At 40.9% G+C, this 135,000-nt stretch overlaps 4 protein-coding genes across 12 annotated transcripts; 1 reads left to right on the forward strand and 3 right to left on the reverse strand.

The window, feature by feature from the left end:
* The first annotated feature begins 23,321 nt into the window (after positions 1-23,321).
* Positions 23,322-58,135, forward strand: Sirt4 (Sirtuin 4). Of its 7 annotated transcripts, none has more exons than XR_011393639.1 (7): positions 23,322-23,412; positions 27,194-27,560; positions 27,900-28,104; positions 31,327-31,469; positions 39,571-39,752; positions 46,555-48,806; positions 49,021-49,441. XR_011393639.1 is itself a non-coding variant. In XM_070097675.1 (7 exons), the coding sequence occupies exons 2-6, from the start codon at positions 27,300-27,302 to the stop codon at positions 48,773-48,775; spliced, it is 810 nt and encodes a 269-aa protein (XP_069953776.1). In that variant the 5' UTR covers positions 23,322-23,412; positions 27,194-27,299; the 3' UTR covers positions 48,776-48,806; positions 49,021-49,441. The 7 variants fall into 7 exon arrangements, 3 of the variants coding, with proteins under 3 accessions (XP_069953776.1, XP_069953775.1, XP_053647049.2); XM_070097675.1 differs by having other exon boundaries at positions 48,757-48,806; XR_011393640.1 differs by having other exon boundaries at positions 23,343-23,412; positions 27,199-27,560.
* Positions 54,446-81,167, reverse strand: Gale (UDP-galactose 4'-epimerase). 3 transcript variants are annotated; one of them, XM_053791078.2, is made up of 10 exons: positions 80,912-81,167; positions 69,225-69,309; positions 67,145-67,391; positions 63,902-64,015; positions 63,312-63,491; positions 62,495-62,675; positions 61,062-61,215; positions 58,134-58,264; positions 55,119-55,190; positions 54,446-54,954 (listed from the first exon to the last, which is right to left on the reverse strand). In XM_053791078.2, the coding sequence occupies exons 3-9, from the start codon at positions 67,388-67,390 to the stop codon at positions 55,141-55,143; spliced, it is 1,056 nt and encodes a 351-aa protein (XP_053647053.1). In that variant the 5' UTR covers position 67,391; positions 69,225-69,309; positions 80,912-81,167; the 3' UTR covers positions 54,446-54,954; positions 55,119-55,140. The 3 variants fall into 3 exon arrangements, with proteins under 3 accessions (XP_053647053.1, XP_053647054.1, XP_053647052.1); XM_053791079.2 differs by lacking the exon at positions 69,225-69,309; XM_053791077.2 differs by lacking the exons at positions 69,225-69,309; positions 80,912-81,167 and adding an exon at positions 68,459-68,525.
* A 29,953-nt stretch (positions 81,168-111,120) lies between these two features.
* On the reverse strand, positions 111,121-121,041 carry LOC128705809 (uncharacterized). Its single transcript, XM_070097667.1, has 6 exons — positions 120,611-121,041; positions 119,460-119,582; positions 118,654-118,701; positions 116,793-116,860; positions 115,007-115,210; positions 111,121-111,372 (listed from the first exon to the last, which is right to left on the reverse strand). Exons 1-6 carry the CDS (start codon positions 120,918-120,920, stop codon positions 111,271-111,273), a joined length of 855 nt encoding a protein of 284 aa, XP_069953768.1. The 5' UTR covers positions 120,921-121,041; the 3' UTR covers positions 111,121-111,270.
* Positions 121,042-124,162: 3,121 nt separating this feature from the next.
* LOC128698744 (uncharacterized) lies at positions 124,163-134,916 on the reverse strand. Its single transcript, XM_053791083.2, has 10 exons — positions 134,822-134,916; positions 133,952-134,548; positions 133,465-133,687; positions 133,170-133,282; positions 132,313-132,553; positions 131,033-131,166; positions 130,652-130,776; positions 129,207-129,424; positions 128,059-128,259; positions 124,163-125,798 (listed from the first exon to the last, which is right to left on the reverse strand). Exons 2-10 carry the CDS (start codon positions 134,516-134,518, stop codon positions 125,269-125,271), a joined length of 2,352 nt encoding a protein of 783 aa, XP_053647058.2. The 5' UTR covers positions 134,519-134,548; positions 134,822-134,916; the 3' UTR covers positions 124,163-125,268.
* Between the last annotated feature and the right edge of the window lie 84 nt (positions 134,917-135,000).

Here is a 135,000-nt window from a genome sequence, read left to right on the forward strand (position 1 = left end):
TTTAATTTCCTTATTTTAAAATATTTCATTTATTTTTTTTCTTTAATGCGACAGTGTATGTATTGTATGTTGTCACACGGTGTATGTATTGTATGTTGTCACACTGTGTATGTATTGTATGTTGTCACACTGTGTATGTATTGTATGTTGTCACACGGTGTATGTATTGTATGTTGTCACACTGTGTATGTATTGTATGTTGTCACACTGTGTATGTATTGTATGTTGTCACACTGTGTATGTATTGTATGTTGTCACACTGTGTATGTATTGTATGTTGTCACACGGTGTATGTATTGTATGTTGTCACACGGTGTATGTATTGTATGTTGTCACACTGTGTATGTATTGTATGTTGTCACACTGTGTGTGTATTGTATGTTGTCACACTGTGTATGTATTGTATTTTGTCACACTATGTATGTATTGTATGTTGTCACACGGTGTATGTATTGTATGTTGTCACACTATGTATGTATTGTATGTTGTCACACGGTGTATGTATTGTATGTTGTCACACTGTGTATGTATTGTATGTTGTCACACTGTGTATGTATGTATTGTATGTTGTCACACTGTGTATGTATTGTATGTTGTCACACTGTGTATGTATGTATTGTATGTTGTCACACGGTGTATGTATTGTATGTTGTCACACTGTGTATGTATTGTATGTTGTCACACTGTGTATGTATTGTATGTGTCACACTGTGTATGTATTGTATGTTGTCACACTATGTATGTATTGTATGTTGTCACACTATGTATGTATTGTATGTTGTCACACTATGTATGTATTGTATGTTGTCACACTGTGTATGTATTGTATGTTGTCACACTGTGTATTGTATGTACACTGTGTATGTATTGTATGTGTCACACTGTGTATGTATTGTATGTTGTCACACTTGTATGTATTGTATGTTGTCACACTGTGTATGTATTGTATGTTGTCACACTGTGTATGTATTGTATGTCACACTGTGTATGTATTGTATGTGTACACTATGTATGTATTGTATGTTGTCACACTATGTATGTATTGTATGTTGTCACACTATGTATGTATTGTATGTTGTCACACTGTGTATGTATTGTATGTTGTCACACTATGTATGTATTGTATGTTGTCACACGGTGTATGTATTGTATGTTGTCACACTATGTATGTATTGTATGTTGTCACACGGTGTATGTATTGTATGTTGTCACACTATGTATGTATTGTATGTTGTCACACGGTGTATGTATTGTATGTTGTCACACTGTGTATGTATGTATTGTATGTTGTCACACTGTGTATGTATTGTATGTTGTCACACTGTGTATGTATGTATTGTATGTTGTCACACGGTGTATGTATTGTATGTTGTCACACGGTGTATGTATTGTATGTTGTCACACTGTGTATGTATTGTATGTTGTCACACTATGTATGTATTGTATGTTGTCACACGGTGTATGTATTGTATGTTGTCACACTGTGTATGTATTGTATGTTGTCACACTGTGTATGTATGTATTGTATGTTGTCACACTGTGTATGTATTGTATGTTGTCACACTGTGTATGTATGTATTGTATGTTGTCACACGGTGTATGTATTGTATGTTGTCACACTGTGTATGTATGTATTGTATGTTGTCACACTGTGTATGTATGTATTGTATGTTGTCACACTGTGTATGTATTGTATGTTGTCACACGGTGTATGTATTGTATGTTGTCACACTGTGTATGTATTGTATGTTGTCACACTGTGTATGTATGTATTGTATGTTGTCACACTGTGTATGTATGTATTGTATGTTGTCACACTGTGTATGTATGTATTGTATGTTGTCACACGGTGTATGTATTGTATGTTGTCACACGGTGTATGTATTGTATGTTGTCACACTGTGTATGTATGTATTGTATGTTGTCACACTGTGTATGTATTGTATGTTGTCACACGGTGTATGTATTGTATGTTGTCACACTGTGTATGTATTGTATGTTGTCACACGGTGTATGTATTGTATGTTGTCACACTATGTATGTATTGTATGTTGTCACACTGTGTGTGTTTTGTATGTTGTCACACTATGTATGTATTGTATGTTGTCACACTGTGTATGTATTGTATGTTGTCACACTGTGTATGTATTGTATGTTGTCACACTGTGTATGTATTGTATGTTGTCACACTGTGTATGTATTGTATGTTGTCACACTGTGTATGTATTGTATGTGTCACACTGTGTATGTATTGTATGTTGTCACACTGTGTATGTATTGTATGTTGTCACACTATGTATGTATTGTATGTTGTCACACTATGTATGTATTGTATGTTGTCACACTGTGTATGTATTGTATGTTGTCACACTGTGTATGTATTGTATGTTGTCACACTGTGTATGTATTGTATGTTGTCACACTGTGTATGTATTGTATGTGTCACACTGTGTATGTATTGTATGTTGTCACACTATGTATGTATTGTATGTGTCACACTGTGTATGTATTGTATGTTGTCACACGGTGTATGTATATCTGTGTATGCATGTATACATAAATCCGTATTTAACATTAATTCAAGGACTAGTTTGGTTGCAAACCTCTGCTTGTCTTGTTGTTGTTTTTTTCTTTTGATCAAGTGTGTGGTTCCACACTGGCGCTGTGTACTCCGAGCTAAATCAACACAGGTTACAGGTAGATGTTAGAGTAACTCTCAAAAAGAGATTTCACATATATATCTGTTAAAAGGACTGGGTAACTTTGGGAAGATACCTGGAGATACCTGGATATACCTGGATATACCTGGAGATACCTGGATATACCTGGAGATACCTGGAGATCCCTGGAGATACCTGGAGATACCTGGAGATACCTGGGGATACCTTGAGATACCTGGAGATACCTGGAGATACCTAGAGATATCTGGAGATACCTGGAGATACCTGGAGATACCTGGAGAGGATTTCGGGGGTCAACGCCCCCGCGGAGGTTTGGACAGGTGGGAGGGAATGGATATTTTTGAGAAGGACTTGCATTGTATGGGCCAGTAGTCCTGCTGCAGTGTCCCTCCATTCTTATCTTCTTTGCGAGGAGCCAGGAGCTAGAGACAAAGCAGTGGAGTTTTAGAAAACATTCTCTGTGCCAGCCACAAGTCATTCACTTCTCATTTCTGCTCCACAAAACATCAATACAACTCACTTCATCCTCAACAAAACACTGCAAAGAAACTAAAATAACGATGTGCATTTTTTTCGTGTTCGTGTCCAACTTGCTGCGCTAAAATAATAAGACTCTCCCCCCCCAGGGAAGACTCTCCCCCCCCAGGGAAGACTCTCCCCCTCCCCAGGGAAACTGTCGAGTGTGAGAGGGCGAAAAAAAATACAAAATAATACTTCAAAATTTCGATTCACAGCGACGTCGTGTCGTTCAGTGTATCTGTTGTTCACACCGACACTCCCCTCCCATATAACTTTCCCTATAAACATAATATATATATATATATATATATATATATATATATATATATATATATATATATATATATATATATATATATATATATATATATATATATATATATATATATATAAAATATATATATATATATATATATATATATATATATATATATATATACGCATACACTACGCAGATATATACATATGCTTCATTATAACTACGCTTCTTGTTCTGTCTATTCATGGATGGATAGATGGAAGGACGGTGGCACCGTCAATGTGGAGGAGGAGCGGCAGAATAGGGAGGCTAGGAGGTGAGGTCATAATGAGGACCCGGGTATTGAAGGAGGATCAGAATCCACTCGTGGCATCTGAGGAGCCTTGGATCACCTCTTTGCTATGTTTTTTTCTTCTCTCCTCTCCCCCAGGATGCTCGTTCTTTCACCGATTTTTTTTTGAGATGATGTAAACAATAACAACAATATCAGTAACATAAATAAAGATATAATCGTTGAAAATAACAGATAAAAACAACAGGAATTAAATAAGGGGAAAATGGGAATAAACAGTGAGAAGAAATAACGCGAAATACGAAAGAATTTTGAGAGGAGCCAAACAAGTGGCCGGTAGTAGTAAGGTGCTTCTGAGGGAGACACTGTGGGAGAGATAATGTTGGTGAGACACTGTGGGAGAGATAATGTTGGTGAGACACTGTAGGAGAGGTAATGTTGGTGAGACACTGTGGGAGAGATAATGTTGGTGAGACACTGTGGGAGAGATAATGTTGGTGAGACACTGTGGGAGAGATAATGTTGGTGAGACACTGTGGGAGAGATAATGTTGGTGAGACACTGTGGGAGAGATAATGTTGGTGAGACACTGTAGGAGAGGTATGTTGGTGAGACACTGTAGGAGAGGTATGTTGGTGAGACACTGTGAGAGAGAAGTGAGGGAGGAGGGTAACACAAGAGACGCTCCCTCCCTCCCTCCCTCAACATACAATATTCTCAACTTTCCGTCACAATTTCTGAACGGACAGTCAATATTTTGTTTAGTTTTTCGTCTATAATAAATTATTTTTTAATCACTTGCACACGGCATTATAATCCTAAATCATTATTTTTTTATGTTATATTTTTTATGTCTTCAAGGACGGGTGTTTCATTGCTGGTGAAGGCTCTTGATTCGAGGGATGGGAGCTATTTCGCCTTTCTTTGGATCAATTTTTTTTACCTCCTGATCTTCAAGGGTTGAACGGCCCATGCAGGTTTAGTGCTTTCCATGCATGTAATAAAATAATATCATTTCACTTCCTAACCATTCTGAGACTGAAGAAATACTTCCTAACATCCCTGTGACTCATCCATGCTTTTAACTACCAGCTGTGCTCTTGTGTACCTCTTTCTCGTCTCTCAAAACGCCTGTCCCTATCTACCCTGTCACTTCCTGAGTATTTTGTACGTTGTTATCCTGTCTCCTCTGGTCCTTCTACCCTCAGGTTAAGCCAGCCTCTCCTTAGCTCTGCAACAAGTCTCGTTGCATACTTCTGCACTTTCTCCGCTTTCTTAACATGTACTCTCAGATGTGGGTTCCATACTGATGCTGTGTACTCTAAGATGGGCCTGACAGGTGTTGCATTAAGGCCCTGAACGAGTTTTTCTTAATTAAGACTCTGGAAGGTCACTCTCAGTTCTGCCAGACCACCATTGACTGCACAAGTTATTGTTTATATATCAGACAATATTTTCACCTCTGAATCTCTCTTTATTGAGTGGGGCCTGCGGCCTGTCCTTAGAGTCCGGTCTCCTGACCAAGGCCTCTGAGATGGATGTTTCAGGCTGTACACTGGTCCGGGGCCTCTGAGAGGGATGTGTCAGGCTGTACACTGGTCCGGGGCCGGGCTATGAATCTCTGAAGGGACCCCATAGCCATAGACATTTTATAATGACTGTTTCATTTGATTTTTTTTGTAATTTCAACTCTTTAATTTATCTTTAAAAATAATTATGTAAGATTCACTTAAATTGGGACTTCAGTGTGCCGCCAAGGTCCCCATGGCGGTCTTGTCCCGCCTTACAAAACTTCACTTGAAGGCTCTGGTCCTGACCTCTTGCTCAGTATTCATGACCTTGCAGAGGTAGAGTTAAACTGAAGCAACTTCCTGTTAGATCAATTTCGCAACTCGTCTAGATCCATTTGTAACCTTTGTTTTATTCTCCTCATAAGTTGTACATCATCAGCAAACAAGGACACAACTCAGTGTGTCATCCACGTAAAGCAGTGAACGTCTTAGTAAGTTCATTTAGCCACATATACACATAAATACAATTGTCATATATAGTGTAAAATACCTAAAATAACCCATAATAAGCCAGAGTGGCTTATTCCATTGGGATCCTTGTGGTATTAAAGAGGGAGAGAGAAAGAGAGAGGAAGGGTGGGGTTGTTGGGGGGTTGTTGGGAGGTGTTGGGGTGGACCTTATATGAGATTCTGAGGGTAAGAAGGACGAGATTCAAAATTAAAAACTCCTCCAGCAACTTGAGGGACGTAATGAAAGAGTAATTTTCAATTTCCATCATTCTTCCTACGTTTACCTTCAACTACCGCCATTACTACCACTACTACTACCACTACTACTACTACCAGCACTACTACCACCACTACTACCACCACTACTACCACTACTAGCACTACCACTACTACCACTACCAGCACTACCACTACTACCACTACCAGCACTACCACTACTACCACTACCAGCACTACCACTGCTACTACTACCAGCACTACTACCAGCACTACTACCACCACTACTACCACCACTACTACCACCACTACTACCAGCACTACTACCACCACTACTACCACCACTACTACCACCACTACTACCACCATTACTACCACTACAAGCACTACTACTACTACCACTACCAGCACTACCACTACTACCACTACCAGCACTACCACTACTACCACTACCAGCACTACCACTGCTACTACTACCAGCACTACCAGCACTACCACTACTACCACTACCACCACCACTACTACCACTATCACCACTATCACTACTACAAGCACTACCACTACCACCACCACTACTACTACCCTTACTACCACCACCACGACTACCACCGTAGTACTACCACCACTACCACTACTACCACTACCACCACTACCACTACCACCGCCACCACTACTACCACTACTACTACTACCAGCACTACCAGCACTACAACTACTACCACCACTACTACCACTACCAGCACTACCAGCACTACCACTACTACCACTACCAGCACTACCACTACTACCACTGCCAGCATTACCACTACTACCACTGCCAGCACTACCACTACTACCACTACCACCACCACTGCTACCACTACCACCACCACCACCACTAATACTACCACTACTATCACCACTACTACCACTATCACCACTATCACTACTACAAGCACTACCACTACCACCACCACTACTACTACCACTACTACCACCACCACGAGTACTACCACCACTACCACCGTAGTACTACCACCACTACCACTACTACCACTACCACCACTACCACTACCACCGCCACCACTACTACTACCACTACTACCGCCACCACCAGTACTGCCACCACTACTACCACTACCACCACTATCACCACTACCAGCACTACCACTACCACCACTACCGCCACCACCACTACCACTACTACCACCACCACTACCACCACTGCTACCACCACCACCACTACGACCACTACTACCACTACCACCACTACCGCTACTACCACTACCACCACTACTACCACTACTACCACCATTACTACCACTACCACTACCACCACTACTACCACCACCACTACCACCACTACCACTACCACCACCACCACTACCACCACTACCACCACTACTACCACCACCACTACCACCACTACCACCACTACCACCACTACCACCACTACCATCACTAACACCACTACCACCACTACCACCACTACCACTACCACTACCACTACCACCACTACCACTACCACTACCACCACTACTACCACCACTACCACTGCCACCACTTCTACCACTTCTACCACTACCACCACCACCACCACTACCACCACTACCACCACTACCACCACTACCACCACTACCACCACTACCACCACTACCACCACTACCACCACTACTATTACCACCACCACCTCCACCACCACCACAACCACCACCACCACCACCACCACCACCACCACCACCACCATCAACCACAACAACAACAACAACCAGTGAAGGTTGTTGCTGCCTAGTGCGAGAGCGAGATAGTAGTAGCGAGAGAGCTGACGTAACGACAGCCGAGGTAACGACAACTGACGTAGCGACAGTTGACGTAGCGACAGCTGACGTAGTGACAGCCGTCAGCCAGAACACTGTCGTTGGCAGGAATCCTGGAATCCTGGAATCTGGGAATCCTGTCTTAGAGGGATTGCAAGGGATTGCCGAGGGGATTTGACGAGACCCTTCAGAGTAATCCTAACCCAGCTCTTCCCCTTGGGATTAACCAGCATCCTGTCTCTCTCCTCCTCCTCCTCCTCCTCCTCCTCCTCCTCCTCCTTCTCCTCCTCCTCCTTCCTCTTCATGTTACACCTTCCTCTTAATCCCTCTCTCTTATCACCTCCCTTCCTCTATCTCTCCCTCCATCCCTCCCTGTCTCTTACTTACAAATTTTTTGTTTTCCCCGTTATTTGCCTCATTTTTACCTGTTGTTTACCCGTTGTTTACCTGCTGTTTACCTGTGGTCTACCCCTCTCCCTCAGGATACCACCCACAACAACTATCACCCAGGCGCCGTCAAGGCAATAAAAAAAATTATTAATAAATACCAGAGATTCGTACCCTCCCCTCCCCCTCCCCTTCCCCCTCACCTTCCCCCTCCCCTTCCCCCTCACCTTTCCCCTTCCCTTCCCCCTCCCCTCCCCCTCTCCCTCTTGCTCAGGACCGGAAACTATTCCAAGTATAAAAGTGATAGTGTTTGATCCAGGGTGTTAATTAGTGTGGCTGCCGAGTTCCACCTCCGGCTGGCAGCCATTTTTATCTTAACCACAAACACTGGACCGGCAACTGCTGCACATGTTACAGCAGTATGTCCCAGCACTGGACCGGCAACTGCTGCACATGTTACAGCAGTATGTCCCAGCACTGGACCGGCAACTGCTGCACATGTTACAGCAGTATGTCCCAGCACTGGACCGGCAACTGCTGCACATGTTACAGCAGTATGTCCCAGCACTGGACCGGCAACTGCTGCACATGTTACAGCAGTATGTCCCAGCACTGGACCGGCAACTGCTGCACATGTTACAGCAGTATGTCCCAGCACTGGACCGGCAACTGCTGCACATGTTACAGCAGTATGTCCCAACACTGGACCGGCAACTACTGCACATGTTACAGCAGTATGTCCCAACACTGGACCGGTAACTGCTGCACATGTTACAGCAGTATGTCCCAGCACTGGACCGGTAACTGCTGCACATGTTACAGCAGTATGTCCCAACACTAGACCGGTAACTGCTGCACATGTTACAGCAGTATGTCCCAGCACTTAAACAGCAAAATTTAGACGGGGGTCGAACCATTATTTTATTTTATGCGTCTTCTCGAAAAAATAGGCACAATCGTAGTGTGTTACTGTAATATATATATATATATATATATATATATATATATATATATATATATATATAAATATATATATATATATATATATATATATATATATATATATATATATATATATATATATATATATATATATATATAAAATCACGAAACAAGTGATTTTGAATCATTAAGAGAACTTCGGCGTGGCCAGGACTCGGTCCTGCGTTCCCATGCTAAGTTCTGTGTAGACTGACAAAGTACACATCACTGGACCACCATCCTAAGGATAATATTTGTGCTGGTGTAATACTGTAAATGTTTGGTTACATCTCTTTTTTTTTTAATTCTCAATTTCCTTTCACACTTGCTGAACCTGAGTTTTCCCACAGTAAACAGTGTATCTTCAACAGCCTTGCCTATTCCCAGGAGTATTTTGTATTTCCTGATCATGTCTCCCTTATTTTTTGTTTCTTGCAGCGCCGTGAAGTCCTGTACTTGCCGAGTTTCCTGGTCCCTCCACCTGCAGTAACAACCTAGTGCGAATTTTCTCACATTTTGGATTTTTTTCGTGTGTGTTTTTAAATGTGGCTTAATGCTGGTGCTGTGTGTGTGTGTGTGTGTGTGTGTGTGTGTGTGTGTGTGTGTGTGTGTGTGTGTGTGTGTGTGTGTGTGTGTGTGTGTGTGTGTGTGTGTGTGTGTGTGTGCACTCTGGCCATCCTGGAAGCTTACATGTGTGGATATTCATGTTTTACATGTACACATCAATATCTCAGAGTTCTCGCTACACTCAACACTAAGCCACTCTACTGCCATTTACACCTCATATCCTGCTCCAGCCTGAGCCAATATTACACTCAAATGAAAATGGTGCTGTTAAATAGCAGTTTGTTTGGAGCGCACGACCCACGTATTCATATTCTCTCTCCGCCTGCCTCTTCTGCACGCACTTTTATCGTCTTCCAAGACTTTCTCTCTCTCGCTCTATTGGGTTCACTGCTGTTCCCGGGGGATTCCGTTTGTCCCGCTTACCGCGTATTTTAAGAACATGAGTACAGTGGAACACTACTGCAAGCCTATTAGCCCATACTAGGCAGGTCCATTTCACGAACAAACTCACCCTCTAATATCCCCTTCATTTATTCCTGTTTTCCGTTTGTTTACGTCCATGATATTCTTCCCTAATTCTAGGTCATGCCAGAGAGTGCCAACTCTGTGCCCTCAGCCTGTCCTCGTAGGGAAAGTTCCTGATACATAGGATCAATTTCGTCATCTTTCCTTGTACATTGTTCAGGGCAGTTATATCTAGTCTGTAATACGGATACCAGATATGAGCTGCCTAAATTATGCGAGACCGTTTCCAAAGATAAGATAAGATAAGATTTTGTTTGACTTTTTAACCCCGGAGGGTTAGCCACCCAGGGATAACCCAAGAAAGTCAGTACGCCCTCGAGGACTGTCCTATTTCCACTATGGTCCTTCAATCTTGTCCCTCACGATGTGATGCACACCAGTCGACTAACACCCAGGTACTTACTTGCTACTAGGTATACGGGGACATCATGTGTAAGGAAACACGCCTGTTTCAACCCGGCCGGGGACTGAACCATGGACACTCAGCGTGTGAGGCGAGAACATTGCTTACCAGGCTACCACTGGACTTAGGACCTCTGTTATGTATACTCTTGATATGAAGCCACGAATCCTATTATCCCTACTGCAAACATTAATACACTGTTGCCTAGACTTTAAATATCTGCTGACCGGAACCCATAAATCTTTTTCGCATTCATTTTCTAGGGTCTGCATTATTTAGCGTTTAAGTGCCATACATCAGCACCTTCTAGACCTCAGAAAAGTCAATTGTTGTTGACCCAGAAAGTGGTGTGGGTGGTCACCATTTTGTGGTTGCAGGGGTCGAGTCTCTGCCGGGGTCTATGTGGTCAAGGAAATCCAACTCACCTAAATGGCAATATATTGTCCCCGTTTGTGTTTCCGGAGGAAATTTTTTTCTTTTCCATTCTGGTCAAAATTTTGGAAACAATTTTTCTCGGGCTCCCAGGAATTGGTTTAATATATCTTAATTATGCACCCCATACCCATGGTGTGGGTGGTAGTTGCACCATACCCATGGTGTGGGTGGTAGTTGCACCATACCCATGGTGTGGGTGGTAGTTGCACCATACCCATGGTGTGGGTGGTAGTTGCACCATACCCATGGTGTGGGTGGTAGTTGCACCATACCCATGGTGTGGGTGGTAGTCACACCATACCCATGGTGTGGGTGGTAGTTGCACCATACCCATGGTGTGGGTGGTAGTCGCAACATACCCATGGTGTGGGTGGTAGTTGCACCATACCCATGGTGTGGGTGGTAGTCGCACCATACCCATGGTGTTGTGGTAGTCAAAATATTACAGAGGTACATAATGGGTCCAGGGACTGGGCCGCAAAATTTTGATAACTGAACAAGTTATAATGGTAATAAATTATTTACATGTTTATATCTGGCTATAATCTTAATGAATTATTTATGAAGATATAATATAGGTCACAAATATATAACAGTGTAGCTTTGGCTTTGAATGATTTACATTGCCTTATATTATAGCAAGTTATGGTTGAAATTAAACAAAGATAAGATAAGATTTCCTTCGGATTTTTAACCCCGGAGGGTTAGCCACCCAGGATAACCCAAGAAAGTCAGTGCGTCATCGAGGACTGTCTAACTTATTTCCATTGGGGTCCTTAATCTTGTCCCCCAGGATGCGACCCACACCAGTCGACTAACACCCAGGTACCTATTTGCTGCTAGGTGAACAGGACAACAGGTGTAAGGAAACGTGCCGAAATGTTTCCACCCGCCGGGAATCGAACCCGGGCCCTTCGTGTGTGAAGCGGGAGCTTTAGCCACCAGGCCACCGGGCCACACAAGTTTAAGTGGTTAGGAGTTATTTACAATAGGCAGAGTCAGGGTATTTTTCAAAAAGTTGGTAATATACCCTGTGGATAAAATACTTTGACATTTGTGAGTGAATTGTCTCTGAATTCATTAATTTTATGGCGTTCCAACACATAATGACGAAATGTGTGGCAATAATCCATCTGGTAAAGTTTGCACTAAGTTCCCAGTCCTTCATCTGGTGGTGGTGACTTAACCTGCCAAACATACTTGTAAGTTCCCAGTCCTTCATCTGGTGGTGGTGACTTAACCTGCCAAACATACTTGTAAGTTCCCAGTCCTTCATCTGGTGGTGGTGACTTAACCTGCCAAACATACTTGTAAGTTCCCAGTCCTTCATCTGGTGGTGGTGACTTAACCTGCCAAACATACTTGTAAGTTCCCAGTCCTTCATCTGGTGGTGGTGACTTAACCTGCCAAACATACTTGCAAGTCCCCAGCCGGAGCCGGGCGGTAGTGACATCCAAGAGTCTGCTTATTTTGTTGGATGCACCATAGACATGCAGCTCCTCCTCCATGATAGTATGATGATAGACTGACTGGTGTCAGTCTCCCTCAGTCTTAAGTCAATAAGCTATTTTCCCATTATTAACAACCCATAGTTGCACTCTACTTCCTCCTTGAAGACACATGACTGTGTCCGTTCGTCAGTTCTGTCATACCTGTGTCTGGCTTCAATTCAATTCAATTCAATTCAAAGTTTATTCTCTATAAGGATTACAATGCTGAGTTTACAGAAATTTGGTTATTGTTTGGTTTACATGTAGTAAAATTGTGATTACAGAGTGTACCACTAGAACGCTTAGCATGGCTAGGCATTTCGGGCATACTTAGTTTTATTCTTAATTGTAAAATATTACAAATTATGAGGTAAGTTGGTATTATGGCTAAGTGACTAAATACTAGTTTATGAGTTTAGCAATGTGAATGCTTTTGTTTTGGCACAGTATATAGTTTCAGTATTGGAGTATCACAGGATTCATTATTTTAAGACTGAGATTAATATTTCTGTTTATGGTCAAATGAGTGAGCGAGTGTAAGTGTGAACCACCAGGTGGTATTCGTGTAGTTAGTTGACGGGGTGTATCAGGGAGATAAGATGTTTTCTAATGGTAGTTTTGAAGGTGATGAATGTGTCTGCAGTTCTAGAGTTCTCAGGTAGGGTATTCCAGATTTTAGGGCCTTTGACATACATTGAATTTTTGTAAAGGTTTAGTCGGACACGGGGAATGTCGTAGAGATGTTTGTGTCTGGTGTTATGCCTGTGGGTTCTGTCACAACTATCAAGAAAGCGTTTTAGGTCAAGGTTGATATTAGAGTTTAAGGCCCTGTAGATATAGATTGCACAGTAGTAAGTGTGGATGTACTGAACTGGGAGTAAGTTTAGATCTTTGAAGAGTGGGGGGGTGTGCTGCCAGGGATGGGATTTAGTGATTATTCTTACTGCAGCTTTTTGTTGGGTTATTATTGGCTTTAGGTGTGTTGCTGCAGTTGATCCCCAAGCACAAATAGCATAGGTGAGGTATGGATAAATAAGTGACACAAGTCTGCCACAACTGCCATTCATAAGCAAGTTTATTTAGGTAAAAGTGCACATAACTACAATTACCATACATAGTGTAAATTACCCACCATAATAAAAAAAAAAGGTCAGATAGAGTGACTTATTTCCATTAGGGTTAAGAGCATTTATGGATGATAGAAAATCAATCCAAAGGACCCCAGTAGAAATAAATTACTTTGTGTGAATTTTCTGGGTTATCCTGGGTAATTTATACTATGTATGATAAATGTACTTATGTGTACCTGTGCTTAAATAAACTTACCTACTAACTTATACATAGACACATTTGAGCACAAATAAGAGACAGGAATAAACGGTTTAGAAAACCGACTAGCTGATATATAAGAAACTTATGCAACATTTGGGGATCTTTATTCTGTAATTTGCCACCCAGTGGCTTCTTCAGTCCAATGCAGAGAAAACTGGAAGATAAGGAGGAGTTTGAGGTAATCAGTCCCTCAGCATATTAATAATAATAATAATAATAATAATAATATCTATATTTCTACAAGTACATGTATAAGTTAGGCCTAGCTAACATCAATGACATACTACTCAATAGAAAGCCGCTTGTTATGCTGAGCATTTCGGGTAAATTAGATCAGTTTTGTCCCAGGATGCGACCCACACCAGTCCACTAACACCCAGGTACCCATTTTACTGATGGGTGAACATAGACAACCTGTGTAAAGAAACACGCCCAATGTTTCTCCCTTCGCCGGGAATCGAACCCGGACCCTCGCTGTGTGATGCAAGAGCTTGAGCCACCAGGCCACGAACATAAACATTTTTATCAAGACTGACGGACTGAACACATCAACTCCAAGCTGAGGGACTGATTACCTCAATCTCCTTCTCATCTTAGATCTTTCTCTGCTTTGGACCAAAGAAACCATTGGGTGACGAAACGTTTACAGAATAAACATACCCAAACGTTGCACAAGTGTCTTATTTATCAACATATAAGAGAGATTAGAGATTTAGATTTTGCCACTGAAGTGGCTAGTTTATTGTGCACCCCATATCCATCCTGTGGACGGTAGCACAAGAGCATATGGATACACAAAAGGCCTAGGAACTAGGCCCCAAAAGGGTTAACAGGTGTACATATGGGTTTATATCTACATATCTATAGTTCACTTATCTGTTACAAGCAAATTTGGGAAATTTGCTTAGTATATCTGGTATCTTATTTTCATTAATAAGATATCTTGACATGTCACATAGGTTATTATATTGTCTGTCTCTGTATTCCTCAATAAGTGGACAATTAAGCACATAGTGTTCAAGACAGTGACCATATGCCTGATCACATAATTTACATTTAGTTTGATCATCTGTGTGTCTCCCAAACTGCCAGAAGCACTTGTAACCAAGCCTAAGCCTTGCCACTACAACATCAGTCAGTACTTGTAATTCTGGCCACAAATTAGAGCGAAACACCAACGTCAAAGACCTGGGAGTGATCATGTCGGAGGATCTCACTTTCAAGGACCATAACATTGTATCAATCGCATCTGCTAGAAAAATGACAGGATGGATAATGAGAACCTTCAAAACTAGGGAGGCCAAGCCCATGATGACACTCTTCAGGTCACTTGTTCTATCTAGGCTGGAATATTGCTGCACACTAACAGCACCTTTCAAGGCAGGTGAAATTGCTGACCTAGAAAATGTACAGAGAACCTTCACGGCGCGCATAACGGAGATAAAACACCTCAATTACTGGGAGCGCTTGAGGTTCCTAAACCTGTATTCCCTGGAACCCAGGCGGGAGAGATACATGATTATATACACCTGGAAAATCCTAGAGGGACTAGTACCGAACTTGCACACGAAAATCACTCACTACGAAAGCAAAAGACTTGGCAGACGATGCAACATCCCCCAATGAAAAGCAGGGGTGTCACTAGCACGTTAAGAGACAACACAATAAGTGTCAGGGGCCCGAGACTGTTCAACTGCCTCCCAGCATACATAAGGGGGATTACCAACAGACACCTGGCAGTCTTCAAGCTGGCACTGGACAAGCACCTAAAGTCGGTTCCTGACCAGCCGGGCTGTGGCTCGTACGTTGGTTTGCGTGCAGCCAGCGTTTACCCCCGGAACTCTCTCCAGGTAAACTCCAGGTAAGCCTAAGCCTGGCCACTACAACATCAGTCAGTACTTGTAACCAAGCCTGAGTCTGGCCACTACAACATCAGTCAGTCTGTTCACATTGCACGTTGCTCCATAAACATACTTATCTACGTTCATGTTATCATAGTGGATTATAGATCTACTCAGGCTTCTAACTGCATTCCTATAACAATCATTTTCATTATTTACTTCTCTCCTAATATTATTCCTAATGCTAGACACAGATATATTCTACATTCTCCTTCTGGGTACTCTTCTTGGCTAACATATCAACTTTATCATGAAGGAGTAATCCAGTGTGTGATGGGATCCATAGCAATTGTACACTAATTCCTTTGTCCCTGGTTTTGGTGTATCTATACCTGGCTTCTCCAATGAGCATGTTGTTGGAGTCATTATATGAGTCAAGAGCCTTCAATGATGACATAGAATCAGTAATGATGATAGAGTCAAGCTCAGTGTCATAGGTTAGCTTTAGCGCCATTAGGATTGCAAACAATTCAGTTTGCAGTGTAGACGCCCAGTTGTTAATTCTTATGCCTAACTCAGCAAATTTATTATCGTTCTTAACTAGGGAGGTGGCAACAAGAGCAGATGCAGCCCTGCCAGAAGACTTCTGTTTAGATCCATCAGTGTACATATCTTGGGATAACTTATTACCACCAGATAGGCGAGAAATTTCTTGTTAGGTAAGACATATATGCAACAGTTAGGTATCTTTATTTCGAAATAAAGATACCTAACTGTTGCATATGTGTCTTACCTAACAACCTGTCGGTATTTTATACCAGAGAAATTTCTTCTTGAGCAGTTGCTTTAACAAGTGACTTAAGGAAAGGATTACTGGCAATGAGCTTCTTGGGAGGGACTTGCAGGTATGTGATATTAAATGAACACATCCTCCACGGAGGGGTGAAATGCTCTTGTTGCCTACAGTGATACAGTTCATGCAGGTTATAAAACTTAGTGCAATTGCACGTTTTCACAATCCATTTACATCTGTGTGTATTTACTTCTACACACTTAGTAAGGTTCATTGTGACAGTGTCTGGGTCATTTCTTAACATTATAATACCGAGTACAGTGTTAATCTCAACAATCCTATCACTGATACTAGAAATACCAAGCTCCTTCCTCATATTAAGAACCTTTGTAGATTTGGGACACCCAAGAATAATTCTGAGAGCTTCATTTTGCATTAACTCCAAGGGTCGGAGAGAACTTTCTCTAGCTAATATCAACATGGGAGCAGCATAATCAATCAAAGACCTAACATAGGCTATGTACATCATTCTCACGATTCTCACATTAGCACCCTAGTTGGGGTTGTAGCCAGCAACAGCTTTGAGAGCATTTAGCCTAGCTTTGCATTTCTTATTTAGTTTAGTGGATTTGTTTAAATGTACATCTACACCAAGATATCTGCAAGTTTTAACGTAGCTAATGTTTTCACCCTGCAAATAGATGGGTGGGGGATGTCGTTTGCTTGTTAATATCTTTGTTTTAGAGGAAGATATAATGAGGCCTAGTCGGTTACAAATTGCTTGAACTTCATTAAGAATGGTACTCATCTTCTTATGCCCTGTTGTATGGATCATGATATCATCAGCATAGCTTAGAGCTATATGTTTAAGTGAGGCAGGTAGAGCATTTAGGAGAGCATTAATCAGAATATTAAATAGCATGGGACTGACAACTCCTATATAGTATGAGTTAGATAATGCATTAACTAAAGGTCGATCAACTGCTCCTGGAGAGGATGGTATAACCTATGATATTCTCAGAACTCTAAGGCAAATGCCTGATAACCCTTTGTTGGCACTGTATAATCTCAGTTACATTGAGGGCGTTCTTCCTACTTCCTGGACCAATAGTCTCATTGTGCCTATCCCTAAGCCCCAACAGCCTGATACATTTAGGCCGATCTCCTTAACTAGTTGTCTTTGTAAAACTTTTGAAAGAATGATACTTAACAGACTGTACTACAGAATCAGACACCAACTTTCCCCCTACCTCTATGGGTTCATGAAAGGTAAAAGTGTGCAGAACTGTATTTCCACCTTTCTCACTGCACACACCTCTACTAGTTTTACCACTTTTCTTGATCTAAAATCTGCATTTGATATTGCGAACAGAACCGTTATACTACATGAACTAGGCAAAATGAATATTGGTGGCAGCTTACTCTGCTGGATAATAGGATACCTGTCAAATAGAGTATCCTCTGTCCTTTACCAAGGCTTCAGAAGTGATTCTAAAGAAATGTATTTAGGTACACCGCAGGGAGGAGTTCTTAGTCCCATGCTATTTAATATTCTGATTAATGCTCTCCTAAATGCTCTACCTGCCTCACCTAAACATATAGCTATAAGCTATGCTGATGATATCATGATCCATACAACAGGGTATAAGAAGATGAATACCATTCTTAATGAAGTTCAAGCAATTTGTAATCGACTAGGCCTCATAATATCTTCCTCTAAAACAAAGATATTAACAAGCAAACGACATCCCCCACCCATCTATTTGCAGGGTGAAAACATTAGCTACGTTAAAACTTACAGATATCTTGGTGTAGATGTACCCTTTAACAAATCCACTATACCACAACTAAACAAGAAATGCAAAGCTAGGCTAAATGCTCTCAAAGCTGTTGCTGGCTACAACCCCAACTATGGTGCTAATGTGAGAATCGTGAGAATGATGTACATAGCCTATTTTAGGTCCTTAATTGATTATGCTGCTCCCATGTTGATATTAGCTAGAGAAAGTTCTCTCCGACCCTTGGAGTTAATGCAAAATGAAGCTCTCAGGATTATTCTTGGCTGTCCCAGATCTACAAAAGTTCTTAACATGAGGAAGGAGCTTGGTATTTCTAGTATCAGTGATAGGATTATTGAAATTAACACTGTACTCGGTATTAGAATGTTGAGAAACGAACCAGACACTGTCACAATGAATCTTACCAAGTGTCTAGAGGTAAATACACACAGATCTAAATGGATTGTGAAAACGTGCAATTACATTAAGTTTTATAACCTGCATGAACTGTATCACTGTAGGCAACAAGAGCATTTCACCCCTCCGTGGAGGATGTGTTCATTTAATATCACATACCTGCAAGTTCCTCCCAAGAAGCTCATTGCTAGTAATCCCTTCCTTAAATCTCTTGTTAGAGCAACTGCTCAAGAAGAAATTTCTCACCTAGCTGGTAGTAATAAGTTATCACAAGTTATGTACACTGATGGATCTAAACAGGAGTCTTCTGGCAGGGCTGCATCTGCTCTTGTTGCCACCTCCCTTGTTAAAAACGATAATAAATTTGTTGAGTTAGGCATAAGAATTAACAACTGGGTGTCTACACTGCAAACTGAATTGTTTGCAATCCTAATGGCGCTAAAGCTAACCTATGACACTGAGCTTGACTCTATCATCATTACTGATTCTATGTCATCATTGAAGGCTCTTGACTCATATAATGACTCCAACAACATGCTCATTGGAGAAGCCAGGTATAGATACTCAAAAATTAGGGACAAAGGAATTAATGTACAATTGCTATGGATCCCATCACACATTGGATTCCTCCTTCATGATAAAGTTGATATGTTAGCCAAGAAGAGTACCCAAAAGGAGAATGTACCTGGTTACCTGGAGGTTACCTGGAGGTTATTCCGGGGATCAACTCCCCCGCGGCCCGGTCCATGACCAGGCTTCCCGATGGATCAGGGCCTGATCAACTAGGCTGTTACTGCTGGCCGCACGCAGTCCAACGTACGAGCCACAGCCCGGCTGATCCGGCACTGACTTTAGGTATCTGTCCAGCTCTCTCTTGAAGGCAGCCAGGGGCTTATTGGCAATTCCCCTAATGCTTGATGGGAGGCTGTTGAACAGTCTTGGGCCCCGGACACTTATGGTGTTTTCCCTTAGTGTACCAATGGCGCCTCTACTTTTTATTGGGGGCATTTTGCATCGCCTGCCCAGTCTTTTACTTTCGTATGGAGTGATTTCTGTGTACAGATTTGGGACCATTCCTTCCAAGATTTTCCAAGTGTAGATTATGATATATCTCTCCCTCCTGCATTCCAACGAGTACAAGTCAAGTGCTTCCAAGCGTTCCCAGTAGTTAAGGTGCTTGATAGAACTTATACGTGCAGTAAAGGATCTCTGTACACTCTTTAGATCTGCTTTGAATGGAGATGTTAATGTACAGCAGTATTCCAGCCTAGAGAGAACAAGTGATTTGAAAAGGATCATCATTGGCTTGGCATCTCTCGTTTTGAACGTTCTCATTATCCATCCTATCATTTTCTTTGCACGTGCGATCGTGGCACTGTTGTGATCCTTGAAAGTGAGATCCTCAGACATGACTACTCCCAGGTCCCTTACATTATTTTTCCGCTCTATTGTATGATCAGAGTCAGTAGTATACTCTGTTCTAGTTATTATCTCCTCCAGTTTTCCATACCTGGAGTTTACCTGGAGAGAGTTCCGGGGGTCAACGCCCCCGCGACCCGGTCTGTGACCAGGCCTCCTGGTGGATCAGAGCCTGATCAACCAGGCTGTTACTGCTGGCTACACGCAAACCAACGTACGAGCCACAGCCCGGCTGATCAGGAACCGACTTTAGGTGCTTGTCCAGTGCCAGCTTGAGTAGTTGGAGTAGTTGGAATTTGTCCTCATTGAACATCATATTGTTTACCGTTGCCCACTGGAAAACTTTATTTATATCTTCTTGGAGGTTAACCGCGTCCTCAGCAGATGACAGCCTCATGCAGATCCTAGTATCATCCGCAAAGGATGACACGGTGCTTTGGTGTATATCACTGTCTATGTCTGATATGAGGATAAGGAATAAGATGGGGGCGAGTACTGTGCCTTGTGGAACAGAGCTCTTCACTATGGCAGCCTCCGATTTAACTCTGTTGACCACTACTCTTTGTGTTCGATTTGTTAGGAAGTTGAAGATCCATCTCCCCACTTTCCCAGTTATTCCTTTAGCACGTATTTTATGGGCTATTACGCCATGATCGCATTTGTCAAATGCTTTTGCAAAGTCTGTGTATATTACATCTGCATTCTGATTTTCTTCCAGTGCATCCAAGGCCATATCATAGTGATCCAGTAGTTGTGAGAGGCAGGAGCGACCTGCCCTGAACCCATGTTGCCCTGGATTGTGCAGATTTTGGGAATCCAGGTGATTTGCAATCCTGCTTCTTAGCACTCTTTCAAAGATTTTTATGATGTGGGACGTCAGAGCTATTGGTCTATAGTTCTTAGCTAATGCTTTGCTGCCACCTTTATGGAGTGGGGCTATATCCGTTGTTTTAAGTGACTGTAGAATTTCACCCATGTCCAGGCTCCTCCTCCATAGTGTACTTAGGGCACGTGAGAAGGGTTTCTTGCAGTTCTTAATGAAAACAGAGTTCCAAGAGTCTGGGCCCGGGGCTGAGTGCATAGGCATGTTGTCAATGGCTTTTTCGAAATCTATCGGAGTTAGGGTAATGTCGGAAATCTAGCATACATTTATGGAGTTTTGAGGCTCATTCATGAGGAAATCGTTTGGGTCGTCGATCCTCAGACCGATTAGTGGTTCACTAAACACAGAGTCGTACTGGGATTTCAATATTTCACTCATTTCCTTGTTGTCATCTGTGTAAGTCTCATCCTGTCTGAGTAAGGGCCCGATACTAGATGTGGTATTTGCCTTGTTTTTGGCATATGAAAAGAAATATTTTGAATTTCTCTCAATTTCACTAATAGCTTTAAGCTCCTCCTGCCTCTCCTGGTTCCTGTAAGAGTCATTTAACTTAAGTTCGATAGTTTCCACTTCCCTGGTCAGCGCCTCCTTTCGTGTATCAGATATTCTAGCACTCCTGAGGAGCTCAGTGACTCTTCGTCGTCTTCTGTAGAATATAACTTTGGTATAACTGTGTCTACCATTAGGAATAATATTAGGAGAGAAGTAAATAATGAAAATGATTGTTATAGGAATGCAGTTAGAAGCCTGAGTAGATCTATAACCCACTATGATAACATGAACGTAGATAAGTATGTTTATGGAGCAACGTGCAATGTGAACAGACTGACTGATGTTGTAGTGGCCAGGCTTAGGCTTGGTTACAAGTACTTCTGGCAGTTTGGGAGACATACAGATGATGATCAAACTAAATGTAAATTATGTGATTAGGCATATGGTCACTGTCTTGAACACTATGTACTTAATTGTCCACTTATTGAGGAATACAGAGACAGACTGTATAATAACCTATGTGACATGTCAAGATATCTTATTAATGAAAATAAGATACCAGATATACTAAGCAAATTTCCTAAATTTGCTTGTAACAGATAAGTGAACTATAGATATGTAGATATAAATCCATATGTATTCCTGTTAACCCTTTGGGGCCTAGTTCCTAGGCCTTTTGTGTATCCATATGCTCTCGCGCTACCGTCCACAGGATGGACATGGGGTGCACAATAAACTAGCCACTTCGGTGGCAAAATCTAAAATCTCCCTGCGGTGTGCCTAAAGACATTTCTTTAGACTCACTTCTAAAGCCTTGGTAAAGGACAGAGGATACTCTATTTGACTGGTATCCTATTATCCAGCAGAGTAAGTTACCACCAATATTCATTTTGGCTAGTTCATGTAGTATAACGGTTCTGTTCACAATATCAAATGCAGATTTTGGATCAAGAAAAGTGGTAAAACTAGTAGAGGTGTGTGTGCAGTGAGAAAGGTGGAAATACAGTTCTGCACACTTTTACCTTTCATGAACCCATAGAGGTAGGGGGAAAGTTGATCTCTGATTCTGTAGTACAGTCTGTTAAGTATCATTCTTTCAAAAGTTTTACAAAGACAACTAGTTAAGGAGATCGGTCTAAATGTATCAGGCTGTTGGGGCTTAGGGATAGGCACAATGAGACTATTGGTCCAGGAAGTAGGAAGAACGCCCTCAATGTAACTGAGATTATACAGTGCCAACAAAGGGTTATCAGGCACTTGCCTTAAAGTTCTGAGAATATCATAGGTTATACCATCCTCTCCAGGAGCAGTTGATCGACCTTTAGTTAATGCATTATCTAATTCATACTCGGTGAAGAGGCAATCACTCTCATCAATATTTTGGCTCATAAAACTAATCAGTTTCAACATTTCTTCAGAAGTACTCTCTAAATTTTTTCTAATATGAGATGGAAGGTTTTCATGCCTGGATGTTTTGGACCAGTCATTTATGAGGTCATTTGCTTTTTCAAGAGGAAAGGGATGAACAACATTGCCAGTCTTTTTCCTGGTTATTTTATTTATACCTTTCCAAGGCAAACTTAAAAGGGTAGACCTATTTAATCCACTAACAAATTATTCCCATTCCTGTTGCCTAAGTTTTTGCTTGCTATTCCTTGCATTTGTTAGTGCAGCTTGGAAGGTTCTGAGCAGGTCTGGGGTTCTACATTCACAGTATGCTTTACCAATCCTCCTAGATTATTATTATAATCAAAAAGAAGCGCTAAACCACAAGGGCTATACAGCAATCCCCCTAGAGAGAGAGAGAGAGAGAGGGTTCACTAGACACAAGTTTCAGTCACCCACAAAACTCCACAATAACAACATCAGTCTCTGGACACAGGAGGTTACGACACATTTCTGAGATTTTTTTTTTTTTTTATTTTGTGATGGATCGTTGTATATATTGTGATGATTTTGTCCTTCTTGGGGGTTTAGTGATGCCTGTCGAGGTCTCATGGTAGCAGAGAATAATAATTATAAGTGATCACCTCAAAGAATAATAGCAATAACTATACTAATAATATGATGTATTTTTATTATTATTTTAATTAACGCTTAGATTATCATTATATTATTTAAATCATGACACTGACTTGTCCACTTCATTGGATCAAACCTGAGTGCCTATTTATTATCTAGGCATTGTATGACCCCTACAGGTTTAACACTTTCCACAAATATAATATTTATAGTAATGTAATGATAATAATAATTGTAATAATAACAGACTTTATGATAAAACTATTGACTTGTAAATCTGACCACGATGAAATTTAGACCTTAAGCAAAATGTAAAATTAAAAAATCTATAAATTAATGAGAATATACTGCAATAAAATTATAGTGTTCACTCAATGTATTTTATGTATAATAAATTAGTAATTTATACAGTATTTTATCATAATATCAGTTACAGGTACAACACCGATTTACCGATAATGTATCATCTGGCCTCTTTTTAGTCTGGACAAAATTACAAAACTTAAGGGAGGAACACGGCAACCGACCTGGTAGCACAAGCTATCAGGTCTAACTCACACCCACCCACATCCACTCATGTATTTATCCAACCTATTTTTAAAGCTACACAACGTTCTGGCCTCTATAACGGTACTTGGGAGTTTGTTCCACTCATCCACAACTCTATTACCAAACCAGTACTTTCCTATATCCTTCCTGAATCTGAATTTTTCCAACTTAAAACCATTGCTGCGAGTCCTGTCTAGGCTAGATATTTTCAGCACACTATTTACATCCCCTTTATTTATTCCTGTCTTCCATTTATACACCTCAATCATATCCCCCCTAATTCTACGTCTTTCTAGAGAGTGCAGATTCAGGGCCCTTAGTCTATCCTCATAGGGAAGGTTTCTGATACATGGGATCAACTTTGTCATCCTCCTTTGTACATTTTCCAGAGAATTTATATCCATTCTGTAATAAGGTGACCAAAACTGTGCAGCATAATCTAAATGAGGCCTAACCAAGGATGTATAGAGTTGAAGAACAACCTGAGGACTCCTATTATTTATGCTTCTTGATATGAAGCCAAGGATTCTATTAGCTTTATTGCGAACACTTATGCACTGTTGTCTTGGTTTCAGATTACTGCTAACCAGAACTCCTAAATCTTTTTCGCAATCCGTAATATTAAGATCTACATTATTTAGTTTATATGTGGCATGATTATTGTCCTGTCCAACATTTAGAACTTTGCATTTGTCTATATTAAACTGCATCTGCCACTTCTCCGACCACTGCATCAGTCTATTCAAATCTTCCTGGAGTGCTCGAATGTCCTCGTTAGAATGAATTCGACGGCCTATTTTGGTGTCATCGGCAAACTTGCCGATGTCGCTCTTTATGCCCTCATCTATGTCGTTTATGTAGATTGTGAACAGCAGGGGGCCCAACACTGACCCCTGTGGAACACCGCTCGTGACACTTCCCCACTCTGATTTCTCCCCATTTATGCAAACTCTCTGCTGCCTATTTGTCAACCATGCCTCTATCCAGGAAAAAATTTCTCCTCCTATTCCATGTGCTTTAATTTTCCTCAATAGTCTCTGATGTGGGACCCTGTCAAAAGCCTTACTGAAGTCCATATACACAATATCATATTCATTACCATGATCTACCTCCTCAAATACCTTAGTGAAAAAAGTTAATAAATTCGTAAGGCAGGAACGCCCCTTTGTAAAACCATGCTGAGATTCGTTGATTAATTTATGCTTTTCAAGGTGGCTACGAACTGCCTCGGCAATTATTGATTCCATAAATTTTCCCACTATGGAGGTTAGGCTTATTGGTCTATAGTTCGAAGCTAAGGACCTGTCACCTGTTTTGAAAATAGGTATCACATTTGCCATTTTCCACTTATCTGGCACCATGCCAGTTTGTAGTGATATGTTGAAAAGATTAGCCAAAGGTGTGCTAAGCTCCTCTTTACATTCCTTTAGAACCCTTGCATACAGTTCATCAGGGCCTGGGGATTTGTTAGGTTTTAATTTATCTATTTGCCTAAGGACCATGTCACTTGTGACCCAAATAGTACACAGTTTATTATCGTTTTTGCCAGAATGTCTTACTGGGCAGCCACAAATATTATTGTTTGTAGTGCATATGAACTTATATTGTCAACACCGCAGTTGTGATGGTGATCCCTATATTCTATGCAATTTGTAGCATATTTTGCCAACAGTTAACCCCAGTTATGGCTAGGGTTAATAACTATAACAATAATAATAATGATAATAATAATAATAATAATAATAACAATAATAATAACAACAGTCCCCAGCCAGGTGGAAACATTGGGCATGTCTCCGTACACCTACTGTCACTGTTCACCTAGCAGTAGGTACCTGGGTGTTAGTGGACTGGTGTGGGTCGTATCCTGGAGAAGAGGATTGAAGAACCACAATGGAAATATAACAGACAGTCCTTGATGTTGCTCTAAGTTTCTTGGGTTATCCTGGGTGACTAGTCCTCCAGGGTTAAAAATCCAAACAAAATCTTATCTCTTATCTTACCAGGTGTATTAACAAAGAGCTAGAACAATATTCCTTTGTGATAGAAGAAGATCTAATGAATTTATATTTAATACATGAAAATTTCCATAGGGAAAGATAAGAGCACGTGAAACAACTTTGCTCAGATGAAATATTTAAAAAGATGACCAAGAAGACTGTTGTAGCAGTGGGCATGCATTCATCTGAAAATCCTGTGACTTCAACTTCAAGCACCCTAGATATCCTCCTTGTAGCATCATATATCCAATATGAAACAGACAGAAATCCTGTCTGTATGACTCTTGTGGGTTTATCACTTAGTTTTGATTGTAATAATAATTGACAGAAATCCTGATAACCCTTAACTCCCAGACCTTGGTGATTAGCTCTGTTGTTCATATAAAATTATTACATTTATGATTTTGAGAGTGCTAATAGTACAATATTCTTTGTAAGTGCAGTAATAAATAAATTTGCTTCACTTATTCTAATATTTAATTTATGTTTCCAGCAGACATGGTGGGTCAGCGATGTATTGTTGAATTATTATTATATGACCTCTGTTGGCCCGGCAAGATCAATATACCAGCAAAGCCCCGAAGTCTCAGAGGAGACACAACGTTTCCTTGCAAAGTCAACTGCAGTCAACAAATTCATGTTGATAAACAAATGACACCACAGCACCCTGTATTTATTGAGAAGAAATACAACCTGAAGATACCACTATCCCCAAATCTGAAAGGGGTTTATTATCACTCCCCAAAACACAAGAGTCCTATGAGGTACTACAGGTGAACAAACTCGGATCACTTGTCCTAACAGAACTAAAATCCATAATATGGGTAACAAAATGCATACTAATGTGCTATCCACTAGACATGCCTCTCGATGCAATCAATCCACAGTAAGAAAAACATCCTGAAAGCTGAGCCAGAAAATCTGTGTTGTATGTGTACTGTATTTTATATGTAATGCATGTGTAAAATTCAAAGACTAGTAATGTAATGAAGATACAGAAGAGTGAAATCTTGGTACTTTTTATTCAATGTATTTCATGTATAGTATACTATTAAATTGTTTTTTATATTTTATCCTAATTTCATATATTTTCAGAATAGGAGTGATGTGAAGCCATCATTGGCTGTCCACTTGAAGATTTCAGTAAACAACTGCATATCCAGTTACTGATTGGTGTTACAACATTATTAATGTCCCAAAAATGTTTATGAAACGAAATATTTTGGTTGTGTTTCAACCAGAGGGATTTCTCAGCAGGACGTGTGTTCACTATACGTTTGTTCCAAAACACACACCCTGCCAGGACTGGGCACTAAATCAGATGCAAGAGTTTATTGATAGTACTAGCAAGCTGTTTGTGCTTACTGGGGCAGGTATTTCAACCGAGAGCGGCATTCCAGACTACCGTTCAGAAGGTGTGGGTTTATACGCTACTAGTACCAGAAGGCCGGTGCAGTATGTGGTGAGATCTCACCTATTTTATATTCTTATTCTATTAAAGCTACAAAACAGAATACATTTTATCAAATTAGAGTTAAATCTCAGAACTATATATATATATAAAGTTACTTATTGTTCACTCAGAATTCATAATACATGTACGTAATTTTAATGATAAGAATATTGTATTTATGGGTATACATATTGTTCATATGAAGTGTAATTAAACCTGCTTCTCCTCAGCTAACACACTTTATACATATTTTTTGTTGCTCTCTTTAATGTGTTTGTTTAATTCATTATTGATGAAGGAAACCAACATTGTATTTCTTGATTCTAAATTGGGCATTTTTTTTTTCAGCACTTCATGAGATCAAGCAAAGCTCGGCAGAGCTACTGGGCCAGAAATTACATAGGCTGGCCACGCTTTTCATCTTTTAAACCAAATATCTCACACCTGACCCTGGCAGAGTGGGAGAGAAGAGGAAAGGTTCACTGCATAGTAACCCAAAATGTTGATAATTTACATCAAAAGGCTGGAAGTCGCAGGGTCCACGAACTTCATGGTACAGTAAAGCACTGTGTGCATTTGCCTCTTCTTTAGCATAATATTTCTTCAAAGGAGGCTTCTTGATGCCATCGAGAGGGCTCTTGAAACAAGGAATAGGAATCTGCCCTTCCTTCTCTGGATCAAGCCTGAATGCCTCGCATTTACCCAGGCATTGTATGACTCCTACGGTTTAGTGCTCCCCTATGAATGTAATAATAACTTAGCATTGTGTATTGTTAAATCTTTGAGGGTCAGTCTTGTTGCTCTATACTATGAGCTCAACTCGCTCAGATAAGCTGTGAGCAGTAAATTTGGGCCTGGATATGAGAGAATGGGTCTATGCAGTAAGTGTGCACCATATAAAAAAAATTCTTACGGCAAGCAGTGCATAATGGGAAAAAAAACTGCTGCAGTGTTTTTGGTTTAAAATAGTGATTTTGTTGTGTATTTTCTTTTGGTTTTGATGGGTGTATTCTTGAATTCTTAGTCTCATATGATAGAATGCAAGATATATTACAGAAATAGAGATGATCTTATTAGTTTCAGGACTGAAAGTGGCTTCAAACTGAACTCAAGATAGCAGAAATGTTAGATTTTTGGATAAATCTTATTGTGGCCTGATATGGAGTCTCTGAGTTCAATCCCGGCCGGGGGTATGGTTTAAAATAGTGATTTTGTTGTGTACAATAGGTTATTCTTGTTCTTAGTCTCATCAAGATATATTACAGAAATAGAGATGATCTTATTAGTTTCAGGACTGAAAGTGGCTTCAAACTGAACTCAAGATAGCAGAAATGTTAGATTTTTGCCGATATTCCTGAGTACACAAATTATGTCACTCATCCAACATATGTCCAGCTAGCTAGTCTAATACATGTACACAAATGTGCTGACATTATGTATACAATTACAGTGGACCCCAGGTTATCATAATCCGTTCCAGAGTGACTAAACCCAAATGTGACGATTTCCGAATTCATTTTGCATAAAAAATAATGTAAATCCAATTAATCCATTCCAGACACTCAAAAGTATTAACAAAAATTATTTATAGATTAAATATAGTTTTACATACAGAAAAGAATGAGAAATCGAGTATAAAACAATAATATCACACTTACCTTTATTGAAGACTCTTGTTGGTGTATGGAAGATGGGAGGAGAGGAGAGGGTTAGAGTGATGTTCCTCCACAAATGTTTGCACCTCACTCCACTTTGCACAAATGTCCTTAAACTTTGAAGAAGGCACCTTCCCTCTCCCTTTCTCCTCCTCTGAAGAAATTTCCTCAGCTGGTGTACATAAGAACATAAGAAAGCAGGAACACTGCAGCAGGCCTGTTGGCCCATACTAGGCAGGTCCTTCACAAACCATCCCACTAACAGAATCATATTTGCCCAACCCAATTTTCAATGCTTCCCAAGCAATAAGCTTTGATAATTCTATTCACTCATGCACAAGTCCCACTCAGATCAAATCATGTGTGTTGGGAAGTACCCTGGCTGGTGTGTAGGTAAGTGCCCTAGCTGGTGTGTGTGGGGAAGTACCCTGGCTGGTATACATAAGAAAGTAGGAACACTGCAGCAGACCTGTTGGCCCATACTAGGTAGGTTCTTCACAAACCATCCCACTAACAGAATCGCATTTGCCCAACCCAATTTTCAATGCTTCCCAAGCAATAAGCTTTAATAATTCTATTCACTCATGGCCAAGTCCCACTCAAATCAAATCGTGTGTGTGGGGAAGTACCCTGTCTGGTGTGTGGGGAAGTACCCTGGCTTGTGTGTGTGGGGAAGTGCCCTGACTGGTGTGTGTGTGGGGAAGCACCCTGGCTGGTGTGTTCTTTCTTGAATTCTATCATGTTTATTGCCTTCTTTACCAAAGGGCTTGCACTAGGAGCTTTTGGCCCATGGTGACTTATTTAGCAGTTGCAAGCACTAAAATGAATGGAATATTACAAAATCTATCGTATGAATGTGTGGGATCGTGCTCACTGGCTGATAAACAATGACACACTGACTGTAAATGGTGTGTCGGGCCGCTCAAACGCGTTCAGGATGAATGACTATTACCGAGTTAAATGACAATCACCGAGCCAATATTTTGATGAAAAAAAAGTTGCCATTTCCGAATATTATGAAATCCGACGACTACGAAATCCAGGGGTCCACTGTATTACAATAATGCAGTAGTCTGCAAAACAGTAAATCTTTTATTTTTTGCATGAATAAAAATTCAAAATGGAAAGCAAGCATAATATAGGAGAATCCTGAGAATGTGACGAGTGAACAGAGAAAACGTTGTTTTAGTGCCATGTGATCCTACAGCTCACATGTGAGAGACTCGTGACATCACAGCTAGAAGGGACATACATTGTTTACTCTGGACCTTGTATTTTGAAATTAGCAGCTTTTTAATTTTGCGTGAAAGCCAAATTACCGATTTCTGATCCCTTTATTGGGCAGCTGAATTTGATAAATGGGTGGTTTCTTGTACTAAGTCGATAGAATGGAAGGAATACTAGTAAAATAGCTGTGAGTTTGGTCAACTGGAACAATGGAATTGCCAAATAGGGTTCAGAGTGAGCGAAATCGCCAATGTGTTATTATTTCCGAGACCGCTAAATTTGCGAGAGTGTAATTCATTACGTTTTCCGTCAAATTTTGTACTTTTGGTTTCATTACGTCCGGAAAAAGATTCTCTGTCATTTCATAAGACAAGGTTTCATGTCGGGTTCTGACCCCTCGAAGGGTTAAGGGTTACAAATAATAAACCTGGCTTATTGAAAATCGTAATACATTGGTATCACTGTTAAATAACACAACAAGTAAGAGTTATGATACAAGAAATCAGAACGTGTTTCTGCTCATAAGCTCTTCTGTATATATATTCCCTCTGCTCTACATCTTATTGGCTTATACTAAATCAACTCTGGGTTAAAAATCTGAATAAATCTTATCCTAAGTATGGGTATATAATGATAAGATGATGGTAAAGGGATACTGTACATGGGTAGTTATATGGAAGCCTTATTGATGACATTTCACCCACACATTGAGCTACATTAAGACACAGTCAGATGTAGCCTAATAAAGAAAACTGGGGGGAAGGGGTGAAACATCATCTATAAAGGTTCCATTTACAATTTCTGTACAGTAAACAATAATAGAAATCACTAATAGCTTACATAATATGCAAATGCTTTCAGAAATCACATTGAATTTAAAATTTTCCCAACAGGTACAGCATTCAGTGTGATATGCACAACCTGCAGCCAGACGGTAACCCGTCACAGCTTCCAAACTAGATTAAGAGAAGATAACCAACACATGTCAGCCCACTCTCTGGAAATACGACCTGATGGAGATGTTGAACTCACTGAGGTGACCCTGTTATTTGGTTTTAACTCTATACAAGTATTTCAGTAATTTTTGATGCTTTTGAAAAAAATGAGGAGGATGTTAGCTACAGTGCAAACATATTGGGCTATCAGATTGTTTAATTTTTTAATAATAAAGGAGTAGCCACTAATTCCAATACTAAAATGTGATACAGGAGGGACCTGTTTGTACAGCTCTGAAGTTCCCAACCCTGTACAGTAAGCAGGTGGAAAAGGGCTGTTTTTCATTATGAAATGTATCTAAGTCACCTGATAATGTTTTTACACTATCATATATTATGACTTAGGATAGGATGGATAGGGGAGCAGTGTGGCAGATGTTGCAGGTGTATAGAATAGGTAGTAAGTTAATAAATGCTGTAAAGAGCTCTTATGAGGATAGTGAGGCTCAGGTTAGGGTGTGTAGGAGAGTGGGAGATTACTTTCCCGTAAAAGTAGGCCTTAGAAAGGGATGCATAATGTCCCCATGGTTGTTTAACATATTTATAGAGTGGTAAAAGAAGTAAATGCTAGGGTGATGGGGAGAGAGGTAGATTAAATTTTGTGGATTCAAATACAAAATGGGAGTTGACACAGTTACTTTTTGCTGATGATACTGTGCTTTTGGGAGGTTTGAAAGAAAAGTTGCAAAGGTTAGTGGACGAGTTTTGGAGGGCGTGTAGAAGTAGAAAGTTGAAAGTGAACATAGATAAGAGTAAGGTGATGAGGGTATCAAACAGTTTAGATAAAGAAATACTGATATCACATTGGAGGGAGGGAGTATAAAAGATGTGAATGTTTTCATATACACCTACCATACAACTTACGACCGAGTTCGGTCCCAAGAAACCAGTCGTAAGTTGAAATGGTCGTAAGTCGAACTTTACTACTGAATATCAACAAAACATTTTTGTAATGACTTTATTTTATTGTTTTATTTTGGTATTTCATGTTTTACTTTACTTTTTATGCTGTAAGTACTGTATTTTATACTGTAAGGTTTAGGATAAACACTGTACAACACAAATAGTTGTTTATTTCCCAGAAATTTTGCATAAAAAACACGGTCGTAAGTCGAGTGGTCGTAAGTCGAGCAGGTCGTAAGTCAGATGGTAGGTATATTTGGGAATTGACTTGTCAGTGGATAGGTTTATGAAGGATGAGGTTAACCATAGAATTGATGAAGGAAAAAAGGTGAGTGGTGCGTTGAGGTATATGTGGAGACAAAAAAACTTTATTTATGGAGGCAAAGAAGGGAATGTATGAAAGTATAGTGGTACCAACACTCTTATATGGGTGTGAAGCTTGGGTTGTAAATGCTGCAGCAAGGAGGTGGTTGGAGGTGATGGAGATGTCCTGTCTAAGGGCAATGTGTGGTGTAAATATTACACAAAGAATTCGGATTGTGGAAATTAGGAGGAGGTGTGGAGTTACTAAAAGTATTAGTCAGAGGGCTGAAGAGGGGTTGAGGTGGTTTGGTCATTTAAAGAGAATGGATCAAAGTAGAATGGCTTGGAGAGTGGATAAATCTTTAAGGGTAGGGTAGGGGTCATCCTAGAAAAGGTTGGAGGGAGGGGGTAAAGGAGGTTTTGTGGGTCAGGGGCTTGCATTTCCAGCAAGCATGTGTGAGCGTGTTAGATAGGAGTGAATGGAAACGAATGGGTTTTGGAACCTGACAAGCTGTTGGAGTGTGAGCAGGGTAATATTTAGTGAAGGGATTCAGGGAAACGGTATTTTTATATAGCCAAATTTGAGGACTGGAAATGGGAAGTACAATGCCTGCACTTTAAAGGAGGGGTTTGGGATATTGGCAGTTTGGAGGGATATGTTGTGTATCTTTATACGTATATGCTTCTAAGCTGTTGTGTTCTGGGCACCACTGCAAAACAATGATTATGTATGAGTGAGGTGAAAATGTTGAATGATGATGAAAGTATTTTCTTTTTGGAGATTTTCTTTCTTTTTGGGTCACCCTGCCTCAGTGGGAGACGGCCGGTTTGTTGAAAAAAAAAAAATATATATATACATAAGCTGCGGCCCGTGACACACCAGCACTATGCCATTCAGAGAAAACTCCTCCTGCTTTAGTTGCTCCCTTGCAACATTGCATAGCTCCTGATGATGCACTGAGAAGTATGAAAGTACTTGAGCTAAAGATTTCCACCCCCCATTCCTTGTCTTGCATATACAGTGGTACCTTTACTTACGAGTTTAATTCATTCCATGACTGAGCTCGTAACTCAATTTGCTCACATATCAAATCAATTTTCCTCATTGAAATTAATTGAAACGCCATTAATCTGTTCCAGCGGAATTCTTGGCTCTCAGGAGGCAGGAGAAAATACTTCAGTATAACGCTAATATCAACTCTACGGCTTATTTATCTATCACAGTTGATCTATTGTGACATAATAAACAATATAAATAACATAGAAACATGATATATACTTTAGAATGAATAAAATATGTCATTATGTGACGAGTGGTGGTTGCCACTCCCGAGGTAAAAAATAATTATCACTCTGACCATATCTTCCCATTCTTGCCCTTCTGAGGTTTTATTATAAGAGATAATAGAGTGTGTGTGAGGCTAACTGAACTAGTTCACTAGTTTTGTAAGGAAAACACTGAAACAAAAGCAATTTTCTCGTGTTTTTCTATGATTTCATGCTTTAATTCAATGAACATCATCCTCTTCTTCTCAGCACTGTCCTTTACACTTACTTAGGACCCATGGTTACAAAAAAGAAATTTGGGAAAAATAACTGCACGAAAACTGGGATGCTGGGTTGATGTTGTGGCGTTCGCTGTGCTAACTAGTGCCGGGATATCTGAAGCTCGCTCATTACTCGAATTTTGGCTCGCAACTCAAAGCAAGAAATCGACTGAGCGATAGCATGCAAGTCAGAAAACTCATATCGTTGGGGCACTTCTAAGTCAAGGTACCACTGTATATATATAAATATACATGTCTAGGTAGTAGGTTGGTAGACAGCAACCGCCCAGGGAGGTACTACCATCCTGCCATGTGAGTGTAAAACGAAAGCCTGTAATTGTTTTACATGATGGTAGGATTGCTGATGTCTCTTGTCTGTCTCATAAATATGCAAGATTACAGGTACTTGCTACTTCTACTTACACTTAGGTCACACTACACATACGTGTACAAGCATATATATATACACACCCCTCTGGGTTTTCTGCTATTTTCTTTCCAGTTCTTCTTCTTGTTTATTTCCTCTTATCTCCATGGGGAAGTGGAACAGAATTCTTCCTCCGTAAGCTATGCATGTTGTAAGAGGCAGCTAAAATGCCGGGAGCAAGGGGCTGGTAACCCCTTCTCCTGTATATATTACTAAATGAAATATATAATTTTTTTTTTTTTCAACAAGTCGGCCGTCTCCCACCGAGGCAGGGTGACCCAAAAAAAGAAAGAAAATCCCCAAAAAGAAAATACTTTCATCATCATTCAACACTTTCACCACACTCACACATTATCACTGCTTTTGCAGAGGTGCTCAGAATACAACAGTTTAGAAGCATATACGTATAAAAATACACAACATATCCCTCCAAACTGCCAATATCCCAAACCCCTCCTTTAAAGTGCAGGCATTGTACTTCCCATTTCCAGGACTCAAGTTCGACTATATGAAAATAACTGGTTTCCCTGAATTTTTTTTTTTTTTTTTTTTTTTCAACAAGTCGGCCGTCTCCCACCGAGGCAGGGCGACCCAAAAAAAGAAAGAAAATCCCCAAAAAGAAAATACTTCCATCATCATTCAACACCTTCACCACACTCACACACTATCACTGCTCTTGCAGAGGTGCCCAGAACACAACAGTTCAGAAGCACATACGTACAAAGATACACAACACATCCCTCCAAACCGCCAACATCCCAAACCCCTCCCCTAAAGTGCAGGCATTGTACTTCCCATTTCCAGGACTCAAGTCCGACTATATGAAAATAACCGGTTTCCCTGAATCCCTTCACTAAATATTACCCTGCTCACACTCCAACAGATCGTCAGGTCCCAAGTATCATTCGTCTCCATTCACTCCTATCTAACACGCTCATGCACGCTTGCTGGAAGTCCAAGCCCCTCGCCCACAAAACCTCCTTTACCCCCTCTTTCCAACCCTTTCGAGGACGACCCCTACCCCTCTTTCCTTCCCCTATAGATTTATATGCTTTCCATGTCATTCTACTTTGATCCATTCTCTCTAAATGACCAAACCACCTCAACAACCCCTCTTCTGCCCTCTGACTAATGCTTTTATTAACTCCACACCTTCTCCTAATTTCCACACTCCGAATTTTCTGCATAATATTTACACCACACGTTGCCCTTAAACAGGACATCTCCACTGCCTCCAACCGTCTCCTCGCTGCTGCATTTACCACCCAAGCTTCACATCCATATAAGAGTGTTGGTACTACTATACTTTCATACATTCCCTTCTTTGCCTCCATAGATAACGTTTTTTGACTCCACATATACCTCAACACACCACTCACCTTTTTTCCCTCATCAATTCTATGATTAACCTCATCCTTCATAAATCCATCCGCCGACACGTCAACTCCCAAGTATCTGAAAACATTCACTTCTTCCATACTCCTCCCCAATTTGATATCCAATTTTTCTTTATCTAAATCATTTGATACCCTCATCACCTTACTCTTTTCTATGTTCACTTTCAACTTTCTACCTTTACACACATTCTCAAACTCATCCACTAACCTTTGCAATTTTTCTTTAGAATCTCCCATAAGCACAGTATCATCAGCAAAAAGTAACTGTGTCAATTCCCATTTTGAATTTGATTCCCCATAATTTAATCCCACCCCTCTCTCGAACACCCTAGCATTTACTTCTTTTACAACCCCATCTATAAATATTTTAAACAACCATGGTGACATTACACATCCCTGTCTAAGACCTACTTTTACCGGGAAGTATTCTCCCTCTCTTCTACACACCCTAACCTGAGCCTCACTATCCTCATAAAAGCTCTTTACAGCATTTAGTAACTTACCACCTATTCCATATACTTGCAACATCTGCCACATTGCTCCTCTATCCACTCTATCATATGCCTTTTCTAAATCCATAAATGCAATAAAAACTTCCCTACCTTTATCTAAATACTGTTCACACATATGCTTCAATGTAAACACTTGATTTACACATCCCCTACCCACTCTGAAGCCTCCCTGCTCATCCGCAATCCTACATTCTGTCTTACCTCTAATTCTTTCAATTATAACCCTACCGTATACTTTTCCTGGTATACTCAGTAAACTTATTCCTCTATAATTTTTACAATCTCTTTTGTCCCCTTTCCCTTTATATAAAGGGACTATACATGCTCTCTGCCAATCCCTAGGTACCTTCCCCTCTTTCATACATTTATTAAACAAAAGTACCAACCACTCCAACACTATATCCCCCCCTGCTTTTAACATTTCTGTCATGATCCCATCAGTTCCAGCAGCTTTACCCCCTTTCATTCTACGTAATGCCTCACGTACCTCCACCACACTTACATTCTGCTCTTCTTCACTCCTAAAAGATGGTATACCTCCCTGGCCAGTGCATGAAATTACCGCCTCCCTTTCTTCCTCAACATTTAAAAATTCCTCAAAATATTCTCGCCATCTACCTAATACCTCCCTCTCCCCATCTACTAACTCCCCTACTCTGTTTTTAACTGACAAATCCATACTTTCCCTAGGCTTTCTTAACTTGTTTAACTCACTCCAAAATTTTTTCTTATTTTCATTAAAATTTCTTGACAGTGCCTCTAAATGAAATATAAATGAAATATATATGACCCAAAAGGAGAAACTTTCGTTTCTCCTTTTGGGCCACCCCGCCTCGGTGGGATATGGCTGGTGTGTTGAAAGAAAGAAGAAATATACATGTATATCTAGGTAGTAGGTTGGTAGACAGCAACCACCCAGGGAGGTACTACTGTCCTGCCAAGTGAGTGTAAAACGAAAGCCTGTAATTGTTTTACATGATGGTAGGATTGCTGTTGTCCTTTTTTCCTGTCTCATGAACATGCAAGATTTCAGGTACGTCTTGCTACTTCTGCTTACACTTAGGTCACACTACACATACATGTACAAGCATATATATACACACACCTCTGGGTTTTCTTCTATTTTCTTTCTAGTTCTTATTCTTGTTTATTTCCTCTTATCTCCATGGGGAAGTGGAACAGAATTCTTCCTCCGTAAGCCATGCGTGTTGTAAGAGGTGACTAAAATGCCGGGAGCAAGGGGCTAGTAACCCCTTCTCCTGTATAGATTACTAAATTTAAAAAGAGAAACCTTTGTTTTTCTTTTTGGGCCATCCTGCCTCGGTGGGATGCGGCCGGTTTGTTGAAAAAAAAAAATGTACGTATATATATATATATTATAGGTAGTAGGTTGGTAGACAGCAGCCACCCAGGGAGGTACTACCATCCTCCTAGGTGAGTATAAAATGGAAGCCTGTAATTGTTTTATATGATGGTAGGATTGCTGGTGTCTTTTGTCTGTCTCATAAATATGCAAGATTACAGGTACATCTTGCTACTTCTACTTACACTTAGGTCACACTACACATACATGTATACAAACATATATATACACACCCCTCTGGGTTTTCTTCTATTTTCTTTCTAGTGCTTGTTCTTGTTTATTTCCTCTTATCTCCATGGGAAAGTGGAACAGAATTCTTCCTCCATAAGCCATGTGTATTGTAAGTGGTGACTAAAATGCCAGGAGCAAGGGGCTAGTAACCCCTTCTCCTGTACAAATTACTAAATTTAAAAAGAAAAACTTTTGTTTTTCTTTTTGGGCCACCCTGCCTTGGTGGGATATGGCCAGTTTGTTGGGAAAAAAAAAAAACGTGGGATAGCAAGTGTATCTTGCTACTGCTACTTACACTTAGGTCACACTACACATGCATGTTCTTGTTCTTTATTTCCTCTCATCTCCATGGGGAAGTGGAAAAGAATTCTTCCTCCATAAGGCATGCATGTCATAAGAGGCGACTATAATGTCAGGAGCAAGGAACAAGTAACTCCTTCTCTTTTATGAATTACTAAATTTAAAAAGAAAACTTTCATTTTTCTTTTTAGGCCACTCTGCTTCAGTGGGATACAGCAGGTTTGTTGAAAAAAATGTATATATATATCACTGCTGCGATTTCACCATACTCAGCTGCTTCACCCCTGCTCCTAACCTGGGTCACTCCTGGTCCTATGCTGGGTTATTCCTGGTCCTATGCTGGGTTATTCCTGGTCCTAGCCTGGATCACCCCAGGGTGACAAGTCACCCCAGTTGAAAAGCACTGCTGTATACAGTAAGCTCAGTGACATATAACAATAAAGTGCTCCTTCTCACTTGCTGTAGTGAACTGGGGTTTCAGAATTCCTTGTAGTGCACAGTACAGTGTATCATAAATGATACCTACCATTCACAGACTTTTCATTGTCACAAAATTTTGAGTCCCTCTTCCTTCTCAGACTGTTTATGAACTCAAACATCACTGTCTAATATAACAAAAATAATAGCTTAAAAAAAAGTGTTTAAGTGATCAAATTTTAGGGTATTAGTTTTATTTCACCTCGTGACATTCTTTAACTGGTCATACACAGTATGGCTTTATTGTCCCTCCAGTCTCCAAGCTGCTATTCAAATAGTTGAAAATGGCAGGCCCATAGCACCAGGTTCTTGTCTAACACTTGTTAATTTTTGTATATAATTCCCTCATGCTCAGTTTAGTATGCCAGAACCCTTGCAAATGTTAACTCCCTGCATCTTGCAACTTTCTCCTCTGGTACAGTTCTGGTATTTTCATTGGCTGATCACTGTTCACTCGGTCTTTAACTCAATTACTCACTAGCAGACAAGCAAACAAACTTTATTTCTTTCTACAAAATGTAGTTTACGTGTAATAAAATATTATTTAGCACAAAAGGAAGCCACTAGCACGTGGTGCCAAGAACTGACAATAGACATCATACTTTATAACACTGTCATCCCACTTATAATGATTCATGCATTAATTAAGTAATAAGTTGTAATATAGACTGGAACTTTACAGGAAGAAGTAAATAACTTTAAAGTGCCATCATGTGAGCAGTGTGGAGGAATTCTGAAGCCCGATATTGTCTTCTTCGGAGATAATGTCCCGATTAGTCGTGTCAACAAAGTTCGGCAAGAATTGGCTAGCTGTGATGGTCTGTTAATACTGGGATCTTCATTGTTTGTTTACTCTGGCTACAGGTTTGTGATTTAGGGTAATACAGCATATATATTTTTTCTTACCACATCAGCCATCTCCCACTCAGGAGCAGATTCAGGAATTGTCCAGGATGGGGACCATCCTTGCCTGTACTGAGGGGATATGGGGTGATAGCCTGCTAGAGGTTTTATTTTTATGAATTTGTAGGTTTTAAATGTCAAGAAATATTCATTTTATACTAGTAGTAACAATTTATTGAATTATAACACTGCTAATCAAAAGGAGAGTTAGCTGAGAGTTAACTGGAAGAAGGGGGTTTACCTGGAGTTTACCTGGAGAGGGTTTCAGGGGTCAATGCCTCCACAGCTTGGTCTGAAACCAGGCCTCATGGTGGATCAGGGTCTGATCAACCAGGCTGTTACTGCTGGCTGCACACAAACTGACATGCAAGTGGCTTGGATATACAGCAGGCATGTGTGAGCATGTTAGATAGAAGTGAATGGAGATGAATTGGTTTTGGGACTTGACAAGCTGTTGAGCGTGAGCAGGGTAATATTTAGTGAAGGAATTCAGGGAAACCAGTTAGCCGGACTTCAGTCCTGGAGGTGGGAAGTACAATGCCTGTACTTTAAAGAGGGGTTTGGGATATTGGCTGTTTGGAGTGACATCTGTACTGTTGTATCTGGGTGCCTCTGCAAAGACAGTGATTATGTGTGAATGATGGTGAAAGTGTTGAATGGTGATGAAAGTGTTTCTTTTTTGGGTCACCCTGCCTGGGTGGGAGACGGCCAACGTGTTAAAAAAAAAAAACTACATTTCTTCTTTTTCGGGTCACCTGGCCTCAGTGGGAGATGACCTTTGTGTTGAAAAAAATTTTTTATATACAATATATGTACATATCCTAGGTAGTAGGTTGGTAAACAGCAACCGCCCAGGGAGGTACTACCGTCCTGCCAAGTGAGTATACAATGAAAACTTGTAATTGTTTTACATGATGGTAGGATTGCTGGTGTCTTTTGTCTGTCTCATAAACATGCAAGATTACAGGTAAGTCTTGCTACTTCTACTTACACTTAGGTCACACTACACATACATGTAAAAGCATATATGTTAGGTAAGACACATATGCAACAGTTAGGTATCTTTATTTCGAAACGTTTCGCCTACACAGTAGGCTTCTTCAGTCAAGTACAGAAAAGTTGATAGAAGCAGAAGATACTTGAAGACGATGTAATCAGTCCATCACCCTTAAAGTTTTGAGGTGGTCAGTCCCTCAGTCTGGAGAAGAGCATTGTTCCGTTGTCTGAAACAATATGAAGTTGAAGTGACAGGATGGAGCTTTATATAGTGCCAGGAGGTGAGACGTAGGTTGCTTTGGGAGGGCAGGTCCCTCTCAAACTCAGCCGTGCTCACTACTAGAGGTTGTCGAAGTTGATGGTCTGTACCAAGATACCCTTGTGTTGCAGTGTCTGACAGAATGAACATTAAAATGGTATAAAATACCGACAGATTGTTAGGTAAGACACATATGCAACAGTTAGGTATCTTTATGTGTCTTACCTAACAATCTGTCAGTATTTTATACCATTTTAATGTTCATTCTGTCAGACACTGCAACACAAGGGTATCTTGGTACAGACCATCAACTTCGACAACCTCTACTAGTGAGCACGGCTGAGTTTGAGAGGGACCTGCCCTCCCAAAGCAACCTACGTCTCACCTCCTGGCACTATATAAAGCTCCATCCTGTCACTTCAACTTCATATTGTTTCAGACAACGGAACAATGCTCTTCTCCAGACTGAGGGACTGACCACCTCAAAACTTTAAGGGTGATGGACTGATTACATCGTCTTCAAGTATCTTCTGCTTCTATCAACTTTTCTGTACTCGACTGAAGAAGCCTACTGTGTAGGCGAAACGTTTCGAAATAAAGATACCTAACTGTTGCATATGTGTCTTACCTAACAATCTGTCGGTATTTTATACCATTTTAATGTTCAAAAGCATATATACACACACCCCTCTGGGTTTTCTTCTATTTTCTTTCTAGTTTTTGTTCTTGTTTATTTCCTCTTATCTCCATGGGGAAGTAGAACAGAATTCTTCCTCCGTAAGCCATGCGTGTCGTAAGAGGCGACTAAAATGCCGGGAGCAAGGGGCTAGTAACCCCTTCTCCTGTATATATTACTAAATGTAAAAGGAGAAACTTTTGTTTTTCCTTTTGGGCCACCCTGCCTTGGTGGGATACGGCCGGTGTGTTAAAAAAAAAAAATAAAGTATAACCTGCTTGCCTCATGCTGCTTGTTTCTTCCTCAGTTCTCACTGTTTATGTCTATGTAACCCACATTTTCAAGCTGTAATTTTCTCAATACAGTATACAGATTTTTAATGGTTTAATCTTAATATGCTTTAATTATCTTCTAGTATCCGTTCCTTATATTTACTCTTATCTTTGTGCCCGCTTTTGCTTCTTTTAGATATGTCTCAACCATTTTCCTGCAATATTTGGTTGAGAATTTTTACTCTTTTCTTGCACTATTTTGTCATAAAATTTAAACTATAGTTAAATATTTTCTCACATTATTTGATGGAAAAGTTGAACTATATTCTCTTTTTTTTTTGTTATGATTTTTTAGTTCTGTGTTAATACTAGATGATCTGTTAAACCCTCACTTACTTCCTTCACTGATGAATCACTTAAGCATTTTTTCTTGCTGAAAGTAAATTAAACCATTTGTTCTTATGTCTTGTGTATGTCTATGTTCTTTCTTCTTTCAACAAACCGGCCTTATCCCACCGAAGCAGGGTGGCCCAAAAAGAAAAATGGAAGTTTCTCTTTTTAAGTTTAGTAATGTATACAGGAGAAGGGGTTACTAGCCCCTTGCTCCTGATGTCTATGTTATACAGTGGAACCTTGGTTTTCATGATTAATTTGTTGCAGAAAGTCTGACGAAAACCGAATTGTATGAAAACTGAAGCAGTATTTCCCATAAGAAATAATGTAAATCCAATTAATCCGTTTCAGACACCCAAAATATATTAGCAAAAAATGCATTTTATAGAGAATAACTATAGTTTTATGTACAGAAAACAATGAGAAATAAATATAAAGGACTAATAAAATGGATAAATGAACATATCACATCACTTTTACAGTGGTCCCTCAATAATCGTCCGGCCTGAAAGTCGTCCATTTCGGAAATAGTCCTGTTTTTTCGTCAAAATATTGGCTCGCAAATGGTCCGGTAACTCGCTAATAGTCTTTCGTCCCGGACGCGTACTCACGCTCTGAGCCGCCTCGGCCTTTCCTTCCCAGCCAGTGTGCCATTGTTTACCAGTGAGCGACGGTCCCCTCACGTGCTCCAGTGAAATATTTCATAATATTCCATTTATTTTAGTGCTTGCAAGTTATTTAAGTGCTAAATAAGCTACCATGGCTCCAAAGAAAGCTCCTAGTGCCAAGCCTTTGGTAAAGAAGGTGAGAAATACGATTGAATATAAGAAAAACATCATTGAACAGTATGATAGTGGCGTACGTGTGGGCGAACTGGCGAGGATGTATAACAAATCCCGTACAACCATATCTTCCATCATGGCCAAGAAAAAGGAAATCAAGGATGCTGTTGTTGCAAAGGGGGTAAATATGCTGACAAAAATGAGATCACCAGTACTCGAAGATGTTGAGAAGTTATTATTGGTGTGGATAAATGAGAAACAATTAGCAGGAGATAGTCTTATGACGTTGCTTATTTGTGAAAAGGCTAGGCAATTGCATGACGATTTGGTAAAGAAATTGCCTGCAACTAGTGGTGATGTGAGTGAATTTAAGTCCAGCAAAGGCTGGTTTGAGAGATTTAAGAAGCGTACTGGCATACACAGTGTGGTAAGGCATGGTGAGGCTGCCAGTTCAGACCACAAGGTGGTTGAAAAATATGTGCATGAATTCAAGGAGTACATAAACAGTGAAGGACTGAAACCTGAACAAGTGTTCAATTGTGATGAAACAGGCCTCTTTTGGAAGAAAATGCCAAAGAGGACCTACATTACTGGCATTAAGAAACAGAGAAGAGAAGTAACCCCAGAAAAGCAATTGGTACCCGAGGTGTTGATGGAAGGGAATTCCCCTTCCAAAGAGTAAATCATCCAATCTGTCTCCTTCTCCAGTCTTCCATACACAAAGAAGAATTGCCAATAAAGGTAAGTGTTATTCTGTTAATGTTTAATTCATCATGTGCCACTGTATTGTTTATGTACTACATCTATATTTCCTAGGGATTGGCAGAGAGCATGCATAGTTCCTTTGTATAAAGGCAAAGGGGATAAAAGAGAGTGCAAAAATTATAGGGGGATAAGTCTGTTGAGTGTACCTGGTAAAGTGTATGGTAGAGTTATAATTGAAAGAATTAAGAGTAAGACGGAGAATAGGATAGCAGATGAACAAGGAGGCTTTAGGAAAGGTAGGGGGTGTGTGGACCAGGTGTTTACAGTGAAACATATAAGTGAACAGTATTTAGAAAAGGCTAAAGAGGTCTTTGTGGCATTTATGGATTTGGAAAAGGCGTATGACAGGGTGGATAGGGGGGCAATGTGGCAGATGTTGCAAGTGTATGGTGTAGGAGGTAGGTTACTGAAAGCAGTGAAGAGTTTTTACGAGGATAGTGAGGCTCAAGTTAGAGTATGTAGAAAAGAGGGAAATTTTTTCCCAGTAAAAGTAGGCCTTAGACAAGGATGTGTGATGTCACCGTGGTTGTTTAATATATTTATAGATGGGGTTGTAAGAGAAGTAAATGCGAGGGTCTTGGCAAGAGGCGTGGAGTTAAAAGATAAAGAATCACACACAGGGTGGGAGTTGTCACAGCTGCTCTTTGCTGATGACACTGTGCTCTTGGGAGATTCTGAAGAGAAGCTGCAGAGATTGGTGGATGAATTTGGTAGGGTGTGCAAAAGAAGAAAATTAAAGGTGAATACAGGAAAGAGTAAGGTTATGAGGATAACAAAAAGATTAGGTGATGAAAGATTGAATATCAGATTGGAGGGAGAGAGTATGGAGGAGGTGAACGTATTCAGATATTTGGGAGTGGACGTGTCAGCGGATGGGTCTATGAAAGATGAGGTGAATCATAGAATTGATGAGGGAAAAAGAGTGAGTGGTGCACTTAGGAGTCTGTGGAGACAGAGAACTTTGTCCTTGGAGGCAAAGAGGGGAATGTATGAGAGTATAGTTTTACCAACGCTCTTATATGGGTGTGAAGCATGGGTGATGAATGTTGCAGCGAGGAGAAGGCTGGAGGCAGTGGAGATGTCATGTCTGAGGGCAATGTGTGGTGTGAATATAATGCAGAGAATTCGTAGTTTGGAAGTTAGGAGGAGGTGCGGGATTACCAAAACTGTTGTCCAGAGGGCTGAGGAAGGGTTGTTGAGGTGGTTCGGACATGTAGAGAGAATGGAGCGAAACAGAATAACTTCAAGAGTGTATCAGTCTGTAGTGGAAGGAAGGCGGGGTAGGGGTCGGCCTAGGAAGGGTTGGAGGGAGGGGGTAAAGGAGGTTTTGTGTGCGAGGGGCTTGGACTTCCAGCAGGCATGCGTGAGCGTGTTTGATAGGAGTGAATGGAGACAAATGGTTTTTAATACTTGACGTGCTGTTGGAGTGTGAGCAAAGTAACATTTATGAAGGGATTCAGGGAAACCGGCAGGCAGGACTTGAGTCCTGGAGATGGGAAGTACAGTGCCTGCACTCTGAAGGAGGGGTGTTAATGTTGCAGTTTAAAAACTGTAGTGTAAAGCACCCTTCTGGCAAGACAGTGATGGAGTGAATGATGGTGAAAGTTTTTCTTTTTCGGGCCACCCTGCCTTGGTGGGAATCGGCCAGTGTGATAATAAAAAAAAAATAAAAATCTATATTTCATGTAAAAAAATTTTTGTTTTAATACTTCTGGGTGTCAGGAACGGATTAATTGAATTTACATTATTTCTTATGGGGAAAATTGATTCGTAAATTGTCCATTTCGATAATAGTCCCACTTCCAGGAATGGATTATGGACGATTATTGAGGGACCACTGTACCTTTATCGAAGACTCTTGTTGGCATATGGAAGATGACAAGGAGGGGAGAGGGAGGAGGAGAGGTTATTGTTTGGAAGGGGAATCCCCCTCTATAAGGACTTCAGTTATCAAGGCCCTATCCGGGGTTACTTTCCTTCTTTGTCTTTTACTGGCACTAGGACCAACTTGGTCAGTGGACCCCGGTCACACAAAAATCTATCCAGAGAGGTCTGCTTCTGGCATCTCTTTAAGTGTTGCCTAAAATGGGACAAGGCATTGTCATAGAACATTGATGCAGACTTGTACATCTTGGTGAGATCGGTGGACATGCGTACACCACTTTCGTACTTTGCTACGAATTCTTTCTTGAATTCTATCATGTTCCTCGCCTTCTTTATCAAAGGGTTGGCACTCAGAACTTTCCTTGGCCCCATGGTGGCTTATTTAGCAGTTGCACTCAATAAACAAGCACAAAAAAGAATGCATTATTATGAAATGTTTCAAATGAACACACGGGGTAATGCTCACTCAACAAGAAACAAATCCAGAATGATTTAGAACACGTGGGTTGTTTTGTGTGGGCACGGGCAAGTGGATGCATTTGGGATGGCAGACCATTGTCAACTCTACAAAAACTGAGCAGATGTATGAAAAGTGGGACAAAATTTCGATGAAAAAAGTCGTTGAAAACCAGAGCATACGAAAACCGAGGTTTCACTGTACATACTTATTCTCATCCTCTCCCCCTTCTTATGAGTGTGTATAAATGTATATTTATACATGTATAACTCCCAACAGGTTTATCCTTCAAGCAGCAGAGTCAGGAATACGCATGAGTGCCATCAACATTGGTCCAACGCGGTCTGACAAGCATCTGTCATTTCGTGTTGATGCTCGCTGTGGGGAAGTGTTGCCTCGGCTCTCTCTATGATAACTGAGCTATGAAAGTTAAGAAGCAAAATTGTATCGAGTTTTCTAACAATACATTTGCATGTACAAACCACATATGAATGACAAGAAGTGTATTTTCCAGTCATTCTTTGTAGTTGACATAGTACTGTTAGGAGATGTGGAAGAAATACTACAGAATGGTGAATGTATCATCAAAGTGGTCCATGAAATGTTGAGGTAAATTACAGAATAAATGAGAAGGAAAATTACAAATGTTTTCCTAAATCTGTGAAGAGATGAAGAGATACAGGTTTACCAGTTTATGCAAAACTGCATAAGATATTCAGGTACTGTGATGAGAATGTTTTTTGTATGGATGTGAAGCATGGTCATTGTTACAGTGGAGTCTATTGATGACTCTGTACCTCAACATTGTTAGTCCATATAGGAACACTTATAGTACCATAGTATGTCGACCTACTTACTGAAGTTAAAGCTGCATTCTTGCCATGGATAATGTGTCATAAACATCTTTAAGCCTTTTTCACCATACTTGAAATCCTCAGACACGTTTCTCAGGTGAATATAGAACTACTGTGTTTCACCAGAGTCATTCATTGTATCTCCCAACTCGGCTCACTGTTCTTCAAGTTGCATTAAGTGTGTATGAACATATATACTTTTTCAGTAACAAGAGTGCCGAATGACTTTATAGATCTGGTGGTACAGCTGAAAGTGGAGCATAGAGGTCTCTTTTACCAAGGTTTTACTCTCTTCATGCATGTCACCCTGCGTCGGTGGGAGATGACCAGTGTGTTAAAAAATTGTATACATACAAATGTCCATGGGGAAGTGGAGAAGAAGCCTTCCTCTGTAGGCCATGTGTGCCATAAGAGGCAACTAAAATGCCAGGAGCAAGAGGCTGGTAACCCCTTCTGTATAAATTACCAAATTTAAAGAGAGAGACTTTCGTTTTTCTTTTTAGGTTACCCTGCCTCAGTGGGATACAACCGGTGTCTTAAGAATATATCTATGTATATAACTTTTTTTTCAACATGACAGCCATCTCCCACTGAGGCTGGGTGACCTAAAAAGAAAAACAAAAGTTTTGCTTTTTAAATTTAATAATGTATACAAGAGAAGGGGTTACTAGCCCCTTGCTCCCAGTATTTTAGTCACCTCTTATGACAAGCATGGCTTACAGAGGAAGAACTCTTTTCCACTTCCCCATGGAGGTAAGAGGTACTAATGAACAAGAACTATTAAGAAAACAGAAGAAAACCCAGAGAGGGGTGTATATACATGTATATGCATGTACATGCATGTGTAGTGTGACCTAAGTGTTAGTAGAAGTAGCCAGATATACCCGTTATCCCACATGTTCAAGAGACAGAAGGACACCAACAATCCTACCATCATGTAAAATAATTACAGGTTTCCATTTCACACTCACCTGGCAGGATGGTAGTACCTCCCTGAGTGGTACTATTTATACACTATACTATACACTATATATTATACTATACACTGTATAATGATTATACACTATATAATGGTTATATATTATCTAATCCTAGGTAGTAGGTTGGTAGACAGCAAAAAATTATGCTTCCAACAGGCTGTCACACTCCTCTAAACAGGCATAGTTGGGGCCTCTAACCCTTCTTGGACAATTCCTGTATCCATTCTGCCTGCCTGAAAGCTGGAGACCAGACAAAAGGGAAACCATCTTAAAAAGTCTCTTAAAAGTGGTCTTAACACTCACAGTTACTCCAGTAAATTTTTAGGTAACCAGCTAAAAGTTTTAGGGGCTTGAGCACTCAGGAAGCGTGTGTGGAAGTTTTATATAGGAATGCACAGAGACAGGTGGTGTTTTTAATGGACATCCTGTTGGCGAATGAGCCAGGTAACTTTTGTGAAAGGATTCAGGGAAACTGGTTAGTCAGACTTGAGTCCTGGAGATGGGAAGGGCAGTCTTTACACACTGAAGGAGTTGGGGGATATTAAAGTCAGAGGATACCGATTGCTGTCAGCACACTTCTGGAAAGACATCGGTCAAATGGATTTTGGCGAATGTGTTTTCTTCTTAGGATCCCCTTACTTTTGCAGGAGACAGCTGTTGAGCTAAAAGAAAAAAAATAAGAACTGCTCCATTCTAGGTTAGTAAAGCCTGAAGGCTATGATTGTATGTACTTTATTATTCTTATTATCCTGTTATATGATTATTATTAATCATTATTAGTAGTAGTAGTCTTGTACTGCATTTTATTAAAAAAGTGCTAAACCAGTGTGGATCATATAGTGCTTTCATGATAAAAATGTATTTTGGAAGCCTATTTAAGATTTGAGAAAAGAGGCTTGTTTTCATTCCAGACAAATGTGTTGTGTAGTAAACTGAGCTGGAAAAATGTATTGACACCTAAATATGAATTGATCCCAGTCCAGACGAGGTGATGGTGGTACTGCAATTGTAGAAGTAAGGAGACTCTAGCCTCGGGAATCTTCAGTTGTTTTGTTAGGTGACTATATGGATTTTGGTCTTTGTAAATACTGTAGCAATCTTTCAAGACATGATAAATTGGTCTTCACTTTTGTGATAGTGAAATAGTATGGTTTTCATATTTTGTTGCTCTTGATGCAGAGAATTGATCCAAGTTGGTTACCTTCCATTTCCCAAGTACTGCCTGACAAATATAGGTCAAATACTTCCTAATAAAACACGTTTTTAACATCTGGCCATCTCCCAACACTTTAGGATGACACAGAATAAAGGAAATATTATTCATTCAATAAGTGTCTTTTTTTTTTTTTTTTTTTTTTTTTTTTTTTTTTTTTTTTATTATCACACTGGCCGATTCCCACCAAGGCAGGGTGGCCCGAAAAAGAAAAACTTTCACCATCATTCACTCCATCACTGTCTTGCCAGAAGGGTGCTTTACACTACAGTTTTTAAACTGCAACATTAACACCCCTCCTTCAGAGTGCAGGCACTGTACTTCCCATCTCCAGGACTCAAGTCCGGCCTGCCGGTTTCCCTGAATCCCTTCATAAATGTTACTTTGCTCACACTCCAACAGCACGTCAAGTATTAAAAACCATTTGTCTCCATTCACTCCTATCAAACACGCTCACGCATGCCTGCTGGAAGTCCAAGCCCCTCGCACACAAAACCTCCTTTACCCCCTCCCTCCAACCCTTCCTAGGCCGACCCCTACCCCGCCTTCCTTCCACTACAGACTGATACACTCTTGAAGTTATTCTGTTTCGCTCCATTCTCTCTACATGTCCGAACCACCTCAACAACCCTTCCTCAGCCCTCTGGACAACAGTTTTGGTAATCCCGCACCTCCTCCTAACTTCCAAACTACGAATTCTCTGCATTATATTCACACCACACATTGCCCTCAGACATGACATCTCCACTGCCTCCAGCCTTCTCCTCGCTGCAACATTCATCACCCATGCTTCACACCCATATAAGAGCGTTGGTAAAACTATACTCTCATACATTCCCCTCTTTGCCTCCAAGGACAAAGTTCTCTGTCTCCACAGACTCCTAAGTGCACCACTCACTCTTTTTCCCTCATCAATTCTATGATTCACCTCATCTTTCATAGACCCATCCGCTGACACGTCCACTCCCAAATATCTGAATACATTCACCTCCTCCATACTCTCTCCCTCCAATCTGATATTCAATCTTTCATCACCTAATCTTTTTGTTATCCTCATAACCTTACTCTTTCCTGTATTCACCTTTAATTTTCTTCTTTTGCACACCCTACCAAATTCATCCACCAATCTCTGCAGCTTCTCTTCAGAATCTCCCAAGAGCACAGTGTCATCAGCAAAGAGCAGCTGTGACAACTCCCACCCTGTGTGTGATTCTTTATCTTTTAACTCCACGCCTCTTGCCAAGACCCTCGCATTTACTTCTCTTACAACCCCATCTATAAATATATTAAACAACCACGGTGACATCACACATCCTTGTCTAAGGCCTACTTTTACTGGGAAAAAATTTCCCTCTTTTCCACATACTCTAACTTGAGCCTCACTATCCTCGTAAAAACTCTTCACTGCTTTCAGTAACCTACCTCCTACACCATACACTTGCAACATCTGCCACATTGCCCCCCTATCCACCCTGTCATACGCCTTTTCCAAATCCATAAATGCCACAAAGACCTCTTTAGCCTTATCTAAATACTGTTCACTTATATGTTTCACTGTAAACACCTGGTCCACACACCCCCTACCTTTCCTAAAGCCTCCTTGTTCATCTGCTATCCTATTCTCCGTCTTACTCTTAATTCTTTCAATTATAACTCTACCATACACTTTACCAGGTACACTCAACAGACTTATCCCCCTATAATTTTTGCACTCTCTTTTATCCCCTTTGCCTTTATACAAAGGAACTATGCATGCTCTCTGCCAATCCCTAGGTACCTTACCCTCTTCCATACATTTATTAAATAATTGCACCAACCACTCCAAAACTATATCCCCACCTGCTTTTAACATTTCTATCTTTATCCCATCAATCCCGGCTGCCTTACCCCCTTTCATTTTACCTACTGCCTCACGAACTTCCCCCACACTCACAACTGGCTCTTCCTCACTCCTACAAGATGTTATTCCTCCTTGCCCTATACACGAAATCACAGCTTCCCTATCTTCATCAACATTTAACAAATCCTCAAAATATTCCCTCCATCTTCCCAATACCTCTAACTCTCCATTTAATAACTCTCCTCTCCTACTTTTAACTGACAAATCCATTTGTTCTCTAGGCTTCCTTAACTTGTTAATCTCACTCCAAAACTTTTTCTTATTTTCAACAAAATTTGTTGATAACAGCTCACCCACTCTCTCATTTGCTCTCTTTTTACATTGCTTCACCACTCTCTTAACCTCTCTCTTTTTCTCCATATACTCTTCCCTCCTTGCATCACTTCTACTTTGTAAAAACTTCTCATATGCTAACTTTTTCTCCCTTACTACTCTCTTTACATCATCATTCCACCAATCGCTCCTCTTCCCTCCTGCACCCACTTTCCTGTAACCACAAACTTCTGCTGAACACTCTAACACTACATTTTTAAACCTACCCCATTCCTCTTCGACCCCATTGCCTATGCTCTCATTAGCCCATCTATCCTCCAATAGCTGTTTATATCTTACCCTAACTGCCTCCTCTTTTAGTTTATAAACCTTCACCTCTCTCTTCCCTGATGCTTCTATTCTCCTTGTATCCCATCTACCTTTTACTCTCAGTGTAGCTACAACTAGAAAGTGATCTGATATATCTGTGGCCCCTCGATAAACATGTACATCCTGAAGTCTACTCAACAGTCTTTTATCTACTAATACATAATCCAACAAACTACTGTCATTTCGCCCTACATCATATCGTGTATACTTATTTATCCTCTTTTTCTTAAAATATGTATTACCTATAACTAAACCCCTTTCTATACAAAGTTCAATCAAAGGGCTCCCATTATCATTTACACCTGGCACCCCAAACTTACCTACCACACCCTCTCTAAAAGTTTCTCCTACTTTAGCATTCAGGTCCCCTACCACAATTACTCTCTCACTTGGTTCAAAGGCTCCTATACATTCACTTAACATCTCCCAAAATCTCTCTCTCTCCTCTGCATTCCTCTCTTCTCCAGGTGCATACACGCTTATTATGACCCACTTCTCGCATCCAACCTTTACTTTAATCCACATAATTCTCGAATTTACACATTCATATTCTCTTTTCTCCTTCCATAACTGATCATTTAACATTACTGCTACCCCTTCCTTTGCTCTAACTCTCTCAGATACTCCAGATTTAATCCCATTTATTTCCCCCCACTGAAACTCTCCTACCCCCTTCAGCTTTGTTTCGCTTAGAGCCAGGACATCCAACTTCTTTTCATTCATAACATCAGCAATCATCTGTTTCTTGTCATCCGCACTACATCCACGCACATTTAAACAACCCAGTTTTATAAAGTTTTTCTTCTTCTCTTTTTTAGTAAATGTATACAGGAGAAGGGGTTACTAGCCCATTGCTCCCGGCATTTTAGTCGCCTCATACGACACGCATGGCTTACGGAGGAAAGATTCTTTTCCACTTCCCCATGGACAATAGAAGAAATAAAAAGAACAAGAGCTATTTAGAATAAGGAGAAAAACCTAGATGTATGTATATATATATATGCATGTGCGTGTCTGTGAAGTGTGACCAAAGTGTAAGTAGGAGTAGCAAGATATCCCTGTTATCTAGCGTGTTTATGAGACAGAAAAAGAAAACCAGCAATCCTACCATCATGCAAAACAGTTACAGGTTTTTGTTTCACAGTCATCTGGCAGGACGGTAGTACTTCCCTGGGTGGTTGCTGTCTACCAACCTACTACCTTAAATAAGTGTCTTGTCAGAAGTAAATGGATTTCACAATTCAAATGAACCTCCAGACTGTAACCCCACCCCTTTGTACTTCCCACCTCCAGGACTGTAATATCCTCACCCTTCCTGCAGAGTGCAGACATTGTACTCCCTACCTCCAGGACTGACATTCTCACCCCTCCTTCAGAGTGTAGATACTGTACTTCCCACCTCCAGTTTCCCTGAATCCCTTCATAAATGTTACTTTGCTGAAGCTTCAATAACATATCCATATACTCCTCCCTCCTTGCATCACTATTTTGTAAAAATCTCTCATTTGCTAACTTTTTCCTCTCTTACTACTCTACATCATTCCACCAGTCACTCTTCTTCCCTCCCACATCTACTCTCCTGTAACCACAAACTTCTGCTGAATGCTCTGACACTACATTCTTAAACCTACCCCATACATCTTCAACCCCATCTGTCCTCCGATAGTTGTTCATATCTTACCCTAACTGCCTCCTCCTTTAGTTTATAAACCTTCACCTCTCTCTAACCTGCTGCTTCCATTTTCCTTGTATCCCCTGTAGCTACAACTAAAAAGTGATCTGATATATCTGTGGCCCCTCTATAAACATGTACATCTTGAAGTTTACCCACCAGTCTTTTATTTACAAATACGTAGTCCAACAAACTACTGTCATTACACCCTGCATCATATCTTGTATACTTATCCTCTTTTTTCCTAAAATATGTATTACCTGTGACCAAACCCCTTTCTGTACAAAGTTCAATCAAAGAGCCCCCATTATCATTTACACCTGGCACCCCAAACTTACCTACTACACCCTCTTTAAATGTTTCTCCTACTTTAGCATTTAGATCTCCTACCACAATTACTCTCTCACTTGGTTTGAAAGTTCTTACTCACTTAACATCTCCAAAAATCTCTCTCCTCTACACTCCTCTCTTCTCCAAGTGCATACACACTTTTTATGATCCACTTTTTGCATCCGACCCTTATTTTAATCCACATAATCCATGAATTTATACATTTATATTCCCTCTTCTCCTTCCATAACTGATCCTTCAACATTATTGCTACCCCTTCCTTAGCTCTAACTACATTTATTGGGAAGCAGTAAACGTGGAGAATGGGAGATAATTAGGTTTGATCTGAAAAAGGCTATCTCTCCATTTCCTTGGATCAACAGCCTTTCCCCAGCTTCACCTTGAGGAGAGAGAACCAAATGCATCTTTTCCTCTCAAAGGCTCTTGATCCAGTGAACTGGTCTTATCCTTTCCTTTCTTTGAATGCCTCCCATTCCCCAGGCACTAAACACTAAACCCACAAGGGTCATACAGTGAAGTGTATATATGTATAAAGTGCAGGCAGAAATAAAAATGCAGTTCATTGATAAACTCTGATAGTTGTATTAACAAGTTAATAACATGACACTTCAGGCACTGGTCTTGACTCTCCATCACCTCTCTTCAAGAAAGGTGCCTTCATTCTAGGGAAGAGCTCTTGATCCAAGGAATTAGAGCTATCATCCTCTTCCCTGTATCAAATTTGATTACCTCCCATTCTCCAGTGGTATGATGTTCATGAGTTTAACATTGTCACCATAATAATACAGCACAAAACACTTGCCAGTGTTGCAACACTGTTCTTATAGATTGTTGTAATCACAGAAAAGTGATAAACCCATAGAAATATAGGTAATCAAGTTTGATCAGAGAAGGAGAATATGTCTCCAGTTCCTAGGATCAATAGACTTTCATTACCATCAAGGTATGCCCCTTGATTGATTACATCATAGTCATTATTGGACAGCTTCTAATGTAAGTCTTATTACTGTTGAACATCCATGATACAGCTGCTACACCCCTGCTGCCACACACCTGATGCCAAATACCTGCAAGGGTAAACAAGAGAAGGTAACAATTGCTACAACTGTGGGAAACTTCAAAACAAGTCAGATTAAATTCTGGAGACCTGATGCCAGGAGCCTGGCTGTGGTCTTGTACCTTCAAACACTGGTAGGTTATCACAAATTCATGATCACACACTGAAAATCACCTGCTGACACACTAGTGTGTTGCTATGCATATCCATCAGGGTTTTGACTCTGCCAGCACCAGGCATCCACACCTGGAGGAGAGAAACGAGTTAGCACCTTTTATACTTTCGATGTATTTTTGTTATACTATCAGATTAAGTCAGATTTTATTTCCATGAACTACAAGTGTTGATTTAGCTTTAGGATTACAGGAAGACCCCTTGTTATGCAAAGTATTTCATACTGAAACTGGTTCTTAAAAACTACTGAATACTAGTACAGATATTTAGATGAGGATTATGACCTGCAATTTTAGTTTTGCATGAGAGTTCAGCATAAACAATTTCTGTATATAAATGGTTTAGATTATAAAGGGAAGGTAGCAATTGAATAAGTTAGTGGTATAAGATATAATTAGCATATTGTTACATATTAATTATTACAATCAAAACTAAACACTAGACTCACGAGGGTCTGTCACATATTAAATGTTGTACATGAATAGTATACAATACCAACAAAATGAAAACTAGACACATGTGCAGCATCTGGGTATCTTTATTGTAGACGTTTTGCCATCCAATGGCTTTATCAATACAGATTCTAGGACATAACTTGAAGACAGTAGAACTATATACAAAAGATGAGGCAATCAGTCCCTCAGTCTTGGAGTTGGTGTGAAGAGCACTGTAGTAGTGGAGGCTGGCACATATATAGGCATCAGATGGATAGGGATGGGTAGCAGATGAGGATGTAGTCACTGGTAGGTGGGATTCCCCAGTAGAAGTAGATCATACCCAAGGGATGGGCTAGTGGTGGTAGTAGTTGTAGTAGCCATGAAGAAGGTTATTTAGATGCCCTCTGAACCAAGATTCCATGATGTTGCAGTGTCTGACAAGTTGTATACATAACCTTCTTCACGGCTACTACAACTACTACTACTACTACCACTAACCCATCCCTTGGGTATGACCTACTTCAACTGGGGAATCCCGCCTATCAGTGACTATGCCCTCATCTGCTACCCGTCCCTATCCACCTGACGCCTTTATAAGCGCCAGCCTCCTTGTCTGTGCTCCAGAATCTCCACAACTACGGTGCTCTTCACACCAACTCCAAGGCTGAGGGACTGATTACCTCATCTTTTTTATATAGTTCTATTGTCTTCAAGTTATTAACTATTTTTGAAGCTACTGGGAGAAAGTTTTGTTCATCTGTCAGGTACGTTGTTCCAAGTTTTCGATCCTTTAATTTGCATGAAGTGTTTACTCAAGCTGAGTTTTACATGTAGGATATAAAAGATATTTTTTTTAGGTATAATGCCTGTATACAGTATATGACCTGTTGCACTTTGCTAGGAATTTTTTTTTTTTTTTTAACTCAGAACTGATATCCGAATTCAGTGGCACCCCTGCTTCTCATTGGGGAGGTTACACTGCCTGCCGAGTCTCTTGCAATCTTAGGGAATGATTTCCACATGTAGATTTTGGACTAGTCCCTCTAGGATTTTCCAAGTGTAGATTATGATGTATCTTTCTTGCCTGCATTCCAAGGAGTACTGGTCAGGGGACTTCAAATGTTTCCAGTAATTGAGGTGCTTTATTGTATTTATATATGCAGTGAAAGTTTTCCATATATTTTTCTAGTCTGCAATTTTGCCCGCCTTGAAAGGAGCTGGCTAAAATTGCAGACCTGGAAAATGTAGAGAACTTTCACTGCACGTATACGTACATTATTATTTTATTTTATTATCACACTGGCCGATTCCCACCAAGGCAGGGTGGCCCGAAAAAGAAAAAATTTCATTATTATAATAAAAAAAGAAGCGCTAGACCTACAAGGGTCATACAGTGCAGCGCATATAAGTACAAAGCACCTCAGTTTTGGGGAACATTTGAAGTCCCTGTACTCCTTGTAATGCAGGTGAGATACATCATAATCTACACCTGGAAATCCAAGAGGGGCTAGTCTCAAATCTACACATGGAAATCACTTCCCAAGAAAGCAAAAGACTTAGCAGACAGTTCAACATCCCCAATGAAAAGAAGGGGTGCCACTCAATTCAGATATTAACACTGAGTTAAATATTCTTGGCAGTTAATATCTGAATGAGTGGCTTTTCATTGGGGAGATGTTGCACTGCCTTCCAAGTCTTTTACTTACTTAGGGAGCGATTTCTGTGCGTAGATTTGGGACTAGTCCCTCTAGGATTTTCCAGGTGTAGATTATGATGCATCTTTCTTGCCTACATTCTAAAGAGTACAGGTCAGGGGATTCAAATGTTCCCAGTAATTGTGGTGCTTTATTGTACTTATACATGCAGTGAAAGTTCTCTGTATATTCTCCTGGTCTGCAATTTTGCCTGCCGTGAAAGGAGCACATATAAGTGTACAGTAAAGCACCTCAATTTTTGGGAATGTTTGAAGTCCCTTGACCTGTACTCCTTGGAATGCAGGAAAGATTCATAATCTACACCTAGAAAATCCTAGAGGGACTAGTCCAAAATCTGCACATAGAAATCACTCCCTAAGAAAGCAAAAGACTCAGCAGGCAGTGCAACATCCCCCCATTGAAAAGCAAGGGTGCCACAAGTACACTAAGAGATAACAAAATAAGTGTCAGGGATCCAATACTGTAAAACTTCCTCCCAGCATACATAAAAAGGATTACCAATAGACCCCTAGCTGTCTTTCAAGAGGCAGTCGGACAGGCACTTAAAGTCAGTATTGATCGTCTGGACTGTGGTTCGTATTTTGGATTGCAAACAGCCTGGTTGATCAGGCCCTAATCCACCATGAGGCCTGGTCATGGACCAGGCCGTGGGGACGTTGACCCCCAGAACAACCTCCAGGCATAATCCAAGTAAGCACCCTTCACCAGTATCAAAACATCTCCCTGGAAGGACCAGGATTATACATAGTAACAGAATGTTTTGAAAAGGTGTGGAGATACTACAACCTAAGCAGCAGCAGGTATGAAGGGACTACAGGTGTGGAAAGACTACACAATAAGCAGCAGCAGGTGTGTAGACATACACATCTGGTGTAGGTCACGTGATGCTCTCCAGCCCAGCTGCTGCTGAGCCAAAACACAGCTGCCCACCATAGTGGCCACATCACCTTCACGACGTCCCACCACACGGTATGGGATCTTCTTCTGGCTTGCTCTGTAAAGTTATAAATGCATTACATTAGTTTAGGGTTTTCTTGCAAATATTATAAATGCCTAAAACCCCTTGTTTAATGAAACATTGAAGAGTGTGACTCCAAAAATTTAGGGACCTCTTACTATACTAACCCTTCAGGAAGGTGTCATGATGCAGGGAAGAGGGTTTTATCTGAGTAATTAGACCTGACCTCCCCTTCCTTGATTCTAACCTGATTGCCCCCATTCCATTTATACGCTATGAGAGTGTACAGTACAGTAATAGTTAAGGCTCGATCCTCTGCTCAGTAATCATGACCTGATATCAAATCACTCTGGCTAAGTGTTGATCTTGCTTTACAAGAGGATCACAGCTTTTAAGACAAAGTACATAGGGACACTTTGAAAGGAGAGGAAACAGAGAATACAACTGAAAATTAGATTTGAATTATGCCTTAGGACATAAATACAGGAGGGCCCCGCTTATACAGCAGGTTAAGTTCCGGCTACCACTGTAAAGCGAAAATCACTGTAAAGTGAAACATGGCCTCTTTCCCTTTCAAATACATAAAAAAACCTGATAACATGTTTACATTATCATGTATTAAGCAATAGAGCTAGGCCTAAAAAATGCATATACAGTACACACATTTCTTACCTTAACATATTTTCACTCTTAGCTTATAGCGAGTGGTAAATATGTTTGTTGTAGGAAGTCTGAATAAATGAAGAATGGGTATAACTGAAAACTGCTGCATTAGCAAAAAGCTATAAAGCAAAGCACTGTAAAGTGAGGCCCTCAAGTAATTCCTTTGTGTGTGAGGACCCTTCAAGAAATGTGCCTTGATTCAAGGAATTAGAGCTACACTCCACTTCCTTGAATCAATGTGAGGCTAATGAATATATGTACTACATTAGGGTCATAGTGGATGCTGACGAGACATTTGAAGTTCACAGTAGACATGACAGAGCAAGGGGCAAGCTTAAGAGGCTAATTACTGAACAAAGACCCAAGACATGGAGATTAACTTCCACAAATAATAATAATGTGGATACACAGAGCTTCCCACTTTGACAATTTTCTTCTTCTTATTCTTTTTAGTAATCTTTACAGGAAAAGGGGCTACTAGCCCATTGTTCCCGGCATTTTAGTTGACTTTTACAACACGCATGGCTTACGGAGGAAAGATTCTTATTCCACTTCCCCATGGATATAAAAAGGAAAAGTAATAAGACCAAGAACTATTAAGATAAAATCAAAGAAAACTCAGACGAGTGTGTATAAATAAACGTTTGTAGATGAATGGTTCAGAGAACCGACATGTTGATAAATTAGACACATGTGCAACTCTTGGGTATCTTTATTGAGGAAATGTTTCGCCACACAGTGGCTTCATCAGTCCATACATAGGAGAAACGTTTCCTCAATAAAGATACCCAAGAGTTGCACATGTGTCTAATTTATCAACATGTCGGTTCTCTGAACCATTCATCTACAAACCTGTCAGACACTGCAACTTCTTGGGATCTTAATACTTAGGAATTCTTCGCTTGCCTAATTCTTGGGCACAACCTACTTCCACATTTAACAAATGTGACACCACCTATGACTGCTGCACCCTCTCCTGCCATACGGTTTATAAGCTGCTTCTCCGCTCATCTGCCGTATTCTACTCAAGATTGATGGACTGAACACATCGACTCAAGGTTGAGGGACTGATTACCTCATTCTCCTCCTGTTCTTCAAGTTTCTCCTATGTATGGACTGATGAAGCCACTGTGTGGCGAAACGTTTCCTCAATAAAGATACCCAAGAGTTGCACATGTGTCTAATTTATCATAAATAAACGTGTACATGTATGTGTAGTGTGACCTAAGTGTAAGTAGAAGTAGCAAGACATGCCTGTAATCTTGCATATTTATGAGACAGACAAAAGACACCAGCAATCCTACCATCATGCAAAACAATTACAGGCTTTCGTTTTACACTCATTTGGCAGGACGGTAGTACCTCCCTGGGTGGTTGCTGTCTACCAACCTACTACATGGAAAGCATATAAATCTATAGGGGAAGGAAGGCGGGGTAGGGGTCGTCCTCGAAAGGGTTGGAGAGGGGGGTAAAGGAGGTTTTATGGGCGAGGGGCTTGGACTTCCAGCAAGTGTGCGTGAGCGTGTTAGATAGGAGTGAATGGAGGTGAATGGTACTTGGGACCTGACGATCAGTTGGAGTGTGAGCAGGGTAATATTTAGTGAAGGGATTCAGGGAAACCGGTTATTTTCACATAGTTGGACTTGAGTCCTGGAAATGGGAAGTACAATGCCTGCACTTTAAAGGAGGGGTTTGGGATATTGGCAGTTTGGAGGGATATGTTGTGTATCTTTATACGTATATGCTTCTAAACTGTTGTATTCTGAGCACCTCTGCAAAAACAGTGATTATGTGTGAGTGAGGTGAAAGTGTTGAATGATGATGAAAGTATTTTCTTTTTGGGGATTTTCTTTCTTTTTTCGGTCACCCTGCCTCGGTGGGAGACGGCCGACTTGTTGAAAAAAAAAAAAAACACAGAGCTATAATAACATTCATTCCTAATCATGTAATCCTTATGGGTTTAGTGCTTTCCCACAACAGTAATCATGTACAACTTTTTCAATATAAAAATAAGAGTTTGTTAGGGTTAAAGATGATCAATTCCACATGGGTCATTTAGGCTAAACTTGCACCCTAATATCAAGAAAACTTTTTTTTTTCTAAAATAGAGATAAAACTAATGCTATATTTTTGAGAGAGAGAGAGAGGGGGGTAAAGGAGAGGAGCTTGCCTGGTGAATGCCGTAATCATCTCTAACACCGAGACACCAGCTCCAGTGCCCAAGTTGTAGGCAACAGCACCCTGGAAGTCTTCACTGTTCAGCTTGTCCAGGGCAGCTACATGTCCACTGGCAAGGTCCATCACATGGATGTAGTCCCGCACACCTGCCCAACACACCTGTTTTTGTTAAATTTGTTCATCACACCTGTTGAGTTAAATTTAGTCAAAGTGAGTAAAGTATTATATGCCAAATCTCCTTCCACAGAGATTCCTCAGTGTTCAAAAGGGGTTCTTGATCCAAGGAATGGGACTTGTCCTTCCCTTGGATCAAACCTAATTTTCTCCCATTCCCCAAATTTTATAATTAGCTCTTCCTCTTAAATATAACCTGTACCAAATATTAATGATGATGATGTGGTCCATATCCTTGTAATCAGCGCTACCCACCCTTTCCTCTCTCAGAATAACCACACCCCCACCCATTCCCTGAGCTGTAAATAATTCTCATAGATTTAGCACATCCCCATGACAAAAAAAAATATACTGGGATATGAGTTTTGGTATAACTTTACCATCTGAGTGTTTGTGAACTGGAATTTTACACAGCAAATTACCTTAAACCTATTTTTACTCAACAGATATCAGCTGTTAGAATGATCATTTAATCAGGTTGTAGACAACACTCATTCCAACCCCCTGCCCCTTATTGCAAAGTTTAAATCTGCTCAGCATACAAAATATCTGCACTTACTAGTTTGTTTAACATGGACACAAAACACTCAGTTTAAACACTGACCCAGCTAGTGTTCAGACTTCTGGGAGAGCTGCAACAGGACACACAGACACAACACAAAAAACAAATATCTCTCTGACATACCATATGCTCAACTTAACCCGTTTAGCAATTCCATGTAAAGTGAAGGCCCTAAAGCATGAAAATCACTACCTGAAGATGTAAAAAAAAGTTCCCTCTCTCCGTCAATTGCCTCAAAACTCTTGTTTAAAAAATGCCTTCCAAACCTCATGTGGTTTTTCCATTGAAAGACTGTAAATAATTAATGTCTATAATACCTAGTGTGACCTGTTTACCAAAGCTAATTAGCATCCATGCTCATGTACTATTGTCATCATCTTGTTTGGCCACCAATAATTAATTCAACCAAACTTATCACACACAAATAGTTTATCACACTCAGTATTCAAGCGATCAAAGTCTTACCTCTACATAGTTTATTTTTTTAATTTCAAGCCCTAATGACAAGTCAAAGTTAAAAATGCCCAAAATGCTTTGCATAATCAGTGGCTTTTCAATTAGCTTGTACTCCATTCCCTTTATTTGTAATCTTTCTATGTAAATAAAGTTTATTTTCACTAATTCATTGATATTTGTACCAAGCATGTGTGTATGTATGGTACTTGCATACTACCATGTTCATAACATACCTGTACCATCAGGTGTGTTGTAGTCGCCTCCATAGACAAGTAGTTCATCGAGTTTCCCAACGGCGACCTGAGCAATATAAGGCAGAAGGTTGTTGGGCGTCCCTTTCGGGTCCTCCCCGATCATGCCAGACTCATGGGCACCAACTGGGTTAAAGTAGCGAAGGAGCACCACTCGCCACTCCTGTAATGTTAAGTAACTCAGTAACAGTGAGGGGCACCACCTACCATTCAAATAGTGTTCCAGATCATCTTAGTACCAGCTGATGCTATCTGGAATTCAATAACATTAACAACCACTTTTACTTCTGAATCCCAGAACATTCTTTAAAACACTTATAAGTCAACATAACTTCAGTAACGCCCATCAACATTCCAATAACAGCAGTAACACCTTCAGCTTACAACTGGGCAAGTTTCACCCAGGGACAGTTGGAAAAGATTGGGCAAGTCACCTTACATCTGGATCAACTGGTGTACTGCTACCAACAGTGAAGAAAAAACACAGGTTGCAAAATAAGCTTTTGTTGGGACAACATTTCACTCTGTAGAGTTTATCAAGTCATCAACAGAATGATAAAAGTTCTATACAGAGCAAAATGTTGTTCCAATAAAAATCTGGTCTGAAACATGTCTGTTCTTCACTCTTTTCACCTGTTACCTTTATTCATCTAGTAGTAAATAGGTACCAGTTTGCTAGCCAACTCTTGTGGTAGTTTACCTTTAATAGATCTGAGCTTTGAAATGAGATAGGATAAAAGAAACAATAATATGTAAACTGAGCTGTGTAAAGAAAAAAATACGTATAAAGAGTATATACCTTATCTGTGGCAGCCAAGTCCCTGAGGATCTGTTCACAGATATGCTTGGTGTGACCATAGGGGTTGGTGATACCCACACCTGTGGGATGCTGCTCATCTGTGGGTAGGTACTGGGGCACCCCATATACTGTGGCTGAAGAGGAGTACACTAACCTCTTTACACCAGCCTCATTCATTACCTGTTTGGGAAGTGAAAACTCAGGGAGGCAGTCACTTGGGGAAGGGGGTAATGGGTCTGGGGCCTGCTATAGTGGTAGTAAAACTGTTGTGAGGGTAGTTCAGTCTAGTGGGTGGCGGCAGTGATTCTGTGGTGCTAGTTTTGTTGTTATGGGGATCATGATGATGTACGGGAAGTAGCATAATAAAAGGACATGCAGAAAACTGGTTTGATTATGCCTTGAAGTTTTTCACTCAGCTATTTTCATAAGATTTGTTTAAAATTTTGGAATTATATTTGCTTTACTCTAAATTATATCAAGTGAATAAGTTATACATATTTAGAACTAACAAAGGGGGCAAACAAGAATACCATTATATTCTTCAAGATAAATGAATATTTACTTTTGTGACCTACTAGAGCTAGACTAACCTCTAGAAGGGTGAGAGTACCAGTGACGTTGTTGGAGTAATAGGCCAGCGGCTTCTCTACAGACTCTCCCACAGCCTTCAGTGCAGCGAAGTGTATCACCACATCAATCTTATGCTGGAGAGAGTAAAGGAGAATGAGAGAGGAAAAATGGAGTGAGGGGGGGAAATGAGAAAGGAGAGATAACTGTGAGGGGTAGAAAATGGAGAGTGAGGGAAGAGGGAGGAAGACTGAAGGAGAAGAAGAAAGGGAAGGGAAGGAGAATAAAGGAGAAGTAGAGCAAGAAACAGATGGACAACCTAAAGATATACCTCCTCTCCCCAAGGAAAAAGGTGAAGGATATACCTAAAATTTACATTTTAGTAAATTTTGCTTAAATTGATGTGGAGATGAGTCTAATTCCTGTCCTCTGTCCCCCTCACCTGAGAAATGTATATGGTACAGTACTCATTTAGCCACTAGGCCATGACAGGCATAATATCCTTTTAATTTTGAGTTTGCTGGGAGCTTGCCTGGGCATTTTACAAGTGTTAAACATAATTTCTAAAGATAGAGCCATAGCATGCTGGAGAGAGAGAGAGAGAGATTGAGATTTTAATGTTATGCACTGTGTACATAAGTATGCCAATAACCGAAGTGTCTGAGAGTATCCAGCTTTGTATCACTGTAAGAGTATAAAAACCTCCTAACACACTCAAACTTGTAAGGATATTGTGACCTGGTGGCTGAGTACCATACTGTATGTTTCTCTAGGAAAGACAGATGATATGGGTTCAAGTCATTCCTGCAGTGTTGTAAGACACTTCTAGGTTTAGAACTGGAGTATACCTGGAGAGGGTTTTGGGGGTCAACACCCCTGCAGGCCAGTCTGTGACCAGGTCTCATGGTGGCTCAGGGCCTGATCAACTAGGCTGTTGCTGTTGGCCACACACAACCTGGTGTATGAACCACAGCCCAGCTGGTCAGGTACTGACTTCAGGTGCCTGTCCAGTGCCTTCTTGAAAATAGCCAGGGGTCTATTGGTAATCCCCCTTATGTATGCTGGAGGCAACTGAACACTTAATGTGTTGTCTCTTATTGTGCTAGTGACACCCCTGCTTTACATTGCTGGAATGTTGCATTGCCTGCCTAGTCTTTTGCTTTCATAGGGAGTGATTTTCATGTACAAGTTTGGTACTAATCCCTCTAAGATTTTCCAAGTGTATATAATCATGTATCTCTCCCACCTGCATTCTAGGGAGTACAGGTTGAGGAACTTCAAGCATTCCCAGTAATTTAGGTGTTTTATCGCAGTTATGTGTGCCATGAAGGTTCTCTGTACATTTTCTAGGTTAGCAGTTTCACCTGTCTTGAAAGGAGCTGTTAGTGTGCAGCAATATTCCAGCTTAGACAGAACAAGTGACCTGAAGAGTGTCATCATGGGCATGGCATCCCTAGTTTTGAAGGTTCTCAATATTCATCCTGTCATTTTTCTAGCAGATGCAATTGATACACTGTTATGGTCTTTGAAGGTGAGATCCTCTGACATGATCACTCCCAGGTCTTTTACATTAGTTTTTCGCTGTATTGTGTGGTTGGAATTTGTTTTATAATCCGATATAGTTTTAATTTCCTCACGTTTTTCCATATTGGAGTAATTGAAATTTCTCATCATTGAACTTCATATTGTTTTCTGTGGCCCATTTAAATTTAGACTTGGTTGATGTCCGCCTGGAGTTTTGCGGTGTCTTCAATGGAGGACACTGTCATGCAAATTTGGGTGTCATCTGCAAAGGAAGACACGGTGCTGTGGCTTACATCCCTGTCTATGTCAGATTTGAGGATGAGGAACAGGATGGGAGTGAGTGCTGTGACTTGTGGCTTCTTTTTGATTATAATAATTTGTGCCTTGTGGAACAGAGCCTTTCACCATAGCTGCCTCAGACTTTACTCTGTTTACTTTTACTCTTTGTGTTCTATTTCTTAGGAAATTATAGATCCATCTACCAACTTTTCCTGTTATTCCTTTATCACGCATTTTGAGCACTATTACACCATGGTCACACTTGTCAAAGGCTTTTGCAAAGTCTGTGTATATATCTGCATTTTGTCTGTCTTCTAGAGCATCCAGGACCTTGTCATAGTGGTCCAGTAGTTGGGACAGACAGAAGTGACCTGCTCTAAACCTATGTTGCCCTGGATTGTGTAATTGATGAGTGTATAGATGGGTGGTGATCTTGCTTCTTAGAACCCTTTCAAAGATTTTTACGATATAGGACGTTAACGCTATTGGTCTGTAGTTCTTTGCTATTGCTTTACTGCCCCCTTTGTGGGGTGGGGCTATGTCTGTTGTTTTTAGCAGCTGTGGGATGACCCATGTCCATGCTCCCTCTCTATAGGATGTTAAAAGCACATGATAGGGGCTTCTTGCAGTTCTTGATGCATTATTAATATTATGTCATCTCTGCAACCAGATTATTATCACATTCATAGGGAAGAATTACACCTGTAGGAATCATATAGCACCTGGAGGTTGGGAGGCATTCAATTCTGATTCCAGGAAGGAGAGATCATGTCCCATTCCTTGGAGCAGGATCTTGCCATCAAGGAACATCTCTTGAGAGATTTGCAACTAGAGCTGCAGATCATAAGGAACAAGTGATATCCTAATATGCAATTTAACTACAGTGAAAGATAATTAAATCTCAAGCACTTTTGTGATCTCCCTATCACATTCTTAAGGAAGGGATACATAATGTGATGTTTAAACAATGAAACAGGTCAGTGAACAATGAAAAAGGTTCTTAATATACTAAAACAGATTCCTTAATACTAAAAGAGGCTCCTGAACATCAAAGCAGGTTTCCAAAGTGAGTCTTATATAGTGTAACATTTCTAAATTGAGGAAAAGACTTTGGATTATGAATCCAAAAGGTTAGTAACCAAGGTTAACTTCATAAAGCCAGTAAATATGGCTTTATGGAGTTATCCTTGGGTTCCTTTTAAGGTCCTTTTCTAGGATGGAACTCCAATCAGTCAGCTTACTTCCAGGTACTGTATTTATTTACTGCTGGGTAACATGAGCAGATGTTAGCAGACATCCTGCCTTGAAGTGGGGTTCAATCCCACATTATCTCGGGTATGAACTGAGCACACTACCCACTCTGGTACTAAACAATGAAACAAGTTACTAAGCATATATAAAGATTACTAATACAAATAGGTTACTAAAAGTTTTAGATCTTTACTTAGATCAAAGGGATTCACCTGTGCAAAGACTTGAGCAAGGGCATCACGGTCGAGGAGAGATACCATATGGAAGGCAGTGATGGTCTTGCCGGTGATGGTGCACACCCTTGCCAGGGCAGGAGGTAGCTGTCCAGCCTCTTGCCCTCTGGCACTGTTGCAACAGTTGTCCACAACCACCACTCTGTGACCAGCCTCTAGCAGTTCAACCAGTGTGTGCGACCCTACGAACCCGGCTCCACCTGTCACCAGCACCAACAAGCCCATCCTGGACACAGAAAGCAATGCTATTAACATCCTGACTCATAAATCTGGAAGCATTTAACATATGGAAGGTCGAGTCCCAACCATTCCTTGAGCCATGAGCTATGCTTGTTCAGCACCTGAAATTTAAAAATATATACATGAGAAAATATTATGGCACTTGTGTCCTATGTGAATAAGAAATGTTTTGGCAGTGTAAAAAAAGTCCATTAATGTGCAAGAAGAAAGTTACTGAACTCTAAGAAGTCAAAATTTTATTGGAAGTAACCTTTGTGCCAAAGTTAGTTGAGTTTTCATGACTAATTCCAAAGACAGAAGCAAAATGCATTTATTTCTCTCTCTCTCTCTCTCTCTCTCTCTCTCACACACACACACACACACACACACTTTGTACATGATGTACGTTAAGATTTTTATTATAATCATGGGGGAGCACTAAACCCGTAGGACTATACAGAGCATGTGGGGGGGATGGAAGGCATTCAGGCTCAGTTTAGGAAACTGGAGCACAGATCCAATTCCCTAGATTAAGAGTCCCTCACCAGCATCAAGGAACCTTCCTTGAGGGGAAGCATGTTAAGAAATTCAAGAAAATGCAAAGGTTTGGAACAAGACTGGTCCTGGAGCTACGGGGTATACCCTACGAGGAGAGGTTAAGGGAATTCAACCTTGACGACAACGGCTGACATGAGGGATAATAAGGACATGATAAGGGCATATAAAATACTGAGAGGAACTGACAAGGTAGACAGGGACAGGATGTTCCTGAGATGGGACACAGCAACAAGGGGTCACAGTTGGAAGTTGAAAACTCAGATGAGTCACAGGAATGTTATAAAGTATTTTTTCAGCCATAGAGTTGTCAGAAAATGGAACAGTCTGTAAAGTGACGTAGTGGAGGCAGGATCCATACATAGTTTTAAGATTAGGTATGATAAAGCTCATGGAGCAGGGGGAGCGAGGACCTAGTAGCGACCAATAAAGAAGCGGGGGCCAGGAGCTATGAATCGACCCCTGCAACCACAATTAGGTGAGTACACACACACAACAAAAAGTTGGACACTTGTATACCTGGTCTCAACACTGTACCTGATGAGAGGACACTGACTGGGTCCATCGAGGGCGCTACCGATTGCTTTATCAGAATGCTGACACAAGATAATCGAAGTGCTTGTCTCTCCGTGCTTGCTTGCGTGTGTTTGTATATGTACTCACTTATTTGTGGTTGCAGAGGTCGAGTCACAGCTCCTGGCCCCTCGCCTCTTTGCTGGCCGGTCGCTACTAGGTCCACACTCCTGCTCCACGAGCTTTATCGTATCTCTTCTTAAAGCTATGTATTGATCCTGCCTCCACTACCTCACTCTCCAGACTGTTCCACTTCCTGGCAACTATGAGTGAAGAAATACTTCCTAACATCCCTGTGACTCATCTGAGTCACAGCGATGAGAGTGATAATTTAAGATTGGTGAATCTGGGTTTCTTGATCTTGTCTCTCAACTGAGGTGACTATGCTCTGTCATACCTATTCATGAACCTCTGCATAGAGCCCTCTTCCTCTGTGTCATTATCCAGTGTGTTTCAATTCTTTACCACTTTTATGGTCAAGAATTACTTCCTAGGTGTGTAATTTCCAATCAAGCTCTCTTGTTCTTATTGATCCCCTGGTAAAGGATCTATCCTTGTTTTGAAGTACGTGTACAACATAGTGGACATGTCCTTTAGACATTCCTCAGAGTACATATTTGAAGAAATTTAAAGATTAGTTTTAGGCATTAAAATTAAGCAAAGATCTCAGTGAATAATACCAGAGCCATATACTAGGAAAGTGTGTACTCACCTAGTTGTGTTTTGCAGGGGTAAGTCATGTTTCTACTCAGCCTCTCAACTATTTTCGACAGAGGAGTTTCCCTGAACCAGCTTGTCTGTTAAAAAAAATGTTATCTGAATTTACGTTTTGGATTAAAGTAAAATTGTTTACCCACAATGTGGTTCAGATGCTCAGTATATGCAACTGACCCTTCTACCAGAAGACTTCTTAGCTTAACCCCGGAGGGTGATTTAGGAATAACTAAATTATCATATTTTGAGGGAAACGCTACACCCGTAGGGGTCATACAGAATCCGGGGAAACTGGAGACAATTAGGTTTGATCCTAGGAAGGGGAGGACAGGTCCAATTCCTTGTATCAAGAGCCCCTCACCAGCATCAAGAAACCTATCTCGTAAGAGAGGATAACCCAGGGCTGAGCAGTAAGGCCTATTTATACTAGCGTCCTTCCCTTATTTTGGCTTTAGTAAGAGGCCTACAACAGCATATTAACTCTCATTCATTATCAGGCGATCAGAGGCAGTAAGTTTAAGATTATATCCTGAAGATGACGCACAGGTGAAGCTCTTGTGGAACTGTAGTAATCAAAGGAACAATGTAACCAAGTAATCTTCTTGAACAATACAAGATTATATACCTGGATAAGACACAGACAAGTGTGAAACAAGACACAGCACAGATTAAGCCATTCGTGGCGAAACGTTTCCTCATTAAAATATCCTAACACTAAATATGTGTCTTATTTCACAGTCCTAAACCCATAAACAATATTTAGTGCAAATAAGGTCACATTTTCATCAGTAGCTTTAGTAAAACCAGCACCTCACACCATACCTTACTAAAAAGAAAGAGGAGGTAATATAAATAATTCAAACCCACATATACCATAATGTTTTTGTTCCTGATTAGGTATATGTACCAGATTGTAAAAAATATAAATAATGCATTACTTCTGTAACAGTGGGATCCAGACTCTACCAGATAGATAATCATGTTCTAATCTTTACACTACGGCCCACAGTATGAGAATGGGGTACATAATAAAGATATTAAACAAATTGACATTATCGCATAATGAAAAGCATCTAATGTGCATATCTCACTGATTTTGTTTAAATGTTTATGTTAAAAAAGACAATGATGACTCGCTATATAGACAAGTGGAGAGAGAAGATAAGGAAGGGTTACACCCATCCTCACTATCTCCCGGCTCCATTAGGCTGTATTATCTCCATCTCTACACCGCATTCGTGGGCACAAAGCTGTAAACGCCCATAGTTTACAGGTGTTCTAAATGCGTGTCCCTGTTAAGTACGCGTATTAAAAATAGTATGTGGAATCACCGTCACCCCTTCCCCATAACTGTTACACTGTTGCACGCATAACTACATCAGTTATAACACACACACACACACACCTCAAAGGCGGTGGGACCAGACAACATCTCTCCGTGGGTCCTTAAAGAGGGAGCAGAGATATTGTGTGAGCCATTAACAAAGATCTTCAACACATCATTTGAAACTGGGCAACTCCCTGAGGTATGGAAAATGGCAAATGTAGTCCAAATTTTTAAAAAGGGAGACAGACATGAGGCACTAAACTACAGACCTGTATCACTAACGTGTATAGTACGCAAGGTCATGGAGAAGATCATCAGGAGGAGAGTGGTGGGGCACCTGGAAAGAAACAAGTGTATAATTGACAACCAGCACGGTTTCAGGGAAGGAAAATCCTGTGTCACAAACCTACTAGAGTTTTATGACAAGGTGACAGAAGACAAGAGAGAGACGGGTGGATCGACTGCATATTTTTGGACTGCAAGAAGGCCTTCGACACAGTTCCTCACAAGAGGTTACTGCAAAAGCTAGAGGACCAGGCACACATAACAGGAAAGGCACTGCAATGGAACAAAGGTGGCCCGGTGGCCTGGTGGCTAAAGCTCCCGCTTCACACACGGAGGGCCCGGGTTCGATTCCCGGCGGGTGGAAACATTTCGACACGTTTCCTTACACCTGTTGTCCTGTTCACCTAGCAGCAAATAGGTACCTGGGTGTTAGTCGACTGGTGTGGGTCGCATCCTGGGGGACAAGATTAAGGACCCCAATGGAAATAAGTTAGACAGTCCTCGATGACGCACTGACTTTCTTGGGTTATCCTGGGTGGCTAACCCTCCGGGGTTAAAAATCCGAACGAAATCTTATCTTATCTTATCAGAGAATATCTGACAGGGAGGCAACAACGAGTCATGGTACGCGACGAGGTGTCAGAGTGGGCGCCTGTGACAAGCGGGGTTCCACAGGGGTCAGTCCTAGGACCTGTGCTGTTCTTGGTATATGTGAACGACATAACGGAAGGGATAGACTCAGAAGTGTCCTTGTTTGCAGATGATGTGAAGTTAATGAGAAGAATCAAATCGGACGAGGATCAGGCAGGACTACAAAGAGACCTGGACAGGCTACAAGCCTGGTCCAGCAACTGGCTCCTTGAATTTAACCCTGCCAAATGCAAAGTCATGAAGATTGGGGAAGGGCAAAGAAGACCGCACACACAATATAGTTTAGATGGCCAAAGACTGCAAACCTCACTCAAGGAAAAAGATCTGGGGGTGAGTATAACACCGAGCATATCTCCTGAGGTGCACATCAATCAGATAACTGCTGCAGCATACGGGCGCCTGGCAAACCTATGGATAGCGTTCCGATACCTCAGTAAGGATTCGTTTAAGACTCTGTATACCATCTACGTCAGGCCCATACTGGAGTATGCAGCACCAGTTTGGAATCCACACCTAGTCAAGCACGTCAAGAAATTAGAGAAAGTGCAAAGGTTTGCAACAAGACTAGTCCCAGAGCTACGGGGATTGTCCTATGAAGAAAGGTTGAGGGAAATCGGCCTGACGACACTGGAGGACAGGAGGGTCAGGGGAGACATGATAACGACATATAAAATACTGCGCGGAATAGACGAGGTGGACAAAGACGGGATGTTCCAGAGATGGGACACAGACACAAAAGGTCACAATTGGAAGTTGAAGACTCAGATGAATCAAAGGGATGTTAGGAAGTATTTCTTCAGTCATAGAGTAGTCAGGCCTTGGAATAGCCTAGAAAGTGATGTAGTGGAGGCAGGAACCATACATAGTTTTAAGGCGAGGTATGATAGAGCTCATGGGGCAGGGAGAGAGAGGACCTAGTAGCAATCAGCGAAGAGGCGGGGCCAGGAGCTGTGAATCGACCCCTGCAACCACAAATAGGTGAGTACACACACACACACACACACACACACACACAGAAGGTGGAGAACTCACAAGAAATGATCAGGAGGTATGTGAGGAGCTGAACAGGAGATTTAAGGAAGTTTTTACAGTAGAGACAGGAAGGGCTGTGGGAAGACAGCACAGAAGGGAACATCAAGAGGGAATATACCAACAAGTGTTGGATGACATACGAACAACTGAGGAGGAGGTGAAGAAGCTCTTAAATGACCTTGACACCTCAAAGGCGATGGGACCGGACAACATCTCCCCATGGGTCCTTAGAGAAGGAGCAGAGATGCTGTGTGTGCCTCTAACCACAATCTTCAACACATCCCTTGAAACTGGGCAACTACCTGAGAAATGGAAGACAGCTAATGTAGTCCCCATATTTAAGAAAGGAAACAGAAACGAGGCACTAAACTACAGACCTGTGTCTCTGACATGTATTGTGTGCAAAGTCATGGAGAAGATTATCAGGAGGAGAGTAGTCGAACACCTGGAAAGGAACAAGATTATAAATGAAAACCAGCATGGGTTCATGGAAGGCAAATCTTGTATCACAAACCTCCTGGAGTTTTATGACAAGGTAACAGAAGTAAGACACGAGAGAGAGGGTTGGGTAGATTGCGTTTTCCTAGACTGCAGGAAGGCCTTTGACACAGTTCCCCACAAGAGATTAGTGCAGAAGCTGGAGGATCAGGCACACGTAAAAGGAAGGGCACTGCAATGGATAAGGGAATACCTGACAGGGAGGCAGCAACGAGTCATGGTACGTGAAGAGGTATCACAGTGGGCGCCTGTTACGAGCGGGGTCCCACAGGGGTCAGTTCTAGGACCAGTGCTATTTTTGATATATGTGAACGACATGATGGAAGGAATAGACTCTGAAGTGTCCATGTTCGCAGATGACGTGAAGTTGATGAGAAGAATTAAATCGGACGAGGATGAGGCAGGACTGCAGAGAGACCTGGAGAGGCTGGACATGTGGTCCAGTAACTGGCTTCTCGAATTCAATCCAGCCAAATGCAAAGTCATGAAGATTGGGGAGGGGCAAAGAAGACCGCAGACAGAGTATAGGCTAGGTGGACAAAGACTACAGACCTCACTCAGGGAGAAAGACCTTGGGGTGACCATAACACCGAGCACATCACTGGAGGCACACATCAACCAAATAACCGCTGCAGCATACGGGCGCCTGGCAAACCTGAGAATAGCGTTCCGATACCTTAATAAGGACTCGTTCAAGACACTGTACACTGTGTATGTTAGGCCCATACTGGAGTACGCAGCAGTTAGTTTAATATGTTTATTATGCACCCCATACCCATCCAGTCTGGAACCCACACCTGGTCAAGCACGTCAAGAAGTTAGAGAAAGTACAAAAGTTTGCAACAAGGCTAGTCCCAGAGCTCAACGGAATGTCGTACGAGGAAAGGTTAAGGGAAATCGGACTGACGACACTGGAGGACAGAAGGGTCAGGGGAGACATGATAACGACATACAAGATACTGCGGGGAATAGACAAGGTGGACAGAGATAGGATGTTCCAGAGAGGGGACACAGGGACAAGGGGTCACAACTGGAAGCTGAAGACTCAGACGAGTCACAGGGACGTTAGGAAGTATTTCTTCAGTCATAGAGTTGTCAGCAAGTGGAATAGCCTAGCAAGTGAAGTAGTGGAGGCAGGAACCATACATAGTTTTAAGAAGAGGTATGACAAAGCTCAGGAAGCAGAGAGAGAGAGGATCCAGTAGCGATCAGTGAAGAGGCGGGGCCAGGAGCTGAGTCTCGACCCCTGCAACTACAATTAGGTGAGTACAATTAGGTGAGTACACACATCAATCAGATAACTGCTGCAGCATACGGGCGCCTGGCAAACCTGCGGATAGCGTTCCGATACCTCAGTAAGGATTCGTTTAAGACTCTGTATACCATTTACGTCAGGCCCATACTGGAGTATGCAGCACCAGTTTGGAATCCACACCTAGTCAAGCACGTCAAGAAATTAGAGAAAGTGCAAAGGTTTGCAACAAGACTAGTCCCAGAGCTACGGGGATTGTCCTACGAAGAAAGGTTGAGGGAAATCGGCCTGACGACACTGGAGGCAAGGAGGGTCAGGGGAGACATGATAACGACATATAAAATACTGCACGGAATAGACGAGGTGGACAAAGACGGGATGTTCCAGAGAAGGGACACAGACACAAGAGGTCACAATTGGAAGTTGAAGACTCAGATGAATCAAAGGGATGTTAGGAAGTATTTATTCAGTCATAGAGTAGTCAAGCCGTGGAATAGCCTAGAAAGTGATGTAGTGGAGGCAGGAACCATACATAGTTTTAAGGCGAGGTATGATAAAGCTCATGGAGCAGGGAGAGAGAGGACCTAGTAGCAATCAGTGAAGAGGCGGGGCCAGGAGCTGTGACTCAACCCCTGCAACCACAAAGAGGTGAGTACACACACACTGTATCAATCGCATCTGCTAGAAAAATGACAGGATGGATAAAGAGAACCTTCAAAACCAGAGATGCCAAGCTCATGATGACACTCTTCAGGTAACTTGATCTATCTAGGCTGGAATATTCCTGCACACTAACAGCACCTTTCAAGGCAGGTGAAATTGCTGACCTAGAAAATGTACAGAGAACCTTCACGGCGCGCATAACCGTGATAAAACGCCTCAATTACTGGCAACGCTTAAAGTTCTTCAATCTGTACTCCAAAGAACGCAGTCGGGAGAGATACATGATAATATACACTTGGAAAATCCTAGAGGGATTAGTACCAAACTTCCACACGAAAATAACTCCCTACGAAAGCAAAAGACTCGGCAGGCGATGCAACATTAAAGCAATAAAAGCAGGGGTGTGGTACTACTAGCAGGTTACTGTGGTACTACCAGGATACTACCAGGGTACTGGTACTACCAGGTTACTGGTACTACCAGGATACTGGTACTACCAGGTTACTGGTACTACCAGGTTACTGGTACTACCAGGTTACTGTGGTACTACCAGGTTACTGGTACTACCAGGTTACTGGTACTACCAGGTTACTGTGGTACTACCAGGTTACTGGTACTACCAGGTTACTGTGGTACTACCAGGTTACTGTGGTACTACCAGGTTACTGGTACTACCAGGTTACTGTGGTACTACCAGGTTACTGTGGTACTACCAGGTTACTGTGGTACTACCAGGTTACTGTGGTACTACCAGGTTACTGTGGTACTACCAGGTTACTGTGGTACTGACTACCAGGTTACTGTGGTACTGCCAGGTTAGTGGTACTGCCAGGTTACTGTGGTACTACCAGGTTACTGTGGTACTACCAGGTTACTGTGGTACTACCAGGTTACTGTGGTACTACCAGGTTACTGTGGTACTACCAGGTTAGTGTGGTACTACCAGGTTACTGTGGTACTACCAGGTTACTGTGGTACTACCAGGTTACTGTGGTACTACCAGGTTAGTGTGGTACTGACTACCAGGTTAGTGTGGTACTGACTACCAGGTTAGTGTGGTACTGACTACCAGGTTAGTGTGGTACTGACTACCAGGTTAGTGTGGTACTGACTACCAGGTTAGTGTGGTACTGACTACCAGGTTAGGTGTGGTACTGACTTCCAGGTTAGGTGTGGTACTGACTACCAGGTTAGGTGTGGTACTGACTACCAGGTTAGTGTGGTGCTGACTACCAGGTTAGTGTGGTACTGACTACCAGGTTAGTGTGGTACTGACTACCAGGTTAGTGTGGTACTGACTACCAGGTTAGGTATGGTACTGACTACCAGGTTAGTGTGGTACTGACTACCAGGTTAGTGTGGTACTGACTACCAGGTTAGGTATGGTACTGACTACCAGGTTAGTGTGGTACTGACTACCAGGTTAGTGTGGTACTGACTACCAGGTTAGTATGGTACTGACTACCAGGTTAGTGTGGTACTGACTACCAGGTTAGGTATGGTACTGACTACCAGGTTAGTGTGGTACTGACTACCAGGTTAGTGTGGTACTGACTACCAGGTTAGTGTGGTACTGACTACCAGGTTAGTGTGGTACTACCAGGTAAGTGTGGTACTGACTACCAGGTTAGTATGGTACTGACTACCAGGTTAGTGTGGTACTGACTACCAGGTTAGTGTGGTACTGACTACCAGGTTAGTGTGGTACTGACTACCAGGTTAGTGTGGTACTGACTACCAGGTTAGTGTGGTACTGACTACCAGGTTAGTGTGGTACTGACTACCAGGTTAGTGTGGTACTGACTACCAGGTTAGTGTGGTACTGACTACCAGGTTAGTGTGGTACTGACTACCAGGTTAGTATGGTACTGACTACCAGGTTAGTGTGGTACTGACTACCAGGTTAGGTATGGTACTGACTACCAGGTTAGTGTGGTACTGACTACCAGGTTAGTGTGGTACTGACTACCAGGTTAGTGTGGTACTGACTACCAGGTTAGTATGGTACTGACTACCAGGTTAGTGTGGTACTGACTACCAGGTTAGTATGGTACTGACTACCAGGTTAATGTGGTACTGACTACCAGGTTAGTATGGTACTGACTACCAGGTTAGTGTGGTACCAGGTTAGTGTGGTACTGACTACCAGGTTAGTATGGTACTGACTACCAGGTTAGTGTGGTACTGACTACCAGGTTAGTGTGGTACTGACTACCAGGTTAGTGTGGTACTGACTACCAGGTTAGTGTGGTACTGACTACCAGGTTAGTGTGGTATTGACTACCAGGTTAGTGTGGTACTGACTACCGGGTTAGTATGGTACTGACTACCAGGTTAGTGTGGTACTGACTACCAGGTTAGTATGGTACTGACTACCAGGTTAGTGTGGTACTGACTACCAGGTTAGTATGGTACTGACTACCAGGTTAATGTGGTACTGACTACCAGGTTAGTATGGTACTGACTACCAGGTTAGTGTGGTACTGACTACCAGGTTAGTATGGTACTGACTACCAGGTTAATGTGGTACTGACTACCAGGTTAGTATGGTACTGACTACCAGGTTAGTGTGGTACTGACTACCAGGTTAGTGTGGTACTGACTACCAGGTTAGTGTGGTACTGACTACCAGGTTAGTGTGTTACTGACTACCAGGTTAGTGTGGTACTGACTATCAGGTTAGTGTGGTACTGACTACCAGGTTAGTATGGTACTGACTACCAGGTTAGTGTGGTACTAGGTTAGTGTGTACTGACTACCAGGTTAGTGTGGTACTGACTACCAGGTTAGTGTGGTACTGACTACCAGGTTAGTGTGGTACTGACTACCAGGTTAGTGTGGTACTGACTACCAGGTTAGTGTGGTACTGACTACCAGGTTAGTGTGGTACTGACTACCACGTTAGTGTGGTACTGACTACCAGGTTAGTGTGGTACTGACTACCAGGTTAGTATGGTACTGACTACCAGGTTAGTGTGGTACTGACTACCAGGTTAGGTATGGTACTGACTACCAGGTTAGTGTGGTACTGACTACCAGGTTAGGTATGGTACTGACTACCAGGTTAGTGTGGTACTGACTATCAGGTTAGGTATGGTAATGACTACCAGGTTAGTGTGGTACTGACTACCAGGTTAGGTATGGTACTGACTACCAGGTTAGTGTGGTACTGACTACCAGGTTAGGTATGGTACTGACTACCAGGTTAGTGTGGTACTGACTACCAGGGTAGGTATGGTACTATCAGGTTAGGTGTGGTACTGACTACCAGGTTAGGTGTGGTACTGACTACCAAGTTAGTGTGGTACTGACTACCAGGTTAGTGTCGTACTGACTACCAGGTTAGTGTGGTACTGACTACCAGGTTAGTGTGGTGCTGACTACCAGGTTAGGGTGGTACTGACTTCCAGGTTAGTGTGGTACTGACTACCAGGTTAGTGTGGTACTGAATACCAGGTTAGGTGTGGTACTGACTACCAGGTAAGTGTGGTACTGACTACCAGGTAAGGTGTAGTACTGACTACCATGTTAGTGTGGTACTGACTACCAGGTTAGTGTGGTACTGAATACCAGGTTAGGTGTGGTACTGACTACCAGGTAAGTGTGGTACTGACTACCAGGTAAGGTGTAGTACTGACTACCATGTTAGGTGTTGTACTGACTACCATGTTAGGTGTGGTACTGACTACCAGGTTAGTGTGGTACTGACTACCAGGTTAGTGTGGTACTGACTACCAGGTTAGTGTGGTACTGACTACCAGGCTAGTGTAGTACTGACTACCAGGTTAATTTGGTACTACCAGGTTAGTGTGGTACTGACTACCAGGTTAGTGTGGTACTGACTACCAGGTTAGTGTGGTACTGACTATTAGGTTAGTGTGGTACTGACTATCAGGTTAGTGTGGTACTGACTACCAGGTTAGTGTGGCACTGACTACCAGGTTAGTGTGGTACTGACTACCAGGTTAGTGTGGCACTGACTACCAGGTTAGTGTGGTACTGAGTACCAGGTTAGGTGTGGTACTGACTACCAGGTTAGTGTGGTACTGACTACCAGGTTAGGTGTGGTACTGACTACCAGGTTAGGTGTGGTACTGACTACCAGGTTAGTGTGGTGCTGACTACCAGGTTAGTGTGGTACTGACTACCAGGTTAGTGTGGTACTGACTACCAGGTTGCTGTGGTACTGACTACCAGGTTACTGTGGTACTGACTACCAGGTTACTGTGGTACTGACTTCCAGGTTACTGTGGTACTGACTACCAGGTTACTGTGGTACTGACTACCAGGTTAGGTGTGGTACTGACTAGCAGGTTAGGCGTGGTACTGATTACCAGGTTAGTGTGGTACTGACTACCAGGTTAGTGTGGTACTAACTAGCAGGTTACCTGGAATTTTACCTGGAGAGAGTTCCGGGGGTCAACGCCCCCGCGGCCCGGTCTGTGACCAGGCCTCCTGGTGGATCAGAGCCTGATCAACCAGGCTGTTGCTGCTGGCTGCACGCAAACCAACGTACGAGCCACAGCCCGGCTGGTCAGGAACCGACTTTAGGTGCTTGTCCAGTGCCAGCTTGAAGACTGCCAGGGGTCTGTTGGTAATCCCCCTTATGTATGCTGGGAGGCAGTTGAACAGTCTCGGGCCCCTGACACTTATTGTATGGTCTCTTAACGTGCTAGTGACACCCCTGCTTTTCATTGGGGGGATGTTGCATCGTCTGCCAAGTCTTTTGCTTTCGTAGTGAGTGATTTTCGTGTGCAAGTTCGGTACTAGTCCCTCTAGGATTTTCCCGGTGTATATAATCATGTATCTCTCCCGCCTGCGTTCCAGGGAATACAGGTTTAGGAACCTCAAGCGCTCCCAGTAATTGAGGTGTTTTATCTCCGTTATGCGCGCCGTGAAGGTTCTCTGTACATTTTCTAGGTCAGCAATTTCACCTGCCTTGAAAGGTGCTGTTAGTGTGCAGCAATATTCCAGCATAGATAGAACAAGTGACCTGAAGAGCGTGGTACTGACTACCAGGTTAGTGTGGTACTGACTACCAGGTTAGTGTGGTACTGACTACCAGGTTACTGTGGTACCGACTACCAGGTCAGTGCGGTACCGACTACCAGGTTAGGCGTGGTACTGACTACCAGGTTAGTGTAGTACTGACTACCAGGTTAGTGTGGTACTGACTGCCAGGTTAGGCGTGGTATTGACCACCAGGTTAGTGTGGTACTAACTACCAGGTTAGTGTGGTACTGACTACCAGGTTAGTGTGGTACTGACTACCAGGTTAGTGTGGTACTGACTACCAGGTTAGGCGTGGTATTGACCACCAGGTTAGTGTGGTACTGACTACCAGGTTAGTGGTACTGACTACCAGGTTAGTGGTACTGACTACCAGGTTAGGGGTACTGACTACTAGGTTAGTGTGGTACTGACTACCAGGTTAGTGGTACTGACTACCAGGTTAGTGGTACTGACTACCAGGTTAGTGGTACTGACTACTAGGTTAGTGTGGTACTACCAGGTTAGGCGTGGTATTGACCACCAGGTTAGTGTGGTACTGACTACCAGGTTAGTGTGGTACTGACTAGCAGGTTAGGCGTGGTACTGACTACCAGGTTAGTGTGGTACTGACTACCAGGTTACTGTGGTACTGACTACCAGGTTAGTTAGAATTTTTTTGCACACATAAATTTTACAGGCTAAAAGCTGTCATTCCACCTCAGCTTTATGTACGAGGCAAAAATAAACTTACTCGAGAACTTACGCAGGGTACTGCGTACAGCAATGTGTGGAAATTACCTAAGATAACCCCAAAAAAACTCCGTGACTTATATTTACTGGGGTCTTTGTGTTACATACACGAGTTTGAATCCTATTTTAAGTATTTGGGTATTCTTGACCTTTGGTGAAGAGATGACATGCAGCCTTAATGACCCGCTGAATGGCCAATAATCTTTACGTTCAGTTAACCAACTAGTTTACTTACCTGTTGGTTCTAACAGCTAGTACACTGAGCTATGCCACCACCAGTGTCAGTATCTGGCACTGTCTCCACCACAACCACCTCATCCTCCACTCTCTCTTCTCACATTCTACAAAATCACTGTTTTATTCTTCTCCCTCGAGCTCTACATTACTAATTTATATAATATACATATCCAGAATACGCGAATGGTGATGAGTGAAAGGAAGGTTGGTGAGGAGCAGTGCCTGTGTGTGCACGGCATAGAAGCCTCATGTGTACACTAAGAGGACAATCAATATAAGTTTCCCCCAGGCACTGTGCCAAATGCCTTATAGAAAACGAGCCACAGAGTATTATAGAAGATGTTATAATATGGGTAAATTTTATTTATAGGTATCTTTCCCAGTGTTTCATTTTACATTCAAATACAAATTATCATGTTCGTTTAACTCATATTGCATTCCTCAAAAACTCAAAATCACGTATAAAATTTGATCTTACAAAAATATGCAAAACCTGAAGGTCGTGCAAAAGATGGCTAGATGTATCCGTAACCTATATCAACGTAGAGTAAGAATTATTATTAGCCTGCCCGAAATGCCTAGGCATGCCAGTAGCCTTCTTTGTAATTAATATTTTATAACATGTAAACCACACATTGTAAGCTTTACAGGGAAATAAACATTTTGATTTGATTTGATTTGATTTGAAGGAAAATGTTACTCGGATTATAAACTAAGAGGATCAGTAAACCAAACCAATATAGCCACATGTCTGGCTTATTTCCACTGGGTCCTTCGATCCTCTTACCCAGGATACAACTCACAGCAGTCAGCTAAAACAGAGATATATACTTACTGCTAGGTGAACAGGGGCAACAGGTGAAAGGATGCATGCCCCTTGTTTCCACTTGTGCCTGAATCATGCCCCTTGTTTCCACTTGTGCCTGAATCATACCCAGGTTCTTTAGATGTGAGCCGAAGGTGCTACCACTTCAGCCGCGAGCCACCACATGGATGCAGGGATACATGTAGGTGGGAATAAATTTCAAAAATATGAAATGTTAAGAATAGCAGCATGAAATAGTTGAAATTAGCACTTATACAGGCAGACATCAACACCTATACAGGCAGACATCAACACCTATACAGGCAGGCATCAACACCTATACAGGCAGGCATCAACACCTATACAGGCAGACATCAACACCTATACAGGCAGGCATCAACACCTATACAGGCAGACATCAACACCTATACAGGCAGGCATCAACACCTATACAGGCAGACATCAATGCCTATACAGGCAGGCATCAATGCCTATACAGGCAGGCATCATTGTCTATACAGGCAGGCATCAACACCCACCCAGGTATCAACACCTACACAGGCAGGCATCAATGCCTATACAGGCAGGCATCAACACCTATACAGGCAGGCATCAATGCCTATATAGGCAGGCATCAATGCCTATACAGGCAGGCATCAACACCCACCCACCCAGGTATCAACACCTACACAGGCAGGCATCAATGCCTATACAGGCAGGCATCAACACCTATACAGGCAGGCATCAACACCTATACAGGCAGGCATCAACACCTATACAGGCAGGCATCAACACCTATACAGGCAGGCATCAACACCTATACAGGCAGGCATCAACACCTATACATGTAATCTGAATACCTATACAGTTATAAAAATGGAATGGATTGCCAAATTACATCATAGCCAACAAGAGCATAAATCAAATCAAAACTAAACAACAAAAAAGTACCAAATAGAAGACTACTGAGATTATTAACCCAAGAAAGCCAAGCAGAGTGGCTTATTTCTACTTAGGTGTTGTCTCTAGTTTAGTTCTTCCAGTGAGAGTGAGAGAGAGAGGAAAGGTTTAAGATACATAAAGATGGAGAGAATAACACGAGTGAGCAGGCATTTCCTGAAGGTTGAAGTGAAGATCTTATCATATTCATTGGGAACTGCCAAACCTGTTTGGAACCAAACGAAGCCTAGGGAATGTGAGGCAATCAAATCCAACTCATGAAGGGGAGAGTGCCTCTGAGTCACTAGGTCATGAGCCCTTCACTATGTGAAAGGGGTGAAGGTGTTTGGCAGCAGATGGCGCCATAGATAGGTGTGCACACAGGTTCACTTTCTTTCAGTTTAACAGGTTTAACAGACACACATACAATGAAACAGATCGACTCTCAAGCAAGTATACTATGATCATAATCCAGGAAAAGCACCATAAAGGCTTGATAAATGTTAGACAGTGTGGTCTGATCCAAGGAAAGAGGGGGGTGACTCCATCTTCTCAAACCATGAGCTCTTTACTAGAATCAAAGCACCCTTTTGAAGACTTCAGAGACAGGACCATGCTAAACATCACTTAGAGATGGGACCATATTGGCATCACTTAGATAGTTGACAAACCACTACAAAAGTCATAGGTTACTGGCAGCAGGTAGCCTGAACCTTACCAACAGTCAAAGCTGCAGAGAACATCCTATCCACTGTTGCCTGCTGGGCTAAAGCAACACACACCCCTTCCCTACTGCAACACAGTCTTTTCCTTGGAGGTGAAGATATTTGAATAAAGCACACCTTGAGCTAGATATAGGCTGATAAATTGGACACATGTGAAACACTTGGGTATCCACAATAATTTATCTAATTTATCAACTTGTCAATTCTCTGAACTATTTATCAAGATAAAGGCTACCAAATTAATGCACTTCTTCAGTAACCACTGTATTTGTAAGTGCAATGCCTGCCCATAGCTTATGTAGAACCTCTAAAGGTTACACAGAAATTATCACTGAAGATCCAACACTGCTGTAACCCATCTTTCCTGAGAGGTAGGAATGTAAACTTATAAAATACTGTGTCTAATCTTTATTATTATTGTGGTAGGAAATGTTTCAAATACAATAAAAAAGACTGTGCATTGCTTGAAAGATGTCTATTTTAATGCAAAAAATGTTTATTCCCAAGAGTGACACAAGATGTGAGACCCAGGTGCCAAGATGTGTGTGCTTCCTTGGAAAAATAAGGTGACAACACTGGGCACCGACACTGAACTTGACAAGAATGTGATTCACTTATTGCAATTACTGTACCACTACAAGATGTAAATTGACAACTTGTCTGTGAAATAAGAAAAATATGAGCATATTAAGAGATGCCACATTCAAAAGAGGCATTGGCATTTCTTGTCCTTATAATGGATTACAGTATTTTAATGTCTCTTAAGCTCACCATCTTGGCTTCATTATACTTCCCTCTCAACAAAACTTTTTTTTAATTCACTAAATGACAAATATTATCACAAAAGGTTAAATTATAAATGTGCTACTAACAAAATACACACCATAAGGCAATTTATACTGTATACCACAAAATACCCATCAATGTTAGTGTGAGCCAGGTTGATCTAACAGAGATGAAATATTAATGCTGGCAGTAAAATTGCTAAATTGGAAAGAAAAAACACTTAAAAGTAGATACATATATACAATAATTAAGAAATTTATACAACTTAACATAAGAGTTATGAGCATCAAAGAATAAAAGTTATTCCGTAAAAATTATCATTTTACTTATAATAAATTCCTTATCCAAGATAAAAATAAATGGCACTTTGAATAACAACAAATTAAATATTTATAAAAATTGACTAGCCCTTATATCCATCTCTGTAAAACAGCTCAGTGAAGAATCTCACGAAAATGAAGATGTCATTCTCACTATCAGACGACTTTCAATGATTGTATAAGACCTTAAAATTACAACCTCGCCCATTTCACAACAGTTTTTGCTAGCATGAATTATTATAGTTTCCTCAGCTTAAATTACACCCACGAATACTAAGTCATATTCTTATGAAATATGCCAAATACCTGAATATCACACAGACCAAGGACAGCACAGAGGAAGAACCACAGTCGAGAGATCCTTAGCCACTGTAATTTGCATAATGAGCTTTACACCACATCCATAAATGGTAACAAGTGTAAAGGAAGGAGACAATATAAATGAGCTGCATCTTGTTGATGTATCTAAAATTATTTGGTGCATGTAAATCTATAAGTAATTAGTAAGGTGCAGGAGAGCAAAAAACAGTTGGTTACTACACTTGTAGAGAAATTGCTTCCAACAGGGGGGAGTAAAGGAGCCATGCCCCCCCCCCCTCTCTCTCTCTCTCTTTCCCACAGGGCTTGTATCATCCTTGAGTAGTCGCAAGCCATGGGAAAGAAAGAGGGGGTCATAACCCCCTTGTTGGAAGTAATTTCTCCACAACAACTTCAGAAGATAAACAAGAACTGCAGCCTCCAACTATTCTACTGCAAATATATAATACAAAAATTTTAATTAGCACAATAAGAAAAATACACAATATAAATTACAAAAACACTTAAAGTATTACTATACTGCATGTCAATATCAACCTGTAATTTTAACTTGTAAACAATACGATCATATTATTTTGGGAGTCAACCTAGGAAACTTATAAATAAGTACAAATCTAGCATTCAACAGATTTTTTATCTAAAATTCACACACATAATAAAACTTAAAAAGAATATATAAAACCAACAACATGCATCAAACTCAGTATTGTATACATATACTGTACAGTATATCACATTTGTATAAGCTATCATATCTGTAGAGTAGTGTATACTGATATGAATCAGATTCACTGTCAGTTATCATATCTGAAATATATATTTTTTTTTTACCTCAATGACTGTCTTTCAAGTCAGGATGACCCAAAGAAGAAAACACATTCACCAATATTCATTCAGTCAGTGTCTTGCCATAATTCTGTGTGCTGACATTACAATTCAAATTATGTACAATCTGAACCAGGAAGCTCATCTTACAACCATTCAACTAGCACTATACAAGTTGAAACTGAAATAATTTTTTTTTTTTCTTAACACAGTAGTCATCTCCCACCAAGACAGGGTGACTCAATAAATAAAATACATTCATCATCCTTCATTCAGTTACCATCTTTCCAGAAGTGTGCTGACATCACAGATTATCCTCCAACTGTAACATCCCCACCCATCCTTCAGAGTGCAGACACTGTCCTTCCCACATCCAGGACTCAAGTCTGACCAGCCAATTTTCCTGAATCAATTCATAAACGTTACCTTCCTCACACTCCAACACTTGTTTCCATTCACTACTACTACTACTACTACTACAGTGGACCCCCGCTTTACGATCAGCTCCCAATGCGACCAATTATGTAAGTGTATTTATGTAAGTGCGTTTGTACGTGTATGTTTGGGGGTCTGAAATGGACTAATCTACTTCACAATATTCCTTATGGGAACAAATTCGTTCAGTACTGGCACCTGAACATACTTCTGGAATGAAATAATATCGTTAACCGGGGGTCCACTGTACTACTAATTATTATTATTATTATTATTCCTAGGTAGTAGGTTGGTAGACAGCAACCGCCCAGGGAGGTACTACCGTCCTGCCAAGTGAGTGTAAAACGAAAGCCTGTAATTGTTTTACATGATGGTAGGATTGCTGGAGTCTTTTGCCTGTCTCATAAATATGCAAGATTTCAGGTGTCTCGCTACTTCTACTTACACTTAGGTCACACTATACATACATGTACAAGCATATATATACGCACCCCTCTGGGTTTTCTGCTATTTTCTTTCTAGTTCTTGTTCTTGTTTATTTCCTCTTATCTCCATGGGGAAGTGGAACAGAATTCTTCCTCCGTAAGCCATGCGTGTCGTAAGAGGCGACTAAAATGCCGGGAGCAAGGGGCTAGTAACCTCTTCTCCTGTATATATTACTAAATGTAAAAGGAGAAACTTTTGTTTTTCCTTTTGGGCCACCCCGCCTTGGTGGGATACGGCCGGTGTGTTGAAAGAAAGATTATTATTATTATTATTATTATTATTATTATTATTATTATTATTATTATTATTTTTACATTCATACAGAGAAAGTAAGTTTAAGACTTAAAGAGTTCATTGACCTGTGAGATCACTCAAGCGGGTGCTCGAGGCTTGGTTAGTAGCATCCTCAGCTCACACTGAGAGACCAGGATTGATCCTGGGCATGGGTGAAACAATGACTGTGTTTCCTTACACCTGCTGCCCCTGTTCACCTAGCAGTAAGTAGGTACCTGAATCTTAGCCAACAGTTGTGGGTCATATCCTGGGGAAGAAGATTAAAGAACTCCCCCAATAAAAATAAGTCTCCAATAATCCACTGACTTTATAGGGTTATCCTGGGTGGCTAATCCTCCAGCTTAAAAATATGAACAAAATCTTTTCTTAAGCAAAACATAAGAATACCCATGTTAAAATAAAACTACTATATTAGCACAAAAACCACAACAAATAGTACCATCACTTATATTCAAAGGAAAGCATTGAACCCATTGAAACCAAGGAGTCTTACTTTGTCCACCATTTGACATTTCAGTTTGTAGTGAATAATGAAAAGCATGAAGAACATCACTGTACCAGTTTACATGAGTTGTCAATGGGAGCTGAATAAAATGTGATTTATGGTAAAGGTGAAGTTTATCACACTGGTGGATTTAGTAAGAGTTCTTTATTTCAGGTTTCTTAGTGGTCATGGTACTGAGGTAGTGCCAGGGGCTCACACTCAGTAATTAACCCAGTGTGCTCCATACTCTTTTTACTGTTACTTTCACAACAGTTTAAGTCTTGCTTCATAGTGACAAGAATATACTGTACAGTATAATGAACATACACATCAGAAACTTATAAAAGATGACTTAAAATAAATAACAAAGGCTCATGAAATGCATACCATTATCACTAAGTACTATATACTGTCAACTAACAATAAATTTATACATATTATATACGTATCTGCAAATACAAGGGTTCTACTGTATTATATATATACATATAATGTATATACTATATACAGGCATTCCTTGTTAACAGAGTGCACTTTTCAATTATACTATTCATGTTTATTATTTTCAGCGCTTGCCTTCCTCTTAAGATGGTTTTCGGCAATTTTCAACTTTTTATTTATTTTTATTTTTATTTTTGCATCTCTTTTTAGGCCTAGTGCTATTGCGGACTTAATAACTGATAGTGTTAACATAGTTTTAGGCTTTTATATGCACTGATGAAAAAAGGTTTCGATTTGCTTTAATGTGATATTTACTTTATGGTGACGGTCTGGAACCTAACCCGCCATATTAGTGAAGTATGCCTGTATATATATATATATATATGTATGTATGTATATATAGAGGTGCATTATATTTAACTCATAACAGCAACTGTAAATGAACAGATATAGGCCTTCTTCTCCCTAAATATTTTAAATACACAAAGGATTTTAAAAGAGAGTTAATATGGTCTAAAAATACATAATACTTATCAAGTTCAAATCAGAACATCAACAAATCCAATTCTTGTTATATTCACAGAAAAGTACTGAAACTATAGGTGTTGTTCAGTATTAAACAACCAACCAGAAAAATTTTCCATTCATAATTAATTTGTCAATACCAGCTGGCACTGGACAAGCACCTAAAGTCAGTTCCTGATCAGCCGGGCTGTGGCTCGTACGTTGGTTTGCGTGCAGCCAGCAGCAACAGCCTGGTTGATCAGGCTCTGATCCACCAGGAGGCCTGGTCACAGACCGGGCCGCGGGGGCGTTGACCCCCGGAACTCTCTCCAGGTAAACTCCAGGTAAAGTGTTTCTTGCTAAGCTCTAAACACACTTTCTTCTTCAGGCTCGGTTATCCTCTCTAAAACCTTCTCTGAAACTATTATAATAATAATAATAACTGTCGTATCTGAGCACCTCTGCAAAGACAGTGATTATGCGTGAGTGATGGTGAAAGTGTTGAATGATGATGAAAGTTTTTTCTTTCTTTTTGGGTTTTTCTTTCTTTTTGGGTCACCCTGCCTCAGTGGGAAATGGCTGACATGTTAAAAAACAATAATAATAATAATAATTATTATTATTATTATTAATTAAACAACACTCCATGGGGAAGCCAATGCTAGGAGCAAGAGGCTAGTAACCCCATCTGTATAAATAATTTAAAATGAAAAAATAAGTTTTTCTTTTTAGGTCACCATGCCTAGGTGCAATACAGTTGGTTCATTGAAAAAAATAGAAATTAAACAATGGTCAACAATAATCAACATATCATTACTTTTTTTATATACTTCATCACACAGCTCCTTTTCTTGGCACATCATGCATTATCTTAAGTTGCATATCGACAACTTCTGAACATTTAGAGAAAATCTTCAACTAACATCATTACCTAACAACTCAATTGTATTTAATCTTCTTAAAGAATGCATAGCCTTACAATTTAAAAAGAACATTACACATGAAATTTGAAAATTCTTGCAAAGTGCACCCAAGAAACTCTTTCCAATCAAATGGATGCAATGACTGCTTCACTCTCCCTGTCCCAAATTTGTAAGATAGTTGATGAGGGAAAAAGAGTGAGTGGTGCACTTAGGAGTCTGTGGAGACAAAGAACTTTGTCCTTGGAGGCAAAGAGGGGAATGTATGAGAGTATAGTTTTACCAACGCTCTTATATGGGTGTGAAGCGTGGGTGATGAATGTTGCAGCGAGGAGAAGGCTGGAGGCAGTGGAGATGTCGTGTCTGAGGGCAATGTGTGGTGTGAATATAATGCAGAGAATTCGTAGTTTGGAAGTTAGGAGGAGGTGTGGGATTACCAAAACTGTTGTCCAGAGGGCTGAGGAAGGGTTGTTGAGGTGGTTCGGACATGTAGAGAGAATGGAGCGAAACAGAATGACTTCAAGAGTGTATCAGTCTGTAGTGGAAGGAAGGCGGGGTAGGGGTCGGCCTAGGAAGGGTTGGAGGGAGGGGGTAAAGGAGGTTTTGTGTGCGAGGGGCTTGGACTTCCAGCAGGCATGTGTGAGCGTGTTTGATAGGAGTGAATGGAGACAAATGGTTTTTAATACTTGACGTGCTGTTGGAGTGTGAGCAAAGTAACATTTATGAAGGGATTCAGGGAAACCGGCAGGCCGGACTTGAGTCCTGGAGATGGGAAGTACAGTGCCTGCACTCTGAAGGAGGGGTGTTAATGTTGCAGTTTAAAAACTGTAGTGTAAAGCACCCTTCTGGCAAGACAGTGATGGAGTGAATGATGGTGAAAGTTTTTCTTTTTCGGGCCACCCTGCCTTGGTGGGAATCGGCCAGTGTGATAATAAAAAAAATAATAAGTTGCATCATATTTAACATCTTGAGCACAGAATATCCAAACCACTCTGCTAGGTTAACCATATACTGTATGGTCTACTTGACATAAAATGTCATTTTAACTCTTAAGGAATTACGTGTTACATCTGACTTAATTTTTGCTCTTATTCTCTGCAGTCATATGATTAACTATACACTTATGCTCATACGGTTTATCGGATCTTCATTTGAAAACCAATGTTTTGGTTCATAATTGTGTAAAATCTCGACGAATGAGCCTCTTCCATTTTACTGCAGTCTGCCATATTCTTCCCAGATTTTGAAACTCCAGCCTTATACAATCAGTCATTCCTTTACTGGAAATACTACCATGTATGTGTTCAAATATGCAATCAATACATACAAGGAATCCAAAATTCTTATAAAATCTTCCAGTGAAATTCTTTACACTCTTCTTATAACTACTTATACAATAACTATAAACCATAACTATTTAATCATTCTAGCATCACATTTCCTTTATTTAAAATCCTGTTTGAATTGCATTATACCCTATTTGCATTGTATTACATCATGTTACCATATGTACTAACAAAAGCCATATCCTATACCTTATTATATCCATATTCATATACTGCACAATCTACTATATACAAAATATCATTTTTCAGTATGAGTCAGGATGACAAATTTATTTTATTACTGTTTCTTTCATTTTAATCAGTTACATATGTCAAAACCTTTACATATCCTTCTGCTGCTTTGACTTATCCCATATTAATTTAAGAACAATATTTCTCTTCATAATTTTCTTAAATCTAATTCAATAAACCTCATCTATGTTGCTACCATCTGTCAGTTATTTTATATACAGTATCACAATAAATTAGTTGCATCATATGCCTTTCACAAAGTTATCCTTCAAAAACACTTATACACTGACTTAACATTCCTCTTCTCATACACTACAGTACGTGTTTATATTTTGTTTGGTTCCTAAAGAATCTGTAAATGTAATAGTAACCTGTACTGCATACTGAATTGTTTTACTTTACATACAGTAATATCAGAGCTTAAATAAAAAAAAAATTATTAAAGTCACCAAAGGATCAATCATGACTTACATCAAGAATATTGAGTTCTGAAAAATTACATAAAGCTCATGTTGATACAGAGAAATAGATGAAGTCAATGTCATGCATACCAGATATATGGTAAGAAGTATAAGCTATGAAATATTGCAGTAGGTTGGTAAACTCTGAGATAACCACTGAAAATGAAGTTAGACAATCATATATTGTAGGAGGTTGGCAGAAATAGTGACAACCACCAATACTGACCTGAAACAATCACAGTTTTAAAATAAGTTTTTAAGTACAGGTAAGCAACAGAAATGCAAAAAATAAATCTTTAGATGCCATGCATATCACAGATATTCAACAACAAAGCGACAACAAACCGCAGGGAAATCTCACTGATCAATCAACTCAATTATAAGAAAAAAAAATTTTGCAAAGAAATTAAACCCTAAGACAAACTATTCTCATACTTAGCATAATTAGAATATAAAACTGATTAATATTTTGTTCAGATGTCTGGGTATGGAACACTGATATTCAGAAATATAAAAAGGCAGTATACCATACATAACTAGTGCACAGTATCTCAGGATGTGAGGACTTCATGTAAAACAAAGAGTGGAGCAATGAAAGGTAAATGCAGAAAGAATTCCAAGAATTTGTACATAAAACTAATGAAAATGGAAGAGGAAGAAGAAATGAGCAGAGAAAATGTGGAATGATAGCCTGAATGTGGTGATAGCCTGAACACGGAAATTTATGTAGCATTTGACAAGAGTAACGATGGATTACTAAATAGCAAGAGATGAAAAATTGGATATTGAAATGGATTATGAGATGATGGACTGCTGGATAATGGGATGGATTATTGAATAAAGAGATAGATTACCCGAGCGAGACACATCAAGACATTAACTCTCTGAGCATTTCCACCAGCTTTTTGAATGCCACAGCAGTTTCTACTACTGCAATAAATTCCCAATTTTCAAGCTGGCACTTTTAATCTAAAAAGAATATGTAAACAGATAACTATAACATTTTATATTTAAAACCTCACAGTCATATAAATGATCTGCTCAGACTATGACTTTAACAGCACAAAGATGAGCTCTGTACATACCACAATAGCTAGCACCCAGCCAACTATGTCTTAGCTCTAAGCTAACATTAATAATTTTTTTATTTTACTTCTGTATTTTAAACAAACAGAAACGACACTATTTCACGTAAGCTACACATCCTCAATACTGAATTCGTAATATAATTTAAGCCAGCATTAATAAATAATAACTAAGCTACTGTGAGAAAAATATATACAAATTGTTATAAATACATCCTCTGATTCTGATAAAGTATAAAACTCCAACCAATGTACATATACTATACCTCCATTAAGAAGCCTTAAACAACCAGGAAGACTAATGTAAAAGGTAAAACTATGTTTATAAGAGAAGAAATCACATGTATGAAAAAATACCAGTGAAAAATTAACTGTGGAAATATCAGAATGCTTGTATGTGCTTACACATATATCTTTAGAGTAACTACAGGAACAATCAATAACAACACATTTTCCATTACGTCTTCTCTCTAGTAAATGCACAAAGACCTTGGATAAGTCAGTACTCTTATTTTTCACAATGACATTTTTCATATGTATATACAGGTATGTATGTATGTATGTATTTATGTATGCATGTATGCAGAATATGTATGTACTGTGTATATACTGTATGTAAATGTATGTCATGCTTCTTAAGCAGAGAGTGTCAAACATGCAAAACCCTAAAATAGATCATATAAAAAAACACTAATGCATTGCTAGATATCCTCTTTGTGGGTAAACATGGTATAAAATAAATAATTTTGCATCATAACTAATATAGCAACCTGGCCTGCCTAACAAGGCTAAAATTAACGTAATACCTGTAGATAATATACTTAATCTAGGTAGTAGGTTGGTAGACAGCAACCGCCCAGGGAGGTACTACCGTCCTGCCAAGTGAGTGTAAAACTGAAGCCTGTAATTGTTTTACATGATGGTAAGATTGCTGGTGTCTTTTTTTATCTGTCTCATACACATGCAAGATTTCAGGTATGTCTTGCTACTTCTACTTACACTTAGGTCACACTACACATACATGTACAAGCATATATATACACACCCCTTTGGGTTTTCTTCTATTTTCTTTCTAGTTCTTGTTCTTGTTTATTTCTTCTTACCTCCATGGGGAAGTGGAACAGAATTCTTCCTCCGTAAGCCATGCGTGTTGTAAGAGGCAACTAAAATGCCGGGAGCAAGGAGCTAGTAACCTCTTCTCCTGTATATATTACTAAATGTAAAAGTAGAAACTTTCGTTTTTCCTTTTGGGCCACCCCGCCTCGGTGGGATACGGCCGGTGTGTTGAAAGAAAGAATTGAAGAATATACTTAATCCTATCTAACCTGTACCTAAACTGTGATCAGTTTTGAAGGCTCTTTCAACCCCCACAGCTCAACTTGAGGCGAGTCTTCCCTGTTGACCAGTTGGTCAACCAGGACATTAGTACTAGCAGCTATAGGTGTATGCGGCTGTGGGTCAAACTCCCCCCCCCCCCCCGACTACAAAATTCAATATTTTCAGGCATAATTGAGCATTTTCATTGCTAAATTGATTCTTTTAGGTCAGTTTCTTTGATAATGCATTGTAAATTTGCTGAGGGGAAGGAATTAACTGAGTTAATATGCTATATCAAGTAATTTTGTGTTATTTTATGCTCCATATATTGACACACTCTTAATATATCAGGGTAAATTTCTTGTCTTTCCCTTCTAAAAAAGTGCCACTCCAAATGCCTATGCCATCAGTTCTCAGGCCCAAACAACAATCACAACCTGGCTGGTCTAACACTTAGAACAAGAAGCTGTCTAGTTTCTTCTTAAAACTTCCACCCTTGTTCTAGCAATATTTCTGATATCTGTTGTTAATATGTTGAAATCTTCTGGACCTCAGAGGTAGAATGACTTGGAGAGTGTATAAATCTGTAGGGGAAGGAAGGCGGGGTAGGAGTCGTCCTCAAAAAGGTTGAAGGGAGGGGGTAAAGGAGGTTTTGTGGGTGAGGGGCTTGGACTCCCAATAAGCGTGCATGAGCGTATTAGATATGAGTGAATGGAAACGAATGGTTTTTGGGACCTGACAATCTGTTGGAGTGTGAGCAGGGTAATATTTAGTGAAGGGATTCAGGGAAACCAGTTATTTTTATATAGCTGGACTTGAGTCCTGGAAATGGGAAGTACAATGCCTGCACTTTAAAGGAGGGGTTCGGGATATTAGCAGTTTGGAGGGATATGTTGTGTATCTTTATACGTATATGCTTCTAAACTGTTGTATTCTGAGCACCTCTGCAAAAACAGTGATTATGTGTGAGTGAGGTGAAAATGTTGAATGATGATGAAAGTATTTTCTTTTTGGGGATTTTCTTTCTAGTTGGGTCACCCTGCCTCGGTGAGAGATGGCCAACTTGTTAAAAAAAAAAAAAAAAAAAAAAAAAAAAGAAGCATAATTATAATATATATATTTTAACAAGTCGGTCGTCTCCCACCGAGGCAGGGTGACCCAAAAAAGAAAGAAAATCCCCAAAAAGAAAATACTTTCATCATCATTCAACACTTTCACCACACTCACACATTATCACTGCTTTTGCAGAGGTGCTCAGAACACAACAGTTTAGAAGCATATACGTATAAAGATACACAACATATCCCTCCAAACTGCCAATATCCCAAACCCCTCCTTTAAAGTGCAGGCATTGTACTTCCCATTTCCAGGACTCAAGTCCGACTATATATATATATATATATATATATATATATATATATATATATATATATATATATATACAGTGGACCCCCGCATAACGATTACCTCCGAATGCGACCAATTATGTAAGTGTATTTATGTAAGTGCGTTTGTACGTGTATGTTTGGGGGTCTGAAATGGACTAATCTACTTCACAATATTCCTTATGGGAATAAATTCGGTCAGTACTGGCACCTGAACATACTTATGGAGTGAAAAAATATCGTTAACCGGGGGTCCACTGTATATCAATATATATATATCAATTCTCCATGGGGAAGTGGAATAGAATTCTTTCCCCGTAAGCCAGGCATGTCGTAAGAGGCAACTAAAATGCTGGGAGCAAGGGGCTAGTAACCTCTTCTCCTGTAAACATTACTAATTTTAAAGAGAATCTTTTGTTTTTCCTTTTAGATCACCCTGCCTTGGTGTAGGATAAGGCTGGTTTAGGATAAGGCTGGTTTGTTGAAAAAAAATATACACACATACACACACATACATACAGTGTATTATGCTATCTGAACCATTACACATAACCTTTTTCTCCTGCTAGCAATGGGTTTATATTTAAAAATTTCCCATATACAGCATTTTTCAGGAAAGTATGCAATACCAACTTTAACAATAAATCTTTCACTCTTCATTTAACTTACTGATCATTTCTATGTATTCCTCGCATAATATAAAATTACGCAAGGAAAAATGTAGTTATGCTATTATCATGTCAACAACATTACCTCAAGAAATCTATTGCTTTTTATACTCCTCACTAATACTTGAATACACTTTAACAACTTACCATGCAAGCTCCAGGTCACAAGGATGTCAATCCAATCCAATTACCCAAAAAGACTTATCACTGTAATTTACCTACTAAATTAAAATCCTTGTTTCTTCCACCAAAATAAATCATCATTCATGCCAAGAACATGTCCAACATGCCACACAAGAATCATTCTTGGACTATATGGCTGATAAAAAAAACCTATCTGGAAAGTGCAAATACAGGAATGTTTAATTCTGAGAAACAGAATTTTCTCTAGACATTTGTTCTCATAAATAAACAGAAGGGTGGACAAGAGGCATGAACCACAGTCTGTAAATTGACAATCGATGCTGTACTGACTGTCAATTTATGGACCACGGTTCAAGTCCCTCATCCACCCTTCTGTTTATCCATTGACAATAGTTATTACAACTTAATTTGAGTTTGTTAGTTTTCATGTTTATGTTATGCAACAGATTAGTTGTTGTCACAGATTCTTTATTTTGATGGCAGAAACCAGGACAACAGTTTACAGTACAGTATTAATAAATAGTAACATTTATTCATTATTTATAATTATATTATTCATTATATGAGTCAGGTAGGTATCTTACTTGAATCTAGCTCCCTCTCAGTCCACAGTTTCCTGGATCCTGTAATGGGTCATCTACCAGTATATGTACACAATGTATACAATTTATAGGTCTGGTCCTGGAGAAGAAAATCCTGACCAAAGTGTTTTCCTTATAAATTACAGCTTATTATAAGCTTTCATATTATTTTTTTTAATTGCTTCCAAAAATTCTTACACAAGTTTAATACAGTAACTATAATATAACAAATTTATGGCCCAGTCTTTCTGTAATATATACATTATTCTTGCATTGCTGATATTAACTCATTAACTACTCATAGTTATTTATATATCCTTATATGCAATGATCATAATTTTAAAAAGAGTTCTTCTGTTGTCATGTGGAAAATATGGGAAACAAACATTCACACAAAATGGAATACAAATGAACATATATACATAATACAGTCAAACATCAAAAGTTCAGACTGACTGTGTCTGGAGATGTTTTGATCCCACAAACCATCCAGCCTAATTGACCATAAAAATCTAAGAAAATTTCAAGAACAACAATACAGAACAAATAAAATATAAAATGCAATTCACTAATGCCTCTCTTCTTATTCTCATGTAAAATTTAAGTAAAACATGTAAATATGTTAGGCGAGATTAAATGGCAAAATATCAGCATAAACACTGTACACTGTAATTCCTTAAAAAATGACAAAATTTGTTGTCAAATAACATCACATATAACCATATTAACCCTCATTTTAACACTGATTTTCTCACTCACTCATTAGTAATTATGTGTTTTACCATGTACCAGCATATACATGAGGCTTATGGCTATAAACATTGACATTATTATACCATGCAATTACTGTTGAATGAGTGAAATGCAAGCATAAACCACTAAGTGGAAAGTGTTATTCACATTTTTTCAATGAACATGGTTCCCTAGGGAAGCAGCTAGCTGCAGGTGGCTGTAAGGGTGACACACCTTGAAGCTGCACTCCAGTCCAAAGTTTTATTATCAAACTGTTCAAAGAGACAGCCCTAATTTACAGACTGGACACCAAACCATCGATGAAGTATCAGAGCATTCTCAGTGACAACATCATACAATTTTCCAAGTACCAAAACAAACTGTCCAAGTATCATTTCCAAATTAACAATGCCTGACTGTACTTTAAATCTTATCTCTCTCTCTCATACATACATGCACATAACGTACGAACTTGGGAAGGTGCATATGCATGCACACAGAAGTACTTTTTTTTTTTTTAACTATTAGCACCATTGATTTCACTCTACACATTATACACTATAATGTAGTATCTATTGTCAACACTGACAGCTATCTTTATATTTCACTCAGTGTCACTTTATAAGACCATGACGAAGATACTACATACATGTTAAGCTCTAACATGTCGTGATGGCTGGTCTAATAAGTATATTGTGTCCTGAGCACTCAAAAAAGCTTTCATATGAAGAACTTTTTTCTCATCTAAATATTTATTAAGCAGGAGAAAGCAAGTCAGGAACAAAATCATTTAAAACAGCAGTGAAAACCTGAAGGGGAAAAAATCTTGAAGCATTCTCCTCTTTCTCAAATTTTTACGTAATTTTGTAATGGGAGACAGCTGGTGCATTGAAAATATTAAAATATGTACAATATTGTGTATTATTATTATTACTATATTCAAACTTGTATGGGTCATACAGCACTGCAAGAAGAAGTATGCAAAGTTAAGGGTTAGTGAAGGTGGAGGGTAGTGTGGGTGCAAAATTGTAGTCAATGTTGGTCTGTAAAAGAAGTCAGACAGCAAGTCTTAGAATATATATTCATGCAAATAGATTTGAATAACCATCTTGCTTATGTTTTTTATTTAAGTTAGGGTTTGTCAAGGTCCATTTCAGGCTCTGACTTTTTGATAAATGCTGATGTGACTTCAATCATTTCTGCAGCCAGGAGAGTAGTGTGTTGCAAGAGGTGAAGAGAAAAATCAAGCAGAGAAGAGAAGAACATTGAAAACTGCCAAGATAGGAAGAGGTTGTGGGAGAGTAATTATCTCCTGAGATAGAGGGAGGGGGGTCTGTGTGGATACAGATGGAGTAAAAGAAGTATGGAGGGGTGAATGTATTTCTACTATTGTTGAGGGGTAGGCTTATTAAAGTGTGAAGAGACAATAGGCTGGTAGGAAATCTTGAAGGCTGGTTTTTGGAGGTTTTGATGTTGTGGTGAAAGTGCTGAAAGAACAGCTAAAGAAGACTACTTAAGCAAAGAGTTAGTGAAAATGGCAGAGGGTGAAGAGTTTGGAATGTCAGAGGTGAGGATTTCATAGGGGTTTTACACTGGGGTTTACCTGGAGTTTACCTGGAGAGGGTTTAGGGGGTCAACGCCCCCACAGCCCGGTCTGAGACCAGGCCTCATGGTGGATCAGGGTCTGATCAACCAGGCTGCTACTGCTGGCCACACACAAGCTGACATATGAACCACAGCCCAGTTGGTCAGGTACTGACTTCAGGTGCCTGTCCAGTGCCTTCTTGAAGACAGTCAGGGGTCTATTGGTAATCACTCTTATATATGCTGGGAGGCAACTGAACAGTTTGGGCCCCCGGACACTTATTGTGTTGTCTCTCAGTGTACTCGTGGCACCCCTGCTTTTCATTGAGGGAATGTTGCATCTCCTGCCGAGTCTTTTGCTTTCACATGGAGTGATTTTCGTGTGCAAGTTTGGTACCAATCCCTCCAGGACCTTCCAAGTGTATATTATCATGTATCTCTCTCTCACCTGCATTCGAGGGAATACAGATCGAGGACCTTCAACAGTTCCCAGTAGTTTAGATGCCTTATCATACTTATGTGTGCCATTTAAGTTCTTTGTACACTCTCCAGGTCTGCAATGTTGCCAGCCTTGAAGGGGGCCATTAGTGTACAGCAGTATTCCAGCCTAGAGAGCACAAGCAATTTGAGGAGAATCATCATGGGCTTGCCATCCTTAGTTTTGAAGGTTCTCATTATCCATCCTATCATTTTCCTAGCGGATGAGGTAGATACATTGGTGCGGTCTTTGAAGGCGAGATTCTCTTACATTATCACTTCCAGGTCCTTCACAGTACTTTTCCGCTCTACTGAATGGTTAGAGTTTGTGGTATACCCTGACACATTTTTAATTTCTTCAAGTTTTCCATATCTAAGTAGTTGAAATTTTTCCTCCCTGAACTTCATATTGTTTTGAGTGGCCCATTCGAAGATGTGGTTAATGTCCGCTTGGAGTCTCGCAGTGTATTCGAAGAAGGTCACTGCCATGGTGATCCAGGTGTCATCTGCAAAGGAAGACACGGAGCTATGGCTTACATCTCTGTCTATGTCAGAAATGAGGATGAGGGATAGAATGGGAGCAAGTACTGTGCCTTGTGGAACAGAGCTTTTTACCATGGCTGCCTGGGACTTTACTCTGTTTACTATTACTCTTTGTGTTCTGTTTGTCAGGAAGTTGTAGATCCATCTACCAATTTTTCCCATTATTCATTTATCCCACATTTCTTGTGCTATTACACCATAGTCACACTTGCCGAAATCTTTTGCAAAGTCTGTGTATACTACATCTGTATTTTGTTTATCCTCTACAGCATCCAGGATCTTCTCATAGTGGTCTAGTAGCTGGGACAGGCAGGAGCAACCTGCTCTAAACCTGTGTTGCTCTGGGTTGTGTAACTGATGGGTATCTAGGTGGTTGGCTATCTTGCTTCTTAGAACCCTCTCAAAGATTTTTATGACATGGGATGTTAGTGCTATCGGTCTGTAGTTCTTTGCAATTGCTTTACTGTCACCTTTGTGGAGTGGGGATATGTCTGTTGTTTTTAGTGTGTGGGGGATGATCCATGTCCATGCTCCCTCTCCATAAAACGCTGAAGGCACGCGATAGGGACTTCTTGCAGTTCTTGATGAACATGGAATTCACGAGTCTGGGCCTGAGGCAGAGTGCATGGGCATGTCATTAATTGCCTTTTCAAAATCTTGTGGAGTTATAATAATATCTGAGAGTTTTGGGCTGATCAAATTTTGGATTTTGTTCACAAAGAATTCATATGGATTGTCGACCCTTAGAGTGGGCAGTGGATTGCTGAACACTAAGTCATATTGGGACTTTAGTATCTCACTCATTTCTTGGCTATCATCTGTGTATGTCCCATCCCACCTAAGCAGGGGCCCGATAGTGGATGTTGTTTTTCCCTTAGATTTGGCATAAGAGAAGAAGTATTTTGGGTTTTTTCCAATTTCCTTTATGGCTTTTAGTTCTTCCTGTTTCCTGTAAGTTTGTATTAGGCATTGTTGGGTGTCAGGTAGCTCTGTATCATCTGTGATATTTTCCCTTTGGAGATGAAGCTGGGTTACTGCTATATGGTAAGACAGAGCTTGTTTTTTCCCATAAACAGAAATTTCACTTTCTCAAAGGGAAATGGAGCACTTAATGGGATACACAGGATGTGTTCCACCTCAGTTAAGGCAAGATGGATTTTTATTATCTGCTGCTCCACAGACTGAACATACCGCCTGTAATCTGCAATATGACACCATGTGGCCAAGGTTACCAATATTAACATTATTGTGGTGTTAGTTTGAGCTCCCTTACTTCTAAGTACTGTCCCACAATGCAGAACAAAGATGGAAGATCACAGCAATTGAAGGTTAGTTTAGCTACATTGCTCAGATTATCATCTCTGTCTAGGAGCAAGATGGACACATATTTCAACTTTAATGATAGGGAGACATCATAGCTCAAGGTGCTCTTGAATGTCTGGGTTGGACTGCATAAATTCTTGTTGTATCATAGCATGCAGGATGGTGACAGTCCCACAGCTTGAAATGAGTAAGCACTGTCACTGTATTGTGACTAGAATGTTGCTACTAGTGCAGATATGTGGAAGGTTGGTAGCCTGGTCTGAGTTATTTATATGACAATGTGCATCTCACTCCTTAGGGCAAGGACGGAGACATTTTGTTGATTATTATTATAATCAAAAAGAAGCGCTAAGCCACAAGGGCTATACAGCGCTGCAGGGTAGGGAAGGAAGCAAGGGAATTGGATGGCAGAAGGGAGGGGGGATGATCAGCAGGTTACAGAAAACAGCGGGGCAGGGGATAGTACGGGGGTAGAGGGTAGCAAGAGATACAAGTAGAAAGGGCTGAAAGTATCAGAATTTGTGAAGTAAGTCAGTCGTTGTCAAAAAGTCAATGAGAGAGTCCGGATGAAAGGTGGGTCCATCAGCGAGAAGGGAAGGTAAAGAGAGAGCAGCGGGGCGAAGACGACGACAGAGGTAAATTCTGCGTGCTCGTTGATAAAGTGGGCAGTCCAACAGAATGTGGCTGACTGATAATGGAGCTTGGCAATTCTCACAGAGAGGAGCAAGACGCCTCTCCATGAGATATCCATGAGTAAGACGAGTATGGCCAATGCGAAGACGGGAGAGAGTAGTCTCCCAACCTCGACACTGGTGATAAGAAGACGGCCAGTAACCTATACTCGGTTTAATAGACTGAAGTTTGTTGCCGAGCATAGTAGACCAACGTTGTTGCCAACGGGTGTGAAGGTGGGAAGATATTACAGCAAAATAGTCCGTACATGGAATACCTCTATAAGAAACTGGTAGGTCATGTACTGCTGACCGCGCAGCAGTGTCTGCCTGTTCATTGCCCTGTACGTCAACATGACCAGGGACCCAACAAAAAACAATATCTTTATGCTTAGTAAAGATGCGGCGTAGCCAAAGTTGGATACGGAGGACTAAGGGGTGAGGTGTATCAAATTTTTGTATAGCCTGTAAAGCACTAAGGGAGTCTGAGACAACCACAAATGATGACACAGGCATAGATGCAATACGGATAAGTGCTGTAAGGATGGCATATAATTCAGCAGTAAAAATACTAGCTGAAGATAGTAAATGCCCTTGTACGACGCTGTCCGGAAACACTGCTGCGAATCCTACGCCGTCAGAAGACTTAGAGCCATCTGTGTACACAGCAATGGCATGAGAATGAGAGTGAAAGTGGTCAAGAAAAAGAGAGCGGGAAGCGACCGTAGACAGTTGGGCTTTCGAGCAAGGGAGGGAGAAAGAACAGACTCGAACAGCTGGAACTTCCCAGGGGGGTAGGGAAAAGTGAGATGCTACATGTACATAGAAAGGTGGTAGTTGAAGAGAAGACAAGAGCGAATGAAGGCGAAGAGAGAAGGGACGGAGTAAGCAGGGGCGGCGAACAAATAAAGAATGTCTACTAATATCAGTGACCATTCTATAAATGGAAGGATTGCGGAGATCATGAGAGCGTACATAGTAGCGCAGGCAATGGGCATCACGGCGATCGGATAAGGATGGAACGTTCGCTTCTGCATAGAGGCTTTCGACAGGGGAAGAGCGAAAAGCACCAAGGCATAAACGTAATCCTTGGTGATGAATGGGGTTAAGGCTAGAGAGAGTAGCAGGAGATGCCGCTGAATAGATCTGGTCACCATAATCAAGTTTCGATAAAATAAGGGTGGAATGTAGGTGAAGGAGGGTTCGACGATCAGCTCCCCACGAAAGATGAGCAAGGGTTTTAAGAAGGTTCAGCCGGCTGTGACAAGTTGCCTTCAGAGAGGTAATGTGAGGTTTCCAGGATAACCTACGATCAAAGAGGAGGCCCAGAAACTTGACTGTATCACGTTCAGGGATACGTGAGCCATAGAGGTACAAAGGATGATCAGAGATGACAGAGCGTCTAGTGAAAGTGATTTGGTGGGTTTTAGTGCTGGAAAATTTAAACCCATGTGTGGTGGCCCAATTGGAAACACGGTCGACTGCATGCTGGAGAGAATCTGTAAGGAGGTGACAGTCAGCGCCTGCACAGGCAATAGCGAAGTCATCAACATAGAGTGATGACCAAATATTTGATGGAAGACTAGAGGCCAAATCATTAATAGCAAGGAGAAAAAGTGTTGTGCTCAGAACACATCCCTGGGGGACACCTTCAGCTTGGACAAAGTCCGGGGAGAGCACATTATTAACCCGAACACGGAAATGCCTGTCAGTTAAAAAGTTCTTAAGGAAGGATGGTAGATTGCCTCGAAGGCCTAAGGAGTGGGCTTGGGCTAAAATATTATACCTCCAAGTTGTGTCATATGCCTTCTCAAGGTCAAAAAATATGGCAATAACTGAGTGGTTATTCGCAAAGGCATTACGAACATACGTATCCAAGCGCAGTAAGGGGTCTATGGTAGAACGTCCCTTACGAAAGCCATATTGACGAGTGGAGAGACTGTTGTGTGTCTCTAAATACCACACTAAACGTCTATTTACTAGACGTTCCATTACTTTGCAAACTGCACTGGTAAGAGCAATGGGACGATAGTGGGAGGTTTCATGTCCCGTAGTGCCTGGTTTGCGGAAAGGGAGAACAATGGCGGATTTCCACAGCTGTGGAAGAACTCCTTGTGACCAAATAAGATTGTAAAGGCGTAATAGGACTGCAAGGGCTGACTGATGTAAATGTTGTAGCATACGAATATGAATGTCGTCGGGCCCAGCTGCCGATGATCGACAAGCTGAGAGTGTTGCCTCCAGTTCTTGAAGTGTAAAAGGCACATTATACTGTTCTTCTCTGAGAGAAGAAAAGTCCAAAGGTGCTAACTCTCTGGCAGACTTTGAGGAAAGAAATGAGGGGCATAGATGGAGTCCCTGAGAAATACGGACCAGATGATTGCCAATTTCATTGGCAACATCTAGTGGGTTTGCTATATCAACACCGGCAACCCGCAGAACAGGAGCCGGGTCAGGAGAATATTTACCACTCAGTTTTCGTACTTTTTTCCAGACTGCACTCATAGAGGAAGCAGAGGTGATGGTGGAGACATAATCTCGCCAGCAAGTGCGTTTAGCGTCACGGATGACACGGCGAGCGATCGCACGCTTCTGTTTAAAATCAAGGAGTCGCTCTGTGGTTCTATTGTACCGGTACCTGCCCCATGCAGCGCGTTTCAAACGTACTGCACGAGCACAAGCAGGAGACCACCAAGGCACGCATTTCTGAGAATGCCTGCCCGAAGTTTGGGGTATAGAATGAGAAGCTGCGGTGAAAACGGAGGACGAGAAGAGGTGTAAAAGCTCATCGATGGAGGACGAAGAAGGAACCTCTTTAAAAACAGTCAGGTGTGAGTAAAGGTTCCAATTTGCCCGATTAAATTGCCAGCGTGGGGTGCGAAGAGGTGGCGAATATGAAGGGGAAGTAAGAATGATTGGGAAATGATCACTGTCATGTAAGTCCGGGAGAACAGACCAAGTAAAGTCTAATGCGGCGGAGGAAGAGCAAACTGAGAGATCTATGCAAGAGAGAGTATGAGTCCGAGGATCAAAATGGGTGTGAGTACCTGTATTTAAAACATGGAGGGGGTGGGTGGCAAGAAAAGCCTCTAACTGAATTCCACGGGAATCACAGTGAGACCCTCCCCAGAGGAAATGGTGGGCATTAAAATCACCAAGTAACAGAATCGGTGGCGGTAATGACGAAACAAGGAAGGCAAAATCCGGAATAGATAATGCCCGAGAAGGAGAGAGATATAAAGAACAGAGCGTATACCACCTATGTAAGTGGATACGGGCTGCTGTGTAATGCAGCGAAGTATGAATAAATAGCTGATGGTACGGAATATCAGTGCGGAGAAGAAGGGCACTTTCATTAAAGGTCCCATCAGGAAAAGGATCTGAAGAATACAATAAATTATAGCCTGAGATGTGAGAAATAACAGCAGAGTGTAATTTTGGTTCCTGTAAGCAAACACCAACAGGGGCAAACTGGGAGAGTAACATCTGAAGCTCACCCCGATTACCCCTGAGGCCGCGTATATTCCACTGTAAAAAGGCCATGATTGGCAATGATAAAGATACTTGAAATCCGCAGGTAAGGGTTCCTACGGACTAGAAGGGTTAGAAAAGTCCACATGCGGAGGCAGTGGAAAATGTTCAAGCAGCGAAGGAACGGTGCGCTGTGAAGAAAGGAGTTGCGCAGATGGAGCAGAGGAGAGAGAAAGAGCGGAAGGTGGATCAGTGTCCATTGATGGTTTGGTCTCTGCAATATATTCAGAGATTGCTTCAAGTGTTTCGGAATTCAAAGATGTCGTATGGGAGACAATATTGGGAATGGTAGGGGGAGGATGAGTAAAGATTGGAACTGTATTGGACTGTACCAAGGTAGGGGGGGGCGAAAGGGTGGAGGGAACTGGAGAAGCGTGGCAGGGGACAGAAGAGACAGGAACCTGGGAGGTGGCAGAAGAGGAAGAAACTTGGGAGGGAACAGGGGAGGAAGGTACATTACGAGGAGGAGGGTGAACCTCTGCACTTGTAACTGAGCCAGTGAGAGGGGAAGAACTAGGGACAGAGACAGGGAGGGTAAAATGAGGAGGTGGAAGATGGGTAGGAGGTGTTACCGGACCTTTTTTTGACTTTTGAGAAGTAGAGGGACGATTGGGAAGAGGTGTCGTACGAGGTCTCGTCGATACTGAGGCTTGTAAGAGAGAACTCGAAGAAGCGAGATTAGACTGAGGCGTTGAAGTAGGGACGTCTGAGCCGAGGACAGCAAAAGGATTAGATACAGGAGTGATTATGGGAGAGGTAACCACAGAGGTGGGTGTAGAAGATGGGATACCAGAAGTGGGGGGACGTTTTGAAACACGGGAATAAGAAACACGTGGGAGTCTCCCTTGGAGGCGGAGATGAGAAACTGCCATGGCATAAGGGAGACCTTCTGTCTCTTTGAGGTAACGGATTTCCCGCTCGTTTAAATAGACCTGACAACGGCGAGAGTACGAAGGGTGAGCCTCATGACAGTTAAGGCAAGAGGGAGATCGATTGCAAGACGTATTAGAATGGTCATCGGCACCACAGACTGGGCATTCGGCGATAGATCTGCAATATTTCGCTGGATGGCCAAATCGCCAGCAATTTCTACACTGTTGTGGTGTAGGGATCACCTTTCGAACTTGTAACCGATGTCCTGCTATATAAACGGAGGATGGGAGTTCTCGGCTGTCAAAAGTTAAACGAGCCACATTGCTAGGGTATCGTCTCCGCCCACGGGCAGGAAGAACGTAAGTGTCTACCTTGAGGATTGGGAGATCTTGGAGTTCCAGCTGTTCTAGAATGTCGGTGCCACATGTCTGGAAATTTTGTTGAACTATGGTATGGGGCAGAATAACGGTACCACTACAAGAATTGAGGGAATGATGTTTTTCAAGGGTGACAGGAACAGTATCTATATGGGAAAGACGAGAGAGCGCACGAGCCTGGGTAGCATTCTGTACGGTAATGATGCGCGTACCGCTCTTAAGAGCATGAAAAGAAATATCTTTACCAACATGGCGTAGGAGTGCCTTGCCAATACTATGGTCAGAAAGATAGGCAGTAGAGGAAGTTGGTCGTAAAGTGAAGAATTTAGTCCACTGTTCAGTCTGAAACTGAGCGTGGAAAGGTAGTGAAGGACGTGTCGATCGTTTCTGAGAAGAACGAGAAGGTGAAGGTGGAGAAGTATCATCAGCAGGCAATTGTCGTTGACGTTTAGGCGTGGGACCAGAGTTGGTCCGACGTGGAACGGGTCGGCGATTTGAAAATTGCCGCACCGTAGAGGGAGAGGCCGGAAGCATAGTCAGAGGAGAGCGAAGGTCTGATAAATCGAAGGAGTCAGTCGAGGCCTCAGTACCTGAAGCGGGTGAGGAAACAGCACCGGCAATAGGTACAGAGGCATGAGGAATGTCTGAAGAGTGGTCCAAAGACGAGGCGGGGTCAGAACGGGGTGCGGTATCAAGAAGGGGCCCGGGGGTACCAGGTTCATGGACTAGGGCTGCCATGGTTAGGTTACTTCTTTCTTTTTGTTTTTAAGAAAAAAAAAGAAAGAAGAAAAGAAAATAAAAATAAAAAAAAAGAAAAAAAAAAGGGGGGACCGGGGAGGGATAGTTCCTAGGAGGAATGAAAGGGCCAGAAATCTCCCTCCGCGCCCAAGAGGACTCGACACCGCTAGTAGCGCAGATGCAGCATGGAACCCGTGCCATACCCTACCCTTCATGCCAGTAAACCAGCAATCTGGGATAGCAACCTCACATCTGCCGAGCTACCTCGGTGGACAAAAGAGAGGGCGGCCGGATATCCGCCACAAAGCATACCTCCTTCAGCCACCACCCCCGGAATCCGAAAGGTGGCTTCCAGAGATACACCCGTCGCCCAAAAGACACCCAAAGCTACTCCGGGATACCGGAGAGGGATCGGGACATCCCTAGGCAATCCAGATTCCACGGCAAACTACGCCACCGCCAAGAAACCTCAACGGAATGGGATGGACCCCGGTGTCCTTTCCCCCACCTAGGAACTAGCGCGCCTGTGGGAGAAATCCCAAAGGACAAAAAGAGGAAGGGCAAAAGGGAGGAGTGGGGAGGAGGAGGAGGAAAGGAAAAAGGGGAGGATGGGGAGGATGGGATAGGGGAGGGGAGATTGGGGGGTAATTAGGTTCGGTCTGAGGAAGAAGACCGATAGGTCTAATTCCTCAGACCAAGAGCCTCTTCACCACGCCAAGGAGCCCCCCTTGAAGAGGACATTTTGTTGAACTGAGATCATGAATTCGCCACAGATATGATGGTCTGTAAGGTAAGCCTTTGGGTTTGTTGGCTGGAGGGGTAAAGAATTTTGTCCAGTCTTTGTTTTCTAAATACTTCCTGTAAGGGGAGAGGTTTCCTATTGTGAGTTTCTTAGAATGTGAATGAGAAGGTACATGAGCTACAGTATCAGATTCACCTATTATGTTTTGAGTTCTTTTAATAAATGGCTTTGAGCCAATGTGTCCTTTGACTCACGAACAATCTGAAAATCTTCGCTGCATCAGTATTCAAGGTATAGGGTGGATCAGAGGTACTAGAGTAGGTAGGAAGAATGCCAGTACCAAGTTTCAGCACAAGTGATTGCCCAAAGGCAAGCAGGTTCTGAGAAGGGGTTGGCCAGGGGTGTTGAAGTCAATTGGGATCTAGGAGAATAAGCCAAAGTTTCATTAATCACAAAGTAAAAAATGGGAAGGAGCTCTGAGAATAAACGAAAAGAAACCACATACTGTACCCACCCTGAATTAGTCACCTCCACTGCTACCAGTAAGTAGTAATAGTGTTTCCTGGAAATTGCCTCTTAAACAACCAGGTGCATAACACTAGGATGGCACCTCCAGAATTGACAGAGCAAGGCTTAGCAACACTGCCTGCTTAAACAAAAGCACTCACTGTGCAATTGTGTTTAGTTAACAATAGTAGTGGGCAAACCAGGAAGAATGCTAAGATATTGTGTAAATTATTAAATTATAAAATTATTTATCATGACATTTTGTAACTGCTGAGGGTGACAAAGCCATTCTAGTACTATTTCTAGCCATCAGACATAATATCTGGATTGCTTACTGGCCAACATACTGATGTGCAGACTAGTATCTTTTTACGTAAGGCAGGCAGTTAATATCTAGCATCTACTAATGCTCTCACTAGATGACATGATTCTTTCTACTACACTTTATCTATATCTATTACATAATAAGCCATTATCACATTTCAAAATAGCTGGTATCTATTTATTTTCCTATTCATGTAATTTTTCTGCACTCACAAGCAGGTTGATACAATCTAGCCTTATGTTATCACTACAAATGAACACACATTTTGTTGCTAACTCTCACTGTTCTAAACACATAATACCCTCCAAGTCTTATATTTTGTTGCTAACTCCCACTGTTCTAAACACATAATACCCTCTGAGTCTAATATTTTGTTGCTAACTCCCACTGTTCTAAACACATAATACCCTCCGAGTCTAATATTTTGTTGCTAACTCCCACTGTTCTAAACACATAATACCCTCCAAGTCTTATATTTTGTTGCTAACTCCCACTGTTCTAAACACATAATACCCTCCGAGTCTAATATTTTGTTGCTAACTCCCACTGTTCTAAACACATAATACCCTCCAAGTCTTATATTTTGTTGCTAACTCCCACTGTTCTAAACACATAATACCCTCCAAGTCTAATATTTTGTTGCTAACTCTCACTGTTCTAAACACATAATACCCTCCGAGTCTAATATTTTGTTGCTAACTCCCACTGTTCTAAACACATAATACCCTCCGAGTCTAATATTTTGTTACTAACTCCCTCTAATATTTGAACTGGACAAAGGTTATACAAATCATCACATACTGTATTAAATACTGCAGTTACATGATAACACTGGCTATCATGCAGTATAAACCACACTGTGGTGCTGCACTTCAACTCACATTCCCAGTCACAGCTGTGCTCAACAATCATAAACATGGTCAGAGCTGCACCCTACACTCATAACACAGTCACAGCTGTGCCCTGCACTCACAAACTCATTCACAGCCAAGTCCTACACTCATGAACACAGAGGAAATTAACCCCCACAGCTCAACAAATCCACAAGAATTGGGAATCTGGTAAATTTTGATGTTGTTAATACACATTCTTTCAACTACACTATAGCAACAATAAGTGTACACATTTGATTTAAACATTCACTGAATGCAGAACAGTTCTAAGTGTATTACAGGAACTGTTACTGTTTTGTACTGTGTGGGTGTTACCTTATCAACATAAGCTTACAGCCATCCAAAAACACAACTATACTGATACTTGTCAACTTTCCAAGGTCACATTATTTACAGTCGTCTCCTGCAGTCAGAACCTGTCACAGAAACCATCAATGAGAACTTCCTGCCATCATGTCATACTGAAGTAAAGAAAACCCACATTTTCCTGAGTGGTTGGCAAAATACAGTGTTGTACTAATTTAAACATACATCTACGTCAGGTAATTTCAGCTTTCTTCACCTTCAGAAGTGCATTGAGATTCCAACAACAAAATTCTCAAGACTTTTTCTATGGTGGCCACATTTCTATTATTTTCAGAAGCTGCAGACATTTTCTGATAACACTAATTAGCACATATGTACCAAGTCATGTTGGTTTTCAGATTACTCCATTAGGAAACTCATAGCCAAACTGTTCACTAGTTTCACATAACTTCAACCTTAGTTTAGGCACTTTGATAAAACTGTCACAAAATCCTGTACTCTGATGAGTATTATAATTTTATAGACCAGAAGAACAATACCTTACTGGCAAGAGGCAAGAGATCATACATATTGTTACAAAGAGTGGGGGATATATCTTTGAGGGGTGAGGAAATCCTGACCTACTTAGTTCAGAGCATGAACTCTATATCGGCAGTGATTTAAAAATAAAGTTCACATCTGATGGTCTGACATATGTTGCCATTTTGAGGCTATGTTTATTTTACCTGGGTCTTCTGGCATACCTCTAAATGTAGTTGAGCTGAGGGGATTAAACCTTATCCTATGGCATTTACATTTTATAGTCCTGAAAAAATCTCTTTCCCATTACACAAGCTTTGGAATGACACAAGTAAAACTTCCATAATCTGGAGACAGATGTAAGTAATAAAACCTCCTTTACATTCCATGAGCTGACTCACCTTGAACACCAGACCCTTCTTTATTCAGCAATTTCCTTATTTTACTGTCACCCCTTTGACAGAAATTGCTACAAATGGCACAACAGTGAGAAATCCCTTAAGGTTTATCCCTCATGCACATGATACACTCTAAGGAGAGGTTCAAAACCTCATGTTTTTGCCACTGGAACCCAAGCAGTACAATTATTAAAACTGTACCTTAAAAAATATCAACAAACTCTACAATAAATATACATTGAAAAAAGAGTAGCTGATACTTTAAGTGTTTATGGACAAACAAACAATGAACTATAAAGATAGAATTTCATACAAAAATCAACATTCTGCTGTAGTTTTCTTATCTTCATCATGATTTGGCAAAAACATCAGTGGGAACATTCCAAGAAGGCAGCCCAAAACCACACCAATACCTCGACCCTGTAAGCCATAATCACATCTTAAACACATATTTTGTTTAGTGATTAACAGACTTATATAAAAACCTAGAAAAGACAATAAAACCATAAAACTGCATAATATGGATATGTAACAAGGCAAAATATTTTTCTTGATTGTAAGTGAATTTATGTGAAAATATTGAATATTCATAGCTATTACATATAAGCATGGGAAACACTAAACTCATAAGGGTCACAGACAGCTCAGGGAATGGGAAAAAATTAGGTATGATTCAAAAAAGGAAAGAGAAGCTTAATTTCTTAAATCAAGAGCCCTTCAACAGCAGCCCATTTTTTTTTTTTTTTTTTTTTTTTTTTTTTTAACATGTTGGCCATTTCCCACAGAGGCAGGGTGACCCAAAAAGAAAGAAAAACCTTTCATCATCATTCAACACTTTCACCATCACTCATACATAATCACTGTCTTTGCAGAGGCACTCAGATACGGCAATTTTGATGTCCCTCCAAACTGCCAATATCCTAAACCCCTCCTTTAAAGTGCAGGCATTGTACTTTCCATTTCCAGGACTCAAGTCCGGCTAACCAGTTTCCCTGAATTCCTTCACAAAATATTACCCTGCTCACACTCCAACAGCTCGTCAGGTCCCAAAAACCATTCGCCTCCATTTACTTCTGTTTAACAGACTCGTGCATTCCTGCTGGAAGTCCAAGCCCCTTGCCCACAAAACCTCCCTTACCCCCTCCCTCCATCCTTTCCTAGGACAACATATATACATATATGTAGATAAACATACAGTACATGTACAAAAAATAAAAAGGTGGAGTTGATTCACATACAGTACAAATGACTGCTCTTTTTATTTTTGTAAGCAAGCACTAAACCCATGTAGGTTATTCAGATCAAAAAGTGGTGGAGACTCATTTCTATGTCATCTAAACAAAGGCCAGACACACTACCATACAAGTATATCCTTATCTCCCACAAATGTCAAATCATATGTACCCAGACAGCACACTTCAAATGACTCTACAATCTACAGGAGCCCCATCCTTCCATCAAAGTGCAGGCACTGCACTTCTCACTTCCAGAATTCAAGTCCTGCTAACTGGTTTCTCCTGAATGCCTTTATAAATGTTATGTTGCTAACACTCCAACAGTAAGTCAGGCCCCCCCAAAAAAAACCTTGTCTCCACTCATTATAATTTAACCCGCACCCAATCATGCTAAAACACTAAAACAAACATACACATACACTCACAAACATTAACACAGAGTACATACCACATGCAGTACACACAAAAAGAGTATGTACCACTCACTGTAGTGTACTACATATTTACAAATATACACATACCAGTTAGGTAGAACATTTAAACATTATCTGGGATAGAAGTAGAGGGAACTGAAGAGACTGGATTCTTTTATAAATACTCTGACAGATGCTTTTACCAAAATTCTTTCAGTAGATAAGCCTGAATGTAAAAATGCATTTCAATAATTGGTAGACCCCCACTTGGAGGAAATATTTAACCAATTAACCCGTAAACGGACCAAGCAGATCTACGTTCACATGTGTAGTGCTACAAAAGTAGATCTATGTTTTTTTACATATTTTCAAATATAACAAAAAAAAAAGTACATCAAAGTTTTTTACACATTTTCAAATGTAAAAAAACAAAAAGAAGATCTACTTTTTTTACATACTTTCAAATGTTGAAAAAACGTATATATACGTTTGGACCGTTTACGGGTTAAGACATTTAACAAGTATACCAGGAAAAGTGTACGGTAGGGTTATAATTGAAAGAATTAGAGACAAGACAGAATGTAGGATTGCAGATAAGCAGGGAGGTTTCAGAGTGGGTAGGGGATGTGTAGATCAAGTGTTTACATTGAAGCATATATGTGAACAGTATTTAGATAAAGGCTGGGAAGTTTTTATTGCATTTATGGATTTAGAAAAGGCATATGATAGAGTGGATAGGGGAGCAATGTGGCAGATGTTGCAAGTATATGGAATAGGTGGTAAGTTACTAAATGCTGTAAAGAGTTTTTATGAGGATAGTGAGGCTCAGGTTAGGGTGTGTAGAAGAAAGGGAGACTACTTCCCAGTAAAAGTAGGTCTTAGACAGGGATGTGTAATGTCACCATGGCTGTTTAATATATTTATAAATGGGGTTATAAAAGAAGTAAATGCTAGGGTGTTCAGGAGAGGGGTGGGATTAAATTATGGGGAATTAAATACAAAATGGGAATTGACACAGTTGCTTTTTGCTGATGATACTGTGCTTATGGGAGATTCTAAAGAAAAATTGCAAAGGTTAGTGGATGAGTCTGGGAGTGTGTGTAAAGGTAGAAAGTTGAAAGTGAACATAGAAAAGAGTAAGGTGATGAGGGTATCATGATTTACATAAAGAAAAATTGGATATTAAATTGGGGAGGACGACTATGAAAGAAGTGAATGTTTTCAGATACTTGGGAGTTGACGTGTCAGCGGATGGATTTATGAAGGATGAGGTTAATCATAGAATTGATGAGGGAAAAAAGGTGAGTGGTGCGTTGAGGTATATGGGAGACAAAAAACGTTATCTATGGAGGCAAAGAAGGGAATGTATGAAAGTATAGTAGTACCAACACTCTTATATGGGTGTGAAGCTTGGGTTGTGAGTGCAGCAGCGAGGAGGCAGTTAGAGGCAGTGGAGATGTCCTGTCTAAGGGCAATGTGTGGTGTAAATATCATGCAGAAAATTCGGAGTGTGGAAGTTAGGAGAAGGTGTGGAGTTAATAAAAGTATTAGTCAGAGGGCTGAAGAGGGGTTGTTGAGGTGGTTTGGTCATTTACAGAGAATGGATCAAAGTAGAATGACATGGAGAGCATATAAATCTGTAGGGGAAGGAAGGTGGGGTAGGGGTCGTCCTCGAAAAGGTTGGAACGAAGGGGTAAGGGAGGTTTTGTGGGAGAGGGGCTTGGACTTCCAGCAGGCGTGCATGAGTGTGTTCAACAGGAGTGACTGGAGACGAATGGTATTTGGGACCTGACGATCTGTTGGAGTGTGAGCAGGGTAATATTTAGTGAAGGGATTCAGGGAAACCGGTTATTTTTGTATAGCCAGACTTGAGTCCTGGAAATGGGAAGTACAATGCCTGCACTCTAAAGGAGGGGTTCTGGATATTAGCAGTTTGGAGGGATATGTTGTGTATCTTTATACGTATATGCTTCTAAACTGTTGTGTTCTGAGCACCTCTGCAAAAACAGTGATTATGTGTGAGTGAGGTGAAAGTGTTGAGTGATGATGAAAGTATTTTCTTTTTGGGGATTTTCTTTCTTTTTGGGTCACCCTGCCTCGGTGGGAGATGGCCGACTTGTTAAAAAAAAAAGAAATCTAATTCTTGAATTCAAGGAGACATTGTCCAATGATAATACATGCATGCATGTATGTGTGTGCAATATGATACCATGCATGCGTGCGAGTGTACACACGTGCAGTCCACTGAAAGATATTGTGTGTTTTCTTCCTGTGTGTGCCCAGGTCGAGTCAACAAATTAGAACTACCAATACACATGCATTTTTGCAACACAGAGGCAGTCTCCAAAAATAAAAGCATGGTAGAAAATCTGAAATAACGAAAAATAATTGTAATCTTAGACTCACTGCATTGGCCGACCATCTTGAAGACCATCGATCCAGCTGCTCCTGGCTTAGCTCAGGTGCTCGAATACCAATCTTTACAGCAATGTTCTCAACGTACCAAGCCGAACCTATGCCAGCCAGGTCACTGATGGTATTGCCAAGTGCTGCAGCTCCCATTGTACTGATACCAAGTGCAGTCCCAATTGTCACATCAATATAATCACCCTGATACCAATAACAATGACAATCAGCAATAACATAAATTAACAATAAATGCACAAAACAAATATTAACAATATCAAACTAATTTATACCACTTATCTATAAAAGCACTATTTACTGTTTGTGCCACATTCTCTATAGTCACAAATGAGGCACAGGAAGCCTACATGCTTCATTAAAAGCTTAATTATTTGTAAGGGATATTGACTCTAGTAAACATGCCAATATTTCCATACTGCCTAAATCCATCAAAAAATAATTACACTGATTATAAAAAGATTCACCCAGTGAGAACACTTATCTTTATTCACCTATTTTCTAAATCAATTAACTTGGTTATTGGAACCTTAACATACCTTACTCTAATAACATATTTAATAATTTATCTAGCTGTAAAAGCAACACAATTAATTTATTCCATGATGTTACTCAACATAAAATGATTTGGGAATTTTTCTACATAGGAAAAATTGTGAAATACCTGCATGCCTGCAAATGATTAATGTCCACTTTTCATTTCTTTAGCCTGAAGGTTGACAAAAAGAGATACAGAGGACAACATATATGGACATAATGGCCATTGACTCATAAAATCTTGCAATCTTTGCCTCAAACCTCCTCCAGGTAGACTTCTAATAGAAAGCAAACTATCATCTAACTTAAATGAGGTTAAATAAGGTTTCCAGTTGTTTAAGTAACTGTCTAAATTGCTGCTAGAAGCAAGTTACCAATGTTGGTGCTGTAATTTTATTTTTGGCAATAAACTATTCTTAAGTATTGGATTAAGTTTAATTAACTTAATATTCACCTAATATAATATCTAAGTTTGTTTTTATTTCAGATTCTACAGAAAATGACAAAATACACTGTGCTCAAAAATGAGCTTATTATTGAGAGAATTGCTTATAGGAAGAAGAAGGAGACATTGATGAAATGGATTAATAGAGGAAAGAGGGTATTTGGTAATGCTATTTCTTCAGCAAATCTGAATGAAATTTAGTCATGATCTAAACAATAACAGACAATTCTGTAACTAATAGACTTTACATTGTTTCCAAACTCAATTTATTCAGATCATAGCAATAGCTGGCAATTCTGTTTCACGTATCAATTTACTCACTTAATCAGTAAATCAATCAATCTATCAATTTCTACATTTTATTACATTTTCCACATGGAAAGCCCCTTAGTTATGCAGGGCATTTTGGGCAAGCTTAAACCCAACAAATTTTGTCCGTTATTTCTGAAATCCATCAAATGGAGGTTTGTTAAATCAAGGTTTTACCATTGTTACATTCCAGCAGCTCTTAACACAAGTGTTCATTCCTTCATGTATAATAAGAGCATTGATGACTGAAAGCTTCAGTTTCAATTCTACTGTGTGAATAGTCAATGGTCCAAGTCACACTGAAACATTGTCATAAGTTACTTTCTCCTATGTATGGGGTATTTGTGCATTGTTTCAATTCTATTTCTAATAAATATAGTGATTAAGTAAAATTCAATGTCTGTTACAGCTAAACAATGGCTATAAACATAAGATTTAAACATTCTGCCATATTGCAAAATACTGTACTATACTCACAGCAACTATCATGATAAAGTTGTCGAGGAAGCCAAAACCAATAAAAGGCAGAGCATTATGCACAGCCACTGCAAACAGAAAAGTTGGTTAGTTCTCAGCCTTATACAAAGCACTACAATGTAGATAACACCAGTTAAGGATACACTACTATCACTACCATATGACTCTGTGAAAAGATTCCAAAGGTCTGCTCTAGTCTTGAACCAGGCCATGGAAGCAGTGACCCCTAGAAATGGGTACATGTAGCCTACAACTAACCATCACTGAACTAATGTTGTTAGAAATAGAGACTTGTTTTTCCTTAAAAGCACTATATGGCAGTGCTGGCCCTTCTTCCACTCTAATCTAATAATACCCTACCACAATATGTAATTGTGGTAGAGTATTATTATTGTAATTGTTTTAATTTAGAGTTTGCTGCTTATGAACATACCAAAATTTGTAAAATGGGATAAATAATTAAACATCTTTCTTTTAACTCACTGGCTGTCCCAAAGAAGAAAACACATTTACCATCATTCACTCAACTGCCCTATTTCTAGAGGTGTACGAACATCACAATCAGATATTTCATATTATATTCAAATGCATGCAATCAAGGATATAATAATAATCTAATGTTAAAGCAATAAACTAATTTCAAAAAGTGTATTTATTGCAAGCTGATCCTCAATACACATTTCTAAAATTAAGTAACACAATTATAAATAAAAAATATTCAATATATAAACTTAGGATTCAAATGCCCATAAAGTAAATTATTAACCCTTAAACTGTCCAAATGTAGATCTACGTTTTTTCAACATTTGAAAGTACAATGTATATATAAAAAAACGTAGATCTTCTTTTTGTTTCTTTACATTTGAAAATGTGTAAAAAAACCTTTGATCTATGTTTTTTTTTGTTATATTTGAAAATATGTAAAAAAGGTAGATCTACTTTTTGAGCACTACGCATGTGAACATAGATCTGTTTGGACAGTTTAAGGGTTAATATATGTTCTAAGTTCTCAGTCCACTTTTCCTTTCTCCACATCAGCCATCTCCCACAATATGGTCTACTGTTTTCTTTCCAAATTATGGGTTAACAGTGAACTGTTCCAGTTACTGTATTATGACATTCTTTTAAAAATCTATACAGAGTACAAAATCCAACTTTATTAAATTTTAGATTTTTATGACTGTTCATAACTTAAAAACAGGAAAAAGCAAACAGAACAAATTAAAATTTTAAATTTTATAATAAATCCAGGTTCTATCCAAAAGAAATAATGAAATTTTATTTAAATATTCTATTTATTATGCAATAAGATTATATTAAACAGATATATCACATTCTATTTATTATATATATACAGTATTTCCTCTCTCATTAGAAAAAGGTGGATCATGTACAAAACAGCAGTTTTTATCTCATTTATGTACATTATAAATGTACATACTGTAAGATAATGAACCAACTCTCTCATAAAACTGTAAAAGAGCACTTCGTATTGATGTATATGCTATGCCAATTCATCAACAGCTTTAAAAAGACAGTATATACCAACCACTGCAACTTTGTTCAGTCTTAAGACTCTGAGTAGGTTAATATATTTATTATGCACTCCATACCCCTCCTGTGGCTAGTAGTCAAAAGATTACAGAGGAACATTATGGGTGTAAGCTCTGAAGAATATACACCTTCCTAACAATGTTCCTCTTGTGCAAGCCTACTCCATAAGCACAGTATACTATGTTTTATATTTCAAACACTCAATTATCAACACTTTAATATGTTACTACTGCTATATACCTAAAAAAGCAATACTGTATATAAAACTGCATGCTAAAATTTGAATATATACTCATGGAATCCTTACACTGTCTCAGCTCTGCTACAGTAGGGGCTTTAGGTTTCGTCTTCTCAGCTGTAAGAGAAATATACAGTTAAACAAAATACAGCCCACAGTAACATATATCTGCCACTAAAACAAAAGAACCACTTCAGACAAACTTATTAAGTAGTAAGACTAGCTACATAACAATTACTTCCAGCTTACTGAGTAGAGTACTATATATTATTGTAAATACAAGTACAGTACATGTAAAGCTTTTCTTATATATTTAAACTGCTGGCCATCTCCATGCCTTTTAACTTTGAAAGCTTCTAATCAGTTTGACTGAAATATTATTATTTATGGGTGGGAGCACTAAACCTACAGGGGTCATACAGCACCTGGGAGGGAATGCGAGGTATTCAGGTTTGATCCAAGAAAGGGAAGCACAGATGTAATTCCTTGGATCACAAACCCCCTCACAGACTTCAAGGAACCTCCCTAGAGAGGGTTTCAAATGAGTCAAACTAATATTTTAGACAGCTTCATAACTTTTTTCACCTATACAGCATAACTTTCAAATATGAACAAACAAATTCTATTCTAATATAAAACATTAAAAGTATCAGATACTTATTAATGTGAAAATTATAAGTCCTACCTGAGTAAATTAACAGTAAATACTTAACTGCTAGGCTTTAAATAATAAGATACTACAAGAACTACAAGGAAAATAAGTCACTTTGTGTGACTTTTGTGGGTTATCTTGGGTAATGTACCCATATGTTAATATGTATAACTGTACCAATGTGTACCTATACCTAAATAATCTTACTTACTTTAATACTCACCAACTTTCTTCTGGAGCCATTCTGTAGGTATCTCACAGTATGTCCCTGTAGGGTCTGGCCCAAGAGCATGTAACGATGCTGGGCGACCAAAACGTGATCTCCATCGCCAAGATGCCAACTTCTCTGTTGGAAAACAATCCAAACTTAAGGCAAATGCTAAGAAAAACCTAACAGCAAGTGAAGTGTCCTGGGAATGTTACCATGGCAGATCACAGCAAGTAATGAACATAGTTACAGACCTGTGAAACTTATTATAAATTAAATGGTAGAAAAATATTGAGGACATTGAAAAGTAAAGTTTGTAGTATCACAAAAAAAAAAATATACAGTACTGTACATAAACCCATAAAGAACAGTTATAACAATACTTGCCAATGGAAATAAGTCACTTGGACTGACTTTCTTGGGTTATCCTAGGAAAACTACACATATGTTACTATATATGATATTATTATTATTATAATCAAAAAGAAGCGCTAAGCCACAAGGGAACTATGTATGATAATTGTACTTATGTGGACCTGTACCTAAATAAACTTTTACTTATTTAATAAGCCATTAAAAATTCATGTAAATAAAGAACTGGAAATTATGGGAGCTATATGTAAACTGCATAAATGATATATTTAATATCTTCTACATATACACTGATTATTATTAATCAGAACCAAGCACTAAACCCACAATTATTATTATTATAATCAAAAAGAAGCGCTAACCCACAAGGGCTATACAGCACTGCAGGGTAGGGAAGGAAGCGAGGGTATCGGGCGCTAAACCCACAAGGGTCATACAACACTGCACATGTACATAGAGCAATATAAAACCTCTGGAATTAAGGTTACAGCCAGAGTAAAAACCACAGTGATAGAATGATACAAGAGATGATTCAGCTTTTAATACTACATAAATCACCAGAGCTCAGAGGAAGAGTGAGCAATAACCACTAGTCTATGTGGGCTACCTAGCAGTTGAAAATAATTCAACAACAGTGCCAGAGAAAACACAGGAAAAGTTTTGGGAGGCAGAAGCCATAGGAGAAAGATAGAAAGAAAGAACAAAAAAGGAAGGCAAGCAAAGAAATTTTATTTAGGTACACAGGTTGTAGGGAAGTGCACTACCACTGAGCTACCAGCCGCCGCCCCATATACCTTCTGCCTTCTTCTTAGTCTCGACAGCCTGGACTAGGTGGATTTCGGTTATGAGTGCCGTCCTCTGATCCACAGTTAGTGAGGCCACCAGCTGCCTGATGGACTCCTCTGTCATCTGTGGGGCCGCCACCACCACCCTCTCCTCACCTCCCTCATGTCTGGCCTTCCTGCTCATCTCCTCGCCCCTCACCACTGACGTGACCAGTGCCCGGGTGTGCCCCGGGTGCCTTGGGGCACCATGAAGCAGCTTGCTACACAAATGTGACCACAAGAGGCGAGGAAAGGCAGCTGGAGGCCTTCCTGTCAACATTGTAAACAAACCAGCAGCCGACGCAGCACCCGGCAGCCATGCAGGCAGCCAGGCAGCCAGGCAGGCAGCCAGGCAGGCAGCCAGGCAGGCAGCCAGGCAGGCAGCCAGGCAGGCAGGCAGGCAGTCAGTCAGTCAGGCAGTCAGTCAGGCAGTTAGTCTGGAAGCCAGGCAGTCAGTCAGGCAGTTATTAAGGCAGTCAGTCAGCCAGTTAGTCAGGCAGCCAGGCAATCAGGCAGGCATTCACGCTGCCAGGTAGCCACTCAGGCAGACAACCAATTAATCAACCAGCAAGCCAGCCAGTTAGTCAATCAGCAAGCCAGCCAGTTAGTCAACCAGCAAGCCAGCCAGTTACTCAACCAACAAGCCAGCCAGTTAGTCAACCAGCCAGTTACTCAACCAACAAGCCAGCCAGTTAGTCAACCAGCCAGTTACTCAACCAACAAGCCAGCCAGTTAGTCAACCAGCAAGGCAGCCAGTCAAACAGCTAGTCAGGAAGCCAGTCGGTCAAGCAGCCAGCCACTCAGTCAAGCAGTCAGCCAATCAGTCAAGCAACCAACCAATCATTCAAGCAGCCAGTCAGTGAAACAGCCAGACAGTCACCCAGCCAGACAATTAGCCATGCTCCTCAGGTTAATATCTTAACTATGTACCCCATACCCATGGTGTGAATGGTAGACAAGAGATTACCGAGACACATAATGGGTCCAGGGAATGGGCCACAAAGTTCTGATGTGTTTCTCTGTACCGTCATGCTTTCATGTCTATTTGGCAGTAAGGATGCGAGAATGATTATTATTACATTCATGGGGAGCGCTAAACCCGTTGGGGTCTCAGCGTCTGGGAAAATGGAAGGCATTCATAAGAACATAAAAAGGAACACTGCAGCAGGCCTACTGGCCCATGCGAGGCAGGTCCAAGTCTCCTACCGGCTTTAAGCCGGTAGGAGACTTGGTCAGGTCACATTCACTTAAGGAAGGAACACGGCAACTGACCCAGTAGCGCAAGCTAATCAGGTCCAACTCACACCAACCCACACCCACTCATGTATTTATCTAACCTATTTTTAAAACTACACAACGTTTTAGCCTCTATAACTGTACTTGGGAGTTTGTTCCACTCATTCACAACCCTATTACCAAACCAGTGGTTTCCTATATCCTTCCTGAATCTGAATTTTTCTAACTTTAAACCATTGCTGCGAGTCCTGTCTAGGCTAGATATTTTCAGCACGCTATTTACATCCCCTTTATTTATTCCTGCCTTCCATTTATACACCTCAATCATATCCCCCCTAATTCTACGCCTTTCTAGAGTGCAGATTCAGGGCCCTCAGTCTATCCTCATAGGGAAGGTTTCTGATACATGGGATCAGCTTAGTCATCCTCTTATTATTTATGCTTCTTGATATGAAGCCAAGGATTCTGTTAGCTTTATTGCGAACACTTATGCACTGTTGTCTTCGTTTCAGATTACTGCTAACCAGAACTCCTAAATCTTTTTCGCAATCCGTAATATTAAGATCTACATTATTTAGATTATATGTGGCATGGTTATTTTCCTGTCCAACATTTAGAACTTTGCATTTGTCTATATTAAACTCCATCTGCGCCCACAGGATGGGTATGGGGTGCATAATAAACATATTAAACTAACATCTGCCACTTCTCCGACCACTGCATCAGTCTATTCAAATCTTCCTGGAGTACTCTAATGCCCTCGTCAGAATGAATTCGACGGCCTATTTTGGTGTCATCGGCAAATTTGCTTATTTCGCTCTTTATGCCCTCATCTATGTCGTTTATGTAGATTGTGAACAACAAGGGGCCCAACAGTGACCCCTGTGGAACACCGCTCGTGACGCTTCCCCACTCTGATTTCTCCCCATTTATGCAAACTCTCTGGAAATAAATGGTATAAAATACTGACACAATGGAAATATAAACACATATGCAGTATAATGTGATCCTTTATTGACAACGTTTCGCCCAGTGGGCTTTTTCAAATCACAAACAGATCTACCTTCCACCCCAGATAGATCTGTTAGTGACTTGAAAGAGCCCACTGTGTGGGCGAAACGTTGTCAATAAAGGATCACATTATACTGCATATGTGTTTATATTTCCATGCAAACTCTCTGCTGCCTATTTGTCAACCATGCCTCTATCCAGGAAAAAATTTCTCCTCCTATTCCATGTGCCTTAATTTTCCTCAGTAGTCTCTGATGTGGGACCCTGACAAAAGCCTTACTGAAATCCATATACACAATATCATATTCATTACCATGGTCTACCTCCTCAAATACCTTAGTGAAAAAAGTTAATAAAGCAGGAACGCCCCTTTGTAAAACCATGCTGAGATTCGTTGATTAATTTATGCTTTTCAAGGTGGCTACGAACTGCCTCGGCAATTATCGATTCCATAAATTTTCCCACTATGGAGGTTAGTTGTGCAAGAAAGGTATAAAATACCGACAATATGAAAGTTAAGACACATGTGCAACATCTGGATATCTTTATTGTAGTAGACGTTTCGCCATCCAGTGGCTTTATCAATACAGATTCTAGGACATAGTAGGAAGACAGTAGAACTATATACAAAAGAGGGACTGATTACCTCATCTTTTGTATATAGTTCTACTGTCTTCCTACTATGTCCTAGAATCTGTATTGATAAAGCCACTGGATGGCGAAACGTCTACTACAATAAAGATATCCAGATGTTGCACATGTGTCTTAACTTTCATGGAGGTTAGGCTTATTGGTCTATAGTTCGAAGCTAAGGACCTTGCACCTGCTTTGAAAATAGGTATCACATTTGCCATTTTCCACTTATCTGGCACCATGCCAGTTTGTAATGATATGTTGAAAAGATTAGCCAAAGGTTTGCTAGATTCAGGGAACTGGAGCACAAGTCCAATTCCTTAGAGCAAGAACCCCTCACCAACATCAAGAAACTTTCCTTGAGAGATGACCAGAACCGAGCAAGTCTCAGTGAAGTGAGGAATTTAACACTTGTGCATCATCTACGTATTTTTATTTGAAGACGTTTTGCCAACAATTGGCTTTATCAGTTCAATACTGAGTTGGTATTTGACGATAATAGATGAAGTAATGTTGGCTTCCCTCAACTTTGATCAACTGTGGATAAGTAAAACACATGTGCAACAGTTAGGTATCTTTATTCCGAAAAGTTTCGCCTACACAGTAGGTTTCTTCAGTAGAAAACAGAGGAGACAGCCGAAGTATTGGAGATGTAAAGTACCTTCAAGTTAAGGCAGTTATAAGTGGCTTGAAAAGATATTCAAAGGCTTCAAGGGGTGTACAAGGATTAACCCCTGAACAAGAATGTAACGTAGAAAACAGCTTCGACCATGATGGGACCAACAACGGCTAGAAGTTGGTAGGAACGAATGGGATGAAACTAAAGACGAGGAAGATCCAGGAGACTTCTGTGATGTCTGAGAGCTGAACACTGATGACCGAGGACTGCACGCGTAGTTCTGAATGGTGGATACTAGTGTCCGAGGGCAGAATTTGGGTATCTAAGGGATAGACATGGGTGCCCGAAGCCTGGACATAGGTGTACGAGGGCCGAACACAGGTGCCTGAGGGTTGAACACGGGTGACAGAAGACCCAACACGTGATTCTGATGGCTGGACACAAGTGTTTGAGTGCTGGATACGGGTGTATAAGGACTGAATAGAGATGTATGATGGCTTGATACACGTGTTCTAGAGGTGGATACGGGTATCCGAGAGTTGTACACGGGTGTCTGAGGGCTGGACGTAAGTGCCTGGAGACAGTGCATGTATGAATGACGGCTGGAAAAGGAGGACCGGGAATAAGAGGGCTGGAAACAGGAGGGCTAGAACTAACACAGGATGGAAAAAGGAGGGATAAAAACAGATGTGAAAATGAAATGAAAATGAAAATGTTTATTTCCCTGCAAAACTTACAATGTGTGGTTTACATATAAAATATTAATTACAAGGAAGGCCTCTAGCATGCCTAGGCATTTCGGGCAGACTAATCCTAATTCTTACACCATATTGACACAGGTTATGGAGCAGTACGTTCTAATATACCTTATTGCATATTGATATAAAAGTTAGGTAACTGAAGTGATTAATTAGATTTCTAATAGTGAGGTAGTACAAAACATAAAACAATATTGCAAACTTAGAACTAACTTAAGATTTATTAGGCAATAGCTATATTAGGAATTTTATGTTTACAGTCATTTGGGTGAGTGTAATTAGGGGGAATTACAGATAACGAGAGTAAGTCTATTTTGTTTTGGATGTTTGCATGATATAAAATGAGAATAGGTGGTTTTCACATAGCTGTGTTAGGGAGATAAGATGTTTTTTAAAGGTAGTTTTGAAAATGATGGTTGAGTCTGCGGTTCTAGAGTTGTCAGGTAGGGAGTTCCAGAAATAATAGGATTAGAACCAGGAGGGTTGGGTATGCGGGATCTGAATGCAGGAAGGCTAAATGCATTTGTCTGATGGCTGAACACAGGACTGGACACAAGAGGGCTGGATACTTGTTTCTCAGGGCTGGATACGGGAGGGTTGGACCTAGTATGGTTAGATACTTGTGCATGAGGGCTGGATAAAGGAGAACTAGATAAGTGTGTCTGAAGGCTGAATACGGGATGTCTGGACACAGGAGGGCTAGACACAGGTGTCTGAGTGCCGGATACAGCAAGGCTGGACACAAGACGGCTAGACACGGGTGTCTGAGTGCCGGATACAGCAAGGCTGGACACAAGACGGCTAGACACGGGTGTCTGAGTGCCGGATACAGCAAGGCTGGACACTGGAGGGCTGGACACGGGTGTCAAATCGTCGTGGACAGATTGATAGAAAACATCATCTGCAATGTATAAGATGTGGTTTATTGCCCCTATTCACACACACACACACACACACACACACACACACACACACACACACACACACACACACACACACACACACACACACACACACACACACACAAAATATATATATATATATATATATATATATATATATATATATATATATATATATATATATATATATATATATATATATATATGCAAAACAATCGCAGACAGGCGATCTTAACAGTGCAAGACAAGCCACGGGGGGGGGGAAATCTTAAGCTCAAGTACTTTCACACTTCTCAGTGCGCCATCAGGAGCTATGCAATGTTGCAAGGGCAGTAACAGGAGAAATGAGAAGTTTTTCAGAGTATGGTAGCGTGGGTGGCACCCGCCAGTATATATATGGGTGTGATTACCAAAAATCTGAGTGATCAGTTTAGGAAAGTTGAAAAATATGCATCATTCAGAGCCGGATTAAGATTTTGTAGGTCCCTGGGCTACAGGCACTGTGAGGCCCCTGAGCTACAGGTACTGTGAGGCCCCTGGGCTACAGGTACTGTGAGGTCCCTGGGCTACAGGTACTGTGAGGCCCCTGGGCTACAGGTACTGTGAGGTCCCTGGGCTACAGGTACTGTGAGGCTCCTGGGCTACAGGTACTGTGAGGCCCCTGGGCTACAGGTACTGTGAGGCCCCTGGGCTACAGGTACTGTGAGGTCCCTGGGCTACAGGTACTGTGAGGTCCCTGGGCTACAGGTACTGTGAGGCCCCTGGGCTACAGGTACTGTGAGGCCCCTGGGCTACAGGTACTGTGAGGCCCCTGGGCTACAGGTACTGTGAGGCCCCTGGGCTACAGGTACTGTGAGGCCCCTGGGCTACAGGTACTGTGAGGCCCCTGGGCTACAGGTACTGTGAGGTCCCTGGGCTACAGGTACTGTGAGGCCCCTGGGCTACAGGTACTGTGAGGTCCCTGGGCTACAGGTACTGTGAGGTCCCTGAGCTACAGGTACTGTGAGGTCCCTGGGCTACAGGTACTGTGAAGTCCCTGGACTACAGGTACTGTGAGGTCCCTGGGCTACAGGTACTGTGAGGTCTCTGAGCTACAGGTACTGTGAGGTCCCTGGGCTATAGGTACTGTGAGGCTCCTGGGCTACAGGTACTGTGAGGTCTCTGAGCTACAGGCACTGTGAGGCCCCTGGGCTACAGGTACTGTGAGGTCCCTGGGCTACAGGTACTGTGAGGTCCCTGGGCTACAGGTACTGTGAGGCCCCTGGGCTACAGGTACTGTGAGGCTCCCAGTGAAAAAAAAGAAAGAATCACAAAAGTCAACAGTTCATCATATACGTGATGTGATAACATACTATAATTATAAACTTTCAGTAGTAACTGTGAACACTTCATTTAATCTCTGGAGGCTCTCCAGTTGGTGGAGGACCTCCACCTGGCGGAGGCCCTCTAGCTGGCGGAGGCCTTCCAGTTTGTGGAGGCCCTCCAGCTGGCGGAGGCCTTCTAGCTGACGGAGACCCTCCAGCTGGCGGAGGCCTTCTAGCTGACGGAGACCCTCCAGCTGGCGGAGGCCCTCCAGCTAGGGGAGGCCCTCCAGCTAGGGGAGGCCCTCCAGCTGCAGCCCCTGAAGCCCATGCCTTAATCCGGCCCTGAATTCATTTTGAATAATTTATTTAAAAATACATTGAGACTTAACACAGCTCCCAGCGAGGGATACGAAGCCTAATAATATTTATATAATATTCATAATAATATTCTTGATATTGGTCATCTTTGTACTTAGAAAATCAAAATTGTAATTACACATTGTAACCTTACAAAGATATAAACTTTATTTATTTATTTATTTATTAGTTGTCGGTATATTTATACCAGGAGGCCTGGTCACAGACCGGGCCGCGGGGGCGTTGACCCCCGGAACTCTCTCCAGGTAAACTCCAGGTAAACCTTTCACTCAGCCTGGGCGGTCACAGAGGAGAGGTACCTGGACATGATAGGTAGGTGAAGTTGCTAGGTATCTGAATGTGATAGGTGTATGAAGACAAGTATCTTAATTTAGATGATAGGTGCGCTGAGGATGCTAGTTACTCTGAAAATGGTAGGTACCTGAAGATGATAGGCACCTGAAGATAATAGGTACCTGAAGATGATAGGCACCTGAAGATAATAGGGACCTGAAGATATAGGTACCTGAAAATAATAGGGACCTGAAGATATAGGTACCTGAAGGTGGTACAGGTAGATAGTATTCGCCTGATGTACCTGGGGATGTGAGGAACCTGAAGATCATGTCTGTAGTGAACCTTCCCCTGGGACCACAGCGGCCCCGGGCCAACTCTGCCAAGGTCCACACCACCGCCTGCGTCACCTTGGTCAGCAGACCGAGGTCTGCCAGGTCCTGAACCATCTCTGGACCATCACATGGACCGTGGTAACATTCTTGCATCCTCCCACGGAATGGTCCTTTGAGTAGAAAAAATAAAAATGTATTTCGGTCGATGTGCGATCCCGTCTTCACGTCTCTCACGTAAAAAAAAAAATTGGGAATAGCCTATGAGGCTGGTGCATAGAGCAGCACCCACATAGAGCAGCACTCAACATAATAAACGAGAGAAGCCATGACTCACAAAATCGTAATGACACGATTGCAAACAAACCGAAAAATGTGCCGTTTTAATAAAGTCCACCAACAGTAAAAGTTTGAAGACGATCAGAAAATTCATTCTTTAGTAATTGATCCGATTTCAGTGATTCAAAGTTTTTAAACAATTTCAAGAACATTTCACATTGGCACTAATTCATTCTAAACTTATGAGTTATTATTCTTCTTACTGAATGCATCGTAAATAATAGTTTGAAACCAATCAGAAGAAGCATTCCTTAGGCATTGAATAAACATTAATACAACTATTAATTCAATAAAACTGGCAAACTGGGACCTACAGCAGCCAACAACAGCAAGAGTCTTGTGCTCAGGAAGCCAACACGAGTGTTTAAAATTTGAAACCGATCAGGAGAGTCATTATCTAGTTATGGAATGGATTCAAACGATTACGTGTTTTGCTTATACATCAACAAATTTATCAGCACACAAACGACACTTTATTTACAGAGGATTCTACAAGGCTAGATTTAGAGTTCCTAGCTTTATTTACAAGCTAAGAGCTGCTGCCTGCCTCAGCTACATTATCCTCGCCCTAAGAGGCATCAACCATTAACTACTGAAGTAATTAAGAAATAAACTCTCCTCTCTCATTCTCTCTCTCTCTCTCTCTCTCTCTCTCTCTCTCTCTCTCTCTCTCTCTCTCTCTCTCTCTCTCTCTCTCTCTCTCTCTCTCTCTCTCTCTCTCTCTCTCTCTCTCTCTCTCTCTCTCTCTCTTTCTCTCTCTCTCTCTCTCTCTCTCTCTCACCAGTATCGGTGAGTAGAATGGCGGGGATGGTGGTGACTGTGATATTGCTTGAAGGCATTGTATGGTTGGCATACCAGAAGCGGAAGTGATCAGAGCGAAGGAAGTCGAAATTGTTCTGAAGTACAGATACGCTGGGTAGTTCAATACCCAGCTCCTGCAGAGCCATCATCTCTATCTTGTACTGCTCCTGGCCCAAGGCTCTGTAGTAGTGCGCAAACCTGGGCAATACATGACAAAGATAGGAAGAAGAGGACTTGGAAATCCACACTGACGCAGTCACTGTGAATATGATAATGATGTACGTGTTGCCGTGTCTGACAGTGTGAATATAATAATGGTTTTGTAAGCTGATTGAACTGCTGCGTTAATATTTCCTTTTTGTGTTTACCCTCTAGAATCGTCTTTTTGCCATAAAACGCTAAATGATTTTGTTTTTGACATCATAGTGAACATTGTTATCCTTGAGAAGATTCCTGTGTTCAGAGTCTACCCTGACATTTCCAAAGTCATCTGTTATAGATTCATGACCTTGAGACTTTTCTGCCACGTATTTTAGCAAGAACCTCAGGTCAGGGAACTGGTGGGGACTGAACCCATTAAAAGTGATTCCTAAACCTTACCGGCCTGTGAGTTTAAGTTCATTACGTTTGCAACTGGTTCAACTATAAGAACTTTGTGGGGCCCAGTCCCTGGACCCATTATGTACCTCTGTAATCCTTTGACTACCACCCACACCATGGGTCTGGTGTGACTACCACCCACACCATGGGTCTGGTGTGACTACCACCCACACCATGGGTCTGGTGTGACTACCACCCACACCATGGGTCTGGTGTGACTAACTAACCTGTCAGTATATGACACTTATTTTTGTTATCCTCGGTAATCTACACATATTAACCCCAGCCGTTCCGTTATTTGATCGCAACTGTGTTATTACGGTCTTATATAAGAACCTCTGAAGGGAGGTTCCACGATGCTGGTGAGGAGCTCTTGATCTGAGGAACTGGACCTGTGTTCCAGTTCCTTATATCAAGTCTGAATGCCTTCCATAGCGTAAGGCCACTCGCGGTGTGTGACCCTTACGTATTTAGCTGTCCCATGAATCTAATGATAATAATGATGCTGTATTCACTAGACAGAAATAAGACTTGTTTTTTGGTTATCCTAGGTTGCTTACACATATTAACAAGCAATTGTAATCATCCAAAGACAGAGTAAATAAACATGAATAAACCTACTTGCTTATTGACTTTGAGGTGATGATAATAATAATAATATTATAGAAGGTATTGAATGTGTCTACCATTATTACTGATACATGACTACTGTTAACAAGTACACGGTGCATGGTAATGTGAGAAAGTTGACGATGCAGTAATATACTGTGGTTCCAGACTTATGGTACAATGTACATTGGTGTTAGATGGGTAGTTACCACTGACCTGTAGGCGAGGTTAGAGTCTAGTTGTGTACGGTAGATGACGGCAGTGAAGTCACCGGAAAAATTACGTTCGCTCAACCTGACCTCCAGTCCAGGTACCAGGTTATACCAGGTTGGTGAGAAAACCTGTGTCGGAGAGAGATGTACCAGGTTATACCAGGTAAGATAAAGTTGATTTATTAGGGACTGCAGTCGGGTTCGATCCAGGGAAGAAGATGAGTAGGAGGATGGGCTGCAATTCCTTGGATTAAGAACCCTTCACCAGCCCTACATTCAGTAAGACTTATTGGAAGTGACCTAAGACCGGCCTGGAGACTGACATGGGAATTTACCTGATGAAAGCTGACCTGGTGACTCATGTGGAGGTTGATCTGAGACTGACCTGAGTGTGTGGTTTGGGGTCCCAGGTAGCCACACAGTCAAGGATGAAGGCGCCAGTGAGTTTAGTAATGTTGAACTTGTCCATCACCGTCCCTGTGAGGTAGTCCTTGACGAAGAGAACCGATCCTTGAGTACCTGCGGGCGATGACCTGTGGTCACTAATGTCGTACTTGTGGTCACTAGTGTAGTACATGTGGTCGTGGAGTACTAGTGTAGTAACCTGCAAGAAGCTATCCAGAAGTTCTAAATAATGTTTTTGATACCATAGATGATGGTGTGTTGCCATGGTAACGGGACAGTCAAGCACCTCTCATAAATAATGCTTGAAGCAATTATGTCTTCTTAGATTTTTTAAAGTGTGAGGCACCCATGTCCAGGTCGTTACCCAAGCACTCAAACATTCACCCAGGTCGTTACCCAAGCACTCAAACATTCACCCAGGTCGTTACCCAAGCACTCAAACATTCACCCAGGTCGTTACCCAAGCACTCAAACATTCACCCAGGTCGTTACTCGAGTACTCAAATATTCACCCAGGTCGTTACTCGAGTACTCAAACATTCACCCAGGTAGGTACTCAAGGGTGCAGTGAGTCACAGTTTCTCAAGCACTAACAAACACTAATTCAGCAACTTTCATCGTAGCTTACAGTGAAATCCTGGGCGGCTAACCCTCCGGGTTAAAAATCCGAATCTTAACTAAAACTGGTACATTTAAATAGGCACGCTGTGACGTGGTCACACTGTCGTCTGTGTAAGTAGGCACCACCACCAAAAAGTCAATGGCACTACTTAAGAACTCATGCTACTCCTCATATTCCTAGTATAAAATCCGATTGTCTCTCATTCCCCAGGCGCTGCATTATTCCTACGGGTTTAGCGCTCCCCATCATGAATGTAATCATTTTTATAATTGGTCATAATGTAACCCATATCATGGGATCCTTCCTGATGAATGATGTCGAGTCCTAGAAGGTAACATCAGCACAAGGAGTGACGGAGACTCGATCCTTCGTTCTTTATGGCCTGAAACATAGGCTGTAAACATAGCATAGGCTGTAAACATAGCATAGGCAGTAAACAAAACATAGGATGTAAACATAGCATAGGCAGTAAACAAAACATAGGCTGTAAACATAGCATAGGCAGTAAACAAAACATAGGATGTAAACATAGCATAGGCAGTAAACAAAACATAGGCTGTAAACATAGCATAGGCAGTAAACAAAACATAGGCTGTAAACATAGCATAGGCAGTAAACACTAGCGCTCCCACACTCACCTATTTCCTCGAGGTCGAAGGCTACGAAGAAGATGGTGTTATCAAAGGAACATCCACTGGAAGAGAGGATCCTGGCAGCCTCCACTATGGCAGCCAGACCAGAACCATCATCCACGAGGCCAGGTGTGCCACCCACGGTGTCCAGGTGAGCACCTATCACCAGGGGTGCGTCCTCAGGTGTCCCCCACAAGCGTCCACTCAGCACCCCGATGATGTTCCGTCCTTCAAGAGGCTCGTCAAACTGACGCAGATGAGTTATTATATTTACAAGAAAGTGCTAAACCCGTTAGGGGTTATAGAGCGCCTGAGAATGAGAGGTAATCAGGTTTGATCTAGGAAAGGGGATAATAACTCCAGTTCCTTGGACTAGGACCTCTCCGTCAGCATCAAGACCCCCTTCCCCTTTGAAGGGTGTTTGTGAGTGACTGGGGTAATTAACCGACTGGCCTTACAAAGGATGTTCTTTGATGCTGCTGGAGAGCTTTTGATTCAAGGACTTAAAGTTACCATCCTCTGCTTTGGATTAAACCTGATTGACACCCATTGCTCAAGCGCTGCATGATGCAATGTTCTCTTATTGTGCCCACGGCGCCCGTTTTTTCATTGAGTTTATTTTGCACATTCATGGTTTGAGAGCTTTCCTTGAATATATGCAGTAGTTATATGGGTTATTGAATGTTTTAGCAATCATCTAACTTACTGATTGTTAGGGTAATCAAGTTATCGAATTTTGATAATAATAATTGAGGTTTTAACTGCTTAGGTAGATCTCTGCTTCTCTTTATTCCTTTCTCCCATTCCCTCAGTCACCTCCTCCATCCTTGCTTCCCTCCCTGCCTGTCTGCTCTCACACTCACCCACGCGATGTACTCAGCAGCAGAGAACACATGTTCCACCACCATCAGTCCAAACGAGTCGAATTTCTTTGTAATATAGAGCATTGCGGCCATTTTGTCGAGGGGAGCCGTCTCTGTGTGAAAGACAGGTTTTAATATTGTAATTGTTAGAAATAGCTTAAGTACGAAGTAGATAATAGGACAGGTAGGATGAGTGGATAGAGGACAGGGCAGATAAAGTGAGGCATAGATGATAAACAAGATGTGAGAGAGAGATTGAAATTTGATATGTGGAAGATGAAGTCGAGACACACACCATGGTTCCTGGTGACGGAAAAGATGTTGGTGAGCATCTTCAGGAGGTGGTGGGGATCAACTTGCATGTTGCTGGCGGCACTGCTCCTGTTGGAAGAGGAATGATGGAGGTAATGCCTGCCAGTAGCCGCCTCCACACTTTCCTCTGTCCTTGAAGTCAGCTCCTGCAGGTGAAGCTCCACCTCCAATGGTATCCTACTCCTAGATTCCTCCAGAGCTTCTATCTATGTCAGGGAGAAATATGGAATCCGTGATACGTTTTAGTCAGTTTTGAACCATTATTACTTTACTACATGATAATGGTCCAGAACTGACCGAAACATCGTGTAGTTTTATTTCTTTTTTTTTTTGGGTGGGGAGAAGGGGTTAAATGTGAATTACCAGGCGCAATGTGACCCTAATGGCTTAAGCACTTCTTCCTGTGATTTTTTACAGCCACTGTCAAGTAATTTTCATTCTGTATACAAGAAGAAAAGGACCTAGTTTACCTTGAGGTGTGGCAGAGGGGCATTAGGCAGCCAGCGACGTGCCCTCAGAATATACATTATCTCCAGGGTCTCGTCAAAGTCTTCGTCAGTAGGTGTGAGTGTCACCTGCAGGGCCTCTCCCGTCAGTATGGTCTTCAACAAATTGACATTATCCTTGCTTATATTCGGAAAAAGTGTTCCTAGGTCCTTCATATCCAGTAGAGGAAGTCCTTGTTCTGCTACATCAGACACCGGGAATTTTAGATCCTCTGCTTGAGGTGAAGAACGTCCCAAGTTCTGAGTATTAGTTAAATAGAGGCCTAGATCCTCTGTACTAGGTAAAATAGGTTTTATAACCTCTCTATTGGGTAAAATATGTTCTAGGTCCTCTGTCTGAGTTAAAAAGATTCCTAGGTCCTCTGCACTCGATGAAAGCGGTTTTACGTTCTGTATACCAGATGAAAGAGATTCTCTGATCTTTGCATCAGTTAAAGAGAGACCCAGATCCTTTGCAGCAATTAAAGGGGATCCTTTGCCTTCTCCAAAAGTTAATGGAAATCCTTTCTCGTCTCCATCCAGCAGAGGCATTCCTGGAGTCACACCTGGTGGCTCTCTCGCCTGGAATAAGAAACATTACAAGGAAATAAAGAATAATGCAAACAAAACTTAGTCTACACTTGCATCACAAACATTATTTTCGCTGTTTATCCCCGGTCTGCAGCTAACTAATATCTACTAAGAAAAGGCATCAGATTTTCTCTAAACTATCTTCATGTGACCCTTGTCTTCTCGCTTCAAGAATATTTTCTTATTTTACAGATAAGTAACGAATCTCCTTCAAAATGTGATAACGAGAAGGAATGTTACCTGGTAATAAATGATTCATCTCACCTTGGTGGCCAAGAAGAGAGATTTACTGTATTGCTGCCTTTGTTGTTGTTGTTGTTGTTGTTGCTGCTGCTGCTGCTGCTGTTGCTGCTGCTGTTGCTGCTTGCTGCTGCTGCTGCTGCTGCTGCTGCTGCTGCTGCTGCTGCTGCTGCTGCTGCTGCTGCTGCTGCTGCTGCTTCTCC

This window comes from Cherax quadricarinatus, chromosome 59 (genome assembly GCF_038502225.1).
Source record: "Cherax quadricarinatus isolate ZL_2023a chromosome 59, ASM3850222v1, whole genome shotgun sequence".
In the NCBI taxonomy this organism is placed as follows: domain Eukaryota; kingdom Metazoa; phylum Arthropoda; class Malacostraca; order Decapoda; family Parastacidae; genus Cherax; species Cherax quadricarinatus.

Coding starts and splice junctions, on each gene's coding strand:
- Sirt4 (XM_053791074.2), top strand. CDS start 27,300: ATGTTTATGAAACGAAATATTTTGGTTGTGTTTCAACCAGAGGGATTT. Junction 27,561..27,899: donor GAAGGCCGGTGCAGTATGTG/GTGAGATCTCAC, acceptor TTTTTTTTTCAG/CACTTCATGAGATCAAGCAA. Junction 28,105..31,326: donor CAGGGTCCACGAACTTCATG/GTACAGTAAAGC, acceptor TTTTCCCAACAG/GTACAGCATTCAGTGTGATA.
- Gale (XM_053791079.2), bottom strand. CDS start 67,390: ATGGGCTTGTTGGTGCTGGTGACAGGTGGAGCCGGGTTCGTAGGGTCG. Junction 64,016..67,144: donor TTGCTCAAGTCTTTGCACAG/GTGAATCCCTTT, acceptor TACTCTCTCCAG/CATAAGATTGATGTGGTGAT. Junction 62,676..63,311: donor ACTTGGCTGCCACAGATAAG/GTATATACTCTT, acceptor TTAACATTACAG/GAGTGGCGAGTGGTGCTCCT.
- LOC128705809 (XM_070097667.1), bottom strand. CDS start 120,920: ATGTTGACAGGAAGGCCTCCAGCTGCCTTTCCTCGCCTCTTGTGGTCA. Junction 116,861..118,653: donor TGTAGCAGAGCTGAGACAGT/GTAAGGATTCCA, acceptor TTCTGTTTGCAG/TGGCTGTGCATAATGCTCTG. Junction 111,373..115,006: donor CAAGATGGTCGGCCAATGCA/GTGAGTCTAAGA, acceptor TATGGCTTACAG/GGTCGAGGTATTGGTGTGGT.
- LOC128698744 (XM_053791083.2), bottom strand. CDS start 134,518: ATGCCTCTGCTGGATGGAGACGAGAAAGGATTTCCATTAACTTTTGGA. Junction 131,167..132,312: donor CTTCGACCTCGAGGAAATAG/GTGAGTGTGGGA, acceptor CATCGCCCGCAG/GTACTCAAGGATCGGTTCTC. Junction 128,260..129,206: donor CATTCTACTCACCGATACTG/GTGAGAGAGAGA, acceptor TTCTACTCAAAG/GACCATTCCGTGGGAGGATG.